The sequence below is a fragment of the Populus alba genome, chromosome 14 (assembly GCF_005239225.2).
Source record: "Populus alba chromosome 14, ASM523922v2, whole genome shotgun sequence".
In the NCBI taxonomy this organism is placed as follows: Eukaryota; Viridiplantae; Streptophyta; class Magnoliopsida; order Malpighiales; family Salicaceae; genus Populus; species Populus alba.
In genome coordinates this window covers 8,269,637-8,397,024 of record NC_133297.1, presented here as the reverse complement: position 1 = coordinate 8,397,024, position 127,388 = coordinate 8,269,637, and the positions used below count along the sequence as shown (strand labels likewise).

The 127,388-nt window shown below is 32.2% G+C and overlaps 14 protein-coding genes and 1 pseudogene across 37 annotated transcripts in view; 9 read left to right on the top strand and 6 right to left on the bottom strand.

Moving 5' to 3' along the window:
• Window positions 1-2,412, top strand: part of LOC118041164 (uncharacterized calcium-binding protein At1g02270) — a 4,496-nt gene extending 2,084 nt beyond the window's left edge. The window contains exons 7-11 of one of the 2 annotated variants that reach the window (XM_035048344.2): window positions 12-126; window positions 245-370; window positions 1,365-1,475; window positions 1,593-1,661; window positions 1,898-2,412. In XM_035048344.2, the coding sequence (XP_034904235.1) occupies window positions 12-126; window positions 245-370; window positions 1,365-1,475; window positions 1,593-1,661; window positions 1,898-2,143 (667 nt within the window). In that variant the 3' untranslated portion in view covers window positions 2,144-2,412. Of the gene's footprint in view, window positions 1-11; window positions 127-244; window positions 371-1,364; window positions 1,476-1,553; window positions 1,662-1,897 lie in introns of both variants that reach the window. The other variant, XM_035048343.2, reaches the window with a different exon arrangement.
• A 3,861-nt stretch (window positions 2,413-6,273) lies between these two features.
• Window positions 6,274-29,346, top strand: LOC118041165 (NAC domain-containing protein 71). 6 transcript variants are annotated; one of them, XM_035048349.2, is made up of 9 exons: window positions 6,274-6,432; window positions 6,530-6,709; window positions 6,801-7,075; window positions 7,507-7,626; window positions 7,891-8,088; window positions 8,185-8,285; window positions 8,566-8,679; window positions 9,819-10,122; window positions 10,254-10,836. In XM_035048349.2, exons 1-7 carry the CDS (start codon window positions 6,411-6,413, stop codon window positions 8,591-8,593), a joined length of 924 nt encoding a protein of 307 aa, XP_034904240.1. In that variant the 5' UTR covers window positions 6,274-6,410; the 3' UTR covers window positions 8,594-8,679; window positions 9,819-10,122; window positions 10,254-10,836. The 6 variants fall into 6 exon arrangements, with proteins under 6 accessions (XP_034904240.1, XP_034904238.1, XP_073260787.1 ...); XM_035048347.2 differs by having other exon boundaries at window positions 8,566-8,701; XM_073404686.1 differs by having other exon boundaries at window positions 8,566-8,848; window positions 9,819-10,070.
• On the top strand, window positions 14,932-16,587 carry LOC118041877 (protein NTM1-like 9). The gene is made up of 4 exons (XM_073404689.1): window positions 14,932-15,279; window positions 15,389-15,660; window positions 15,925-16,122; window positions 16,217-16,587. Exons 1-4 carry the CDS (start codon window positions 15,120-15,122, stop codon window positions 16,322-16,324), a joined length of 738 nt encoding a protein of 245 aa, XP_073260790.1. The 5' UTR covers window positions 14,932-15,119; the 3' UTR covers window positions 16,325-16,587.
• On the top strand, window positions 27,110-28,760 carry LOC118041168 (protein NTM1-like 9). The gene is made up of 4 exons (XM_035048356.2): window positions 27,110-27,462; window positions 27,572-27,843; window positions 28,108-28,293; window positions 28,387-28,760. The coding sequence occupies exons 1-4, from the start codon at window positions 27,303-27,305 to the stop codon at window positions 28,492-28,494; spliced, it is 726 nt and encodes a 241-aa protein (XP_034904247.1). The 5' UTR covers window positions 27,110-27,302; the 3' UTR covers window positions 28,495-28,760.
• A 6,798-nt stretch (window positions 29,347-36,144) lies between the features above and the next one.
• LOC118041167 (protein NTM1-like 9) lies at window positions 36,145-37,778 on the top strand. Its single transcript, XM_035048355.2, has 4 exons — window positions 36,145-36,498; window positions 36,608-36,879; window positions 37,129-37,326; window positions 37,419-37,778. The coding sequence occupies exons 1-4, from the start codon at window positions 36,339-36,341 to the stop codon at window positions 37,518-37,520; spliced, it is 732 nt and encodes a 243-aa protein (XP_034904246.1). The 5' UTR covers window positions 36,145-36,338; the 3' UTR covers window positions 37,521-37,778.
• A 941-nt stretch (window positions 37,779-38,719) lies between these two features.
• On the top strand, window positions 38,720-42,306 carry LOC118041169 (protein NTM1-like 9). 3 transcript variants are annotated; one of them, XM_073404295.1, is made up of 8 exons: window positions 38,720-38,996; window positions 39,109-39,264; window positions 39,428-39,693; window positions 40,480-40,614; window positions 40,713-40,868; window positions 40,967-41,239; window positions 41,504-41,764; window positions 41,857-42,306. In XM_073404295.1, exons 2-8 carry the CDS (start codon window positions 39,159-39,161, stop codon window positions 42,142-42,144), a joined length of 1,485 nt encoding a protein of 494 aa, XP_073260396.1. In that variant the 5' UTR covers window positions 38,720-38,996; window positions 39,109-39,158; the 3' UTR covers window positions 42,145-42,306. The 3 variants fall into 3 exon arrangements, with proteins under 3 accessions (XP_073260396.1, XP_034904248.1, XP_034904249.1); XM_035048357.2 differs by having other exon boundaries at window positions 38,722-38,996; window positions 39,109-39,309; XM_035048358.2 differs by lacking the exon at window positions 40,713-40,868 and having other exon boundaries at window positions 38,723-38,996; window positions 39,109-39,309.
• A 6,595-nt stretch (window positions 42,307-48,901) lies between these two features.
• LOC118041170 (protein ARV 2) lies at window positions 48,902-51,330 on the bottom strand. 3 transcript variants are annotated; one of them, XM_035048359.2, is made up of 9 exons: window positions 51,178-51,330; window positions 51,052-51,099; window positions 50,830-50,919; window positions 50,546-50,604; window positions 50,371-50,449; window positions 50,174-50,268; window positions 49,632-49,698; window positions 49,417-49,492; window positions 48,902-49,151 (listed from the first exon to the last, which is right to left on the bottom strand). In XM_035048359.2, exons 1-9 carry the CDS (start codon window positions 51,295-51,297, stop codon window positions 49,015-49,017), a joined length of 771 nt encoding a protein of 256 aa, XP_034904250.1. In that variant the 5' UTR covers window positions 51,298-51,330; the 3' UTR covers window positions 48,902-49,014. The 3 variants fall into 3 exon arrangements, with proteins under 3 accessions (XP_034904250.1, XP_034904251.1, XP_034904252.1); XM_035048360.2 differs by having other exon boundaries at window positions 50,371-50,453; window positions 50,546-50,591; XM_035048361.2 differs by lacking the exon at window positions 50,830-50,919 and having other exon boundaries at window positions 50,371-50,453; window positions 50,546-50,591.
• A 9,758-nt stretch (window positions 51,331-61,088) lies between these two features.
• On the bottom strand, window positions 61,089-64,784 carry LOC118041171 (B3 domain-containing transcription factor NGA1). 4 transcript variants are annotated; one of them, XM_073404718.1, is made up of 3 exons: window positions 64,591-64,784; window positions 62,783-62,938; window positions 61,089-62,653 (listed from the first exon to the last, which is right to left on the bottom strand). In XM_073404718.1, exon 3 carries the CDS (start codon window positions 62,604-62,606, stop codon window positions 61,392-61,394), a length of 1,215 nt encoding a protein of 404 aa, XP_073260819.1. In that variant the 5' UTR covers window positions 62,607-62,653; window positions 62,783-62,938; window positions 64,591-64,784; the 3' UTR covers window positions 61,089-61,391. The 4 variants fall into 4 exon arrangements, with proteins under 4 accessions (XP_073260819.1, XP_034904257.1, XP_034904256.1 ...); XM_035048366.2 differs by lacking the exon at window positions 64,591-64,784 and having other exon boundaries at window positions 61,089-62,435; window positions 62,537-62,653; window positions 62,778-63,411; XM_035048365.2 differs by lacking the exon at window positions 64,591-64,784 and having other exon boundaries at window positions 61,089-62,435; window positions 62,537-62,653; window positions 62,783-63,411.
• A 16,883-nt stretch (window positions 64,785-81,667) lies between these two features.
• Window positions 81,668-84,575, bottom strand: LOC118041173 (soluble inorganic pyrophosphatase 1). 2 transcript variants are annotated; one of them, XM_035048369.2, is made up of 9 exons: window positions 84,238-84,575; window positions 83,270-83,405; window positions 83,142-83,170; window positions 82,813-82,878; window positions 82,571-82,678; window positions 82,377-82,442; window positions 82,139-82,259; window positions 81,955-82,036; window positions 81,668-81,841 (listed from the first exon to the last, which is right to left on the bottom strand). In XM_035048369.2, exons 2-9 carry the CDS (start codon window positions 83,403-83,405, stop codon window positions 81,799-81,801), a joined length of 651 nt encoding a protein of 216 aa, XP_034904260.1. In that variant the 5' UTR covers window positions 84,238-84,575; the 3' UTR covers window positions 81,668-81,798. The 2 variants fall into 2 exon arrangements, with proteins under 2 accessions (XP_034904260.1, XP_034904258.1); XM_035048367.2 differs by having other exon boundaries at window positions 84,174-84,572.
• A 2,659-nt stretch (window positions 84,576-87,234) lies between these two features.
• LOC118041176 (serine/threonine-protein kinase ATG1a) lies at window positions 87,235-92,811 on the top strand. 4 transcript variants are annotated; one of them, XM_073404472.1, is made up of 14 exons: window positions 87,235-87,809; window positions 87,920-88,037; window positions 88,473-88,531; window positions 88,787-88,851; window positions 89,476-89,569; window positions 89,658-89,738; window positions 89,842-89,953; window positions 90,148-90,202; window positions 90,333-90,445; window positions 90,476-90,580; window positions 90,684-91,048; window positions 91,716-92,013; window positions 92,110-92,180; window positions 92,270-92,811. In XM_073404472.1, exons 1-14 carry the CDS (start codon window positions 87,573-87,575, stop codon window positions 92,504-92,506), a joined length of 2,010 nt encoding a protein of 669 aa, XP_073260573.1. In that variant the 5' UTR covers window positions 87,235-87,572; the 3' UTR covers window positions 92,507-92,811. The 4 variants fall into 4 exon arrangements, with proteins under 4 accessions (XP_073260573.1, XP_073260574.1, XP_073260572.1 ...); XM_073404473.1 differs by having other exon boundaries at window positions 87,236-87,809; window positions 90,348-90,445; XM_073404471.1 differs by having other exon boundaries at window positions 87,236-87,809; window positions 90,333-90,580.
• A 1,450-nt stretch (window positions 92,812-94,261) lies between these two features.
• Window positions 94,262-101,686, bottom strand: LOC118041174 (protein LATE ELONGATED HYPOCOTYL). 7 transcript variants are annotated; one of them, XM_035048379.2, is made up of 9 exons: window positions 101,395-101,685; window positions 101,139-101,164; window positions 100,704-100,836; window positions 100,470-100,581; window positions 100,198-100,259; window positions 96,609-96,833; window positions 96,237-96,522; window positions 95,080-96,143; window positions 94,262-94,947 (listed from the first exon to the last, which is right to left on the bottom strand). In XM_035048379.2, exons 3-9 carry the CDS (start codon window positions 100,740-100,742, stop codon window positions 94,534-94,536), a joined length of 2,202 nt encoding a protein of 733 aa, XP_034904270.1. In that variant the 5' UTR covers window positions 100,743-100,836; window positions 101,139-101,164; window positions 101,395-101,685; the 3' UTR covers window positions 94,262-94,533. The 7 variants fall into 7 exon arrangements, with proteins under 7 accessions (XP_034904270.1, XP_034904264.1, XP_034904262.1 ...); XM_035048373.2 differs by having other exon boundaries at window positions 95,080-96,522; window positions 100,704-100,893; window positions 101,068-101,164; window positions 101,395-101,686; XM_035048371.2 differs by having other exon boundaries at window positions 95,080-96,522; window positions 100,704-100,893; window positions 101,395-101,686.
• A 1,935-nt stretch (window positions 101,687-103,621) lies between these two features.
• Window positions 103,622-104,853, top strand: LOC118041878 (protein DMR6-LIKE OXYGENASE 1-like; annotated as a pseudogene).
• Window positions 104,854-107,279: 2,426 nt separating this feature from the next.
• On the bottom strand, window positions 107,280-108,940 carry LOC118041177 (caffeic acid 3-O-methyltransferase). Its single transcript, XM_035048384.2, has 4 exons — window positions 108,471-108,940; window positions 108,006-108,316; window positions 107,843-107,907; window positions 107,280-107,751 (listed from the first exon to the last, which is right to left on the bottom strand). Exons 1-4 carry the CDS (start codon window positions 108,938-108,940, stop codon window positions 107,455-107,457), a joined length of 1,143 nt encoding a protein of 380 aa, XP_034904275.1. The 3' UTR covers window positions 107,280-107,454.
• A 7,229-nt stretch (window positions 108,941-116,169) lies between these two features.
• LOC118041178 (caffeic acid 3-O-methyltransferase) lies at window positions 116,170-118,939 on the top strand. Its single transcript, XM_035048385.2, has 4 exons — window positions 116,170-116,721; window positions 117,073-117,383; window positions 117,939-118,003; window positions 118,338-118,939. The coding sequence occupies exons 1-4, from the start codon at window positions 116,228-116,230 to the stop codon at window positions 118,632-118,634; spliced, it is 1,167 nt and encodes a 388-aa protein (XP_034904276.1). The 5' UTR covers window positions 116,170-116,227; the 3' UTR covers window positions 118,635-118,939.
• Window positions 118,940-119,174: 235 nt separating this feature from the next.
• On the bottom strand, window positions 119,175-121,476 carry LOC118041179 (protein CURVATURE THYLAKOID 1B, chloroplastic). Its single transcript, XM_035048386.2, has 6 exons — window positions 121,122-121,476; window positions 120,913-121,016; window positions 120,748-120,834; window positions 120,553-120,615; window positions 119,529-119,566; window positions 119,175-119,428 (listed from the first exon to the last, which is right to left on the bottom strand). Exons 1-6 carry the CDS (start codon window positions 121,288-121,290, stop codon window positions 119,371-119,373), a joined length of 519 nt encoding a protein of 172 aa, XP_034904277.1. The 5' UTR covers window positions 121,291-121,476; the 3' UTR covers window positions 119,175-119,370.
• Between the last annotated feature and the right edge of the window lie 5,912 nt (window positions 121,477-127,388).

The window sequence follows — 127,388 nt, the reverse complement described above, 5'->3', positions numbered from 1 at the left end:
GCTTTATCCAGTGATTGGAATGGAAGCAAGCGTGGACATGTTTACAAATTCCTGAGGTCTCAAGGGTTTGTATCTTCATATGACATTGCCCATCAATATACCGACAGTGATGCAGATGCCCACAGGGTAAGTTTCCTTAAGTTGCAATCCGAATGCCTCTGCATCACTAGCTAACAACAATGTTTAATTACACTGCTTACCTCAAATGTTTTTTTTTTCCCATGACTCCTTCTTCATCACGTAGTGGGTGAGCCACCGAAATCATAGGGGTAACATCTGTGGTGTTGATTTCATATTGCTGTGTAATCCTAATAAATCGAGGAAACCATTGAAGAAGAGTTGGGCTGAAGCAGTGTTTGGAATAATAAAGGTGAGTTCAATCGTTTCTGGAATGTTCTTAATAAAGTTGGGCTGAAGCAGTGTTCGGAATAATAAAGGCGAGTTCAATCATTTCTGGAATGTTCTTAATATCTTACTCTTCAGTTCTGTTTTACTATCGATTAGTTCCCAGCATGTCAGGTGATCGTGGTACTTCCTTGCCCTGCCAGTCTGGTATTTTGTGCTAGAGAAGAAGATAAAACATGGAATAATATTGTTAGAAAAAGAAATAGAAATATACTCTACCAACAAGAGTCAAGACCATTCATCAACTTTAGTTCATATCTTTCTAAAATTTGTACTTGTCTCAGAAAACTTGTTCAATTTTTCTACTTGAGGAGATAGCAGACACAAATTGTATGCATTAGAGAAGGATTAAGAATTCTTTATTGTATTTTTCTCCTCTTAAATAATTATGTGGTGGAAGCTTCTTTCTGCAAAGAAAGACAATGTTGTTTACTGTCTGCTAGTCTTGCAATCCAACCATGGACCCTAGGAATTTATGCCTAAGCAATCTTGATATTTACAGCTAATGCTGCTTGTAGCAGTCTGTACCTGCTATTCTGAAATATAAGATGTATTAAACCTCACATACATTCTAATCAAGAACCGGTTATCATTAAATTAGTTTCCAAGTTCCTTGAAGTAGATTGCTTTGTGAGATATTTATGGCTTGTGCTTTGGTTATGCTGTTCAGTTCACAGCTTATGTCAGCCAGCTTTTTGACGAGTATGTTAAAGAGGCCTGTATGTCAAATGCGTCAGCATTGCATCAGTGCAAAGTGCTGTGCATGTGCTATAGATTTGAAGTTCAACTGAATCACATTTTACCGTCCTTATTTGTACAAATCAAGGGGCATAAAGTTTAGAGCTAGCTCTTTTCTAGCTCTGGTGAAGTTCCCCAATAACATCAATATGTTTTGATTTAGAAATTCACTTAACCATACTTCTTTCAACATCTGATTGCTATATTTTTTCTTGGTTCAGTGTCAGCTCCAAAAAGCCTCGTTGCTTGAAAATAATGCATTTGCGTTTTTAAAGGCTGGCGACCATGGGAATTTTATAACATATTCAGCTTTCTGTGAAGCACTCCGCCAGGTACTTCCACAAGCAGCTTGACGACAAACATGCAATTTTAAGTGGAAAGATGACCTTACCATAGTCTAATCTATACAGGTAAATTTAATTGGTCTTCCTTATGGACTCACTTCCCAGGAGACGGAAGATTTATGGATGCAAGCTGACATTAATGGAAATGGAGTTGTCGAGTATGAAGAATTTAAGGTGCAGTACATCCCTGATCCATGGATATTGTCCTAAATTTCAGCAGTTCAATTGGTCTCCCTAATATTTCGCATGATAGCTGGTACATTGCTGTGTGTTAAATTTACAAATCTGGGCATGCGTATGGATCTTTCAGAATATTTAGAATTCTGTTCCAATTCTCTATATATCCGTGTTAGATTAATCTACCACACCATTCATTATATGTTGCTCACTAAAATGCTTAATAATTGCAGCGAAGGATTTGGAATTCAGAATGCGCAGAGCTAAGAGAGGAGAATTGCAGTGAGAGGACTGGGGACTCTGAACATGACATAGTGGAAGAAGCCATTGGTTTCAATGTCAAGAATGCAGTTCTATTCCCCCGTGAAGCCGAGAAAGGCATGTGGCCAGAAAATTATTCTCTCTCTGATCATGCTCGACTCACCGTTGTGTTTTCTCCGGTTAGAATGCAGTGTTCTCAGCGTGTGACACGTTTGTAGATGAAACTGGCTAAAAAACTATGGGGTAGATAAGAAAGTGAAGTTTTTATATCAGAAACAACTGTCTACAGCTATACATATCTCTGGGGGTAACTAGCTCTGGTCTAGCCTCAGCCAAGTTTTTCAGGCAAAGAGAGAACTACCGTATCCCAGATGTCTTGGATTGTAATGTGAAATGCAAAATCAGAATAATTCAAAATGTATAAATTTATGAATTCATAAGTGCAAAACTCCATCAATTTTACTACAATATTATTTAATTTTCTCGAGTGTTATGTCTTCCAAGATACACTTCGGTTGTTCTCTCCTGAACGATTACCATTGAAACTATTTCTTCCGCTTTCTGATAATTGTATCTCCGGTAGTGTCGGTAATCGTGACTCACGAGTATCATGGTTTTTTTGCCAGATAAAGAATTTGTCAGATTTCTTTTTGTCTCGTCTCCTCCCATGAGATGATTGTATATCCAGTCAGATTCTATCTGCTCTCCAATGGCGTCCAGATGCAACTCATTTCCTCAGACTGGTCCCCTTGTTCCTGACTTGGCTGGGGATTGAGGATGGCTTTGATTTAAGATAAGGCTGGGACCTACTGCTTTCACGGCCAAGGAGACTGTTCTGCTGCCAGATCCCGTGTGTTTGACGGATAATTCCTTAACAATTAAAATCAAAATTAAAACAAGGAATATGTTATATGTGTACGTGCATTCAAATTTCAACGTGTTTTCATGTATTCGTATAGTAAAATGAATATCTTATTTTTTTTAAATCAAATTAAATAATTTGGCTTGAACGGTAATCCAAATTTTTTTCAATAGATTAATTTATCATTTACAAGAAACATCTCGGTCATTTCATATTTTTATTGCATAGTAAAGCTATTAAATAGTTTTTAAAAGCAAAATTCATTTAACTTGCTTCTAAAAGTTTTTTTTGAAATTTTATTTTAATTTAAAAATTAAAACGCTTAAATTACCCTTGAAATCTATTTTTTTAAGGAAAATAGATATTTTCCCTAGTTAATTTTATTTCTTTATATTCTTTATTATATGTTTTTCTAGTTTTTTTCTATTTGAATAGATTTTTTTTTCCTAGTTTATGTTTTTTATTCAATATCATTAGAGTTTAGAGTTTTTTTTTTGTTTTTTTTCTATATAAAGAATTGTAATAGTCTTTTGATAATTTTGACAATTGAAGACATAGAGGAGTAAAATTAATTATTTTGAGAGTATTTCCATATTTATGGTGTTCTTAGTCTTTTAAGGTTTTTGACTTGTAACAAACTCTTTATCCTTATTTTTTTGAAGCTCATCAATCCTTGATGGTTATTTTACTGTTGTCATTCAAAATCTTGGTGGGATCTTTGATGGGCAACATGTTTAATGTATTAAAGATCCATGATAGGATGATATGTACAAAAATATTGTATTAAATGTCATAACGAGGTGATTCACACAAATATGTTAAAGACCCAGAATAAAGTGACTCATGCATAAAAAGATATTATTAATGGAGGATAGTTTGTAACTGAAAACTAAACTCAAGTTTAGGTTTCTTTCAATATAGAGAGATTGATGCATGAGTTTTTTTTTAGAAAAATAAATATTTTTCTTAGTTAATTTAATTTCTTTATACTTTTATTTTATATTCTTTATTATAATGCTTGTTTACTTTAAAAAATAAATTATGAAGCTTAATTTTTTTTTTAATATTGAGTTATCTTAGAATCTAGTTTTATATTTTTTTTCCTTTTTGGCAAGTGTTTTTTTCTTACATGTCATCATTATCACACTTTCTCCTTAGATTTGTTGCATTTTTTTTTATCATATAAGTTAAAATATCTTATTAGATCTAGTAGGGTTTATAATTTAAGTTACAAGATTTTGTTTGCTTTAAAACACTCTATGAGTGCTTGAACATCACTTTTTTAAGTAATGAAAAAATCAACCCGGGTTGTGATGGAGCACTGGTCACCTATCTAGTGAGTTATCTAAATAAAATATTTAATTGATTCATGTTTTATAGCTTTGATGACTTTCTTAACATAAAAGAACATATAACTATTCAACATTTTATTTAAAATTATGATTATGATTTTAAAATTTGAAGTGTGTTTAATAAAATGGAAAGAGGCTTTCATGTACCAATAAATATTAAAAACAAATGTTATTTCCACTTAAGAATCAAGTAGAAAATTTAAAAGATGGAAGTAGATTAAAATATATAATCTTGTTTCACATGGAACCTAAGGTTTTTTTTTGTTTGTTTATATGGCAATATATTTTAGACATGAGAAGAGGAGTAGTTTAAATTTCACTTAACAAAACTCTCCCTCTCTTTGAAACCCTAGCCACAATACTATTCAATTACACTACTAGTATTAGATGTAGTAACACGAGAAAAGATGTGCTTTGTTGTCCCGCAAATCAGGCCAGGAGAAAATCCAAAGATTGAAGGATGTGAGCTCGACCCGGTGTTTGACCGGACATTCCCTGGTTTTCTTGATAAGAAGAAGGAAAACAGGAAAAAGGGGAACTAGCTCGGTAGATGACAATGGGTGTCAAGTCTCATCATGAAAGTGATGTATAAGGCTTCGAACTAGGAGTCAGTTATGTCGGAGAATTCGTTCTGCCTTAGCCTTCGTTCTCAGGCAGGTTATAAGAAAAAAAGGCGTCGTTCGATTCTAAACGATAGAGCGTGACCTAACCCTATTTCAAGAACTGGAAGTCCGGCAAGGGCTGAGTGGGCCGGATCTCAAAAGGCCTGTGATTGAAAGCCCTGCAGGAAAGGAGGATTGGCAGTAAAGCAAGGCCCAATGCTTTTTGTAATAAGTGAACTGCTTGGAAACTCTCCCTGCTGACATGAAAGAAGCACCCCATCACTGTAACTTGAAGGATCCAGATAACTGGGCAAATGGGCAAAGCTTAGGTTTTTTATGGATAAATAACTTTTTTGAAGTTTCAAGCATTTTAGGCCGATCTTGGGCTTTAAAAGCAACCCATCCAGCCTAGTTGTCAGGTCCAGCAGAATGGGCTTCATAAAACGGGCCCAAGGCGTTTTCCATCACAACAAAAGAAAATCCATCCATCATGTCCTCTCCCAATTAAAAAAACGTTAAATGTTTAATTACCTGTTACAAGTTACAACAGCCAGGAAGGATACACCATCAGGTTAGAATATTCTAGAAGGCTGTAGAAGATGGCAAGAATTTCCGAGGGTGGGGCCAAACAAAAAACTTGGAAAGCAAGTTGTAGCGAGAAATTCCAGCATGTATGATAGTGGAGTAATAATTATTTTTTAAAATATTTTTATTTATAAATATATTAAAATAATATTTTTTATTTTTACAATTTTATTTTTTTATTAATAAAAAATATAATTTTTTTTTAAAAAAAAACTCAATCTTGTTTATAAAATACTTTTACATATAAAAAACAAACAGTTAACAAATTGAAATCCACCTTTACATGTGATCCAATCCCATCCTTTCCTTTCCTTTGACTTCTTTCCAAGGAAGTAGTAATAAATAATAGTATCATACAGATTGAAAAATAAACTCTAATCCTGAACTTAAGCCTAATCCCATGTATAATATATATATATATATATATATATATATATATATATTTATTTTCTATATTTAATTTTTTTCATATTATGAAATCACAATATTCATTAGCAGTAATATCAATATTAATTTTCAAGTTATTATTTGATCATCATTCATATTTAACTCAATTAATAAAGGGTTAATGATCTGAGATTTAAATTTAACTTGAATTATAAATAGTGCATATGAAGTTTATATTTAATCACAGGATCAAAATCTATACATCCAGGACCCTAATTACAACTAGGAGGGACCTGGGAGACACCATCAAGCGAATATTCGAGAGGATTGTAGAGAGAATTCGAGAGAGTTATAAAGTGGGCCCGGCCCAAAACAACTGGGAAGCCAGTTAGACCTCAACTGCTTCTCAGCGAAGGTGAAGTGAGCCACGGTGGCCTCCCTATTTACTATTTTAGACTGCAACTTCAGCTGGAGTGTCATTTTAGACTCTCTGTTGACTACAGAATCTCTAGCGCCTCTATATTCTTTCATTGAGCCCAAGCATTCCCCTCTCACAAACAAGCTCTCCCTCCCTCCCTCCCTCCCTCCCTCCCGAAACACACACGAGCACACACGCACGCACAAAACAGTCCCTTACCTGTAGCTGCTAGTTTTCTTCCTCTTTTCTTCCAGTTTCAAGTCTCTTTTAGGAAGAGGAATGAATTACAATTTCCCATCAGGTGAGTCGGCTTTTGCTCAGTGCGCTACAACACACACTAATCATTTGCTCCTCCTGCAAATCGTTCTCTAACTGTCATTTTGCTTTGTTTTTGTTAGCTATGAACAGTTCACCAAACCCAAATCCATCCATACCAGAAGTTGGATATAGATTTCATCCAACCAATGAAGAGTTAGTTTGTAATTATTTGAAGCCAAAGATACTGGGTGAAGACGTGGAAGACCTGTCAATCATGCCGGTGGTTCATGTTTGCAAGCATGAACCCTCGGAGTTGCCTGGTAATTAATAATTAGACGTCCCTTTTTATCCTGTTATGCGTTTATTGTTTCTATCATGATATTGGATTAACGCAGTCATTATTATGTGTAGATAAATCAAACATAAAGTCAAAGGACGCGGTATGGTACTTCTTTTGCCCTCGCGATTTTAAGTATTTAAACAGCGGACGTTATAACCGGAGAACAAAGCTCGGGTTTTGGAAACCAACCGGAAAAAATCTTAAAATAAGATTTATGGGTACCAAGAAGGTGATTGGTACAAGGAAGACTTTGGTTTTCTATACAAAGGCTAGTCCTAAACCAATAAGGACTGGATGGATCATCCACGAATACGAATATTTCTCTGATTTAAGCCTCTCTAAACAGGTAAATGCTTAAAGAATTTTGTCCCTTTTTATTTAATTTTTCTGTACTAGTGTAGGGTCTTTTGCAGAAACATTGATTTGAATTAATTTGTTGCAATGTTCTTACATGGAAGGAGAAAATAGCCCAAGTAACTTATGGCCATCATTTCTATGAAATTGGAAACTTGGATGTTAATCTGGTCCTTATCTTTTTGCTCAATTATCATACCTTTTTATTATTTCAAGCTGTAAGCAATGGTCATATACTCTGTTGTGTATGAAGATTTTAGTCGGTGATTTTTGGTTCTTAAGTTCTGTTCGTTCGATTTTACTTTGAATATCTGGTGATGTAGGCGCCCCGTGTTTTTTTAGAAATTAGATTTTACTGGCGCATTCTCTTATGTACTAAGAATTCACTCAATGAATCAAGGTTCTCTGTTTCAATATGTGCAGGGGGGGTATGTTCTCTGTAAATTGAAGAAAAAACCAGATGTGAAGACCAGCAAAGGTGAACCAAATCACCATATGGTCTCGATCTCTGATTTCGAAGCTGCACCGAGCTTCCCTAACCAGGTACCATTGCTGCACTTCTTAAGTTGTTTTGTAGTCTTTTCTTTTGTCTCTTTTGTCCAAGAAAGAGACTTGAATTCGAGGGTGTAATAGAAATAAAATTAACGAAAGGATTGGGATCAGAACAGTCGATCACCAACTGTACTCCTTGGCACTTGAGGTGAGAATTTTGGTTTTGAATATCAGCTAACTAAAATGATCACTGGTAAGACTTGAAGTGCTCTTTCCGCCTGTTTTTACACGTGATCTTGTTTCTTTTTGGCGTAGAGGGAATTCGTTCTCTGCAAACTGGAGAAAGATCCAGATGCGATCATGCCAACATATGAAGAAGGTGAAGCAAGCTTCAATGTGACTTCTGATCATTGTGAAAATCAAAACTCAACTGAGTATAATCGTCCCCAAACCTTTGAAGAAGGTGAATATGGTACCCGGACGGCTTCTAATATCATTTACAACGAGCCAGAGGTGATAAATAGCACCAATAACAAGCAGTGTTTTTTTTTTTTGCAAGTTATTTCATATGTAATAAGAATATATCAACAACTTGTGTTTCTTTTACAGGAAGATACTTGTCAACTCCACGCAGAACTGAACTCATTCCTTGGCTATGATGAGAGATGTTATAGCCTGAACTCTGCCCTACAGTTTCCGCACGGGGATATGTACTGAAAAAAGTCCTTTCCCGCAATGGCTTTCCTATCATCCATGTCTGTCTGTCAAACTTTTATCTATATATAGCACTGTACCAACTTCATGCCCTGAAGTTCCTATTTTTAAGTCTTAATAGCATATTTGTATTAAACCTAGCTAGGACCAACAGATCAGTTCATCCGCTGCATGCATTGGATGTGGCTTTTTACTTGATTGCTGATTGTTTAATTGTAGCCTGTGAGATTTTATAAGACCGTGTACTTTCTAAAAATGTCTTTGGTTCAAGTACAGGTGCTCATTTCCATCTCAAAACCTGTAACGACGGATCAATGCACATGCCTCAGGTCCCACACAAATGACCGCATCCAGGTGGAAGTCAACCAGCACCCGTGTAAATATTTGCTGGTGAATTATACATCAACATGAAGTAAATAAATTTAATAAAAAGTTGAAAATATTTAACAGCTTGAACTTCTATTGTGATGTTTATGTTTTTTTTTATTATTGGATGAAATTAGGTTGAAGTTGTAGAGCACAAGAAAATGGAAAGAAGGGGATAGAAAGGAAAACATAGGTGCGTATAAGGGTAAAAGGAATAGGGGCTCTTTGATACTGCAGAACAACCTTATATATATATATATATATATATATATATGAGTATTTTTAGTTTTGTATTAATAGCTTTTTTATATTATTATTTTGATGTCCTCATCTCAAACATGTTTTAAAAACCAATTTAAATACATAAATGTCTTGATCTCTACTTAATAAATAAGACTCATGACTAGATTGGTACCCACTCTGTGCTGCAGGTTTGTATTGTTTTTCTAGTACAATACTTAGACGTCAAAAGTGTGTTTTAGAAAAAGTAAAGAAAGCCAATGATTAATGTTATAGTCATGAGCAATAACTCAAGTTATAGCCCTAAGCATCTGAATAAACCGGCTTTATATGATCATATATAAATATAAGATCACTACAACATGAAAAAAAACCCCTTTATTCAAAAGAAAAATGACGGTTTATTTACATAGTTGTAATGAAAATCGATATACACATAAAGTTTATGGAATAAAAGAAAAGAAAAGAAATATTATGAGGATTTATATATTAAAAAAATTATAAAAAAATAAAAACCATAAAGAAGAGGTATTAATTAAAAAAAATAAAAATTATTTTAAAAGGATTGTTTTGAATTAATTGGTTGCAATGTTCTTACATGGAAGGGGAAAGTAGCCCAAGTAAGTTATGGGCATCATTTCTACGAAATTGGAAACTTGGATGTTAATCTGGTCCTTTACTTTTTGCTCAATTATCATACCTCTTTATTATTTCAAGCTGCAAGGAATGGTCATATACTCTGTTGGGTATGGAGATTTTAGTCGGTGATTTTTGGTTCTTAAATTCTGTTCGTTCGATTTTGCTTTGAATATCTGGTGATGTAGGCGCCCCGTGTTTTTTAGAAATTAGCTTTTAATGGTGCATGCTCTTATGTACTAAGAATTCACTCGATGAATCAAGGTTCTCTGTTTCAATATGTGCAGGGGCGATATGTTCTCTGTAAATTGAAGAAAAAACCAGAAGTGAAGACCACCAAAGGTGAACCAAATCACCATATGGTCTCGATCTCTGATTTCGAAGCTGCACCGAACTGCAGTATTGAAGGCGAATGCGGGCCTTCGATGGAGATGCACTCAACCCATGGTTACGGAGAGAGTAGCCTACTGGATTTAGATTTTGATAATCCAAATCTGGACATATCAGCCCCCGATGAAGGCGAAAGGAATTCTCTTACGGTTCTGCCTTCGGGTTTGGAAAATGGAAATCCGTGGGAGAAGACTGAAGAAGGTTGTTTGCGTCCCTCAGTGGTTTAGAACTCAGAATTATATGGATTCTTTTTAATCTCAGTTACGTGGAGTATAAATAGACAACAGATAGCTAATTCTTGCATCGAATTAATATTTTGATCCTTCCTGCAGCTAATCCCTCGTCTATGGGCAGAGCTGAAAGCATTAATCCCGGAAGTAGAAATTAATCTCGAAAACAGCCTTCGTTCTCCATTTCAGCCAGCTGCGTCTGTGAGCACTGAGGAAATCCGGTTTCACATGGAAATCCCGTTTAACTGAGGAAATCCCGTCTACCTGAACAGATCTGTTCCTGTCTATATCTGTGTCCTTGAGTTGCTATTTGAGTGTCAGTAACATATTTGTACTGAAGAATAAAGTTATTTATGGCGAATGCTGCCAATTTATATTCCTAAATCTGCTACCGAGGCAACTTATGTTGCTGCAGTTGTTTAGATCCTTGCGTAGTAGGTCTTCTGCACATTTCTCACTGTCTTTACGGTGGATGCTTCTGAGTTCGAGTCCGTGCAGCTTCAGGATGCTAATCTCTGAAGTACAGATGCCCTCCAATGTCCACGGCTGAAAGCTTTTACAACCAGTAATAGAAGATGAAAGTATTTTGTCCTAGAATTCTGATGCGATTGTTGTCCAGTACTGAAGTTTTTAAATTGCAATTACTATGTAATTTTTATATATAGTTAGCCGGTTCTTATAGCTACATGTTACTTAAAGTGTGAAGGGGAATTCTAATCAAGTGGAATTTAAAAAAAAAATTATAAAATCAAAAAATACAAAATCTAATTCCAAAATTAAAAAATATATATTATAAAATATATCATTACTTCAAAATTAAAAAATATATATTACAAAATATGCGTTAAATTTCACATTCATAATTAAAAGTTTTTTTCTATTGGAAAACACCAGGTATCAAAACCTGAACATTTTTTTCTAAGCGTAGGAAGAAAAAAACCATAAGATTAAGTGTGTTTGGTATTGTGGTAGCTGTTATGGTTGTGATTTGAAAAAAATTATTTTATAAAAAGCACTTTTAGTTGAGGTTGGTTTGGAAAAATATATGTTTAGTTAAAAATGTGGTTAAAATTGAGTTTGAACAAAAAATAGTTTAATGTGTTTGGTTAAAAAAATAATTTTCAAATTGAGGTTATAAAATAATTAATATGTATATATATATATTGATAGTTTTTAATCTAAATATTGTAGATTTAACTACTACTATTATATAATTAAATAAATCATATTTTATATCAAATATTTTTAATTGTTCCATTAACTTATCTATAATTTCATTACGTATGAAATTCATCCGATAAGGACTATAATTTTCATGATTTTTTGAGCGTGCAACAAAATCAGGTAAAATATCATCAGAAACAAAATTGAAATTGCAATCAAATTTCATAAATGCTACGTCATCATGCAATCTCCTTCTAATTTATATATTGTTATTAAATAATATTAAACATTAGTTTTTCGAGTAAAATACAATTTTAAAAAAATTAAATTTTTTTTGGTTCGAACGCTGTTCAATGAACACGGTTCACATAAATAAAACAATAACCCATGAATTAATTTACCCGGTTCAATGCATTTAGGTTTGGAACGGACCCGGTCCAACTCATATGGGCTGGGCTAAATCTAGCCATCCCGACCCAGTCACTGGCCCAAGCCAGTGACCTGACTGGGCAAAGCAACACACGTGTACTAAATTCACACGTGCTACTACACTATTCAAGTGAATTAAAATGCACTTGAACAGTGTAATGTTGATAAAAGCAAAACGGGAGGGAATGAAGATGAAAGTCGAGCACTTTTCTAGCTATTCCTCTGTTCTGCTCCTTCTCCTCTTATGCTATTCCTCTATTCTGTTCCTCCATGTCTGCATGTTGGAGTTAGGTGACAAAGCTAGCTACTCTTTCCCTGTTTTCCCCACCCTCTCATTCTCCTTCTTCTTCTTTCATTTCTCCATTGTTCACGTGAACAGTGGAGACATGGAAGTGCAGAAGAAGAAAAAGTTGCACGCCTCTGGTTACTATGCTGTAAAAAGCGGCTTGGAGCTGCTTCTTCTCCCCCTGCGTTGCAAACGCAGTAATCAATAGGGCCCATGAACAGAAAATTTTGTTTTTTACTAACCAAACGGCTTAAATCTATGATTTACTTAAAACGCAGCCACAACCACGTAAACAAACGGATTTCACATTAGGGTGATGCGATTCATTGTTAAAGGACCTGAACTTATCAAAAAACAAGGACTTGATCTCGTGACCTTTCAAGATTTGTGTTTTTTTTTTTGTTTTTTTTTCTTGGGTAGTTTTTATTTGTGGAATTGAATTAAAGTACGGGCCAAATAGCAACATATAGAATAATTAGAAACAAATTATTTATTGATATTGTTAAATACTCTTTTAAATAACAAATTCTAATTCTAATTATTTTATTTTATTTATGACCGCAGATAATAATTGATTTTACTATTACATGTAAGGACTTCTTAATGGATCTATATTTGAAAAGTCATTTCAAATATTAATTAATAAAAAAAACATGAAAACTTGTTCAAGTTAACCTAAAAATCAAACTTGTCAAACAAGTGTGGTTCCAAAAAAACAAAAAAGAAAAAGCAGCAGCAGCTGGTAAAAGTGAAATGGATACAAATGGAGGCTCTCGTGTTTGGGCTCGGAAAGATACCGAACCTACAAGTTTTTAGGTCCAGTTTATATCTTGGACACATATGTTGCCATGGAACAAAATAAATACCCCCCACACTACTGTATTATACTTTCTAAATTTTAAAAGGTGTATTGATAAAATCTTAGATTTATCTTCTAAAAATTAATAATTTAATTATTATAAATTTTAAAATCATTGAAAATTTACATGCTCGTTAATTTTAGAACCTGTAAAATTAGTAAAAATATATGCAAGTTAATCCAGATACCCACGTCTATATCTATGTTAATCAAAAAAATAATAATTATATTTTTTTATTTATTTACGTGGGTGTCCGGGCTAGCTTGCGCGCACCACGACTAATCCTACGGCTCACTGAACATCCTGCAAACCCAGTGCGCATGTAAGGCACCGCGGGGGTAACAGGCGTGCACGGTGAGGTTTGAACCCAGGATACAGAGAAAGGAAACAAGTCCTTTCAACCGCTAGGCCAAGACCTCAAGTCCAATAATTATACTTTCCAGTTACCATTGATAGCCTAAGCGGAGAACCAAATCAACAAGAAGCTCCCTGAAGACATTCACCATGTAGAACATTAAATAGAGATTTCAAATAAAATTTTTCATAACATCATTTATGCTACAAGGCTTGTAACAATGTATTTCGAAGTATCACATAACATCTATGCTAGATGCAGTTTAAAATCTTTTTAAAAATAATTATGATCAAACAAAAACATGTATTTATGTAAGAAAACAACAAATTATAGCAGGTAGGATTCAAGCTCTCAAGCCCGTAGAAAAGCATTTTATAAATAGCCTGCATCATTTACTAATTTTATATCATGTTTATCGTCATGAAAATCCTTCTATATATCCTCATCACGAGACAAAACAATTTATATTATATAATTGACTGAAATTTAGTGATGGGTAGCATGTTAAAGACGAGATGTCACACAAGCCATCGAGAATTTCAGTTAGATTTTCTTTTCATGCTACCTGATCACTATTAATGTGTATGGATTTTGGGAGGAAAAAAAATAAATTTATGATATGTTTGTTTTTAAGTTTTAAAAGTGTTTTTAAAAAAAATTAATTATTTTTTATTTTTTTATTAACTTTAAATTAATATGTTTTTAGTATTTTTAAATTATTTTAATGTGTTGATGTTAAAAATAATTTTTTAAAAATAAAAAAATATTAATATGTAATTTTAGCATAAAAAATTATTTAAAAAATAAACACAATTATATTATTAAATTAAATAAAAAAAAAATATAAAGATAGATGTACGGATTCTTTTACGTTTGGGAAACGGGAGGAAAATGAGTGGAATTGGATGGTAACTTTTTCCCCAGGAACCATCATGATTTCTCTTTTAAGGAGTTATTAGGAGTATGGTAAAATTTATTTTTTAAAATAGTTTTTATTTAAAAATAAATTTTCAGTTAGTAAATCTTCATCCTTCTTTTCCAAACAGAATGTAAAGGCAGGACAAAAACAAATGAGTATTGGAGTACATAGTTTGACTTGGACGCTATTCGTGATTGTTCGCGAATGTTCTATGATGGTTATAGAAGATAAGTGCAGCCCCGAGAGCTTGGACTGTAAGTTGTGGAATTCTAAGTTCTCACTTTCGGAGTACTTTCCATGTCTGGGAGATATTTGTTTTTAAGGTTAAAATGTGGTTTCTTTAAAAAAAAATTATGTTGTTTATAAATTATTTTATATATTAAAAATAATTTTTAATTAATAAAAAATATTATTTTTATATATTTTCAAGTAAAAAATATTTTTTTTTTAAAAAAAAAACCTAAAACATTCTATACACGTCGTGGCGCCCTGTGGCTGGAGAAATGAATTGCTAACTTCCTTTATTTATTTCCTGTCTCCATGAAAAAGGTTATTTCTATAATTGTCTTACATTCCCTCCTTCTTCCTAATTGGCTATCAATGGAAGGGTTTTGTAGTGGGAGAGGTTAAAATATTTATAATAACATTGTACGGAAAATGACACGGTGTAACATGGGACCCACCTAGACCTCTGATGTCTTCGAAACTACGCACTTCTGACTGCGCAACCATCCCCTGCATCCCCTATATATATTGAAGGCACACCACAGCTTCCAGTGCACACCAACAGCTTCCTTTTCACTACTTACTTGTCTCTCTACTTCATTCTTCTCTTACAAATTATAGAATTTATTCTTGCAACCTCTGATGCTTTGGTAACTTTCTTCATATATATAATTTGCCTTAATTCTCTCCTAGTTATACACGACGTGATCAATCAAAGACAAGTACAACAATGCATTCTCGACCACCTCCCGTAGGCTATGGATTCCATCCAACCGATGAAGAATTGGTGAACCATTACTTGAGGTTTAAAATGCACGGTGGCTATGAACAAGAAGTCAGCATAATCGCAGAGGCTAATGTGTGCGATTATGAGCCTTGGGTGCTGCCTGGTACGTGTTCATGTCTACGTGTCCAGTGCAATGTTTTTTTTCTTATCACTTTCCTATTTTTTCCCTGTTTTCTAACTTGCAATTTGTCAATCAACAACAAAACATGCAGAGCTTTCAGCAATTCAAGAGCCAAACGATCCAGAGTGTTATTTCTTCTGTCCTCGCAGTTACAAGTACGCAAATAGCCACCGTGCTAACAGGACAACTCAAGCTGGATACTGGAAAGTCACAGGCATGGATCGTATAGTCAAAACTAAAACCACCAAGGAGCATATTGCTACCAAGAAGATTCTGGTTTTCTACACGGGGCGTGTTCCTAACGGCATAAAGACCAATTGGATCATGCACGAGTACCATCCAAACTTCAGCTTCCCTAACCAGGTACCATTGCTGCACTTCTTAAGTTGTTTTGTAGTCTTTTCTTTTGTCTCTTTTGTCCAAGAAAGAGACTTGAATTCGAGGGTGTAATAGAAATAAAATTAACGAAAGGCTTGGGATCAGAACAGTCGATCACCAACTGTACTCCTTGGCACTTGTGTTGAGAATTTTGGTTTTGAATATCAGCTAACTAAAATGATCACTGGTAAGACTTGAAATGCTCTTTCCCCCTGTATTTACACGTGATCTTGTTTCTTTTTGGCGTAGAGGGAATTCGTTCTCTGCAAACTGAAGAAAGATCCAGATGCGATCATGCCAACATATGAAGAAGGTGAAGCAAGCTTCAATGTGACTTCTGATCATTCTGAAAATCAAAACCCAACTGGGTATAATCATCCCCAAACCTTTGAAGAAGGTGAATATGGTGCCTGGACGGCTTCTAATTTCACGAACAACGAGCCAGAGGTGATAAATAGCACCAATAACAAGCAGTTTTTTTTTTCTCCAAGTTATTTCATATGTAAGAAGAATATATCGACAACTGGTGTTTCTTTTACAGGAAGACACTTATCAATTCGAAGCACAACTGGACTCATTGCGTGGCTATGATGAGGGGTGTTATAGCCTGGACTCTGCCCTACAGTTTCAATACGGGGATATTTACTGAAAAAACCCACTCCCGTAATGGGTTTCCTATCATCCATGTCTGTCAGACTTTATCTATATATAGCACTGTACCAACTTCATGCCCTGAAGTTCCTATTTTTAAGTCTTAATAGCATATTTGTATTAAACCTAGCTAGGACCAACAGATCAGTTCATCCGCTGCATGCATTGGATGTGGCTGATCATATGTCATAGGAAAGTACCTTTGTTGTTTTTCTGGAGTGGAATTTAATGCATCTCGAGTGTGTCCTGCTCTTTACTTGATTGCTGATTGTTTAATTGTAGCCTGTGGGATTTTATAAGACCGTGTACTTTCTAAAAATGTCTTCGGTTCAAGTAAAGGGCCGCATTTTAAAACCTGTAACGACGGATCAATGTACATGCCTCATGTAAATTTTTTTTTATTGTTTTTTAAATTTATATATATTTTTAATATTTTTAGATCATTTTAAAGTGTTTATTTTTAAAATAAAAATATATTATTTTAATATATTTCTATGTAAAAACTACTTTAAAAATTAACCGCAATTATATTTTCGAATAGACCCGATAAATAACCGTATTGAGGTGAAAATCAACCAGCACCCGCAAAAATATTTGCTGGTTGATTATACAAATTTAATAAAAAGGAGAAAATATTTAAAAACTTGAGCTTTTATTGTATTGTTTATGTTTTTTTGGATGAAATCGTCAGTTAAACCATTACATATTCATATATAAATGGAATCATAAACAAAAAGAAAAAAATTAGATTGAAAGGTTAAGAGCATAAGAATATGGAAAGAAGGGGATAAAAAGGAAAACATAGGTGCGTATAGGGGTAAAAGGAATAGGGATTCTTTGATACTGCAGTAAATCTTTTATATATATATTTTTAGTTTTATATTAATACTTTTTAGTTTTTTTTTTTTTAATTATTTTGATGTTATCGTCTCAAATACATTTTAAAAAACAATTTGAATATATTATTGTCTGAATCCCTACTTAATAAAGAGAATTTATGACTGGATTTATACTTGTTCTATGCTGCAAATCCGTATTATTTTTCTAGTACAATACCTAGACATCACAAGTGTGCTTTTTTTTTTTTTTCCTAATATAAAAAGCCTAATACCTAGCTCGGGTTATAGTTCCAACAACCTAAATAAACCGCCTTTATTTGAATCATATGGAATAAAAGAAAGGCAACAATAGCAAATAAGTGTATATAATATAGAAAAAAAACCTTTATTTAAGAAAAAAGACAGCTCCTTTACCTAGTTATAATGGAAATCAATACACACATAAAATTAATAAAATAAAATAAATGAAAAGAAATATTATGTAGGCTGTATATATTAAAAATATCATAAAAAATAAAAATAATAGAGAAGAGGTATTAATTTAAAAAATAAATTGAAAATTATTTTAAAAAAAATGATTTGAATTAATTTGTTGCAATGTTCTTACATGGAAGGGGAAAGTAGCCCAAGTAAGTTATGGGCATCATTTCTACGAAATTGGAAACTTGGATGTTAATCTGGTCCTTTACTTTTTGCCCAATTATCATACCTCTTTATTATTTCAAGCTGCAAGGAATGATCATATACTCTGTTGGGTGTGGAGATTGTCTTGGATTTCTGATGCGATTGTTGTCCAGTACTGAAGTTGTTAAATTGAAATTACTATGTAATTTCTATATATAGTTAGCCGGTTCTTATAGCTACATGTTACTATGTGTGAAAGGGAATTCTAATCAAGAGGAATTTAAAAAAATTAAAAAAAATACAAAATCTAATTTTTAATCGTGAAATGATAAAATCAAAAAGTATTTAATTATTCTTTTATAAAAATTAAAATTAATTTTACTTAATTTACTAGACTCATATGGATAAAATTGAATAAATAAATATTTAATCTTTTAAACTTATGAATTGAATTATAAAATTAAAATTATTTTATAAAAAAATCATAAAGAAAGGAGGAGAAAACAATGTGTCCCACCAAACCACCATTCATTTACCAACATGCAAGGTCTATTTAGAACATAATCAACGCGTTGTTTCCAATGCTATAAAAAAAAGCTAGTGTTTGATCGTCTGAGGAAGGCGTATACAACAATAGAACGCAATGATCTTTCTTTATACATTGGGGCTTACAAACCAAGTTGTCCTACCCATCTATTCTAGCCTGTTAATTTTTTAATTTTTTATTTAATTTATTTTCACCCTTTAAAGTTAAAAAAAAAAATTCATTTTGTTATTTAATGTTCTCTTTTTTGTTAGTTGACTTTAGAAAAAAAATTCTTTTGCTATACAAGTTAAAAAGAAAATAGCATGTACTTTTTTGTTATTTCAATCTCATAAACTAGTTTTGTTTGTTCTTTTTATTTTTTTTATTTGATATAAAAAAAATCTCGCGTAAGTGATTGTCGTGTGATTAAATAAAAATTAATTTAAAAGATAAAAAGCTATTAAATGTAATGGAATGCATGAGTTAGATCACATGTTTAATAAATGGATCGAGGTTCGCTCTAGTGTTTTCTTAATTTTTTTTTAATCAAATATTTTTATTTTTAATTTTATTATTTAATATTAAATTTTTTAGGATTTAATATTATTATTTATAGGGTTATCACACTCTCTTTACCTGGATTGTAAATTTATTTAGTTTGTCTGGATTGATTTAAATTAATCTAATATAATGTAATTTTAATATTTTAAAGAACAAATTATTCAATATATTATTACTTCAGATTAATTATAGCAGGTAAGATTCAAGCTCTCAACCCTGTAAAAAAGCATTTTATAAATAGCCCGCACCATTTATTAATTTTATATCATGTTTATTGTTCTAAAAATCCTTCTATCTTTATAACGAGAAAAAAACAATGTATTAATAAGAACTCTAAAAACGTAGGTTTTTTTTTACTGTAGCATGTTTTTGTTTTTGTTTTTGTTTTTGTTTTTTTTACATTTTTTTTTTACTCAAAATTAACTTCTTTTTCTTCTTCTTTTCTTTTTTTTTTCTAATTTTTTTTTTCAAAATTATATTTTCTAATTTTTTTTAAATATTGAGTTGGTTGAAAATTTAACTACGTAGTTTTTTTCTTCAAAACATTGTGGATTGCTATAATATTTTCATACATTGTTTTTTTTTCTTTATATGATTTATTTATTCCTTTTTTTTTCAAAATAATCTTTGTAGATTTTAATTTTTTTTATATTAAGTTGGTTGAGAAATTAGCTTTGTAATTTTTTCTTAAAAAAAAAAACAATATGGATTGTTACAGTATTTCTCCTACATAGTTTTTGTTTTGCTGTAGTTTCTCCCCATATATTTTTTTAAAAAATTATCTTTATCAAATTTATTTTTTCAATATTGAGCTGGCTGATAATCTAACTGTATCTTTCCCCACATGTTTTTTTTTATTATTATTTGTTTTATTTTTTCTAAAATTGTCATTTTTTACATTTTTTTTTCAGAATTATTTTTGTTGATTTTATTTTTTTTACTATTGAGTTGGTTGAAAATTTATTTTTTGGTTTTTTTCTTTAAAACACTGTAACTTTCCCCACGTGTTTTTTTTTTGCTTTTGTTTTCTTTTTCATTTTTTTAACCCAAAATTGACTTCTTCTTTTTTTTAAAAAAAATAGTCTTTGTCGGTTTTTTTTTATATATTGAGCTGGTTGAGAACTTAGCTTTGTAACTTTTTTCCAAAAAAAAAAAAGTGCTATGGATTGCTACAGTGTTTCCCTTACATGGTTTTTGTTTGGTTGCAGTGTTTCCCTCACATGTTTTTTTAAATTATCTTTGTCGAATTTATTTTTTTCAATATTGAGTTGGTTGAAAATTTAGTTTTAACTTTGCCCACGTGTTTTTTTGTTTTTTTTTTTTAATTTTTCCTAAAATTGTCTTTCTTCTTTATATATATATATATATATTTTTTTTTTTCATAATTATTTTTGTTGATTTTATTTTTTTTACCGTTGAGCTGATTGAGAATTTAATTTTTTTCTTTAGAACACTAGATTATTACAGTGTTTCTCTACATGATTTTTTATTAAATAATTTTTTTTTTCAAAATTATCTTTGTCGATTTTATTTTTTTCATATTAAACTGATTGAGAATTTAGCTTTGTAGTTATTTAAAACACTGTAAATTACTACATTGTTCTCCCACATGATTTTTGTCTTGCTATAGTGTTTCCCCACATGTTTTTTTTTAAATTTATTTTTGTTAAATTTATTTTTTTCATACTGAGCCAATTGACAATTTAGCTTTTTTTTCTTAAAACATTGTTGATTATTTCAGTGTTTTTCATATGATTTTTTTTTATGTTTTTTTTTTAAATTGTCTTTGTCATTTTTATTATTTTTAATATTGAGCTATTTAAAAATTATAACTGTAGAGTTTCTCATGAAATACTATAGATTGTTATAGGTTTCCTTGCATGTTTTTTTTCTTTTTTTTTATATATTTGTCAAAATTATCTTTGTTGATTTTTTTAATATTGAGTTGGTTGAGAATTATAATTGTATATTTCGTCACAAAACACTTTAGATTGCTACAATGTTTTCTTAAATGATTTTGATATTGAGTTGGTTGAAAATTTAGCTTTAACTTTTTCCACATGTTTTTTTTTCTATTTTTTTATTATTTGTTTTTTTCTTTCTTTTTTCTTCCAAAATTGTCATGTTATTTTTTTCATAATTGTTTTTGTCGATTTTTTTTTTAATATTGAACTGGTTGATAATATAGGTTTGTAGTTTTTTTCTTTAAAATATTGCGGATGGTAACAATTTTTTTTATATGATTTTTTTCACAAATCCACGATAATGCACAAGCATGCCACAAGCCCGCGGCATTGCACGGGCATGTCACGCCTTTTGCTAATATACTTACTTATTAATATATTATATTATATTATATAACTGTTTTTTTTCTTTTTATTTTTTTTAATGAATTTTTTTTGTTTGATTTAGTTTGTTAATATTAATTTTTATTTTATTTAGTTATCAGATTTTCATGATACGGATCTCGAGTTTGATGGGTTAACTTGATTTGACGAGTTTTTTTTTTCATTTAGTTTAGTTTGTTAAAGTTGATTTTCTTTCTATTTAATTATCAGACCTTCATACCTTTATGACACGTATCATGGGATTGACGGGTTAACTTGGTTTGATGGGTTAACCTAGTTAATTTTGGGTAAACCCGTCATTTTTTTTTACGGGATAACCTGGTTTAAAGGGTTAACCAAATTAATTCAATTTTTTTGTCTTTTTCTTCATTAGTTTTTTCCTTCATGTTGATTTTTTTTCTTTATTTTTTTAATTAATCTATTTAATTATCATACTTTTATAACACAACCTTATAGCTAGACCCACATCCAATATTCTTGGGTCCGGTGTTGCAGTCAGGCTCGCTTAAACTTGGGTCATGTAAGTTTAATTTTATTATTAATATTATAAATATTACTCTTAGATCATGTGTTGCAGCCAAACCTAAGATTCTTGGGTGTGGCTTTGCATAAATACCCAAGATTTTTAAATTTTTGTTTTTTTAATATTTTTTATGTAAAAAAAATAACCAGCAATATCGTACAGGTCATGTATCTAGTATTATATAAAAGACGAGATCTCACACAAGCCATCAAGAATTTCAGTTAGATATTTTTTTCATGCTACTCGATGGATTATGTTTGGTAGTCTTTTGAAATAAAATGTATTTTAAAAAATAACTGTTATCACATTGCTAAACATACTTTACAATTTGTTTGGGAGAGCATATTTTGAAAGGGTAAATTTTTTTCCAAGGGCTTATGTTGATTATTTTTTTCTGGCATGTTTAGAAGCATAGTAAAATTTATTTTTAATTTTATTTATTTAAAATATATTAAAATAATATTTTTTTTATTTTTAATACTATCATGTTCAAGCGATTCAAAAATATAAAAAATTAAATTAAAATTAAAAATAAATCATCTTTTTTTTTTAATACAATTGAATATCAAAGTCAAAGTTAATTAATTATTTTTAGAATTGCACTTTGCTCAAAGAAAATTTTTCCTAGTGTATATTTGTAGAAATGTAAATGATGGTAAAAATTATAATTTTCACAGCATAATATTTTCTTATATTTTCAAGAAATTAGTAGGTATATAAAAAAAAAAATTGTACTTCTCCTCACATAAATATAGAATACGACATTAAAATTATTTACAAATCCTTTAACATAGATAATTTTACAACTTACAAACATATAATTTTATTTCTGAATGCATAAGATTAATGTGAGAGGTATGTGTTTTTCAAAATCTTGTTTGAAGAAAGACTTAGTCACAATCAACATAAAAGTCAATAAAAAAAAATAACTTAATATATATACAATTTTCCTACGTGGAAAAATCATCTTCTAGTATATTTTCATCCTTCTTTTCCAAACAGAAAGTAAAGGGAGAACAAAAACAAATGAGTATTGGAGGTCATAGTTTGACTTGCATTGGTCGCTATTAATGATTGTTCGAGAATGTTCTATGATGGTTATAGAAGTTAAGGGCAGCCCAAGAGCTTGGATTCTAAGTTCTCACTTTTGGAGTACTTTCCGAGTTTATGAAGATAGTTGTTTTTACGGTTAAAATGCGAATTTTTTTTAAAAAAATTATGTTATTTATAAATTATTTTTATGTGTTGATAGTAAAAGTAATTTTTAAATAATAATAAAATATTATTTTTATATATTTTCTAGTAAATCTTATTTTTTTATAAAAAAAGCTACCACATTCTATATATACACGTCGTGGTGCCCTGGTGGCTGGAGAAATGAATTGCTAACTTCCTTCATCTATTTCTTGTCTTGGTGAAAAAAGTTATTTCTGACCTTTATAAGAATTCATTTCCCTGTAAACTATTTCCCCTAATTTTCTATGTTTAGTAACCATTTAAAAAGCTAATCAAAGAAAAAGTAATTCCAGTCAATAAACAAATAAATGCTTTGTGGCAGAAAAACACTTTTCTTTTTTTATTTTAAGAAAAACACTTTCCTTTACTTAAAAAAAAAACACGTGTTGTCTTCTTTTCTTGTAACCAATCACATACATGCACCTCATCCATACACCCTATCCAAATAAATCTGCACTTGCCAAAACACATGCTTTATTTTATTTTATTTTTCTTTTTTATTAATAAAAAAACTCTATTTTGCCCCCCTTTGTCTGTGGCGGATTCAGTTTTCATCCCTTTTTTATTATTGTAATGATTGCTTTGTTTCTTTTATTTTTTTTTCTATTTTTCTTTAGCCTTTTTCTTATTGGTATTTCATTTTCCTTGTTTTTTCATTTTTTTTATTTCCTAGTGCTATAGTAATAACAAATAGAATAGTGAAAATTTTATTCATATGAAAAAAAAACATATTTTAAGCTTTTAAAAATAAAAAATATACATTAATAGGTTTTATTTATGAAAAATTTCACAATGTTATATTTCTATAATATTATATGACATATATAGTTATATTTTATAAAATAAAATATATATAAATATAGGATATAATAAAAAAAAATTCTTCATTATACTTTTTAGATTTTATTTTTTTTATTGTAAGTGATTAAATATTATATTAAATATTTTATATATATTATATAAACTTGAAAAAAATTAATTCATTAATAAATTATTTTTCAGTTTAATTTTTATAACATAATCAAACACTGAAAAATATTTTCTAATTTATTTTTTTATAATACTACCAAACATCAAAAATAAATTCACTTTTTAAAAATTTATTTTTTTTAAAATTTATTTTTTTATAAAAAAATAACTTTCCTGTAAACACACAGGAGCTTATAATTATTTTATGTTCCTTTCTTCCTCGTAATTGGCTATCAATGGAAGGATGTATGACACTGTACGGACAAGGAGGACACAGTTTAACATGGGACCTACTTAGACCGATGTCTTCGAAACTACGAACTTCCGAGTGAAGTAGATTCCGTGAGGGGACTGGGTGTATGAAGTCTTGGATATATAGAAGCGCAAACATCTCTTAGAAAACACATATCAATACCTTAATATTAAAAGTTTTTTCATTATTTTATTTTATTTATGACCACAAATAAACAAACCATTACTAATAATTGGCTTTACTATTACATATAAGGACTTCTTAATGGATCTATATTTGAAAAACTCTTTTGAAATATCACTTGAACTTATGCATAATTTTTATATATATATAGATTTTGAAATACTTAAAAAAAAAAAACCATGAAAACTTTTTCAAGTTAACCTAAAAATCAAACTTGTCAAGCAAGTGTGGTCCAAAGAAAAAAAGACCACACACTCCTATAGTATAAATACATGAAAAAGGATACTCACCATGCAGAGAAAGTGTAGTCATCAATCCTTTTCTCTGCTTGTACTTCCTACCTGCCATTAATAACCTGAGCGGAGGATCAAATCAACAAGAAGCTCCCTACAGACAGTACTCGCCATGTAGAGCATTAAATAGAGATTTCATATAAAATTTTGCAGCATAACATCATTTATGTTACAAGGCTTGTAACAAGGGGTGTTCATGGTCCGGTTTGGTCCGGTTTTAACATAAAAATTCAACCGAACCGGAAAATACTATTCCTTGTTAATATAACCCGAACCGAACCGAGAACCGGTTTAAACCGAACCGGTTTTATTCGGTTCGGGTCGGTTTTTTAGCCTTAGAAACCAGAAAAACCGAAATCAATTAAATAAGAGAAAACTTGGCCCAATCACAATCACTTGACAAACTTGGCCGAATCACATTCAAAAAATTCCTTGTTGAAACCTTTGAATCCAAACTCTCCGGTTGAGATCTGAAAGATCTCCCTTAATTGAATCATAATCACTGAATCTATTCATATTAAAACAACTACATGTTAACAAATATTTCAATAACATCCTGTAAATAGAGAATAGAAAGGCAACAATATAAGAGAAAATGAGTTACTTTAAGTCTTTCTTGTGCACAGAAGAGGGGGAGAGGGAGAATTGGAAGGGTAAGGCTACTGGAAAAGGGGAAGGGGGGGAGAGAGCGGGGAAGGAGAGAGCGGGTAAGGGGGGGGGAGAGAGCAAGGAGGGAGGGATGGGTGGGGTTGCTGAAAAGGGAATGGGTTTTGGGGGGAGCGGGGGATAATTTATTATTAGGTTTAGTGGGGGGTGGTTTAATTTATTATGGAAAAGGGAAAGGGAAATGGGGAGAGGGGGGCGGGAAAGTTTTGGGGGGAGGGGGGGATAATTTATTATTAGGTTTAGTGGGGGGTGGGTTAATTTATTATTAGGTTTAGTGTTTCTTTTTATATATTTTTTTAAATTCATTTAAACCGGTTCGGTTTGGTCCGGTTTAATCGGTTTAAGCCTTCTTAAACCGGAACCGGACCGGACCGAGTGGTTTTTTTAAATTTTTTAATCGGTTTATTCAGTTTTTTCTATCGGTTCGGTTTTTTCGGTTAATTTTTTCTCGGTTTTTTCGGTTTAATCAATTGGTCGGTTTTTTTGAACACCCCTGCTTGTAACAACGTTCATCCACATGTTACCCTACTTTTTAGTATCACATGCTACTATTTATCAATATTTTTAGAAGTTGTCCCCGTTCCTTTTCTCATAAGTATCCAAATTATATATATATATATATATATATATATATATATATATATATATATATATATATATATATATATATATATATATTGGATGTCCGGGCCATAGTTTGACTTGGACGCTATTCGAGATTGTTCGCGAATGTTCTATGATGGTTATAGAAGATAAGTGCAGTCCCGAGAGCTTGGATTGTAAGTTGTGGAATTCTAAGTTCTCACTTTCGGAGTACTTTCCATGTCTGGGAGATATTTGTTTTTAAGGTTAAAATGTGGTTTCTTTAAAAAAAATTATGTTGTTTATAAATTATTTTATATATTAAAAATAATTTTTAATTAATAAAAAAAAATAATTTTTATATATTTTCAAGTAAAAATCATTTTTTTTTAAAAAAAAAACCTAAAACACTCTATACACGTCGTGGCGCCCTGTGGCTGGAGAAATGAATTGCTAACTTCCTTTATTTATTTCCTGTCTCCATGAAAAAGGTTATTTCTATAATTGTCCTACATTCCCTCCTTCTTCCTAATTGGCTATCAATGGAAGGGTTATGTAGTGGGAGAGGTTAAAATATTTATAATAACACTGTACGGAAAATGACACGGTGTAACATGGGACCCACTTAGACCTCTGATGTCTTCGAAACTACGCCCTTCTGAGTGAAGTAGATTATGTGAGGGGACTTGGATATATATGCACAAACATTCCCTGTATAAGCGTGTTTGTAATATGATAGTGATTGTTTTTTATGCTGAAATATATATAAATGATATTTTTTTAATTTTTAAAAATTATTTTTGATATCAACATATCAAAACAATTCAAAACATACAAATTACATTCAATATCAGCGCATTGTTGTACTTTATTTATTTCTTGTCTCGGTGAAAAAGGTTATTTCTATAATTGTCTTATATTCCCTCCTTCCTCCTAATTGGCCATCAATGGAAGGATGTGGGAGGGGTTAACATATATATATATATATATATATATATATATAAACACTGTACGGAGAAGGAGGACACGGTTTAATATGGGACCCACTTAGACCTCTGATGTCTTCGAAACTACGCACTTCTGAGTGAAGTAGATTCTGTGAGGGGACTGGGTGTTTGAAGTCTTGGATATATAGAAGCACAACCATCCCCTGCATCCCCTCTATATATTGAAGGCACACCACAGCTTCCAGTGCACACCAACAGCTTCCTTTTCACTACTTACTTGTCTCTCTACTTCATTCTTCTCTTGCAAATTATAGAATTTATTCTTGCAACCTCTGATGCTTTGGTAACTTTCTTCATATATATAATTTGCCTTAATTCTCTCCTAGTTATACACTACGTGATCAATCAAAGACGACAAGTACAACAATGCATTCTCTACCACCTCCCGTAGGCTATGGATTCCATCCAACCGATGAAGAATTGGTGAACCATTACTTGAGGTTTAAAATGCACGGTGGCTATGAACAAGAAGTCGGCATAATCGCAGAGGCTAATGTGTGCGATTATGAGCCTTGGGTGCTGCCTGGTACGCGTTCATGTCTACGTGTCCAGTGCAATGCTTTTTTTCTTATCACTTTCCTATTTTTTCCCTGTTTTCTAACTTGCAATTTGTCAATCAACAACAAATCATGCAGAGCTTTCAGCAATTCAAGAGCCAAACGATCCAGAGTGTTATTTCTTCTGTCCTCGCAGTTACAAGTACGCAAATAGCCACCGGGCTAATAGGACAACTCAAGCTGGATACTGGAAAGTCACAGGCAAGGATCGTATAGTCAAGGCTAAAACTACCAAGGAGCATATTGCTACCAAGAAGACTCTGGTTTTCTACACGGTGCGTGTTCCTAACGGGATCAAGACCAATTGGATCATGCACGAGTACCATCCAAACTTCAGCTTCCCTAACCAGGTACCATTGCTGCACTTCTTAAGTTGTTTTGTAGTCTTTTCTTTTGTCTCTTTTGTCCAAGAAAGAGACTTGAATTCGAGGGTGTAATAGACATAAAATTAACGAAAGGCTTGGGATCAGAACAGTCGATCACCAACTGCACTCCTTGGCACTTGTGTTGAGAATTTTTGTTTTGAATAACAGCTAAATAAAATGATCACTGGTAAGACTTGAAGTGCTCTTTCCGCCTGTATTTACACGTGATCTTGTTTCCTTTTGGCGTAGAGGGAATTCGTTCTCTGCAAACTGAAGAAAGATCCAGGTGCGATCATGCAAGAAGGTGAAGCAAGCTTCAATGTGACTTCTAATCATTGTGAAAATGAAAACCCAAATGAAGATAATCATCCCCAAACCTTTGAAGAAGGTGAATATGGTGCCCGGACGGCTTCTAATTTCACTAACGAGCCAAAGGTGATAAATAGCACCAAGAACAAGCAGTGTTTTTTTTTGCAAGTTATTTCAAATGTAATAAGAATATATCAACAACTTATGTTTCTTTTACAGGAAGATACTGATCAATTCGAAGCACATTTGGCCTCATTCCTTGGCTATGATGAGAGATGTTATAGCCTGGACTCTGCCCTACAGTTTCCGCACGGGGATATGTACTGAAAAAAGTCCTTTCCCGCAATGGCTTTCCTATCATCCATGTCTGTCTGTCAAACTTTATCTATATATAGCACTGTACCAACTTCATGCCCTGAAGTTCCTATTTTTAAGTCTTAATAGCATATTTGTATTAAACCTAGCTAGGACCAACAGATCAGTTCATCCGCTGCATGCATTGGATGTGGCTGATCATATGTCATAGGAAAGTACCTTTGTTGTTTTTCTGGAGTGGAATTTAATGCATCTCGAGTGTTTCCTGCTCTTTACTTGATTGCTGATTGTTTAATTGTAGCCTGTGGGATTTTATAAGCCCGTGTACTTTCTAAAAATATTTTGGTTAATAGCGTTTGGAAATATAGTTATGTTCATGTTTTTAAAAATTTTAATTTTAAATTGTTTTGATACGTTTATCTTATAAATAATTTTTTAAAAATAAAAAAATATTATTTTAATATATTTAAACATAAAAAATATTCTAAAAACAACCCAGAATAACATTTCCATACAGAAACTTGAGTAAAGGTGCGCGTTTACTTCTCAGAACCTGTGACGGCGGATCAATCCACTGGCCTCAGGGTCCTACATGAGAAATGACGGCATCCAGATGAAAATAAACCAGCACCCGCGTAAATATTTGCTGGTGAATACATCCACATGAAGTAAATAAATTTAATAAAAAGCTAAAAATATTTAACAACTTCAACTTCTATTGTGATGTTTATGTTTTTTTTTTGGATGACATCGTTACTTAAACTATTACATATTAAAGGAAATATATATATATATAAAGTGGATTGAAAGTTGTAGAGCACAAAAATTTGGAAAGAAGAAGATAAAAAGGAAAACATAGGTGCGTATAAGGGTAAAAGGAATAGGGACTCTTTATACTGCAGTCCAACCTTTTTTTTTTAATCTAATTTTTTTAATATATTTAGTTTTATATTAATACATTTTAATGTTTTTTTATTATTATTTTGATATTCTCATCTCAAACACATTTTAAAAAAACAATTTAAATATATTACTGTCTTGATCTCTGCTTAATAAATAGAACTCATGACTAGATTGGTGGCTGTTCTATATTGCAGGTTTGTATCGTTTTTCTAGTACAATACTTAGATGTCGCAAGTGTATTTTAAAAAAGTAAAGAAACCCAATGATTCATGTTATAGTCCCGAGCAATAACTCGGGTTATAGTCTTAACCATCTAACCATCTAAATAAACCGGCTTTATTTGAATCATACATACATATATATATATATATATATATATATATATATATATATATATATATATATATATATATATATATAAAAGCGATCACCATAACATTGGAAAAAAGCTTTTATTCAAAAAAAAAAAAGTTTATTTATCTAGTTGTAATGGAAATCAATACACACGTAAAGTTAATGAAATAATAATAATAAAAATACTATGCAAGGCTGTATATATTTAAAAAATGTATAAAAAATAAAAATAATAGAGAAGAGGTATTAATTAAAAAAATGAAAATTATTCTAAAACGATTTTGAATTAATTTGCTGCAATGTTCTTACATGGAAGAGGAAAACAGCCCAAAGTAAGTGATGGCTATCATTTCTACGAAATTGGAAACTTGGATGTTAATCTGGTCCTTTACTTTTTGCTCAATTATCATACCTCTTTATTATTTCAAGCTGTAAGGAATGGTCATATACTCTGTTGGGTGTGGAGATTGTAGTCTGTAATTTTTGGTTCTTAAGTTCTGTTCGTCCGATTTTACTTTGAATATCTGGTGATGTAGGCGCCCCGTGTTTTTTTAGAAATTAGCTTTTACTGGTGCATGCTCTGATGTACTAAGAATTCACTCGATGAATCAAGGTTCTCTGTTTCAATATGTGCAGGGGCGATATGTTCTCTGTAAATTGAAGAAAAAACCAGATGTGAAGACCAACAAAGGTGAACCAAATCACCATATGGTCTCGACCTCTGATTTCAAAGCTGCACCGAACTGCAGTATTGAAGGCGAATGCGGGCCTTCCATGGAGATGCCTTCTAAGAAAAAAACCATGTGATCACGTCAGGGTGATGCGATTCATTGTTAAACAAGGACCTGAACTTGTCAAAAAAACCAAAGACTAACTCATGACCACTCAAGATTTGTGTTTTTTTTTTTGTATGCTTTTTTTTTTTTGTGATATTTAATTAAGGAACGGGCCAAATAGCAACATATAAAATAATTGGAAAAAAATATTTATTGATATTGTTAAATACTCTTTTAAATAACAAATTATAATTTTCATTATTTTATTTTATTTATGACCGCAAATAAACAATCCATTACTAGTAATTGGCTTTACTATTATATATAAGGACTTCTTAATGGATCTATATTTGAAAATCTCTTTTGAAATACCACTTGAACTTATGCATACTTTATTTTATTTTATAGATTTTGAAATACTTTAAAAAAAAAAACATGTAAACTTATTCAAGTTAACCTAAAAATCAAAGTTGTCAAGCAAGTGTGGTTCCAAAGAAAAAAAGAATACTCGTAGAAAACTTGTTAAATTAACATGAAAACTTGTTTATATCTTGTACACATTTGTTGCCATGGAACCAAAGACCACATACACAAATAAGAATGTTTGTTTAAGAGCTTGCGTCTGTATTATGTTTAAAATACAGATGCAATCTATTTGGTAAGGTGAAAACCATAATTTACTGTTCATAGACCCCATAGTATTTTTGTGCTCCAAACATAGAAAAAGAAAAGTAAAGGAATGCTGCTTCTTTGGCGCTCTTGATGAAATTAATTAATATGAACAATGTTCACGTTATATTGTTCATGAATGAATTAATTAGCATGAATAGTGTAGCATTGAACTGGTCGGACCAGTTCATCTCGGATCAGGTTCAGTTCAAAGCTCAAAATGCATTAAACCGGGTTTGACTTAGTGAAATAAAAATTAAAAATTAATTTTTAATTATGTTTTATTTGAAAAAATAGCGTTTAACATTATTCAATGACACTACATAAATTAGATAGAGATTGTTTGATGATGTAACACTTACAAAATTTGATCGCAATCTTAATTTTGTTCCTGATTGTATTTTACCTGATGTTATTGTGCACTTAAAAAACCAAAAAAACTGTAGTTCTTGTCGGATGTATTTCATACGTGATAAAATTGTAGATAATTTAATGGAATAATAAAAAATATTTTATATAAAATATTATTTATTTCATGATATAATAACAATAGTTAAATTTATAATATTTAAATTAAAAACAATGTTTATTAATATATATTTTTTAAAATAATTTTATAACCTCAATTTCAAAAGCATTATTAATCAAATATATTAAATTACTTTTTATTTAATTTTAATTTCAATCATAATTTTAGCTAAATATATATAAATATAAAATTAACTTTTATCGAAAATATTTTTTTTAAACTGTAACTTCAATAGCTATCACATCACTCGGTATAAATACATGGAAAAGGATACTCACCGGGCAGAGAAAGTGTAGTCATCAATTCTTTTCCGTGTCAAGCGAGCTACTTGTACTTCCCACCTGCCATTAATAACCTGAGCGGAGGATCTCAACAAGAAGCTCCCTAAAGACACTCGCCGTGTAGAGCATTAAATAGAGATTTCAAATAAAATTTTGAAGCATAACATCATTTATGTTACAACGCTTGTAACAACGTTCATCAACATGTTACCCTACTTTTTAGTATTACATCTTACTTGTCATAGCTCAATTATGAGTTATTCTCTATTTCTTAAAAAAAAATAAAAAAAAATTGGCAACGTTAAGAAAGCAAACTTGAAAATTAAGCTGGAATTTTTAGAAAAAATTTAAGGCCTAATTATACCATATTATACCCAAGAATGGAGAAAAAATACAAATTCAAGGTCTAATTAAATAATTTTTGAATGAATTTGCATAAAAATTAAGTCTAAGAACATAATTAAATTTTTAATAGGCCAATTTGATTTAATAATGGGCCAAATTAAATTTTAATTATGTTTAAGAATTAATTTGGATCCAATTAAAGGATTTAATTAAGTGCAAAAACTTATTATACTTTAAATGGGTTAAATTAATTTTATTTAGGGCTTAATTGGTGAAAAATTAAGTTTGGGAGCCTAATTTGGGCTTAATTGAGAATATTGAAATTTTAAGAGACCAAATTTAATTTTTACCAAGTTAACTGATTGAAACTAGGGGCAAAATCATAATAAAATTGAAGTTTTAAGGTAATTATGGGTACAATTAAATCAAATTTAAAGAGAAAGACTAAAATAAACTTTGGCCAAAATCAGAACTTTGATACTGTTCATCATCTTCTTTAAATCTTTGAAATGACAACTCAAGAAAGCTAATTTGCAGGTGCATTTAATGCATCTAACATCCATACAAATTGACAAATCTTGCACGTAAATGATTATCTACAACTGCTCTATAGCTCCATATAGCTTGTTTAGGCTGAATGACAACCCATTGGCGTCGGCCTAAACATGCCAACTCAGGCAGTCTTTTCTGCAGATTTGAAAATGCATCATGCCTATTTAAGCCAACGATTGGAATCCTTCCCAACAGAATCAAGGGTTGCAATTTTTTTTTCTAGTGTAGAAAAGATTATCCTCTTCCACCGCCTATAAATAGAGATGAATTTCATGTCCTGAAAGAGAAGAAAATCGGGTCCAAATTCAGCCAAATACCAGCCATTTTCCCTTGTTTCTGTAATTTTTCTCTCTTTCCTCTCCCTCTCTCTCCACCGTGGCCTTCGGCTACCATTGTTCCAACCACCATCATTTCGCCACCTTCTCCACTACCTGCGGTCGCCTGAACTCCTCACCAACGGCAAAGCATACACTACTTGTCGCTCTCCCTCTCATGCAGATTTTCTTCTCCTTCTTTCTTTTGCCACCTGCAACAGCTCCAACCGCCGACCTCACCACCGCACGTCGTCCTCCACAGCCAGACCGCCACTGCGCCATGTGGCTTTGTTCTCTTCCCTTTCTTCTTCTTCTTCTTCTCCTCCATTGTCTCTATTCACAACGTGAATAGTAGACATGAATTCCTACTGTTCACGCATGAATTATAATTCACGTCCACTGTTCATGCAATGGACTATATCAATTTTTTTTAAAAAAATTCAAAAATAATAAAAAAAATCATTTTAAAAAATTATGATTTTCTCAAATATTTTTCAACCAATTTTGCATAATATCGGGTTGTATATTTACACTGTAAAATACAAATGTAGTATTAAAATACCCTATTTTCTTATAAATATTTTTTTAAAAAATTCAAAACATTTTCAAAAAAATTGAAATCAATTTCCCTTTTCAAAAACAATTTTTTTGTTTTGTTTTCATGCATACGGCCAAATTCTAAAAATTTTCCAAGCATATTTTCATTAAAAGATTATATCTTTCTCATGTTTTAAAAAATCAAAAAATGAATATCGTAACTAGTTTATAATTATCTATTAGGATTTGGCCAACATGTCTAAATTTTTTTTCCAATCTTTTTAGGATTTAGATGTAGACTTTAATATTTGTAGGGTGTAAAATTACACGATAAAGTACAATCTCAGGTATTAAAGATATAAGGTGTAAAAATACGATGCTAAAATTCAGACTTTAGAGCGGTTAAGATTTAACCCAATAAGATAGAGACTCTCTTATAAAGAGAAATCTGCCTTGAGCCTTAGAAAAGATCAACAAATAGAAACCCAACTTAGAAAAAAACAATCAAACAACAATGCATTTTACTTTAGGTAGGGTGCAATGGGGGTGATGCATCTTCCCCTTGCACAACCAATCCCTTACTCAGACTCTTACAGACCATAGATTCCTAGTGACCATAATACTAGGTGGTGACTCCTGAACCTGAACCTTCCTTAGTCACAATTTTATAATTAAATCCAAAAAACCTTCCCAACACACCACACTTCACACAGGAGGCATGAAAAGAGCCTTTAATCGTCGCCAGACGACGTCGTGCCGGGGCATGCGCACCCCATGACACTACGAATTATCAATATTTTTAGAAGTTGTCCCTGTTCTTTTTCTCATAAGTAGCCAAATTATATATATATATATATATATATATATATATATGTGTGTGTGTGTGTGTGTGTTTGTGTGTGTGTGTGTGTCCAGACTAGTTTGTGCGTATTTCGATTAATTTCATTAATTTTGAAGGTAATGACTATATAAGTCTTTAATGATTATGAGATTTGTGAGATTCAAACTAATAATTTTTAAAAAGCAAACATAAAGCCCAAATTATATTTTATTATCTGGGCCAGCTTAATGTATCTCGATTAATTTTAGTAGCTTTGAAGTTAATAATTATACAAATCGAAATTATATTTTATTGCAGCGCACACTTGCATTTCATTTTCATAGCTATCCTCGCATAACATTTACCTTTTATTTCGAAGTATCACATTACATCTATGCTAGATGAAGTTTAAAATCTTTTTAAAAATAATTATGATCAAACAAAAACATGTATTTATGTAAGAAAGCAGCAGGTAAGATTCAAACTCTAAACCCTGTAGAAAAGCATTTTATAAATAGCCCGCATCATTTATTAATTTTATATAATGTTTATCGTTCTGAAAATCCTTCTATCTTTATCACGAGACAAAACAATGTATATTATACAAAAGACGAGATGCCACACAAGCCATCGAGAATTCCAGTTAGATTCTTTTTTCATGCTACTTGATCGCCTATGAACGTGTTGGGGAAGAGCGTATTTTGAGAATGGAAATGAAATAAAGATGGATGTACGGATTTTTCATGTTTGGGCAACGAGTGGAATTGGAGGGTAAATATTTTTCCAAGGATATATGTTGATTGTTTTTTTCTCGCATGTTTAGAAGTACAGTAAAATTTCTCCATGGAGAAAAATCATTTTCTCTTCTAGTACATTTTCATCCTTCTTTTCCAAACAGAATGTAAAGGCAGAACAAAACCAAATGAGTATTGGAGTACATAGTTTGACTTCCATTGGACATTCGTGATTGTTCGCGAATGTTCTATGATGGTTACAGAAGTTAAGTGCAACCCCAAGAGCTTGGATTCCAAGTTGTGGAATTCTAAGTTCTCACTTTTGGAGTACTTTCCATGTCTAGGAGATATTTGTTTTTAAGGTTAAAATGTGGTTTTTTTTTTTTTTTAAATCATGTTGTTTATAAATTATTTTATATATTAAAAATAATTTTTAATTAATAAAAAAATATTATTTTTATATATTTTTTTAAAAAAACCTAAAACATTCTATACACGTCGTGGCGCCCTGTGGCTGGAGAAATGAATTGCTAACTTTATTTATTTCTTGTCTCGGTGAAAAAGGTTATTTCTATAATTGTCTTATATTCCCTCCTTCCTCCTAATTGGCTATCAATGGAAGGATGTGGGAGGGGTTAACATATATATATATATATATATATATATATAAACACTGTACGGAGAAGGAGGACACGGTTTAATATGGGACCCACTTAGACCTCTGATGTCTTCGAAACTACGCACTTCTGAGTGAAGTAGATTCTGTGAGGGGACTGGGTGTTTGAAGTCTTGGATATATACAACCATCCCCTGCATCCCCTGCATCCCCTATATATATTGAAGGCACACCACAGCTTCCAGTGCACACCAACAGCTTCCTTTTCACTACTTACTTGTCTCTCTACTTCATTCTTCTCTTACAAATTATAGAATTTATTGTTGCAACCTCTGATGCTTTGGTAACTTTCTTCATATATATAATTTGCCTTAATTCTCTCCTAGTTATACACGACGTGATCAATCAAAGACGACAAGTACAACAATGCATTCTCTACCACCTCCCGTAGGCTATGGATTCCATCCAACCGATGAAGAATTGGTGAACCATTACTTGAGGTTTAAAATGCACGGTGGCTATGAACAAGAAGTCAGCATAATCGCAGAGGCTAATGTGTGCGATTATGAGCCTTGGGTGCTGCCTGGTACGTGTTCATGTCTACGTGTCCAGTGCAATGTTTTTTTTCTTATCACTTTCCTATTTTTTCCCTGTTTTCTAACTTGCAATTTGTCAATCAACAACAAATCATGCAGAGCTTTCAGCAATTCAAGAGCCAAACGATCCAGAGTGTTATTTCTTCTGTCCTCGCAGTTACAAGTACGCAAATAGCCACCGTGCTAACAGGACAACTCAAGCTGGATACTGGAAAGTCACAGGCAAGGATCGTATAGTCAAAACTAAAACCACCAAGGAGCATATTGCTACCAAGAAGATTCTGGTTTTCTACACGGGGCGTGTTCCTAACGGGATCAAGACCAATTGGATCATGCACGAGTACCATCCAACCTTCAGCTTCCATAACCAGGTACCATTGCTGCACTTCTTAAGTTGTTTTGTAGTCTTTTCTTTTGTCTCTTTTGTCCAAGAAAGAGACTTGAATTCGAGGGTGTAATAGAAATAAAATTAACGAAAGGCTTGGGATCAGAACAGTCCATCACCAACAGTGCTCCTTGGCACTGGTGTTGAATATCAGTTAACTAAAATGATCACTCGTAAGACTTGAAGTGCTCTTTCCCCCTGTATTTACACGTGATCTTGTTTCTTTTTGGCGTAGAGGGAATTCGTTCTCTGCAAACTGAAGAAAGATCCAGATGCGATCATGCCAACATATGAAGAAGGTGAAGCAAGCTTCAATGTGACTTCTGATCATTCTGAAAATGAAAACCCAACTGGGTATAATCATCCCCAAACCTTTGAAGAAGGTGAATATGGTGCCTGGACGGCTTCTAATTTCACGAACAACGAGCCAGAGGTGATAAATAGCACCAATAACAAGCAGTTTTTTTTTTGCAAGTTATTTCATATGTAAGAAGAATATATCGACAACTTGTGTTTCTTTTACAGGAAGATACTTATCAATTCCAAGCAGCACTGGACTCATTGCGTGGCTTTGATGAGGGATGTGATAGCCTGAATGACCTGTTTCCATACGGGAATATGTACTGAAAAAAACCCTTTCCTGCAATGGGTTTCCTATCATCCATGTCTGTCGTCAGACTTTATCTATATATAGCCCTGTACCGACTTTATGCCCTGAAGTTCCTATTTTCAAGTCTTAATAGCATATTTGTATTAAACCTAGGACCAACAGATCAGTTCATCCGCTGCATGCATTGGATGTGGCTGATCATATGTCATAGGAAAGTATCTTTGTTGTTTTTTTGGAGTGGAATTTAATGCATCTCGAGTGTGTTGTGCTCTTTACTTGATTGCTGATTGTTTAATTGTAGCCTGTGAGATTTTATTAGACTCTGTACTTTCTAAAAATGTCTCTGGTTCAAGTAAAGGTGCTCATTTCCATCTCAAAACCTGTGACGACACATGCCTCAGGGTCCTACATGACGGTAAAAAAAACAGGGTTGTTTTTTGAACCCAAAATCATATTTACAACCAATGTTTTTTTTTATCCGAAAACACTTATTGGAATCTTGTCAAACTAATATATGGCCTCTAAATCATTTTAAAAAAAAAAAGCCTAAAAACCCATAATTAACCTCAAACAAAAAAATTTCTGAGTTTAGATATATTATTCTAGACCCTTTCAAAATATAAAAAGCATAATTTTAACTTTATATGAAACCATTTTACATAAAAATCAATTATTTTAGTTGGCAAAATAATCTCTAAATTTTTTTTTCCTCTAAATTGGAATCCAATGACTCCTTCATTTTCTATAAAAAAAGATAAAAAAAAGAAAAATAAAGTTTGTATCAAAATTAAATATTTAAAAATTAAAAGGACTAATCATCTTATATCTAAAAAAAAATTAAAGGGACTAAACTAGATTTTCAAATAAATTTCAAAGTTGTCTTTGTTCTACCCGTTCTTTTCATTTAAGTTTCTTATTTTTTTAATTTAATCCTCTCTAAAAATATATATATACACAATCGGATATTAATTTAGATTTAAACAAGCTTAATTATGATCAAAATTAATATTTTTAAAATTTTTCTATTAAAATCTAGAGTAATATAAATCTATCTTTTCTAGTTTATACTGTAATATAATGATATGTTTCTGAACTTTCATAAAAAAGGATTTTTTATGAATATTCAGATTTCAGACTATCTTATTTATTTATTGAAACTAACAAAAATCTAAGAAATTTTCATAAATTTAATTAGAGAGAGAGAGAGAGAGAGAGAAAGAGAGGGAGAGGGAGAGAGAGAGAGAGAGAGTTGGGACGTGGTTGCAGTGGGGGTTCCACCCAGTAGTATGAGCAGCTTCTCACATAAGGAGGTACTTTTGATGAAAAAATAATAGAATCTTTGAGTCAATCCCGATAGATTTCTCAAGTCAATGTTTTCTTAAAAATAACAACAACAAAAAAGAAGAAACACCATATTTTTCTTTTTATCTTATTACAGTGGAAACTCTCTGACTCTGTTCTGTCGAGTTGCTTCTCTTTTGTCAAGAATTAAGGTATCTGTTCTCGTGCATTACATTAGTCAACCTGTTTTAGGAAGAGGGATGAATCGTTTTCTCGTTAATAACTTTGCTTCTTGTTATATTTTCAACTTTGCTTGATTTCTAGGTTTCTCTTCTATGTAAAGAAACGAGCACTTTTACCGGTGATTGAGTGTGATGAAGCCGGTGGGATACAGATTCCGTCCAACTGAAGAAGAAATCATAGATCATTATCTGATGAACAAATTGAAAGGCCTTGATTCCCTTGTTGATGCTTATATTGGTGAGATTGATTACCTTTATCAGTGGGATCCATGGGATTTACCTGGTTAGTACCATAAACAGTGATGATTGTTACGAAAATTCTAAGCTAGTCTTGATAATCAAATCCACACTTTCTTGATAAATCCTAATGTTTTTTTTTTTATGTGATCATGTGTTTGTAGACTTTGCAGTAACTCAGTCAGATGATCGAGTGTGGCATTTCTTTTGTCGGCATGACTACAAGTACTCAAATAGCAAACGAGTTAACAGAACAACCAGGAATGGAAACTGGAAATTGACCGGCAAGGTTCGTGATATCAAGCGTAGAGGCACAAATGAGGTGATTGGTACTAAGAAGAATCTGGTTTTCCAACGCAAATGTCCTGATTCTAAAAAAACTGGGTGGGTCATCCATGAATTCCAAGTTAAAACTTCCCCTCCTGATGAGGTATTATATAATACTTTTTTTTTTTGGTATTAAATCATACAGTATACATGAGATTACCACCTTTTCTTTTGTTTGCATCTATGGATTAAGGTTAGACCGTTGTGTTTGTGTGGAAGAATTTGAGTGCTGGAGTTCAATGTCGTGCTTCGATGGGATTGTTTGACATGATTTTTTGAATTATGACTTTGGATTTTTAGTCATAATCCAAAAGTTATTTTTCATTAATAACTTGTGAAAAAGATGAGTTAAAATGATTTGAAGTTGAAAATATATTTGGTTAAAATGACTCAAAAGCAATTTTCTTAAAGAATAGATGCGGTGTAAGTTGAAAGATAAAATGTCAAAATTTTAACTCAATTTCCTAACAAGCTTTTGATTCAAGCCAAATGTTATTTCTAACCAAATATACACACATAACTTTTCTTCGGATAAAGAATTTAAAAACAACTTAAACCAATTTATAAAAATCATACCGAACATAAACTAAATTCTTTGCTATTATTGGATATTGCTTGCCTTAAACTTAGACTAGTTAATCTTGCTCAGCACACTCTCCATTACTTTTAAGCCATGGGAAACTGTCTTCCATGTGATTAGAAGAATGTCTGCTATATCCTGGCTTGTTTGATGCTTGAGTTCTATTTGTGCAAACTGTTTTCAATGTGATTTGTTGAATTTCTGCTATATCCAAGCTTGTCTGCTATATCCACATGTGTTGTTCTATCCTGAAACTGTGGGAACAGACTGCTGCTTGATTTCTTATTTTTCGAGTTCTTTTTACTGTAGAGGGCTCTTGTCCTTTGCAAGTTAAAGCACAAGGCAGATGACTCAGCTGCTAATTCGCCTAATGATGAAGGTGAACCTAGTCGGTTTATGGGTTCTGTTTTTGAAAATAATGCAGCAGCGACTAATATCCTAGGGGTGAGATGGAGCTTTCCCAATTGCAGTTTTAAGAATGTAGTTTTTCATGTGGAGCATGAGAAGCATATGTGTTTACTTGTGTATGATTCTGAATCCAGGTAGATGCAGAGCAACTGCTATCTCTCGTTGACAGCGACGGGGAGGATTTCAATTGTCCTTCGCCACTGCAGTCACAGATCTATGATGAAGGTGAACCTAGTCGGTTTAGGGGTTCTGTTTTTGAAAATAATGCAGCAGAGACTAATATCCTAGGGGTGAGATGGAGCTTTCCCAATTGCAGTTTTAAGAATGTAGTTTTTCATGTGGAGCATGAGAAGCATACGTGTTTACTTGTGTATGATTCTGAATCCAGGTAGATGAAGAGCAACCGCTATCTCTCTTTGACAACGACTGGGATGATTTCAATTGTCCTTCGCCACTGCAGTCACAGATCTATGCACAGAATTACCTTTCAGATGAAGAGGATCCGAACGAGTTTGTGGACTCATTATTTGTTGATCCAGATGAATATGGCACTGAACATGCTGCATTCTCTCTCCTAGATGACCACAGCTCACCAAGGTCATCAAGGAAAGCTTATGCTGCGGGTAGCAGTGACAGAACAACTTATCATGTCAATGGAGAGGTAATAAATAATCTCCAATGACCATTTTTAGTAACGCCTGATTCTCTCAATAATTATTTAAGAGAATGCTAATGGGAGCATTGGAGTAATGTGTGACTTACTCATTATTTCAATGCCACTAAGGACATTCTCTTTACTGAGTTCGTGCACAGGTCAACCATTCTAGATTTGCTGCATTTCTGGGTTAGGAATCATTTTGTATTTCATGTGTATTCTTTGAGGACACTTGAAAATTTAACTTGTCTGTTCATATCTTTATGACAGTCTGCAAACTTGTATGGCGGGCGCGGTAATTTGAAAATATCTCGGCAGCTGCAAATGGCTCACGGTGATGATATTCTCTTGATGGGGGCATCTTCCACGGATTCCACCACCGCAACTCGACATGAACATGTCAAATTAATGCAATCAGGTGGTGAAGTAATTTCAAGGACTCGCCAACCTCCGCCTCCAGTAGCCCCAAGCTTTGTAGAACGCAAGGAAGTTTCTCATAAAAGAGTTCAATCGCTGCGCGGAGTTTCAAAGGTGAGGAGTATACATTGGAGGACAAAAAACATGGAAGCAGCTTGTCTCTAACTAGCGAATGAAATTAAACTCCTTTTGATTTATCTTTGCAGGCTGGAGAAGGTAGAAAGGAAAGTGCTGATATTGATCTGCCTCGGAAGGAAAGTTTTGGCAGAGAATCTGAAACAGACAGGAGAATAGTTCCGGTTACCAATGCAAAACCACGAGCAAAATCGAGATCAAATGAGTTAGGTGGCAACGATAGGAAGGGTCGTTTCATTCAACTTGAAATAACTATATCAAGCCATGGATCAAGCCCTCTATTGGTTTTTCTCGTGAACGCAGTCTTAGGTCTGCTTCTATTCATAATCATGCTTAGAGAAGCGCTGATTGTTCACTGAGAGATGCCGCTCTTAAAAGGGTATACGGTCAAGCATTTTGTCACAAACAGAATTGTCTCTCCAGAATAATACATCTCCACCCGTGTTTTTGGTACTGTGGTAGTTTTTATAGATGTGATTTGAAAAAAATTATTTTATAAAACATATTTTTGGTTGAGGTTAGTTTGATATTTATATATGTTTGGTTAAAATTAAGGTTGAATAAAAAATAATTTAATGTGTTTGGTTAAGAATGTTTTTTAAATTGAGGTTATAAAATAAGTACACACACATATATATATATATTAATGGTTTTAAATTTAAATATTGTAAATTTAATTACTATTATTACATCATGAAATAAAAAATATTTTATATAAAATATTTTTTATTATTCCATTAAATCATCTACAATTTTATTACATATAAAATTTATCCAATAAAAATTACAGTTTTCATAATTTTTTGAGCGTGCAGTAAAATTAGATAAAATATTAAACTATTCACATAAACAATGCGAGTAAATTTATAATTCATTGCATTGTTTTTTTTTTTAAAAAAAACAATTCACATGAACAGTCACTCAAACTGGTCACTTGAAAAAATAAATAGTAAATAAGAAATATAGCCAAGAACTTGTGTTTTAAATATAAATTACACTGAATACTACTAAAAATAAATTGTATTTTTAATTTTATCAAACGTTTTATTTTATTTTGGTTGCTTCAAACATAAAAATAACCAAACAAACAAACATACTCTTAATGAGCGTTAAATGTTTGTTTACAAGGTGCGCCTTCTCAACAAACACAGCCTTAAAATCCTTTAACAACAAACCCCCTAATTGCCATAACCTTGCGCTACAGTTCAATTCATTAATTACTTTTGTCTACAATTTTTTTTGCTATAAGAATTTCACCCGCAACTTGAGAATCAAGTTTTGTGGTATCTTATTTCATGATATTGTTTGAAGCAACCAGCCACCACAACAAAATAAACGTCTGATAATACTCTAAAATATAATTTATTTTTGATTGGGCCCATTGAGTTTGTGTTTAAAATGCAGTTAAATTAAAAGCAGCTCTCAGCTGTTTTTTTTTTTTTTTTCCCTCTGCATTGTTCATAAGTAAACAATGCTTTTTTTTTTTTGAAAAATCAAATAAATGTAGTGAATTTATTAATTCACACTGTTCACATGAATATTAATTTTTTATTTTTGAAAAATTAGTTTAGAGTGAATTAAATTTACTCGCATTGTAATCTTAATTTTATTCCTGATAATATTTTACTAAATTTTATTACACGCTTAAAAAATCATGGAAACTATAATTTTTTGTCGAATGAATTTTGTACGTAATGGAATTATAGATAGTTTAATGAAACAATAAAAAATAAAAAATAAAAAAATATTATTTATTTCATGATGATAATTAAATATATAATATTTAAACTTAAAACCATTAATATATATATATATATATTATAGTTATTTTATAACCTCAATTTAAAAAGTATTATTAACCAAACACATTAAATTATTCTTTGTTCAATTTTAATTTTAACTACAGTTTTAACCAAACATCTATAAATATCAAATTAACCTTAACTAAAAATATTTTTTATAAAATAATTTTTTAAACTACAATTATAAAAGTTATTGCAATACCAAATACATTAGCAGTATTATCACAAAAGGCAATCATCAAATGAACTCGATGGTGTGATTGGAGTAGAAACCGGGCATGATAACCAATATGGTATCTTAAAAAGAACCCTTTTGAGCAATCAAAATTGTAGCCTCCGTGTTACCTGATCATTAATAGTTGGACAAATAAGTTCATTTCAATTAATAATTTGACGGATAGTTAAGAGACGAAGGACGCATGAAAGTGGGGAACATAAGAGAAAAATTAAGGAAACATAGGTGAAAAGAAATGAGATTATGATTGACAGCATCGAAAAATCAAGGAAAAAAGGAAGGAAAAGGAGAAACTTGTGGAGGAAGTTTAAAAAAATAATGCTTGGACTGCCAATGGCTATGTATGAGCGCAGAAGACTTTTTTTTTAAAAAAAAAAAACCAAACCTATCTGTTAGTATTCTAATTTCTTAAAGAAGCACACTTGCGAGCTTCATTGTTGCAGTCATGTCAGTGCGGACAATTTGGACTGGAGGTTTGGTAGTGCACGTCACTGCAGGAGGGCTCCATTTTAACTGGACGTGAAAAGGTCACATTCTCAAATCCCCTTCCAAGTTTAAAGGCTTGATTGGAGTTATTTTTTTAAAATATTTTTATATTAATAATATTTTTTTATTTTTAAAATTATTTTTAATATCAACATATCAATTTAAAAATACTAAGTATATTAATTTATATTTAATAAAAAATTAAAAAAAAATTATATTTTTTCAAAAATTACTTTTAAAACACTAAAATAAACAGTCGTAGCAATTACACACTCATTCCCAGGTAGCGTCTTATGCAAGAAGATTGTAGACCCACCAACTGGTAACTAAACTTGGATTATTAACCAACAAAGACATAAATACCTTTGTGCTTTTTTTTGTTCAGTTTCAGTTTTAATTGGTCTAGTGGGGTTTAGGTTATGAAATCGAACACTATTCTTACATTCTAATAGACTTTCACTCTTATAAAGGTTTGAAATTGAGACTTTTCTTTGAAAATGACAAGTCTAGTATTAATTACTGAACTATTCCCTTAGTTGATAACTACTTAGTTATCTCGAGTATCCCCCTCCGGTGTTTTTCTAATTGACAATTCAAGATAAAGTTGGTAAAAAAGTTTTTTTCCATCATCAAAATATTATACTTACCTTATACGCTTTATGTGTTTTTTTCAGCTCATATTTAGAAACTTCAGAACATCTTTATGTACACTGTAACTTTTTAAAGACTATTTAAATAAAAATTTTGGATTGGTGAGATATCCTATATTATTTACCAAGAACACTTAGACTCGCTGCTTCTACAAAAATCCGAAATGATACAAAGCAAATTTCAAAGATCAGCTTAAATATTAATTTCTAGTAGTACTACTTGGGGTAGGAACAAAATTGTTTTTGAGGAGGGAATTATAAGTTTATTTGATTGTTTTTCCATTATTTTTTATCGGGTTGCTATTTGATTATATATTTTGGATTCAAACTTTACTTTTACAAGAAATAATCTTTTAAGATCTTCTAGTATTAAATTATGGTGTAATGAGAAACTTTTAGGTAGTTTCTTTGTTGTTTGCTGTAGTAGATTAATTATTTTTCCTCTTTTTTTTTTCAAATCTTTTTTTTTTTAAAATATTCTTGTATTTCACTTTGACTATTGGCTTTATGGCCTTTTCTAAATTTGTATTTCACTCTCCATAATTATCCAAAAATAAATCAAGAACTAACGCTTACTTCTATGTTGTTATCCTCTGAGGTAGACCAAGAGATGCAAGTGCAATCTATATTTACTGGAAATGGACTGGGTTTGCAGTATCCCCATCCAATTCAGCAGCAGATCCACATGGAGCAGGGCCTCTCTTTAGAGAATACACCATTCACCATTGAGTTGACGTTTCAGTTTGATGCTGATGATATGAAGATGTGGAGGAAACCATGAAGTTAGCAGATTCATTTCTTGATGAAGCAGCCGGTTTTATCTCCAGAAATGTGTTTGTTCGCATGAATCTAACTACAAATTAACTTCAAACACTCCTCTCAATGATTCCAGTCCACCAAAGTCATTGAGTAGAGTAAATCCTGAAGGTATTGGTGACAATGACATTGAAGTTGACCATCTTGAGGTAAACAAATGTTCTCCAATGGCTATTGGAGAAAGTTTCTCCGAAGAAATGTAAACTCAATAGATAGCACAGGAGAATATCATTGGGAAGCATTGCAACTTTATGCATGCTCATGTTATTTCAGTGTTTTCAATGTTGTTCTCCTGTGGAATATAGATCTCATATATGTTAAGGAATAGTCTAGAGATCATAGATGCCTTCAAAGTAGTACACAAATTATAATCGTATGAATCCCAAAATAGTCCATGATTCTCTTATAGAATCTCCAAATAGAACAAAAAATTCATAGATCTTGTGAAAAGAATATACAAGATCTTCATCAATAGTCTATAGATCTTATATATGTCCAAGCAAAATGAACAAAGCAGGGTTGCATTGACATCTCACACAGGTCAAATACTCTAACTTCGCCGCATTCCTTCTATTTTAGTCATTTTGAGTTTCTTACTATTTAGACTTCTTGAGGAATGTAGCAAAATTTATATCTTCATACTCTTATTGCAGTCTTCCCAGCCTCTGGGAACTTCAAACTTTTCTGGTGGATATGCCAGATGAAATGAATACTGGCTGATGCAAACCATTCAAGCACTTACTGAAACCCTGCCATCTGAAGAGATCGGTTCTTATCGTGATGAGATCCTAGTAACAGAGGCTTCCTCATCGGGATCAGATACAAAGAAACATATCTGTTGCATCACTTCAGTCCCTGAAGTTCCTGATTACGTAACAACTAAATGACACCAGGTGAGGAAATCAAGTTGCATGTATAAAACTCGAAGAATAACTTATCTTCGGTGCTGAATTCAAACGTCATTTGATTTCTGCTTGCAGGCTCAAAATGCTAGAAAGCACTTCAATTCCAAAGATTTTCCTCAGAAGGAAACATTAGTTACGGAGTCTGATCATGACGACACCGAAGTAATGGAGGCTTCCTCCGTCGTGGCTCAGAATCAGAGAGCTATATCTCCTCCCTTGAACCAGTCCACGAAGAAGTTCCTGATTATGTAAAAACTCGCGGACCACAACGCTACGAGGCGAGGCACTCAGGCTGTCTGTCTCTAGGTGCTGGAATTGAACTGTATTTGATTTATGCTGCAGGCCCTAAGAGCTACAAAGCATGGTACTGCCTTTGATCTGCCTCGGATGGAAAGCTCTGTTAATTTTGCCTCCGAAAGAAACCTTCATTATGGAATCGGAAAATGACTTGGAATGCAGAAACAAGCTTGAAGTTGAGAACAATTGGTTCATCTGAAAACTACTGGATGTCTTCTTTCATTCACTTGGAAAAGTCTCCATTAAGCCACAGACAAAATCCCCCATTAGTGAATGCTGTTGGATTTATTTGTGTTGTCTTCTCTATTTGTGTCTCTGGTACTCTTTTTATTATTACAAAACGTCTCATACTAATTAATATTGTTAAATATAATTAATTAATATTAAGCATCACATAAAAAAAATTAAAATCAGTAACAAATTAGTATAGACATTTATTTAATTGCCCCTATACATTCACTAACAAAAGAAGAAATCCACGTAAATGTTGTTGATAGTGACAATACCTTCGTTAAGTTTGGTCATTTTTGGTTAATTAGAGTAAGAGTTCTCCCTCGTGTCATCCTATGTGATAATGAGAATTTATTTTTTAAATAATTTCAACGAACTTGTCGAACATTTATTTGTCAATAATAAATACTTTGAAAAACTAATGATTTAAATTTTGAAAAAAGTGGTTTTCTCTTGCCAAAATTCCTTTTTATTATTAATTTAATTTTCTTTATTTTGATGGAGCAATGATTTTTTTGTACTTGTAAAATCCTAGAACAAGAAAAATAAATATCTATCAAAATTCAAATGATTTAGATTAAGTAAAACAAATGCATATACCTAGCCAAAGCTTTATTTTCCTTATTCCTTAATTTCTTTCCAAATTCGGAGAGAACATACATTTTTAATGAAATGAATAGTTATCTTGCTAATATAAGAAAAACTTTTTATTGTGTTATGAATTCGTTTTTAGGCACCATGATTTTTTTTTAATTGAGGAACACAAGGATATTGTTTATGCTTGATAACATAAATAAATAGTATAATTAATTAAAAAAAAAGATAATGCTAATTAAATAATAAAGAGAAAACAAACCTTTCCATTAAAAAAAAGATAAATATAAATATATATATTTTTTAAAAATAGTGAATAAATAGTGAATTGAAAGGGTAGGCAATGTGCTAATTATTGGTGAGACAAGTAGGACCTCATAATGACAACTGTGCGACTATATATGCTAACAAAGTGTAAAGGGTAAAAACATATATATATATATATATATATATATATATATATATATATATATAATATATATATATATATATAGACCGTCGTATTTTGGAGATGCGTGCAGCATCCTTTGAGCTCTCATGGTGGCCTTTCTTGATATAATTAAAATTTTCTCAACATGTTCTTTCTATTCCAGCAGCGTTTGATGGTGTTTAGCATCCGATTTGTTTGTCTGCTGTGAAGCATTTTTGTTTTTTTTTTTTTTTCTGTCTCATCTCATCGGTTTCTATGCCTACTGCCAAATTCTTCTTCCTTGCAGGGAGGGCCTAAATCAGTTATGTTTTAAGATTATAGGTTTTCTTATTTTAAATATTTTTTATATATCATCATTTCTTTCATGTTAAGTTTAAAGATTATTTTTTAAAGTTTAAAATGCATTTAAAAATAAATGTTAATGGGTTTAAAATACTTTTTACTTAAAAATACATCAAAATAATATATATTTTTTATTTTTATAAAATTATTTTTACTATAGCATAACGATATAAAAAAATAAAATAAAAAATTTATATAAAAAACAATTACATTCCTCCAACTTAGTTTAATATCAAAACAATTTGAAAAAATAAAATAAAAAATTTATATAGAAATTTTTTATTAAAAGAATCGATCATCTTTGAAGGGGCTCCGAGACACAATTACATTTCTCGAACTTCAATATTTGCGATTCTGGGTTTAAAATCTGCACTACTCATGTTTAAAAATAAGACAAAAATAGTATTTTAACTGAAATGACTAAGCATAGCATGATGTGCTTTAATACAATGAAAATGAACAATCAATGCTTTGAAATCTCAACGATCTCCGAGCGGGCCCCTGAGTGACAAGCAACTTAAGAGCCTGTGCACAGAAGCAGGCTGCAATGCATCTATTCATGGCTGAATCAGTGATCACTGCTTCATAAAAAAGAGCAAAGGTGTGTAAAACTATGAAGTTCATTTCAACTACGATCAATAATCCTCCAAGAATCCACTCGGAAAAAAAAATCAGTTAGCAATATGCCAATATTTGACAGAACAAATCCAGCAAGATTCGTGCCAGTCCCACATATTGATGACTTGCTGCAGTAATAATAATTACTAGCATGGTACTGCCATGAAAACTGGTGAATAAAGGTTAAGCATAATTGTATTAGGGCAATGAATGCTTTTACCTAACCTTTTAATGCCACCGTGTTGGATGATAAAACAAATAAATCAATGATGAAGATTACAGAAGGTGGAAATTCCCAAACCTGTGAAAATGCATGTTTAGAAAAGTTAGATTAAACCAAACTTCAAGCTCAAGCATTAAACAAGAACCAACACCAAGATGATTACAGAAGCTGAAAGAGTAAAAGTGTCGTCAATATGCTTTTTAGGAAGAAGCTATACCATTGTGGCAATAAGAAAAATCTTGAAGTAACTTGAAACTAGGACGGCAAGCAAAATGTCTTTGCACCTGTGAAGTTAAGGAAGAATAAGTCAAATTACACTATTTTTTTTATCTTCTATGGTTGATGCAGATAATCTAGATCAAATATCACCAGTATAATTGTCAACAGAAGCGTACATAATTCTAAGAGTTCGGTAACAAAAACTACTTTTCTCTATCTTGCCTTATTTTGGCCATATCTTTTTAATGATCTTAGACATCTTTTTCACATAGACAGAGGTATCAGACCACAAGTAGCCAATGATCATACACAACATCTATCCCAGTCCATTGTTATGCACGCATAAAAACAGATTTATAGATAATTATACTAATTTGGATTAAAAAATCCCCCCTCAAGGTAATCTCCATCATGAGTTTGTCCTAAAAAACAATGAGTGGCACACATGGCAGTTGATATTAGTGCTTCACACTCCTAAAATTGCAAGTCCAAGAAATAAATGAAAGGAAGAAACAGCATGATACCGAAACACACATTTACCTGGAGATTTGAATCGATGTGTTTAGCATCAGCCTCATTGAAAGAAGAAAAATACAGAAAAACACAAAGTTTCCGACAAAGACATCCACGATAATCTACATAAGACAGTAGCAAACCCACTTTTCAAGAACCACAGAGAATCCAACTCCAACTTTAAAGCTGAAATTTATCCCCAAAGCCCACCGGCATTTGCTAACCTCTTCGAATGTCCAAACAATTGAAGAAAAACTCATGGAAGAACCCCACTCTCCCTCATTTCTTTTCAAAAGCAGACTTCTATCTTTGATCATTAAGGCAGACAAAATACATCATAAAAGTTTAAAGGGTAATTAAGTATTCAAACAAGAAAATAACCAATATGAGAACGGATACAACCATCCAGAAGAAGAAACGCAAAGATTGACTTCCACAACGAACCCTGCAAAGCAGCCCTATGTTAGAGTTAATAACCCATATTCACCATAGCAACAATTACAAATACTGAAACAGAAAGTGCATAATTAGATATAAGTTTGCCCCCGCAAAAAAAATCTGATTAGAAGCATTAATATCCTCGAAGCATTCTGGAAGAATACACCATAAGAGAGTGTCCAAATTAAGAATGCAGAGCTTATAAACCGTAAGAAGCCAACATAACTAAAGGCAGCAGCTTGTACCTCAAAATTGACGGTATGCTGATTAATTACATTGAAGAGAAGATGTCTATACGCTTTTGTCTTGTGCAGAATCAGATCAATCAAAATAATCTACACCCATCAACCCAAAAAAGAAAAAAGAAAAAAGAAACCTCTAAATCTTCACCAAGTGAACCCGAAGAAAGAAAGGATAAAAAAGCAGTCCATAACAAGTCAAGAATCAAAAGGGTATAATAAACTCACCATGAATTCACATTCGATGTACTCGTCTGCAACTGCTTTGCAATTCTCCTACAACAAGAACAAAGTTAAAAAAAAAAAAAAGAGAGAGGTAAATTGGGGATATATAAATGAAAGAGAGAGATTTACACATCTCATGAGCCGAATATTGCCAGGTGAGTATTGGACGAAAAGAGTTTTGATCGGAAATCCACACTCTACACATCTAGGCTCCATCTTTTTTGACTCTCTCGCTCTATCAGTCTGCATTCTACAACGTTTCTACTGTTACTGGTTTTATTTATTTATTTTGTAATCTCTTTCGGGCTTAAGCCCAAAGCGTATGGGCTATAATATAGACTTTCAAAGCTTGCTGAAAGCAACCATTCTAGGAAAATCTTTTTTATTTTTCTTTTGGATGATTGCATTTTCTTTTTCTTCTTTTCTGCCACTGAAAAAGAAAAATTGAAGAATCTTCGCCATTCATGATCATAATCCTGTTGCATAACACCTTCGTTTCTAGTTTCTAGAGAATCGATTGCTGAAATAAATTTGATTTTCAAAATTCCTTGCTTGAAGAAAATAAACAAGTATTATGTTTGCTTTATGTAGTATTGTTTTCAAAATGGTTTCTCTTTTCTCATCTCTTTTTATTTTATCATTTAGAATAAAAAACCAAAAAAATGCTTTTTTGGAGAAGCAATTTTTTTTTCTTTCTATTTTTAATGAAAAATTGGTGTGTTTTAATTTGTTAAATCTCTTTGGACAAACATTTTTATATTGGAAGAAAAAAAAGGGCATAACTATTTTAAAGTCTTTAACAGCTTTAATTCAAAATTGAAAAGGAAAGTAAATTCTCATAACTTTCTTTTTAACATTGTTTTAACTATTCTCAAGGTCTTATAATCCTGTCTGAATGAATGATGTTCATGTATTTATAAATCTTTCCTTTGATATCTCTTAAACTAGAAGTTTTTATGTTCATGAGTCATGTCAAAAATTTTGTTTGGCTTTTACTTCAATCCTAAAACCAAACCAAAGATTTTTTTGTCTAGGATTTTTTAAAGATTTTTTTTCTTAAAATATGATTTTTTTTTTAAAATATGCTTGAGCTCCAATCAAAAGGTCAACTCTCCCTAGAAAGACTAAGGCGAGCTGAGCGTTAGCACGTCCTAGGCTAGGCCTAGGGTGAGCAATTCCTATAGGCTAACCAATCAAGGTCATCCTGGCTAAATCTAACCTTTCTCTTTCTCTGTAACTTTTCTTTTCTCTTATTTTTTCTACAATCCTATAATTTTTATAAAAAATATTTATAGTTCAATATAAATATTCTCAAACCAACACTTTTATTAGACAATAATATGATCAATTATGTGACTTTTTTTCATAGCCAAAGAAGCTCACTCTCTTATTTCACAAGGTGAGAATCTTTAATTGTTCATCATCGTAACTTCCAGGTCAAAACACCAATTTCTCTATGACACATACAAAAAAACACCTTTTTCAGTTCTTGATCTTTTTACCTGCTTATCATTTCAGTAACCAAACTCAAAAACTCGTTTAAATATCTGAGGGTTTTTTATTTTATTTTGGAGGCAACACCAATCCATCTAGTCGTGAAAAAGCCTAGAGATCTAGTGAAGTTTTTCTTTGACTTCATCAGTGACATTGTTTGTGGGAATCTCTAGAAAAAAAAAAAAAAAAACTTCATTCATTTCCTATCCAAACCCTTCTTATCCCGAACCTGATTTGAGATATTTCATGGATGATAACATGGAAACACCAAGCGAAAGAGTTACAAACCTTCCATAATCTTCATCAACTATAATTAACCTCCAACATTATGCTTAACAGATGATAACACTCACAAAAGCTATTTTAACTTCTTAACAACAACTCAAGGCTCTTTCTATTTATGTATAAAATATACCACCAACTTTTCAATAGCCTTCTCCTCCCATTTCTTCTAAGTACAGGCAATTTAATTTTCTGAATGAGACTAGGCAAAACAAATTAAATGGAAAAAAGCAGATGCTACACCCTTATAATTTTAATGATATGGCCTCGTTATCATGAGGAACATTCTTATACGGGGTCATCTAGACAAGATCTGCATAGATCAAAAGATAAAGTCATAGGCCATAGCCTTCATCAATGATATTATTCTTCATTAGAATCTCATTTCAGTAGTCTAGAGCCAAAAAAGCCATACAAGGACGAGGAAAAAAATGATTAAAAATTTACACATTAGGTAGAATATCCTCTATTATATCAAAGTGTGTCAAATACATGTATCCCTAAGATTTTATAGTAATGAAGATGAATCTAGACAGCTACAATGGCTTATCTAATTCTAAAAAACACATCTAAAATGTTCGAAATAGTCTTGAATTAGTGATTCAAGACACAAACACCATATGTAAAATTCTCCCTACCACTTTTTATATAGGTCTACTCGAGTATGGTGTTATAGTCTAGAACTAGGTTTTATACTTAGCTTTGCTAATGTGCCATAAGTTAATTGCATGTTTAACACTAGCATGAATGTGAAAAAGACTCCATGATTTTTTTTCTATCACCTAGCTAGAAAAGGAGAGCACCAAGGTATATTTAAAAATATTCAATTAAAAGGTGATTAAAGTGGAAAAATTGTTAGAATTTATGGTGATAAAAACTTTTATTAGAGGGGTACATAATTACTTTTTATAGGAAAAACTCGATGCTCTACCTAATACGAGACTTTTTAATATGAAGCAAACTATAAAGAATCATGTTTGCATGGAGGAAGTGAGCGTGGCTATATAGGGGTATCCACACTTTTATAGACAAAAAGATGAGTCTCTAAAACATGATAAACATCCCTATTGTGATGCCCATGCATTTATAAGTAATCCTTGGGATCCTTTACATAATAAATTAGTGTATCTAGAGCTAATGATGACTCTATTGAATACAACCAAGGCAAATGTGTTAGTTGTAATCAAAGAAAAAAATTATATGCAATATCTACCATCAATGAAGGGAGACGCAAGAAAAAGAAACCTAAAAAAGTATTGTTTATTCTACAAGGATAACAGACACAACACAGAAAAGTGTTATACTCTAAAAAAAAAAAAAAAACAGCTCATAGCTAAAGGTCATCTTCAATAATTTATGAAAAAAGGCTTAGAAAATAAGAAAGAAGAAGAATTTGATGCTCCCTATAAGTAAGAAGGAATATTGGCTGATAAAAATTATAATAGAATTAGAACGGCTTATAGAAAGCAAGTGCTTGTATCATGGATCTAGAACCTTTAGAATAAGCCCATTGTGTTTACTTATAAGAATGGAAAATGAATGACATCTCTATGTGAATATGATTTAGTTATCTCTATTATCCTGTTTAACAATAATATACATAAAGTATTTATTGATGATGAAAATGTTGTGAACAACTTTTTAAATTATGCCTTAAGTGCTGTAATGTATTGGAATATCCGTGTGTGTGTGTTTATTAAAAGATAAATACATAGTATGCATTAAAGTGTTGAAAGATAAATTATTAAAAGATAAAAACAACCAACTTATAACAAAGTAAAAGTGAAGGGTATTATGGTTATCATTATAAAATAAATAAATATCTTACTGAATGTAATGTGATGAAGATCAAACCTTAAATATTGAATTAAATGGTATACATAATGTAAAGGTTGTGCAAGTTATTATATAAAATATATATGAAATCATTGTAAATATTTTAGGAATGATGAGTGAGAATGCAATTTGAGATTAAATTTATGTTAGTACAAAGAGATGTGTTGGCGAGCATTAAATAAGTTTGGAAACTTGGTATTGAAATATAATGGAATAATAATGAAAATAAAGGTTTAAATAATATAAGTAATAAAGAAATAAATAACATCTTTTATTATGTATGTATGCATTCATGAATGATGTGTGTATAATTGCAAGTTCACAATATATTGAAATGTATGGAATTGTTGTGAGATGTGAAAGGACTTAATGGATGAATAAATGAACTTGTGGCATGCATGAAGCTATCATGTGAAAATTTAATTGTGATGTGATTTTATGCAGGAAATAACATATGAAATTTTGAAAGGGTTCTATATAAAAAAAACTTTGCTGAAATTTTATTAAATTAAATAAAATTTCTTAAGTAATTTGCTTTAAAAGGAAATGAAAGGTGTAATGGATGTTGCTTAAGAAAAGAAAATCGATGAGTAAAATCTGATAATATTTGTGGACACAATTGAGTGTTATAATGTGTTGAAATATCCACATTAATGAAAATATATATGTATTAATTTGTTTTTCATCTCCTATAGAGAACCCATTAAAGTGTTAAAATATAAATTGTTGAAATATAAAAATAACCAACTTGTAACAAAGTAAAAGAAAAGGAATTGTGGTTATCGTTATAAAATAAATAAATATTGGAATGTAATCGATGAAAATCAAATCTAAAATAGTGAAGGAAATGATATATGAAAGGAAACGTCGTGCGAGTTCTTAATTATATAAAATGTATATGGAATTATTGTAAATGTTTGAGGATTGATAACTGCGAATGCAATTTGAGATTAATTAAATGTATGCTAGTAAATAAGATACGCGTTGGGGGTACTAAATAAGGTTGGAAACTTGGTATATATTGAAATGTTGAGTAAATAATTTTTTTTTCTCAACATGGGAGAGAATTGATTTTGTTTCCTAAAATATATGCAATAGAATGATTTATGTATCCTCTCATGATAGTCTCGAGAGATAAACAAGTTCAGTGAATAATTTTTCTACGGCAATATACACAGGTAACCAACTTTAGTGAAGTACTCCCCAGTTAGTAAACCCAACTCGATGGATCGTTTGAGCTCCAACAGTACATCTCTATAGATTTGCACTATCATCACAGTGGTAAGTAATTATACTACACGTATAATTATCTCTAAAAGAAGAAGAAGAAGAAGAAGAAGAAGAAGAAGAAGAAAATAATTACTTTAAGTTGTCACCAAGTATATATGAAGTACGCGTTCCTTCCCCTGATAGAGGGAGAAATGGCAGCCAACAGCGCAGAACAAGAGGCGCTGCGGCACCGATCATCAGTCTTAGCAAACTTTCTTCGTAAAAAATGAAGAAGAATGGCTGCCATGATCTTTCAGCTAGTTAATGTATAGAAACCAAACTGCAACGACTACGTGCAAATAAAGATTCAAAAGAGTAGTTAATTTTAGTAAACCATGATCACTGTAATTGCCCCGAGTTATTTTCATCTTAAGAAACTAAAGAGGAGTCGTGGATAGATGGAGCCGTATACCGCCAGAGAGAGAAAGCAATAGGTAGGAGGGCATGCGGTACTTGATGCAATAAATGCACAGAAACAAGAACGTGGTCCATGCAGATTCAACTACATGTACAGGGAGTAGTGCTGTACACCACCCCCGTTCCTAATTCTGAGAGTGGGAAAAAAGGAGGACCAAACAGTGAAAGGAGCTTTAATCTCTTTTCCTTTCTTTTGTACCAGCTCACATGAACATGTGGCTTCTTTATCATCATCAATTGTGCCTATTAAACCTAACCTATATATACTGTCTTTATAGGCCGGGGAGGGGAGGGGAATGGGACTTCAATTTCAAGACTTAAGAGTATGGGAATCTCGTTAGAGAAATTAATGAATCTTTTACGACAATAATTGGACCAAGTTGCTAATGAATCTTTCTGACAATAATGGTGGCCATGGTGCTCTCGTATTACTATATGTTTATTGCTCCAATAAATCTCCCAACATCCTCTATTAATTACCTTTAGCAGATGTACTGTGATTAGCTTTTAATATATCATCGTGCAACCTGCCATTACTGAATTGTATGCAGTAGCTTTGTTTCTTTATATATATATATATATATATATATATATATATATATATATATATTGAGCGTATTTGTGAGGAGTAATATTGACTAAGTCAATAATACGTCAAGGGTGTGTTCATGTCCTGCACCACCAAGACATATTAAGCCAGAAAGACAATTTAATCTGTGTTGTGTGTGCAGTATCCCATTGCCCCGTTCTCAAGATCAAGCTACGTAGCTCTATATACAGTCGTAGAAATTGCGCATCGATGGTAGGAGGGGCAAGCACGCAGGCTTTTCTGAATTTTTCTCTCAATTAATGCATGGTACTGTAGACTCTAGCCCAGCATCTTTGAAGCATATTTACAAGACAAGGCCGGGAACATACACAAATTAAGGGAAACTATTGGTGTACCTTTATATATGTGCATGTTAACACCATATATACATAGAGTTCTTCTTTTGCTGTTCTTCTGGTACTCATCTACTGTACGGAACTTGACTATCTCGAAGCTTGAGCATAAAAACTATTTAGGTAGAGGCATGATTCGCATGAGATAACAATCTTTTGCATTGAATTGAGATTGCGTTTTTTATTTGAAATTGCTACGGCGCCTTGTCAGGAAAACGGATGAATAGGAGAAAGAAAGAACTGTACAGGTTTGAGCTCGGAGACAAAATTTAAGTAAATAACCAACAATATATCTGGCTCCTTCTCTTCAAAAATTACTCTTAAATGTGCTATTACAGGCAGCAGTACTCGTCAGCTGGTACATCAGAAAGCTTGAGTTGCTCTTGGCTCATATGGCAAAGACTCATGATCGGTTGCAACTCCTAATGCAGAAACATCATAGCCAGTGCTTGCCATTCAATTATTGGTGATTGTGCATTCTTATAATCCAACAGTAGAAGAGTCTTAAATTAATAATATTTCAAAAACACTGCATGTACAGCTGCAAACGGAAAGATATTGAAAGGAAATGCTCAGCAAGGACAGATACATTTTTCTGCAGTAGGTTAGCTGGCGGGGAAAATGCAAATTCCGATTAAAATACATCATCTTAATATTGTTACTGATGTAAAATGAATAATAGATCACCTCTGCATTTTCATAACGGGGATGGCCAGTGTATAGTGTAATTCAATTTAAGGCTGCGCCAATCACTGTAGTCCTTACAAGAACTATACATGCATGTAAAGACAACACTTACCGACGAACTATTTTCAACTACTGAGACAAAACGATCATAGCTAAGAAGAATGATAGATTGAAAGGTTTTTTTAATAACATAATGCAGAAGACTATAGTCAATATCCTTTTGCGCAAGCAATTGATATGATCTTCATAATTGTTCAGTGAAAACTCAAAGATGATGACACTCTATATAGCCCATATATAGTTTTATTTAAATAAATAAATTAATGAAAAAAACAATTTCGCTGCAAATCATAATAACTAGCTAGGTGCTTTGGAAGGATACCGCGGGTGATTACTGGATTTACTCCCCTCTTGTCATCTGAGGTTCGAATATAAGGAAATTGGACATAAGAAGAAAGTTTCTTATGGAAATTAACGCGACTGGGAGAATATTATCATGATTATGCATTACTAAAAAATAAATAAAGATAGAGAGAACTAGATTTGTTCACATGAATCTAGATAAAGCATGCATTATAGATAAACTGTTAGCTCCTTCCTTCTCACTCGGTCAGCCATGAAAATTAATTATCCATACACTAGCAGAAACATATATATGAAATAAGCCAGGCTATTTAATCTTTTTCTAGACTTAATTATCTGTAATTAGGTTCTCCCTTTGTTACATTAATTTATAATTTATGTAAAACTAATCATTTCAACCCAAAAAATTTTAGACTTAAAAATTATATAGTTTGTGTTATTAATTAATTTTAATTAAAAAAGAGAATAAAATAGATGAAATTCAAATGCATGACCATTTAATTAATGCTCTAATACCATATTAAATAATTATCTAACTTCAAAATATAATTTATATTATTCTATAAAAATAATAACTAATTACATGAGCAATTCTCAATATGGTATTTTGCGATGGAAAGCAACTGGACTCTCGAATATGTAATTATATAGATTCATGAGCAATTTTGCATTGCATACATAATAATCATTATTATATATATATTATGGCTAATTGGCTTCATAACTATTTAACTCTAATGCAATCCATGTCTTCTCTTTTCTTGTTTTTTTTATTTAAAAACAGCTGCTTCCATAAAACAATCCATGGTCAATGGACGCAGACACATGCTCCCTCGCTCACTCTTAAATCTTGATAAATGCATCTCCACCACATGCCGTTTTATTATCTTAATTATCACTGCTCCAACTAAATTTGAAGTCACAACGGATGAGTTTACAGACGGGTCATACTTCCCAATTAGCTAATAAAACATATATAGGAAACACATGTACATATTCCAACCAAAACATGTTGTATGTCTTCCAATATTCAGCATGTGCATCAATTGATCTAATTTTTTCAATTTGTACTTAATACTATCATTTCCCCCCCTTGATTATGGTCATTAAGTTCCCTAATTGAGAGTGATTTTTTTTTGCAAATGGTAATTTCTTATTGATGATGAATCTAAAGACGATTTGGTTTCTAATTTTATTCAGCAGGTATTTCTGGCGACCATATGGTGTTAAAAAATAAATGCAGAGTTTCTAACAGAAAAGCTATTCAACAAAGTTCCATAAATTGAAGAGTCCAAAGATTTATAATAATGTTTTTGTGGATTTATGGTCTTCATGTGGTCTTTTTTTAAGCTTAATGCCCATGTTAATGCTCTTTTTCTGCAATTTAGAAACATAATATTCAAGCAGCTTCCGATGATATTCTCTCAAAGTTAAAAACATGAATTTTTAGGTCTTGAAGTATGAATTAAAACCAAAGAAAAAAAAAAAGCACAAGGAGAAGATTTGTTGGCAGTACACATACCATGAAAGTAACTTCCAGGAACTATCCGAGAAGGAAGTAATTCCTACTTCAAAATGACAGCATTGAATACAGACAGAACCGAAGGTCACTTCAAAATGTTTATGGGCTGTGAAGATGCTGATCATGTAAAGAAAGGTGTATCTTGAATCCCACATTCATCATCTGCGCACACACACAAAAAGAAGAAGAACAATATGCTTCATTTCCAAATCAACAAACAAAACAAAGTGGTAAATAATTAATTCAAGAAGGCTATGATCGTTAAATAGTAATTAGTAGATAGATAGATTGTACTTGGAAAAATTAAAAAGACAAATACAGTTTTAAGGAGAACCTGCAGCTATAATTAAGTACTCTTCATTAGTTTCTCTTCTTAGCTTCATGATTGAAAATTTGTGTGTGTGTGTGTGCAAACAATCACTACATTAAAGAACGACCTGACAAAGAATTAATGCTTGTAGGCTTTGCAATAACGAAAACATAAAGTCACCAAAGAGCCCATTAAATGTCCAACTGGCTAAGTTAGGAAGGGTAACCAATGTAAACAATGCTAGAGCTAGATTCTAAACTTAGAACCATAAGATATACAATTTAACCATCGTATAGAAACTGAATCACACAGGATATAGTGCTTTCTTTGACCTCAGATTTCCATACATAAAATGGGCTTCAAAAGACATTAAACAAAGCACTTAATCGCTTAAAAAGATTCAGTGGTGTCATGACTCCTTACGTGATAAATCTCTTTCAGCAGAAAAGCAGTTTTTGATTGTGTTTGCTGCAATCCAGACAAGAAGATGGCTGTAAAAGAAAGAAAACATATATCTATTACCGAGAAAGATATGTAACAATGCGATACTAGTTTTTAAGATGTAGAAGAAAAATTGATTAAAAAGAAATAAAGTTAAACGAGTAAGAATACAGAAGCTACCTTTTACAGCTGCTGAAAACTTTCTGCCCAAAACCTGCAATCCAAGCTAACCAAGCAGCAGCAGGAATTTAACCCAATATATTTATTAAAAAGAAAAAGAAAAAAACAGAGAGAGAGAGAGAGAGATAGAGCTGTAGGAAGAACTTTCGACTATATATATATATATCCACTCTCAAGCAATGTGCCATAAAATGCGTCATCAAGAGAGAGAGAGAGAGAGAGCGAGTAAGCTTGAAACAGTTGATAGCTAAAGAGGGAACAATATTAACCCAAACAAACTGGGCAGACACCATTGCATGTAGACAATTAATATATTATATAGCAATAAGTTAAGTCACTACTGAAGGAAAAACAATGATGGAAATATTCCTGATATATATCTGTATATATGTATTATACACAGTTGAAGGATTTGTCGAACTCCACATTTCTTGCACCTCTCTTCCATCTCTTGCTCTTCACAATATACCCAAAACCGCGTCTATTAATATACCGACAATATTTAAACAATCGACAAAAAGAAACTCAAAAAAGGCTAAAACTTATAAATTGCTAGAAACGAAAGAAATGGGATCTTCATCACTTGATGTGCAGGTGTAATCAAAGATCCAAATCAAAAGATAAGGAAGCCTTTCCTTTCTTTGAATACTCAGCTTGCATTGGAGCACCAGTGGGTTCCCTTACTTGGAGAGGAGGGAGAGAAGAGGAAGCCAAACGAGGGGAGAGTGAATCCAATGTGCCATGTCTGATCATTGTAACCGAAGATGACGGATCATTTTGTGTAGGACACTCCATGTTTACACCAAACAGCCTGAGCCGCTTCCCCACAGTCTTACCATGAACAACTGGCACTGAGTCTATCACCACTGGCACATGACTTCCTCCTTGTTCATGCACTGCCCCAATTGGAAGTGTACTCGCCGGTGGCCTTAAGTAATACTGCGCTGCGTTGCCATAACTAATGGTGGACGGTTGATGGTAAGGATACTGATGATTATGGTGTTGATGTTGTTGATAAGGATGAATGCTGTAATTCAAGTGTTGCAATTGAGGTTGCTGCATGTGTAAATTAGATTGGGGCATGGAGTACAGCCTACCCCACCTCAAGGATTGTGGATAGTGTAGCTGATTTTGGAGCTCTAAATGTGAGAATGATGTTGGATCTGGTGCATTAGGCCTGCGTCGCCAGTCTATGAAAAGACGGTGCTTGCCTGTCTCACCAACACCGCGTTGGAACGACACAATATCGCCTGCATAAAGCCTTTTCTCTTTGACAAACCTGCTCCAGCCTTTGGTCATTACATAGCTTTGACTACTATTCCAATACGAGTATCTGAACCGCCATGGCTTGCCGTTCCGGTCTTCAAAGTTCAAGAGGAGGCCTTTTTCATTCGATGAAGAATCAAGAGGGAAGTACCTCTCTGCGTGTTGCTTTGGTATAACAAGACGATTTAGTTTGCCTACATCACTTGGGGTCACTACTTTGTCAAACATGTGCTCTCTCTCAATAGACTCACTAGCACCGCCACCAGCATCAGTACTAGAGCTCTCACTTTCGTTGTTATTTCCCAAGGATAATTCCATGAACTCTAGCTTCTTGTCAAAATTGAGAGATGGTTCTTGGGTTTCGCTATCTTGCCGTGGCTGATCAAATAAACGAGGCCACAGATTCTGGTGCTCAGGAAGAAAATTTTTGTATTTGCTACAAGAAGATGATGTACAAGGAGAAGCAAAGGGAAGCTTACTTGACATGGCTTCCTCTTCTTCTTGTTCTTCTTTATCAAAATACCCTCTTTCTCCCCCAACAAAGTTCATGATGATCCACTAAAGAAAATCTTGAGCTTCTTATGATCGCACTAGATCTAGAATAACAGAAATCAAACAACCACAATAAAAATAATGATTGAAAAGAAAGAAAGTTAAGATGGGGAAAAAAAAAAGGTGGGGTTAGGACTTTATAGCGAAATGAACAAAACAAGGCCTCACCTCACCTGGTAAAGAAGATTTGGTCTCTTGTTCAGAAGATTTTCTCTTTCAAAACTGTGAGGCCACAAACAAGAGAAGCTAAAGGGGAGCAATCTAGCTAAGTACAAATTAACCAAAGAGTCGGTGCCTTCTTCTTTGACCAAAAAGGAGCTCTAAAAACCCTAAACAAGACAAACCAGATGGAAATTCGGTATTAGAATGAAAGAAAGCCAGTTGTTCATCATGAGGTTGACTTAGCTACCACAGAGGGAAACAGAGAGAGAGAGAGGTTTTTTCTTGCTTCCCAGTTATAGTTTCCTAGAAGCTTCTCTCTCTACAAGTGATGCAGCAGAAGTATTTTCTTGCTTTTTTCTGCTCTTATTAAAGAAAGACCCATGAGGATTGAGAATTGAAAGAGAAGAGTAATGCGTAGGGGCCCATGAATGATCTGGTTCGGCTCATGTGAGCATGTCTTTTTCATCATTTTTGTGTTTTCTCTGTATATCTTCTGCACCATGACCCAAGACCGAGAGAATTGGCCGGTTGGTTTTATTCAGAGGCGAGTAAATCAATCAAATTATCTAGAATATTTGTGTAAGAATTCATCCATAATTAAACTTAATGGTTTTTCGAATTTCTTAGATAATTTTGCTAAAAAACTCTAAAAGAATTCGGTTTTGGTTTTAGATTTTTTCTTAAAAAAAAGGAAACCAAACCAAAAAAATTCACTATAAACTAAAAGCTAATTGACTAAATTGGATTTATTTGATTTTTAAAGTTGTAAAATCAAACTAAGTACACCAGTTTAGTTTTTTTACTCAGTTTGGTTCAATTAAATTTTTTCAAAAAAAATCAACTCGGTTGAACTTTTTAATGCAAACTGAACCATTTTAACCGATAATATTTATTAATCAGCTATGATCACGATAAAAATTGCTTCTTTATTTTTTTTCTCCCTAAAAAATCATTATGGTTATTTTTGGAGTGGGTGCTCTACTTTTCTAGAGAAGGGCACGTTCAAGTTAGGTTTTAAGTTTTGACTTTGGTGCCATTGATTAATGTGTGCTGGTCCAGGGAGTGAGAGAAAAAAAGGGTTGCGAGGGGAAACAGACAGACCTGGCGCCCTCTTATTCTCATCCTCATCCTGACGGGATAGATATCATAGATTCCTCTATTTTATCTCATACATGATTATACAATAAGCCAAACTCTCAATTAGGGTTGTATTTTCTACTTTTGAAAATTAGCTTGAAGACCTATATATCTTGCACTAATTTGAATTACCCATTAATTAATATTGATTACCCCCTCTAAATTATCATTAGTTGTATATCAGAACTCCAAGTTGTATTAATTAGGCATTTGAGAATGAATATAAACACAATCTACATACTATTACATCACGATATGAAACAAATTCTCATTGAGCTAGGGCTCAAGTTATATTAGTTAGTTTTCTCAGAACCCAAATATTGACATTACTGTTTCATCTTCCTTTGAAAGGTTTTCAAGTTCAAACTTCTCCAATACAACTAGAAAACATGAAACAAGTTTTGGGATTAACAATCTTCATTCATGGGGATTATTTATTTGACCTAATTACTCAAAAACAAAAACTGAAAAACATAATTAAGTATGTATATATATATATTCAAGTCCAGGAATTTTTATTCTTAGACATGTGCAAGAGAGGGGTAAGAAAGAATCTGTCAAGGAACACAGGGTAAGAAAGGGGCAGGCCTAAGCTAATAGTAAAACATGCTAAAAGATTAATAAAAGAGAGAAGGGCTAAGAGCTTAAGATCAGAAAGGAGAAGAGGGAGAAGATATCAAACCACATATATTTCGCAACATTTCAAATGTAGGAATCACTGAACATGCAAAGGGCATAAAAGAAAACGTCTACTGGTACAAGGAGTTGCTTGGAGTTTGATCATTCTTCATGGTTGGCTCGATTCAACTTTCAATGCTATTGGTAGTTATACGAGGGAGAAGAGGAACTACTGTTTTGGCAATGGAAGAACTCTGAAATGGACGGAACCTGTGGTTGAACGTGTCACGCGTTTCCTCGTTAGTCTATTATTACGTACAAATTTATCCCAAATTTGATGTTCTAGTACAAACTATATACGTAATAACAGCCAGCTCATGTTTTATTTTTGTATTGATATACAATTGTATCGACAGAAGCAAGTTCTATCCTAGATCGATTTAGATGGACTGGGAAGATCGGGCTGTCCCTAATTCATCAATCACTTCACTCTTGAAAACCTCATCGTCTCTCTATCTAATTTTTGGCGTCATTACGCATGGATCGTTGGTGAATTCACAAGGTCCAGTTTTTGTGTCGTTACGCCTGGATCGTAGGTGAATTTTCCTGTTGATCTGATCATGGTTAATCCAAACTGCATCAGCTAAAGTTGCTTTGTAAGGTACATGATCAGTAATCAAGTGATGTGCCTACTATATATGTGGTCCTGTTCGATCTTCCACTTTATGGGTTTTGACGGAGCCTCCTGCAGCAGGCACCATATGTTTTTTTTTTTTTTTTTTTTTAAATTTATTTATAGATTATAGATGACGGTCAGAAATGCTAACGACCTGATATTGCTTTGATAGTTACTGCACCAAGTTGTAGAGAGATAAAATGAAAAAAGAAAAAAGAAAAAAGAAAAAGAAGACTGGTTAATACATGTAAGGACTGCATCAATTTTATTTTTCATTTTATATCTAAAAGATATGAATGGGTAAAGATATATTAATTGGTACCTCTCAAAATCATTTCAAGTATTTTATTTTCCTTTTCAAGGTGATGGAAGGTTTGTAGTTTAATCATTATTCTCAAGAATCTCAGATAGTTCAAATTTCTTTGATGTGTTTACTTAGTTAAGGGTTTTCCATTTTTTGAAATATAAAATAAATCATGTATTGTATATGTTTAATTGAAAGTAAATCTTCCTAACTTAAAAACAAGTGTTTTTAAATTTCTAAAAAACTAGAACTTACTGAAATTTATTTTTTAGATTCTTCACTTTAAAAAGTAAGGATCATGTTTTGTTTGTACTTTGTATATTGTCAGTATACTTTCTATTATTCTTTACTTATTTTAATCAAGAATTGATGGTTTTTATCATTTTTGTTCTATTTTTTTGCACGTTGGAGATGATAAAAGAAACAAAAATCATATAAAATCTATGCACATCTCCCGTAAGAGAAAACATCTATCCACATCTTATATTTAAGCCAATAAAAAAGATATTGAAGATACTTGCAATTAAATTTTATCCACATATTTTAAAAGTATAAAGATGTACATGGGATCGAGCATTTTGAGTACTTAATGATGATGTCCCAAAAAAATCCAAAAAGTTTAAGAGTAAAATTTATGTGTTCAATAATAGGATAATTTTTTAGTCCTAGCAATCTGATCCATTCTCTCTAACTAAGGTGGTCGGTACCTAGTAAGCCAAGATAGTCGATGGCTGATACATGCAAAATGTCTCTTTTGATAGAATTAGGAACTCTCATGTGTTTAAGTAAGCATCTTTTTAGAAAGAGTGAAATGCAATTATAGAGAGAGATGCTAAGAAAATATAAATGAAATAGAGAGTAGAGATTTGTAAACCTGGAGCTTGAAAGATTCATGAGGTAATTATAACTCATGAGTCTTGTCTTTTTATAAAGAGAATGAATTAGAAAGTAATTTTTTTATATAGTATCAATGAAGGATAAATATCTCTTATATATCATTAATATTGATGGAAAAAATGGTAGGTTCTTAGAAGATTTTTATACACCTAAAGATGTTAAGAGAATGAATATCTTTAATTTAAAATTTTATGTTAAAGGTCACAAAAATAAACAAACAAAATCTTATGGTTAAATATAGGGCTTGAGAAGGTCATTAGTTCTATATCCATTTGAGTTTGGCACAATGTCGAGTCCATGGATGTTGGATCTGGTAACTCGTTAGACCCATATGTAATTGGGCTAAGTGTATAGTTTAGTTCAAAGATGTTAGGCTTGGCAGTTCGTCAGAACCACATGTACTTGGGCTCAACGCATAACTAAACTCAAGGATGTTAGGTCAAGAAACTTTTAGGCTCACATGTACTTAGACTCAATGCATAACTAAGCTCAAGGATGTTGGGTCCAGCTTGTCAAACTCATATATACTTAAGGATGTTGGGTCTAGCATCTCGTTCGACCCATATGTTAGATCCACAAATACTTAGGCTCGGCGCATAGCGGAGCTCAAAGATAATGAGTTTGACAGCTAACCAGACTCACTTGAACTTGAGTTTAACGTGAAGTTGAGCCCTAAGATGTTAGGTTATCACCCAAATTTTTCCCTTTTTAAACATGGATTTAGATTAAAAAAAAAATAACATATGTAAAACACATTGATGAATCACTTAATAATCAAGAAATTAGATCAATTATGTATATTTCTATTAAAAAATTAGATGAGTTTTGTATGATTAAAGAATGTCAAATATTTTTTATGAACATGTTTTTATGTTCTAATATTTTTTATAATAATAAAAATAAATAAATAAAGAAACATGTTTTCATGCTCTAGTATTTTTATGAACTTATTTTACGAGGAATTAAATCTCCAATACTAAATGTACAAGGTTATGTATATGTTAACCCATAACACTAGGGAACTTGGTTTCTTATGTTTTCTTGTTTATATATATACATAGTGATGTATTTTAATATATATTTTTAATTGTTTTGGAACAAATCCAACTCTTAGCTTAGTAAGTTAGGTGCGTGACAAACAAGACATCACGAGTTTGAGAGTTAAGAGGTGTGCTTATTTTTCAAGTTATGATAGATGACATATTGTTTATTATATTTTTTTCAAAACAATAAGGGGTGGACAATGCACCTGTGTGTGGGCCAGATGTTGGGTATATCCCTTTGATTGCTTTTTCTTTTTCTTTTTTTATTTGGATTTTATTTTTCTTACACTTCAAAAGCATTTACAAATTTACTTACTCTTACTTTTTATATGAATCATAAATACTATTATAAGTTTTTGTTTTTATTTTAATATTTTTTGCTCAATTATTATATATTTGATTTGGAAATAATAATACTAATAATAAATTATTTATGAAAAATTGATTGAAAGTAATGGTTTATTATTAAAATACTTTAATATATTTGAAACATGATTTATTATATTTATGATTTTTTTTAGCTTTCAATCACATATGAGTATACAATTTTTTATTTTTTTTTTAACTTACTTTACCAATCATAATTTAAAAAATAACTAAAAAAAAAGATTTCTGGTTAAAAACATTGTGCTAACGAAGATAAACAAGAGATATATTAATACAAAAAATTATCTTTATGAAAAAAAAACTAAAAATGACTGTATTTATAGATTTAATAATAATAACAAAAAAAAATTTGAGAACTAAAATTTTTTTTAAGTCTCCTGTTTCATAGAAAATGCATACAAACTAGTATTATCCAATAAATATATAAGTGTAGGTAATAACGGAGACAGAAGATTGATAGGCCCGACCCCTACAAGAAAAAAGAAATTTCTAGTCCCTTAACAATATTTATAGTTTTAACTCAAAACATAAAATAATTTAAAATTTGACCTCTCTAGAATAATTTTTTTAAATTTAGATCTTTAATTTTATTTTTTAGCCCTATCCCTCCGTTTACGCAACGTGAAATGAAATGCATATGAGTCAATAACACTTGATGTAAGGGCCTATGATGTTGATCTCTCAATTCCTTCAATTAATGAGCGTGCCAATATCATAGTTGAAATTAAAAATAACAACTTATGAATTAGTGCTCCGAATATCCACTTTAAAAATGTCGTTTAGTCCTCTACCATTAGTAATTGGGAAAAGCATAGATAAACTCAATTTTAAGAAATAAATGAAAAATGAGTCCTATCGTGTTTTTCCAAGATTGATAAAATTTAATTTTCAAAATTTTCTTTTAAACAATTCTATATTTTGAATTATATTCTTATAGGGTCTCTTCAATACATTTAAAACTTGTCATTTACCTTTTTTTTTCTTTAGAGAAAACCCTACAACAAATTATGTGATTTCTTCGTTAAGAAAATATTTTAAGGCTTTTTATACAGAAATAAATTTTAAAAACATCTGTTGAAGAAAATAAAGAACTCGTATATCATAGTTTGATAAAAACTTAAAATGTGATAAAACTTATTTTCAATTTTACAATCACATAAAAGGCCTATCTATGCACTCATTTTCTAGGAAGCGATATTCACACTCTCGAAAAGTTTAACAATAACACTCCAAATGGCCCGATTTTGTTTTAATTGAAGAACATACTCTTAAAGGCAGTTCTCTCTCGCTCTCTCTTCTCTAAAAAAATTATTTTACCTGCAAAAGCTTCTCCCAGATTTATATAAGACATTTATATTACCTACAAAATCTTTAGAGAAATCGAGCTCAAAATATTATTACCCTGAGTCACACATCTCATCCACGTATATACCTCGAAAATTATCCCCCCCCCCAGCCATTTTCGCTCACTTCCATGCTAGAAATATAGAATTCACTAATCAACAAGAACTTCAAATCCATGGACAAATATCAAGCACTTATATTTCATTTAATATATATAAACCTATTCTACAACAACACTACACAAAGAACAGATTAGGTTTATGAAGAAGGCGAGAAAGAGATATTGCATGAATTAAAGTGCAGCAAAATAATTAAAAAAATATCTAAGTGATCAATAAAATTAGAAAATAATAAAACTATAGGTGTGTGGCTAAATCATTGAAGATTGCCAATAACACATCCCTCATTTTTCCTTGTTAATCACAAACGAACTAAAGGTTGTCATAGAGCACAAAAATTTGGTTTTAATTCAAGGGTTTTTTTCCTTTTCTTCTTCTTGATTTATTTCTAACAAAGGTTTTCAATGGTTTAGAAGGACATGATAAGGGAAAAAAAAGTTTGAGGAGGGTTAGATGTAAAGAAGAAGTAATGCCAAACTATAAATATTGGACTAAAAGGTCAATTGGAAAGTAATAACACTTTAAAAATATCCTCGTATTTGTATCAGGTATGTGTCAGATTTGGACATTTTCATTGGACATAATCTAATTAATACGTATCAAATACGTTGGGATGTGAAAAAATAAAAAAAATAAATTTAAATTTGAATATGTAGAAGGCACGGTCATGAGACGTGGCAGACATGATTAGGATTTGTTAAGGAATAATTTGTGTTTAAAGAAAAAACGTGGTTCAAATATTATTAAAAAAAATTACAAGTTAAAATACCTGAGTATATAACTAATTAGAACTTTAATTTAATATTTTTTAACTAATATTTTTTCAATAAAAATAAATGATCATATTTTATAAAAAAATATTTTAAATCAAAATAAGAATATAATAATTATTTTTTTATTTTTTATTAAAAAAATATGATATTACTATTTCTTAACTGTCATTTATTCTTAAAATTATTTTTATAGTATATATGAAATATTTAAATCCGTTTTATTGACGAAGAAGGCCATTACCGACGCACTATAATGAACAAAAGTACTGTTTCTTGAGTACCTCAACCAGTTATGCACCTAGTTACTTCGTTTCACATGTGGTTGTGTGTGTCTTAATATACGTGGAGTACACAGCTCAGTTCATCAATATTGTAATTATACACAAACAGATCGTAAGGAATAGTTACCAAGACTTTCGAGGATATATCATGAGTTAACATCAAAGTCCTTGGGGGGAAGGGTGGGGGGTGGCCGGGGGGTGCTCCTTTTAGAGCTAAAGATAAAGCCTACGAAAAAACCCTACTGGGGACCTCCTTCCCCTCTCTTTCATCATTTATTCAGATGAAAGTTCCTCATGCTCGCCCATTTAGACATGGTTGATTATTTTGCTGAATGCTAGCGTGATTTTGCTCACTCTAATATATGCTAATAGTGTTTAGGGGCTGCAATTAATTGCAGATTTTCAATTTGCAACTGTTATATATGTGTACAGAATAGGCCGGTAGCTGTTCAAAAAAATATCTAGCTAGGGTTGGGCCACTCCTAACTAGCTGGAGATCCAGCCACAAGAACACACACCCTCGCACTATGATCCAGTTGGCGGTTATCTTGTTTCATAATTCTTGCGCTGGCTTTTTGTCCCCTTCTCTCTTAACTCTTCCACTGATCAAGAACGCAAGTACCGCCCCTTGGTTCTGTGATCTGATTTTTGACCATGAGCTAGCTAGTTGCCGTGTAAAATACCAGAGAGACTGGCTATATATTCAACCTGGTGAGATACAAGCAAGAGCACGGTGCGAGGAACACCTGAGATGCTTGAATTATGGCTGAAGAAGAAGAGGGCCGGGAGTTAGCTAACCAGATGGTAAACTAAATTTTGATCTTTCTTCACCAAAGCTCCTCGAGACAATGGGATCGATGATGGTGTTCATTTTTAAAAATAAAAAAGAGAACACAATATTATATAAGTAACCATAGCATATAGAAACACCAAGGATGGGTCTCCATCAAGTAGTGGCATCCCTTTCGCGAGGATGATAATGGTAACAACTGGCATGCATGCCCCAGAGTCTAGGACTAAGTAGAATAGGGTGATAGACAAATTTCATGAGGGCTATGCTACTTGAGGGTTAAATAATGGTATAGTAATGGGGAGAGACTATTGAGTGGACCCATGTGTAAGGGGAGGGGGACACACGCAGATCAACCAGGTAGCTTGGAAAGGAACTTGAATGGGGGCGACGATACCCAAATAATTCCTTTTGAAAAATATTATGGGCACGGAACAAGTGGGGGCTACAAGAAGTAGTAGGATTAGCAGCAGCAGCTTGTATACGTGTGTGTGTTACAGTCCAGAGCCAGAGCTCATTAGCCACCGCTAGCCTCTTCTTCTTCCACAACCCCACACTAGCAGTCTACTGTCCCACCTCTGCCCCTGTGAGAAACCGTTGAGCCTCTCTGGTTGTTAAATCGCTTTCTCTCTTCATTAGATGACACAGAGCCCGTGGCTAGATTAGCTAGCCTTTCATTTATTCATGTTTGTGGTGTCTCTTTTTAGTTCTCTCCCCTTTTTCCACCATACGTGTAAATGCTCACAGACTCTAACCTTATCGATCCGCCTACAGGTAATTAACCACAGAATTGCATGCCTTCCTTTAGCTGCTGCTTCAAGTGCCATCGCTTTAAAAATATATATATATAGCTTCCAAACTTGCTGACAATAAGTAAAGAATCAAAAATATAGTCCAGGCAATTCCTGCTCGCTGCTCGGTAGATCAATATTAATGGCAATTTTAAACAATAGTACTTCTGTAGGTCATTTCCTATAACATTTTTTATTAGGAAAATATAATTCTTGATATTTTTTATTTTCATAATTGAGGCACAAGACCCAAATTAACAAATTAAATGAATATAAGATTTTAATTATAGGTCGATGAGCACAATATATATTTTAAAAATTGTTTTTTTATAAGAGGTTTCAAATTCGAACATATTCCACTTAAAAAAGACATCAATGCTTAATAAATGTTTATAAACTTGCTCGTCTGTGTGCGTTTGATGGTAAAGTTGCGGGTTCTTTTCATTCTTTTATTATTCCATTAATGAAACCTTCCCCAGCTGCTTTTGTGATGGGAGCCGCCAGACAAATAAGAATACGAACAGAATTCCATAATATATACTCACGAAAAAGTCTCATAATTCAACAGCCTAAAAATTATGGCTAAGGATTCCCTTCTCCTTTTTTTTCTTCATCCTATCAGCCACTAGCTAGGCAGCTATCATTTTAATAAATTTTCTTTCTTCTACTGACTTAATATCAGCACTCTTCTTCTTCTTCTTTTCATCACCTTTTCAGTAAGCAAATTAATTAATAAATGCTAGTAACCAAGAAAAAAAAATAAAAAATAAAAAGAGTAGTAGGTATTAGCACTATATATAGGATTTCCTTTGATTAGTTCCTTTGTTTTGCCCTTTTGTTTTACACCTCAAAAGCAGCCTGGCTAAGGCTAGTTAGCTAGCTACCACACTCGTCCACCCCCGGTTTTGGGTTTCTAGCATAGGTTTTATCCCCATCCGATACTGTTGAGTTCCAACTTCCAAGTGTGCGCAAATGAGATTTTATTATAGATAACTGACAATTTACAAAAAGATGTGCCTAGCACTATTTACATCTTCAAACTTGAGAACAAGATTTTTTCACATTCTCCTATGTATGGGTATTGACTGCACTATCTCGGATATTAAAACGGAGTTTGGATTATAGTTAAATTGTGTTTTTAAAATATTTTGATTTTTTATGTTTTGAGATTGTTTTAATACGTTGATGTGAAAAATAAATTTTTAAAATAAAATAATATTATTTTAATATATTAATTTACAAATAAAAAAATACTTTGAAAAATAATATTTATCATACCTTTAAAATGAAAAGTAAAAATATATATTAATGATGTGCGACGACAAGAGAGAATAGAAGAAAAAAAAGGAGGAAAAGAGATGGGAAGAATGAGAAAAGGAACAAGAGAAGAGAAAGAGAAAAAAGAATGAGATCTGCCTTTCTTTAATTCATCAATAAGATGTCTCTTATGTAGAGAAGAATACATGTAAATAATAAGATTTATAAAACTAACAATTGAATTTACAGTTCTTTAAATAAAATGTTCAACAATTAAACCAATTTAATCACATAAATTTAAGCCTGATCTTTTGACAAAAAAGGGACAAATTAGATTATCATTTGTTAATTTTTATCATATATATATATATATATATATATATAAAAGTTTCATATCTCCATCAATTTTTTTATTTTAAAAAATAGTAATGAGATTCAAACGTGACATTTTTTTTTATCCAATTAATTTTTTTAATCATATGAACTAATATTTCGAGACCTTATTATAAAATACATGATTTTTTTGTTAAGTAAAATCTCAAAATATAATCTATATTATTTTAAAAAATAATATTTATCACACTTTTAAACAAGAACTAAAGATATATATTAATGATGTGGGACAAGAGAGAATAGAAGAAAGAAGAGGAGGAAAAAACAAAAAGGACGTGTGAAGAATGAGAAAAGGAACAGGCGAAAAGAAAGAGAAAGAATAATGAGATATGTCTTTTTTTAATTCATCAATAAGATTATTTTAATATTAACATCTAAAATACCAAGTATTTTAAACTTGAAATTTACATAGATCCATATTATCTTGTGCTTAATTTTTTATTAAATAAATAGGAATGATAAAGTTTGAACTCGTAAATCTTTGGTTATTAAAGCTCCAATATTATATTAAAAATTCATCTCAATCCAATAATTTAAATTATTAAATAAATTTTTACAATATGATTTATATTATTAATTAACAATATAATCTCATATTTTAATCAATTCCAACAAATTAGGCAGATTTAAATGTGCGCAGCGCACGAATTAACACTCAGTCAATCCCTTACAACTACAACTACATGCTCATTTATCTGTTTTAGAATTTTCTCCTAAAACTGTCCACCATACAAATGCAACATTTGAATCCTTGTGTTACTCCCCACAAATGTATATATATATAGGTGTAATTAATTAATTAGCGATGGAACTCGCAGAAAAAGATGCCCTCTTGCTAGCCTACCTCTCGTCATCATGTTTCTTTCGTACCAAAGTTATTGCAAACATATACTTCAATAAATAATGGTTTAGTTTATTTGAAAAATGAGTTTATTTTTAATTTTATTAATTAGTTAGAGATTTAAATTATACAAAAGATCACCAGAAAAAAATTATAATATAGGTGGTACACTCAAAACTTGAAGGAAAAAAAAAACTCAATCACAATAGAATGAAAGGTGACCCTGAGACACTCTAACTATATATATATATATATATATATATATTGTTAGGAAAGAGGGAAAGTGCGGGATACACATACCTTGGGGGAAACTTTAATATTACTCCTTATCGATCGACAAGTAATATGAATGATTCCCATATTATTTCCATTAAACTAGTTTCATCTTTCACGCTACATGGCGGGTACAAGTTTAAATTAATTTAGTATATAATAAAAAAATATTAAGTTTTTTAATTAGAAAAAGCATGCATGCTGGTTTTTCAATCATAACATTTTATATTGGATGTTTTTTCTTTATCCAAGAATATATGAATTTTATTCTTATAAATACATTATGAAAAATTATTTATATAAAAATAAAAGAGTAAAAAATAAAGATAAATTACAAGAATTTCTTTGAAAGATGATCATTTTAAAAAAAAAACTAATTAAAAAAATATACAATCAAAATTAAAAAGAAAATAGAAGAGAGGGTGCTATTTAAGATCTATGTGTTTTATTTGCAATTTATTTATCAAAATATTTATTTTTTGGACCAAAAAATTAGGAGAATCATAAAAAAAAAAAAAATAATACATTATAATTTTTTTGGAACTTTTTTCAATGTAATTATATCGTAATAGAAAGATTTGCAGCGAAAAAAAAAAATAAACAAAATTAAAAAGAAAAGAAAAAAAAATAATGAAAAGCAAAAAAAAAATTAAGATTATTTCAATTAAAAAATACTTTTAAAAAAATCATCCATCCTACCATGAAACACACACTTGACCGTCAATATAGCTCACTGTTTTGGTCATAGTTTGTAGATTCGATCCGGTCTAAGATCCGTATTCCGGGTTTTGACCGTATCACTTGGGTCAATTAATTTTTTTTAAATCAAAACAATATTATTTTTGTTATAAAAAAATAAAAATCAACAAATTACAATCAAGTTTTTAATTAGATTTTACTGAATTAACCCGCACCAATTATGCTGGATTTCAGGTCGACCGACGGCTAGACAAGCATTTTTCTGCGTCATGGTAACTTGAAAGGGATTTAGAGGGGGATTTATTTATTTTCTCACTGAGAGGAAAGATATTGATTTGGTGTGGTGGTGCTGTAGGGCATATAGAAGCCAGGTAATGAAAGGGAGATTTAAGAACTAGCTAGGGCACTGAATGGACGGTCCCGACCACCTGATAATTGAGCTAGAGTCCGATTATATATGTGATGGAAGCATGATCCACATGCACTTTAAAAATTGGGTGGGGTCTTGGCTGGAGATACGGCAGAGCATGCACGATAGATGATGACACTTTTGAGAGGTTTAATATCCTGTCAACAATGCATGTGATCGATTCGGTTCACATGATATAAAGCCTGCATATAACCCAATGGACTTCCATGTCTAGTCTCCCTATGACTAAAAGACTTCAAATTCCTTTTCGATTCGTGGAGCAATTGAAAAGGGCATTTGGAAAATGAATATCTAGACGTCACCTCCTACATTTACAATATTCCCCTCTCCACTAGTGCTAATAGTCGTGGTGCGTGTAAGCTGACCCGGACACCCCGAGTTACAAAAAAAAAAAAAAAACCTTCTTAAGTGCAAAATATATATATATATATATATATATAGCAAATAAAACACGAGTTTTATAAATTAGTTGTTATAGTCAATAACAACATGGCCAAAGCGGAGAAAATAAAACTCTTGAAGAGTTCAAAAACTTACTCACTAAATAACAACTCTCTATCACAATCATATTTAAAAAGGCTCTCAATAAAAAAAGTTCTAACCATGCACTTCTCTCTATGAGCATGCATATAAAAAATCAAATTGCATGCAGTGAAAATAACATTAAATTCACCTTGCCAGTGTCATGTTAGCCTCTTTTTTTTTTTTCCTTTAATCCAAGTAATAGTATTGTAAGAGCCAAATTCCATGACCCATTGATTTGAAAAAACATAGTGCAATCAATACTTAAAAATAGTATTTTTTGAATTGCCAAGACCTGTTTCATTAAAGTCCATATTAACTATAAAACAAGAGAAAATAAAAAAAATATATATATTTCCATGGTTTCTTAGAACTCCATCAATTCTATAAGGTCCTGGATTATCATATGCAAACACGTCAACATTCTATTTAGTAAATTGAGGAGGTATCCAAGATGAATCACTTCTTATTTTTATATTATTAGTCTATATAAAAATTAGACTCCACAACTTATTGATTTGAAAAGACATAGCTACAATCAATACTTAAAAATAGTGTCTTTTGAATTATCAAGACCTTATCTTCATTAAAGTACATATTACCTATGTAAAACAAGGAGATAATATAAACAGATTTTTCTTTATAATCTCTTAGAACTCTACCCATTCATGAAAGTCCTAGATTGTCTTTTGCAGATGCATCAACATTCTATTTCAATAAACATGTAAGAGGAAGTATCCAAGATAAATCATTTCTTATTTTTATCTTATTAATCCACATAAAAAAATAATCTGACGAAAGTAGCAAATCTAACACAATATAGCAGAAACTTTTATCATTACATCATCCAAATTTTTTTTTTCTCATTAAAAATCAGATCATTTTAAGTATTTCAAAATAGACCAAGCTATACACACCACATATTATTTTATTTCATTTTTGCATAGATCCAACTACCATGCCATTCCAGAGACTGATGCAAAATCCATTGATGTCATGACCAATCTACCAACTGAAACCATAACTTTCAAACCATATCATAATACAATATAAAATATATTTCATATAGTTTCAGTCATCTTTTTTATAAAATAAACTAATTAAATCATTACCTTATAATATATGTCTTCGATATAAAAAGTCTTTTATAGACGGTGTAATTTAGTTTCTACTTTCTTGTTAACTTGCATACTTGTACAGGCAGAGGGAGAGGGAGCAAATTTCATTCTCTTCTTCTCTCAAGAACTCATAAATCAAGAATTGATTTGTGATTGACTAATTGTTATTATTTATTATTTGTACTTGACAACATCCATTCAGCTGTATATCAATGCCCATGAATTCTTAATTTCTAATTTGAGCCTAGAGAAGCAGAGTAAAGCCGTTTCGTTTTGAAATTTAGCAGACATCATATTGGTAAAATTATTTAGAGGCAAAGCAAACTCTTTCAAGAGATATGGGATTTCAAAGGAAAATTAGGGATTTGGATGTTACGAACCATTGATTTTAAGAGATCAGAGGTATTTGAGTTTCTTGCCCGTTTCATAAATAAATAAATAAATTCTTTTCGTGAGGAGATTTCACATGTAATTAGAAATTATGTTCGTTTGGATCTTTGAAGGAAAGAGGAAGAAGTGGATTGGCTACTGGCTAAGTTAAATAAGAACCGGCGGTTAGTGGCTTCTAGTTTGATCCAGTGTTTTGTAATAGATGAGTGAAATTAATCCAAAGGATAAAAAGTAATTCTGCATCAATATAGAATTTTTAAAATTCTGTATCACAGTAAAACCCTTATATGAAAAGTATAACTAGGTTTTACTCTTTTGATAGTATTTGGGAACACAGCGGTGCAAGCTGTTTTCTTTTAAAATTTAATTTTTAAAAAATAAATAATTATATTATATGTTTGTAGATCGTTTTGATGTATTAATATTAAAAATAATTTTTTAAAAAATAAAAAAAAAATATTATTTAATATATTTTTAAATAAAAAACACTTTAAACCATCACCGCTACCCCAATTTAAAACACACTCAAATGAAACTGTGGCGAACGTTAAAATCAGGGGGTATTCTTGTCATCAAAATTGAAAATCAGCGAGCAACTTTTGATGAGTGGATCTAGTTTTCATATTGTAATTTTAAGTTGAATTCAGAATGAAGTTCAAAAGGGTAATTTTCAGTGAAAAAATCATCATTGTTTTCAATAAATTAACAGTTTTTTAAAAAAAAAAATTATTGTAAAAAAAATTAGAAAAGAAAAAAAAGTAAAAATAAAATAAGAAAAATAGTTTTTTTTTTTCTTGCAACCAAACACACCTACATTCTAACAAGAAGTTTCAGTTTTTTTTTTCTTTCTGAATTTATTTGTTTTAGAAAATTGGAGTAATACTTTAAATTCTAAACACTCTCCAAGGGTTTGTTATCTGATATTGAAAACTATTTTCCTTTTTTATTTTTTATTTTCTAATTTTCTTTTTTAGTTTTTTCAATTAAAAAATTGGAAAACATGTTTATTTATTGATAATGAAGAAATTAATATTTTACATAAAAAATAAGATATACATCAAGATATCAAAAATTATCTTAGTTAATTTTATCTAAGATTTGAATCGTGAATTATATTGATAAAGTGAATGATAATATAAAGGATTAACCACCCGTGTTAAGATTTTATGAACACAACTATATTTATCAACTCCAGTACATAGTCTTACTGTACGTGGTGAGAGAAATAAGAGCTGAGCTTTAACGTTTTTTATCCCGATCAAAATTGGCATTATATTAACATAAACTAATTGATGAGGATATTTAAATTATGTCTTCTCTCTAACCACTGTTAATTAAATTAATAGTTTTTTTAAAAAAAATTATTCTTCAACATTAAATTTAATTATCTCAGTTTTATGATCCGAATCGCGGTTTATAGAGTTAACTTGATTTTTTTTAGTTGATTTTTTTTTATTTCATTCTTTAAAATTTAATTGATTCAAAATTAGGCTTCATAATTTTTTTCGGTTGCTTTCTATAAGGTTATCATAATCTCATTACCTAGATCACGAGTTCAGTATGTTAACTCAAGTCAGTTTTTTATCTTTTTTAATTGATTATTTTTTAATTTTATCCTTTAAAATTAGATTAATTAGGAATCGAGCTTTATAATTTATTTTAATTTTTTTTTCTATAAGGTTATTTCAGTCACGTAACCTAGTTTGCTAGTTTAATAAGTTAACCCAGGTTGACTAAAATTATTTATTTATTAGTTTTTTTAATTAGATCTTATTTTCAATTTCATCCTTTAAGATTGATTTGATTATGAATCACATTTCAATTTACTTTCTATGGAGTTATCCTGATCTCATTATTTGGATTGTAGATTTAGTTAGTTAACTTGGGTTGACCTGGATCAATCCATTATGTTTCTGATGTAGTCAGGCTTGTAATAATATGATTATGATTATCATATAAAGATCTGTCATAACTAGATGAGGATTTGCCCTACATATATTACGTGGAAGACCTATAAAATATATTTATGGATCATAATGACAAATCTAGGACCAAAAGAAAGTCTGGTCGTGCTAGACCAGAATAATGACTCAAAAGAGTCATAACTTTTGATTCGACTGTTGGATCTGTTTGAAATATTTACAAGAGTTTTCAGAAACTGTTTTCTCTATAATAGCCACTATATCAATGTGTGGACCGTTGGATCTTTAAATATTAAAAATCTCACTCAACTCTCAGTTTTGATAATTTTGTTATTTCCCATGTGTTTTTGGATTTCCTACTTTATTTCGAATCTTTTCCTGTCTTTGTTTTTTAACTGAGATAGAGTTTCTAACCTATTTAAGGTTCTGTAAACCTCCTAAAACAGTATACTTTATTGTTATTATTATAGAGAGGATATACCTACAAATTTGGAGTTTATATTTTCAGTCTTTTTGGCTTATCAAAATTCTATGTTCTTTGTTTGTTGTTGTATTTAGTTTCCACCTGCATCAGTTTCCATCTTAATATTAAAAAAAAATTTTATCTTAAAAGTTTTTATAATCAAATTATGTTTTTAAAGGGTCATTCAGATTATTTTTGGACCCGTCAAGTTAATCGGGTCACATCAAGTCAACTCCTATATAATTTAAATTATTTTTATGCTAAAAAAATGTTAGCAATAACTAGATATTCGATATTCTTTTACATTAAAAAAAAAAATCCTAATCTGACTTGTAACTTGGCTTGGAAGAATGATCCAAGTCTCATGCTATAAAAAGAGGAGAGATTACAGATGAAACTTGTTGAAGTCTTGCTTTCTACGCCTGCGAATTCCCATACAAACATGCTGGAACCCCGGATATCGGCCCATTGTTGTGTTCTATATTTTCTTATTTAGCCTATAACATAAGTGGCTGGGTTCTTGAAAATACAGATGGGCCGAGCTATGGTGATGTTATAGGGCTGCTAAAGCTGAAAAGGAGGCCCATCAATAATCCTAATTTTTGTCTCTCTCGATAAGAGACCTACCAGTGTGGGAAACAAAAAAGAAGAAGGTTTAAGAGCATTTGATTACCTTCATAAGATCATAATCTGGAACCACCATATCCTTAAATCAATTTTTTTTTTATGAAGAGAGTCTCGATCAATGTGCGAGGGATATCAATAAGTTGTTTTAGCTTTTCTTTCAAGACTGTCTGATTTAAAATACCACATGATAGTAATTCAGGAGCTTTTTTTTTATTTCTTCTTTATGAAACATCAACAAATATTGCAGTTTTTGCAAAAGTATTGTTGTTGTGTTCGTTATTACAATGATAAAACTATCTATTTTCAAGAGAAGACACCTCACTTGTATTTTCCCTCCTTGTTATTTGTGATAAGGTTGAAAAAGAAAACAAATAATAACAATATATTTGTTTATCATCCTAATATAAAATTTTCTCTAATAATTATCTCGTACAAAACCCTAAGTTAATGATGGTATCAAAACTTTCCATTATGGAATTAAAGGCTTACCACTAGAGTTCTAAATTCTAGAACTTCAAATGGTGGCGATAAGGACAGTTTTGAAAGAAAAAGCCTGGTGGAGAATGTTGATGATGGGTTGAGATTTTGGTGGTAGTCCCACAAAATGAAACGACCTTGCATTGCTCTTTCAGGCAGAGAATGCTGCATCGTCTTTCCGTATCAGAAACATTCTGTACTGGATTATTATTTGCAACGAGGGAGAGCAGAAGTTTTATTGACGATTACTTCATCGTATCCAACCTCCTTGATCAAGACTAACATAAATGATCTTGCAGCGTTGTTTAAAACAAACAAGCGCCATAAACAATTCAAATCACATAAATTCCAAATTGAAGTTTGAACATAATCTTAAATGATGGTTGATAATCCCCTTATTACAATAAAAGGAATTCCCTCAAGGGAAAAACATGGAACACGGCCATGTCAGGCGTCTACCGCCGCAGGGTGTGCAGGATGTACTCAGCATAAAGGTCCCTGCACCAAACAACATATAAAAGTTCATAAAAAATGGTACTGCATCGAATTCGATAACTGGCATTGGAAGGAGATACTGAGCACAAATCCTTTTGTTGTTTAGAGAAACTTACATTGAGTACTGGATAGCTTCAACAGCAGAATTTGAAGGTAAAAAGTCATTAACTGCAACCTCCTTGTTCTCATTTTTCTTGTCTGTGCAAGTGTGTTAAGAAACCAGTACTCGTCACATTGTAAACAAACATCAAACAATACTTGCTAAAATTAACACTGGTTAATGCAAGAGAGAAAGGATACAATCTTCAAAGAAACGGCGGATCTCAGAAAGACGATGAGGGGCCAGCTCCCTGATGTCAGTGTAGTGCTTGTACTCTGGATCATCAGCACAAACTGCAATAATCTTGTCGTCTTTCTCTCCCTGCATCAAAATGACAAGGTAATTTAATTGCAATATAAAGGAAAGAATTATCAATGGTAGAAACGTAAACTTCTAAGTATCAGTGATTCAATTAGCTTTAGAATTCCAGAAGATTACCTGGTCAATCATGGGCATAAGTCCAATAGCCCTGGCTCGCAGAAAACAGCCAGGAAGGACAGGCTCCTAATAAGATCAGAAATTCAATTGGATCACAAGGTGGGAAATTAAAAAACAGTACCATTAGGTTTGCAGGAAAAACATTAAGCAGAATCTTGAATTTGAAATTAAATATCAAATAGAAATCAAGTCACCTGCATGAGTACTAAAACATCCAAGGGATCATTGTCTTCGCATAATGTGCGAGGGATGAAACCGTAGTTGTGGGGATAGACCACCGAGGAATATAAAATCCGATCGACCTAAGCATTCATTTTGACAGAAAAAACAAACAAAAGGCTATGACAGATATGAAAACAAAGTGTAAAGAACTTCCTCCACAGTCCAGAGTCTAGGACTAATTTTTTTCAATTTTGATGGATGCAGAATTATTCACCTTGATTAGTCCTGTCTTCTTGTCCAGTTCGTATTTGACCTTACTTCCTTTTGTTATCTCAACCACCTGTTTAATTCAAGGGGAAAAATCAAGGAAATACTTCACCATGAAAACTTCGAGCTTGGAAATCACCACTCAAATGTGCACTCTAGTTACAAGTCACAATTGTTTCTTGGGCAAAGGAACGTTAGTGAAAACTTAACCAAAGAAACAAATGATTTGATGCAATAGTTTTCATATGATCATAAATATGTCCTTTATTTCAGCTTTTTTGTTGGGTCTATGCAGTTTAATCTTATTTGATAGATAAAGTTAGAAGAAAGACTTACAACATTGAAAATGTGGGGAGCTCCAGGCCCTGCAGACAACAATTTTTTGGAGCATAATTAATTTCACAACTCTTCTTGAATGTAAATCAAATACAAACATCAAATACGATCATCTTCTGCATAAATACCAATTTCAAGATCATGCCAAGGATGTGCAGCAACAGTTCTCCTCGACAAAGATGAAAGGATTCTCTCGTTCAGACGGGGTGCTTGGCGCCTAGCTTCAACAACTTCATTTTCTTGTGTTTTCGTTTCATCACTCATCTGTAACCAGAAGAAGAAGTTACTTCAATGTCTGATGATGATTGTTGAACTTGCAGGAAATTATTCTCAGCTAGATAAATCTCAATTCAAGGCAAGTCTAAATATGGTATAAACATACAGCCCAGGAGGGACCAAGAGAATGCAGACCATGGATCAATATTATTCATACAATTTAGGAATCATTTACATTTCGTTGGTATAAATAGCTAAATGACTTGACACTGATCTAGTGTCATCAAAGACTTATCAATAACATCCACACAGGAGAATGACAATCCAAACCAGTTCTTGCAGTGCCAAGTTACTAAGACCAAATACAATGAATCAATATCATCAACTTCAATGGAGCGGAGGTGATTTATCGTGAAGATTAGTTTGTGTTTGCATTTAAATGGATCTCCAATTATTGTATCATTCTCAGGAGTTCACGACCGCAAATTTAATTAAACAGCTTTTTCTTCAGTGGAATTCAAGATGAATATATATCTGATCTTGACCTTAGCTCAAAATTCTTAGTATCTAAAGCAAAAATTAGAACCAAAGTTTCTCGCACCCAAAAAAGAAGAAGAAAAAAAGGAATTGGGATTTGTGCCTGTGCACGAGAACCCAGAAAAAGACATAACATTATGAAATGTACGGTGATATCTACAAAAACAAAGAGTATCAAAAAGTTTGATCGGTGAGTATCTGCAAAGAATCAGAAAAGGGGAAAAGAAAAAATAAAGAAAAGAAACCTTCTTTGTAAGGAAAGAAGAAAAAAGAACATACCTTGGTTGATGAAGAAGGCACAGAAATATTGAAAAGAGAGTAGGGGCTGGGAAATGATCCTAACCTTGCGAGAAGGATGTGCAGTATATAAGCGAGATGTGTGTTGTATTGTATGGTATTTATGGAAGGAAGAGGGAGAGAAACAAGGGTTGGTCAAATCGTCGTGTCTGAAGATGAGAGAAGGTAGCTTGAAACCTCCTCCAGCTATTTTTTAGTTAAACATCCTTAAAAGATTGTTCGTGTTATCATCGTGTGTAATGAAAAATGAATTTTATTGTGATGCTGGTTAAGATTGACCTTGTCCATGGCCAGTTCAAAAAAACAAACAAAAAAGGGGGGGAGAAGACCTCGTCGATCCAACCAACACAGGATGACAATTGCGAACGGTAGGTGAGAACTTGTACAGTTTTTTTTTTTTTTTTTAATCCTTTCGATTCCAATCACTTATCTCCAATTAAATTGTCTTGAAATTTGAGACCTGGGAGCTCACCGAAAAGAAAAATAATATAAATTACACATTACAAATTACAAAAAAAAAAAAAAAAAGTAGAAAAATCGCTGTACGCTTGGAGAGAATACTGTGGACTGTGGAGTATTCATGATAATTCTGTTTTCTTAAAAAATAATTTCTGTCCTTGTTTAATTCGTTGACATCAATGGTTTAAATAAATATTTTATTTCATTTGAATAAAAAATCAGTATAATAGTTTAGAGGGACTAAAGTTTGGCGCCCGGATTTTTGAATTTAACAAATATTCTTTGCACGTTTAGGGAAAATATATAACTTTTTTAATTAATATAAATATTTAGATAACTCGATTAATTTTATAAATTTTAAAATTAATAATTATATAAATTTTTAAATACTCTAAAATTTAGAAATGATAATTTAAAAAAAGTAAATTATAACCCATATCACTCGGTTTTTCATTGACCGCGTAGTATTTGGGCTCTAAGGAACATATTCCTCCTCTCTGTTCAGGGCTTTAAAAAATAAAAATAAAAAAATTAGCTTTGACCGGCTTTCAAAACATGTTTAGAAATGTAATTGTTGTTGCTTTTCAAAGTATTTTTCATTTAAAAAAACATGTCAATAATATTTTTTTTATTTTTTAAAAATCATTTTTGAGATCAGCACATCAAAATAATTTGAAAACATTAAAAATATATTAATTCAAAGCAAAATAAAAAATTTAAAATATTTAAAATATTTTTAAAAAGGACTCCAAAACCCTCTCTCTACCATTTCAATTTCTCGAACACGTTTCCAGGTGGCTGCACGTCTCATCGAGTGAAAACCCCCTTCTGTCCGTAGTTGGGTCTTAGAGCGTGTTTGGCAGTGTGGTAGCGGTTGCTTTTCAAATAGCTTTTCGTGCCGAAATACATGCAAATGATATTTTTTCATTTTTTAAAAATCATTTTTGACATCAGCACATCAAAACGATCCAAAAAGTACAACCGTAACTCAATTTTAGTAAAAAAAAAAAGAAAAAAAATTTGAAATTTACCAAAACGCAGTTACAAACGCAGAAACAAACACTTCCTTAGTGGGCTATGACTGCGAGTGTCACTCAGCGAGGCCTTAGTTTATTCCTCGATTTGAGGCTGAGTTTTGTGCATTTTCCGGAGAGGAAGTGCAAAAGAGGGGACCTCCGCATCTGTGCCTTGTTCCCTCTTTCAAAAGCAGTCATTCTGAGATGCTTTCTTATCGGCTAGAAGGCTCCCCTCCCTCTTTGATGCGCTTGTTGTGCTGCCGTTTTATGTTGAATTTACGGATTGATGTCCTTCTCGGAAGATCAATGCTATTTTACAGCATAATAATGAACATTCAACAGGGAAGAGTGATTCTACGAATTTATTTCTCAATTCAAGTTAAATTATGGATTTTTTACCCATTTTTAGGTTTTCAGAGTTAATAGGTGGTTTAGAAAGGATTTTATCAGTGTTTTGTAATTATTTTGTGAGTAAGAAGGAGATTGAAAATGGATTTTTAGATAAAATATAAAATTTCTTGTTAGTTTTGAGATAAATATATAATTAATCAGTGTTGATTTAGGTTGTTTTAATATTTTAATATATTTTTAAAAAAAACCTAACGTCTTAAGGTTTTATACAATGAATCCATATGCTTGGATTTTTTATCATCTGATTTTTTTTATATTCAAGTAAAATTGTTTAGTTTGATCCGGAGCGCGGTACAGTGGCATAGTAACCTGCTAACCGTCCCAAATGAACATGGTGATTCTGTCCTCTTAGCTTGATGGACTCCACATTGTCCAAGACACAAGGCCTTTGGGCTGATGCCTCCTGTGTATCAAGGCTTATTAGACCGGTTATCTTGGGGGGCCCATCTTCATCTCGAGGGCAAATGTTTTTAAATATTCAAGTCAAATCTCAATATCCGAATAACACTTTTTCCCTTAACCCCCGAAACCGACAACTGCATATATTATCCTAGTATTATTTTTTAAAATATTTTTTATATTAGTATATTTAAAATATTTAAAAAATTATTAATTAAAAAAAAAATTAAAAAATTAAAAAAAAATTAAATTTTTTTAAAAATACCTTTGAAAAAAAAACAAACAGTATCTTAACCCCTCTTTGTTACTGTAATTCAAATAGAGATTTATAAAAATTTAATTTTTTTTATTTTTAAAAAACTAATTTTTTTATATTTTTTATGTATTAATATTAAAAAATATTTATATTATGTTTCTGACTTTTATCTTAAAAATATAAAATAACTCAAAAATCATTAAAGAAAAAAATTTATTTTTATATATCTCTTCAACCAAATTTATTTTTATATATCTCCGATTCCTGTAATGTAATGAAAAGCTACCTAAGTGATTAGCATGCACTTAATTAATGTTCCTCTTTTTCAGCCGTAATTACCACAAATTGTGTTCTTGACTCAAATCCTTTCTTGTCCATGCTACTTTCTCTTCTTCTTCTTTTTTAAAGTGCTAATTTTTTTTTTAAAAGGCATCATCTCTTACTTGAATATATATATATATATATATATATATATCCTAAAAAAGAATTTATGCAGTGCAAACAAAAACACCGAAAGCCAATAAATAAATAAATAAAATAGAAGAAAAGGAGCATAATTTGTCTGTCACCTATGCGTTCTCCGATCCCCTCTGTCCTGGCATTCATTCATTCATTCCATCCATCTATAGGCTAACGGCGTCTTTTCCCCGCATTACACAACGCCGCACCACACGCATAAGGATCAGCAACACCAAGACAAGACACAACTACATGAAACAGCAGCAGCAGCAGCAACATTATAAATATTTCGTCACTCTTTAATCACACCTCCGCCTGCACCAACACCCAGTTTTTTTACTACTATTTTTTTCTTCTTACTTCACTTGTTCTTATTTTTCGATGGAACCTTATCAGACTCGTTTGGTCGGTGATTATATACTTGGCTCCAGAATCGGGTGGGGTTCTTTTGCCGTTGTTTGGAGGTCTAAACACCGTTTTTCCGGTTTACAGGTTGCGGTTAAAGAAATTGACAAAAAACTGCTGAGTCCAAAAGTTAGTGAGAATTTGCTTAAAGAAATTTCTATTCTTAGCACTATAAATCACCCCAACATTATTCGCTTTTTTGAGTCTATCGAGGTAACTATGCTCTCCCTCCCCCACCCGTGTTTTTTTTTTTTTACTAAGATCTTATGTTCTCGCAGTTATTTGATTTTATTTTTTTGCTGTAACGATATCGTTTTTTCTAGACTGAGGACAGGATATTTCTTGTACTGGAGTACTGTGAGGGAGGTGATCTTGCTGTTTATATTCAACGCCATGGGAAAGTGACTGAGGCTGTTGCAAGGCACTTTATGAGGCAATTGGGTATTGTGCATGATCAATTTTATACTATCAATCTTGCTTTTATAAATTTTTCCGGTGGTTCTGTTTTTATGAATCTTTTAAATAATTTCTTAACGTTTGAACATGGAAAGATACTGTTTTGGGTGTTTTCTGCAGCTGGGTACCTGCCAATGTAACAATTCTTTTTTTTTTCCTGGCTGTTTAATTAGTGTTATATTGATTATAGTGACCTATTTGGGTGTCTGTTTAAGTTTAAGATGGCTTGCAGTTTGTTTTAAGGATGATAAGTATAAATTGAATGGGGAAAGAGGATATTTAATTCAAGGTTTTTTCATAATTGGAAAGCTGGGAGTTTTTTCACAAAACAATTTGTTGGGAGTATATTTATCCCTTCCTTTTACTGCTGTTCACGAGGGAACTAAACAAACATACTTTATTTTCTCTTTTTGGATACAGCTGTTGGGTTGCAAGTGCTTCAAGAAAAACATCTTATTCATAGGGACTTGAAACCACAGGTACTCGATTATTTTCATAGTTCTATTCTGGCAACATTTAGTGAGATTATCTTATTGCTGCAGTTGCTGTGAATAATCTTATTCTGGAAACAGAATCCTTTTTGTTAGGGCTTGTGCATCTGCACTTATTATTTCTTATCTACTCACACAGTACTCTTATGTTCCATTCCAGTTTGTTAGCCTTGGTTATTAACGGCTAATTTAGCTTCTCTCTTCCTAATGTGATTTTAAACTGAGAAGTTATCGTACTTGCAGAACCTGCTTTTGTCATCAGATGATTTAACTCCGCAATTGAAGATAGGTGATTTTGGCTTTGCAAGGTAAGCATGCTTTGATGTTTATGATTTTTTTTTCCCGGGAAGTGCTACTACCTTTCAATCCTAGTAATTTTCCCCAAGAATAGAAATGTCATTTGTTTTTAGCATACTCAACCAAGTTGAAGTGAAGCTGCCCAATATCCATTCATCTAACTTGCCTTCGATGTTTCATCGTGGTGTATCTAGCCCCTATATATTTCATAAGCCACATCCTAATTTTGTTTTTGTCCTTCAAAGAGACAATTTCAATAATGTGTTCCAATTCCATATGAGACCTCTTAAATCATTTCAATAACACCACATGCTGCTGAGTGCAGATTTATGTTCAGCTCTTGGTCTAGGAAGTGGTCATGGAAGGGCCATTGCTGGTTTCTATTGTCAGACCTCTGTGCAAACATAATGTTTTAGTAGCTTTGATAATGTATTTGTTAACTATACATAATAACTAGTATGTAGAAAAGTCTAGTTCACTGGGAAAATTGTGAAAGCAACTTCATTCAGCAGCTAAACATGACAAAATTCTGTTATTGATCTAAACAGAAAAAACCTAAAATACTAAGTTGCCACTTAATGTTCATGCGATACTTTCTTACACTCAGTCATCTCCCTGAATTTCTAATATGCCAGGTCCTTGGCATCATCAGACTTGGCTGATACACTATGCGGCTCACCATTATACATGGCTCCAGAGATTATTCAGAATAAAAAGTATGATGCAAAGGTGATGTAACATTGAGTTTACATGAAATTGAGATAGTCGAAGCTAATTTTTCAAGTATTACCATTAACATAATTTCTCATATATGCAGGCTGACTTATGGAGTGTTGGCGCAATTTTATTCCAGCTGGTAACTGGGAAGCCGCCATTTGATGGCAATAGTCAATATCAGGTTTCAAAAGAACTATATGCAAACCAAACATAATGAGAAACATTAGGTTTTTCCATACATTATGCAGCTCAAGGCTAATTCTCTCAGCTATTTCTGTACACAGCTTTTCCAGAATATTTTGACATCTACAGAGCTGAGGTTTCCACAAGGTGCATTGGAGGAGCTGCATCCAGATTGTGTTGATCTATGCAGAGGCCTTTTACGCCGAAACCCAGGTACTGATTACTATGGTGGATTTTTGTGCTTGTATATGTGCACTTGCTTGGTGTATGTCTTTGCTTGTTGGTGGGGTGGTTTAGTGGTGGAACTATACAAACCAAGGTAAAAATGTACAAGAGTCACTGCATAGTCAGTGCTATAACTTACCTACAAAATTTTCATGTAAATGTTTCGAATCTTTCATTTGCAGTTGAGAGGTTATCATTCAAAGAATTCTTCAATCACAAGTTCCTTGGGGAGCCAAGGTAATGTTCTGAAGGCTGAACCTCCATTTTTATTATGCTTTCTTATTGGTGCATTTCATGTATGCTGACACTTTCTGCTTTGGCTCATTAGCAGTTTGGCATATCAAAGCTACTTACATATGTTTACTAGCACAAAATTTTGTAGGCTATTGGTGAGTGCCAAATCTTCTCCACTTCCACAAGTGAAATCAGTGGCTGGGCAGTTCGATGATGCGTCTGCTTCCAATACAAGGTCTCAACTGGAGCATGACAACTTAACAGTGCTGGAAAAGGTCTGTGACAGAAATGAAAGTGTTCATGGGTCTTTGCCAAATATTGTGCATGATAGGATGGGGAAATCTGCTGATGGCAGCCAATCTTTGTCGGATCAGCTTCGAGGTCTGTTTTTATTATATTTTATTCTGTTTGTTTTCTTAGATGTTACAGTTTAAGCTCGTGTTTTTTTTTTATGGCAAGCAATGATTGTCTCTTTTCTATTCAGTTGCTGATTTCATGGAGTCCATAGAGAAGGATTATGTTATTGTAAATCGTCATTTTGCTTCAATGGAAAATTTCTCTTATTACCTTGAGACATCCCTGCATGATAACTCCACCAGCAAAGCTTCCGTATACCTACCTCAGAAGAATAACCAGGATACAGCAGTTGCTACACAAACAAAGGAGTTTACTGGTAGTTCTGTTGGCAGTGCAAACAATCCTGAGGTTCATGGATCAGAAACATTAAGTGCGTCATGTGTGCCAACTATCTTAAGGGAAGCACAAGGACTACCCATACTACATCCCTCGATTAAGCTTCAATTCTTAAATCAGTATGCACAGGAAATTGCAGAACTAGCCCAAGAAAAGGTGAGTTTTTAGGTATGTTATGCTGAGCTCTTGTCTAACTTTTGTTGATTAATCCGTCAATTGTGGACAGGTCATGTAATGGAAGTTAAAATTCAGAGTCATCACTCATTAGGCATATTCTTTTGTTATGTACTCTACAGTTGCAAAATTACATGAACAGAGGTTTTTTTTTTATTTTTTTTTTTGCTTTGCTCTTAAGTTCTTCATGAGCAGCATGTTCAAAACACTAACTCAAGGGAGCTGGCATTTTTTTCCCCAAAGCAAGGAGCTTGCAGCAGATGGCAGATGTTATATGCTCATTGTTTTTCATAGTATTTTATTTGTTGTGATGTTTGAGTTCTTAAGGTGTTGACATGATTCCTTTTTCCTACATCATTGATCATTAAGGCACCAGGCATTATTATCACAAACCTTATTTCTTACGAGAACCACTTTTAGTATTTCACGTGAATTCTTGAGCTAAACCACAAAGATGTGTGCAGAAAATTTCATGTGCTATCACCAAGCAGCTGAAGAGTAGAAAGGATACACATATATAATACCACTGCTAAACATACTTGCACATGCCCAATTGCTCTTGAACAGATCTTGTCTATTAGTTACTGTTTAATTTCCTGGAGAAATGGTCCCTTACTGTTTTTGATGTAAGTTTTGCTGTTGCTTGCAGTATGATGCAAGAATGTTTCTAGAATCATTTTCAGTTGAGCTTGTTGTTTTGGCTATATGGAAGAGAGCTCTCGAAATTTGCAAACACTGGGTAGCCTCAACTGGAGGGAGCAAATTACATGAAAGCAGTTCAGCCAATGAATCTGCCCTTGTTTATGGAGGCACAGATTTAACTCCACCCGCAATTGGTAAATTGGATTTTATTGAGCCTTCATCAGCCTGCAAGTGGGCAGAAAAAGGGTTCATTCTTGCATTTGATCATGCAGAGAAGTTATCAAATAGCCTCCGAGACATGGATGGTATTGCTTATATCAATGTGCTGTACTTATGCATGTATTTTTTTTTTCCCTGTGTTACTGCATTTGCAATTTCCTCATCTGTCAAATATGCTGTAGCTGCTGCTGAGATGCCTGATGCCATGGAGCTGATATTCCAAAAAGCACTTGCTGTTGGGACAAGTGGTGCTGTAAGTGACCAACATCTGTGCTGCAAGCATCAATTTTCCTGTTCCTTTTACAAATACATTAATGTTGGGCAGTTCTTGTCTTCCTTCAGGTAGATGAGTATATGGAGAACAAGGGTGGTGCTGATAACTCATATTCCAAAGCAATGCTTCTGCTACACTTTATAATGGAAGAAGCAACATCTCTCCCATTGAACCCTCCATTTTCATTAACTCCTGCTAGTAGGCAGCGAATCAAAAGCTACATTTTGAACTTGCAGTCTCGTAGGTCTCGCTTTTCAATGTTGCAGCCATTTCCTGAACAATCCTCGGATTCTCTTACCAAGTAAAATGCAACTCGTGTACAGCTACTTTTAGAAACTTTCCTATGCTGCAGATCACCAACACATCACCTGGAAATTAAGGTCAGATGTGGCATGCAATTTTAAGTTTGCATGTTTTGTAAAATAGATGCGCACAGTAATATGCTAACATGACTAAAGAAGCACTTTGATGCATGTATGATGTACAGAACATACAGCAGACTCGTCATCCTGGAAAAGGAATAGTCTGTGTTTGAGTTGTGTAAATAAGACAGATTCTTCATTTTTTTTTCCTGGAAAGAATTGTGAATATGAGTGCTTGCTTGCTTCAAGTTTTAAGTTCATCATTGTTACCTCAAATCAGTTGTATTCAAGGTCTAATATGCTGAGGTGAATAGCAGATTCCCACTTTTAAGAACAAGGATGACAAAAGGAGCATGCTAGTATTTGGAGGCAAAATTACGAGCCTAACCCACACGTTATTCGATTGTTTGATCAGCCATCTAATGGTCTTGTTGACGCAAAGCCTCAGACACGTACCCATGGACTGCTGGGGTTTATCATCTACAGTCGACGGACATGGACTGTTGACACGTGTTAATTCTTTATCCATCATCGTTGATACATGATGCAATTTAAAAGGGAAAGGCAAATCCAAACTGTGCCAGGAGATTTTTTTTATTTACAAGAGTAATAGTATAAAAGAGAAAAACTACATAAAAGAAGGGGCGACATATCTCAACAAGTATAAAGGCATGTTGCTATGGTCAAACTGACCAAAGATAACTGGTAAAACAAAAGCTAAAATAAAATAAAAAATGAAAATAACATGCTGCCAACACAAATAGCTGGTTAATCAATCGACCTATTTTTTTGAAAAACTGGAAGTGGCTAATCAATTATTCATGCAAACACCTAAAAAATTAAAAAACCTAGAAAACAATCAACCAGTTCATCAAGATCACATAACTGGTTGACTGGTCTCTGCAAAACAGCAAAATCGAAAAGCAGCAAAAGCAATGAAACCTCAAGACATTTGAAAGTGCTTGATGAACCTGAAATCTAATACCTTGGTTCAAGCTCAATTAAATAAAGAATCTCTGCACATACATTTTGATAGAATTGATAGATTTGATGGAAGACTCAGCTATTCCTCTCATATCAGATAAAATAAATCATAGCTGAAAGGATTAATCGAATAAATAGATACAAAAACTTTAGATGCGTGTATGCCCACAATAGCAAAGGTCATCATGTTATGGTAGGCCAGCCTAAAAAAACCCTGCTCGTGCATTCCAAATTGCAATAGAAAAAAACAACAAGTGATTATATGTCTCAACATGCAAGTCACAGAGAATATATATAAAAAAGGAAATGATCTAGAAAGGATGTAGCATGTTCATGGTACGAAGATGACTCATGGAAGCCTGAGAACCAAAGAAGAAAGTGTATAAAATCTATGGGTCTAAACTCTCTCTGAATCTTTCATGTTTAATCAATAGAGAACCTCCTTGAAAAACAACATTTCAAAATATAATAAACTGAAGCACAGAAGCTCCGGACAACCCAATAAAAAACCGAAGTACTCTTCCCTAAAATGTCCAACACCTTGACGTCCTAGAAGAGCCATGATAGCACCCTTCCCTAAAATGTTCCATTTTCTTTCTCACTTCCGTGGCAAGGGGCAACTCGCCAGCAGAAGCACATCCTTTCTTCTCACAGCCATAACGTGACGAGGAAGAATAGAACAGTAGATATAGATGTTTGAAAATAATAATGAACTTTGGAGGAAAAGGACCGTGGAAGGCCAATTCAATACTTAATGGTTCTCAAGTTCTTATCTACGTCTATTTAACGGAGTTCTTAACTGCGGTAATGGGTTCAGGAAAGTAAATAAGCCAATGTCGACATATAGTACACACACTTACACGACAAGTCTTGTGGGTTGCAGATCCTCTAATTTAAACATAAAAGGAATGATAGGCAAGCGAGGAAATTATAAATTACATGCAAAAACAAAGGTTTTCCCTTGTTCAAGCAAGCAATATCAAGTATCAAACTGAAGCTTCTCCTTCCAAACGTAACCTCTTGGGGCCTTTCTCCTCGCCCTGGCAGCTGCCGGTTCCTGTCCTGCTTTCTTTGGCCTCCAGTGAACACCTTTTGTAAGGTTTAAATCCGGTTCGACGAACCTTAAGCTTTCCATGTCCAAGCCCAATCGTCAGCAGCCCCTCCTCCCCATAGTTTTCACATCTAGACAAAGCATTTTTCTCCCCTTCTTGATTACCAGAGCAGCACTCCCACGTTTTACTGTTGAGATTTGTCAGTGATGCATCTCCATCTTTCTCCTCTGCATCTTTCTTTTCTCCAGTATCTTCATTCTGGTGCATCTTACTCTTCAGATCATGTAGAGGTGAGAAGCTCTGGGGCAATACCTCTCTAGCGAAGAGTGCTTGAAATGCCAGCCGCCCCTGATAAAAGTTGTAACATAAGAAGAGTGGAGATAAAGGCAAAATAAAAAAATACAATCATAAGCTACTCTTCTGGGTCATAGGAATGCCATTATATATTTTATCAACTGAGAAATATATCCATGTAGTCACCTCTTCGGAGACCTCTTTCCATGAATCATTCATGCTGCTACTGCTTCTGCTGCGGCGAGAGCTAGACTCGGAAGCTGGATGATTTGCATCATCTTCTTTTGGCTCTTCCGTGCCTTTCTCAGCCTTCTCTAATGCATCTGTCTCTATTTCACTGCTAGAAGCTGTGTTTGAACCACATGAAGAGCGGTCAATCAGTTTTCTGCTCTTTGTTTGGCTTGAATCCTGGACCTCGTGAGGTGTTGTAGTCAACTCATGATCAATAACTTCTGGTCCAGTATTTAGCTTTGGGCCTCCACTCTCTTCAGAGTCTGATGATGTTATCTTTGGTGATTTAGATGCTAAGTTTTGAGCTTGCAAAGCTTCATTGTGCTCTGGGTCCTGTATTTGTCCCTGCAAAGAAGGATTTTCAGCTGTTTCCTTCCTTTCTGTTTTGGTTGCAGAAACTTGACCAGTATCCGCAGACTGAATTGCAGTTGCAGATGCAGGAGGGCAGGCAAAAGAGGTATGAAGAGGAGCACACATGGGAAGTAGTCCATGTGCTGTCCACCATGCGGTTGCTGCTGCCACTGTAGCAGCAGCAATAGCTGCCATACTAGGAGCAGAGTTCAATTGTCTGGATTGGAAACCTCCTTGGGCACATGCCGGAGAATCCGCAGAACTCTCCACATTTCCATAGGGCCAAAAGGTAGATGCAAAGCTTGCTGCAGCATGGGCTGCTGGGTTTTGTAGCAGAGTAGATACAATGAGGCTTGAAAAAGCGGAGGATATGTGGAGGAAAGATCTGTAGTCATCTTGATTATGATGAGTTGGGGTAAAGGGAGGAGGAAAACTTGGAAATGATTGATGCATAGAGGATCCCGGTGAAATATTTGGATGATCAGTGGTTTTGGATGCAGCAGGATGTGAATATAAATTAGGACGTGCTGGAATTTCTCCTATTGGATGAAACATGGATTCCTGAAACGAAAAATCTGAGGGAGGAGCTTGCATACATGTTCCCAGGCTCCCATCTAGAACGTGCACAGGGACATGCCTTGGATAGTTCTGCATGGCTTGCATCCCATCTGTTCGCAATGCTCCAATAAAATCATCTGATTTCTTTTGCTGAAACAATTTCTCAGAAAAAGAGCAAAAGTTTTCTGATTTTGAAAACTCACTAGTGCTGTTATCCTGTTTGACATCAGAGTTGTCCAACTTTTGATTTGCTCCAAGCTCGACGGTGACAAAGGATTGATTACTTGCATCATGATTTCCCTCCTTCGGTGAAGATACGAACTCCCTGAAAGGGCTAGTCTTTTTGAGAATCTCTAGTGTTGGTACAGAATTCTTGTTGACTGAAGGTACAGACGAACAGTGAGGTTCTTGGAGAAGGGAAAATACTTCTGAGCAATTGTCATCCTGATTTTCCTTAGCATTGGTTGGCCTCTCATCTTCATTAAGTTTCTGAAGAATGTACAACATAAAGAAGGTGATACAGGGGAAGGAACAGCTAAATGAATGAAGAGGGACAAAAGAAAATGACAGTTCACCTCAGGAAGTGGTTCTTTCTCCAAACCTAAAACTTGCTTACAATGCGGAAAAGAAGCTGAAGTTAAAAGCTTTCCATCCTTTGCTCCCACCTGTGATGCGGGAGGACCTACACCTATCTTTCGAGGATAAGGATTGCTTGGTTTCCTTTTGGGACGTGGTGGTGGAATGTCTATGTCAAGTGCTTGTCCTCTTGGAATACCTTTAACAACAGCCTCCTTCTCCAACTGCAAGGGAAATATTTGCTAACATCCTCAACAAAGAAGAAAAATACAAGAAAAAGATCTGCTCCGCAACTTGGCAGTAGTCCACAATCATGGGTAACACCTCGGCAGGAAAATATTCTATTATGGGACAAGTGTTTCTCTAAAACTTATAATATATAGTGTGAAACTCTATTCAATGAACTCTGAGAAAGCATGTTATTTTGATTGAGAAAGAATAGGCCATAAACAAAATATAGTAATATATCAAAAAACTTTCCAGTATCAAAACAGGAACAAAAAAAAAAGGGAGAATAAATTTAGGCTGATATATATTGTCAGATCAGATGCATTAAGCGTCAGCAGAAATTTTTGCTACCTCAATAATCCAATCATGCCAGTCTATCCCAGAACCCATCGCCTAAAATGTTGCTGGACAAGATGAGAATTTTATGAGATGACATTACCTCCATGCCCCTGTATACAGCATTCAGTGTTGTTCCTAGGTCCAAATCTTCATGCTAAACACCCAATGCCTGCTGTGCTAATCAGCACGCGCGCGCACACAAAAAAGGAATAATCCAATGCATCAACCTCCTCAATATGAGAAATTAAAACACCCAACTTTCAAGAGTTTCCATAAGGTCCTCTAAAAAAAAAATGCACTCATGCACAAAAGGAAAAGGAAATATGCTACTCAGATAGTATCCTCCTTCACTTGCTCATTTGGCACTCTCATGCAGATTCTCTGCAATGGCCTAGTGACCCCCCACCTCTTCCTAAGTAGACATTTACTTGTAACATTTATGAAAAGTTTCGTTCAGAATAAGCATAGGAATATGGGGTTTCTTTGCAAGTAATAATCGTTCCTTTCATTTTTTAGAAATAAAGCCTTCCCACTGAACTCATTGAACTCCAAAACTTGCAAGTCCTCACAAAACTGTCCACCTTCAATCATGTGGCACTCTTTCAAATCAGAAGCTAAAGTAGTTTAGTTCCCTAGTCTCTCCTAATCAGTTGAATATGCTGTAAAGTTAGTTTGATTGAACATTTATAAAGAGTACATTTGTGCATACACTCGCTACTGTTCATATTTAAAAAAAAAAAAAAAAAAAGGACTGGTTTGGCCAAGCAGTCACCCTGACTAATTGGCCAAATCATCCCCACTTATTGTCAGGACAGAAAAATACACATGGTGATCAAGTTGGGACAGACAGAAACGGACCATGAGATTTTTCATAGGCACATTTTTGTACAATTATGACTGTACAAATTCAGAATCTTGACAGATTATGTAGGAAAATAAACGATAAGAGTATGCTGGTTCCAATTTCTGACTGAACAATAAGTAATATCAAGGAGACTGTATATCTTCACACATTACTAGCTTGGTATACCAATTTCTGTTCACATGGCAACTTCATTTGAAACTAATATGTTGACTCAAATCTTGAAATTAGTTATTTTACTCTTTTTAGCAAAATCAATGCTACTTTTTGTCTTTTAAAAGAAGGGAAATCTACCTGTGGAAAACAACCCAAGGTTGATTACAAAAAAATCCTGGACTTCATTCACACCATCATGGTAATCTGCTCTTCAAGGAAGATGGGTGGATATGACTGTCAGAAATCGGTAAGCAATTTTTTGAACATAAATTGGGGTCACCCGTCCAAATAAGACTGGACAAGCCTGTTGATTACTAGAGCAAGCATGCCCCTCTCCCATTAACTTTCTCAAATATTCCTAGCCCAGGTCCTACTGCCATAATCCACAAAAGGGCTACAAAAAACAGCCAAGATCTACTGAAGTGGCTATTTGAACGAGGTCATATAACTTTAATTCATGAATGAATGTTAACATAATTGATTAGCAAGTTCACTGTTGTCACTAATCAAAGATCCAGATTTCTCAAGTGCCACTGCCAAAATGATCATCAATCTCCTATGTGTTGTTCATTATTCTACGGACCTGACTAAACACAGTATAACCATATGAAAGTATGCTAGATCCTTCTGAACTCCAGTAGGACCCTTACTTAGAAGTTAGTGCCTTTCGATGTAGTGTATGTCTATCAAACATTGGTGTTGACTGAAGTTTTAATGGCTTGGTATAGAACAACACATGGTTCAGATATAATCTTCATAACAGCACAAAGTACACAGATTCCTATTAAAAAGTGGTAAGAAAAGAAAACTAGGTAGTCATCAGCACCACCATATGTCAGCACAAAAAAATTAACAGCATCGTGGATTACAATGAACTTCCACCTGATGATATAAGATCAAATCCAAGTAGCTACATTGACAAGCTAGTACAGTGATCTGGATGAACATTCAATAGTGGAAGGTGGTCATAATAGAAAGAAAGCATCAGGGAATTTCAGATACTCCAGTCCAGGTATAATAAATAACCCAAAATGAAACTTCCAACCCTCATGTATTATTGGAAGCAGATTTTGTTAGCACAAAAATCTCCATGCCCATTTCAAACCTTTAATGATCATGGGTTTGATTTTGGAATAGTACCGAATTTGTCCAAAGTAGAAAATGTTGGCTGACATGAGCCTATATTCTCCACAGCATATGTCAAATTTAGTTTCCCAAATCTCAGCTTACCTAAAAAAGGTCACTATGAAGTTTGCCTGTTACCTACATGACTGCAGAGACTGTAAAAGGGAAAACAGCATACAAAAAGCAAAATTTCCCCAATAGTTATCTCACTAATGGATACTTAATCAAAGATATTGACTGATGGTGTGTAAACTGCTTAAAAACCTGAAGGTGAAATTTTCCTTGGGCTTCTAAGCACATTGTGTAGCTACTAGTTCTATTTCAGGAAAAAAAAACTGTGTTTCAAACACCCTATTCTTTTCTCTAACTTTCCCTGACTACTTAATGACCAAGAATCTATGGAGAGAAATATTTTATGGGAGGATGTTCTGAAAGATGAAGGATAAAAGGTGGGAGTAACAAACAAACCTCAATATCCATCTCTGCTCTTCCTCAAAAAAGGCAAGTTAAATATTATTAACTCTTGTGCATGGATGTAGTCAATTATAAGTTCAAATAAGTCCAAGCAAATAGTCTCTGCAGTCAATCTCACAAAAAAATCGATAAGCTGTGAGGGTGTTGTGCAATGAGCATGTGTGAGAGCAACATATACACTCTAATCACTCCCAAGCACAAGAAACAGTTTGCTTCTAGATAAATGACCAGAAATTCAAATTACATATATGATGACAAAATAACCTTGAGGCAAATGATATTAAAATAGAAAATATTCTACAATTAAAAAGGCATGCAACTGAAGGATCAACAATGATACACCAAATCAAAAAATATCGAAGCAGAAAAATATACAATTGATATAGAGGCAGATGGATACTGACCTTTGAAAAGAACTTCTGTGCATGACTTCTGATCTGAACGGCAGTCTTTGTACCAATATGTTCTGCACACCACCACGACGAAAACACAGAGAGAAGAGACCGATCTCCAATTAAGAGTAAAATACACAAGAACAGTATTTCATGCATTCCTATAAGGAATACCCATATCATTCCCCTAGTTTAATTTTACAAACACTCCATAAATTACAATAAATCAGCCCACTTCAACAAAAATTAAAATAAATAAATTAAAAGATATATGAAAATTAGACCTTCAATTCGCTGCCAAGCTCGTCCATAGAGCTTCAAGGCCTCTAGGAACCTGCTATGCTCCTCCTCTGTCCATCTTTCTCGTTGCTTGGTAATTGTATATGGTTTCCTTGTCTATCATTAACACAACTTAATAATTCAGATAAAATTAAATTAGCACTTAAAACTAATACTATTTCAACTTGAAAGAAATATGTTAAAGATTAATAATGTTCTATAGAATTTATTTTGTTTACCTTAATAACCAAGTCTTCCCCGGAAGAGAATATTTCCATTAGCGGACCTTAGGCAGCCAACGCTGCTTCAAATCCTCTCTAACGAGCAACGGATAAAAAAGAAACCTCCCTTCATTTCTTGCAACACTCAATACTACAAATAAAGCCGTCGTTTTATTTCAACTCCACAAAATCAGATTATTCAATACTACTGCAAACACACAGACACAAAAAACAACAATCGATAGAGATCCGTCTCTCTGTTTAATCCGTATGTATGTAGTTATACTTCTACGTATATGTATAAATATACTACTAATATTACTAATAGTATAAACGTAGAATGTATGTATAATAAATCATTCAAGAACATAAAAGAATCCACCAGAACAGATAGAGAGAGACACGCTTCTCCGCTACAACTTAAAAGAAAATTCCTTTATTCAGAATCCTCACCAAAACGAACGCATAGACTCCAATTCCTTCCCAAGAGAGAAAAAAAACAGTGAAATCCAAATCAGTAACTAAAAACAGCTTCCAATAAATTCAACAGTACATTATAATTGATTCCGAGGAAAGTTTAAGTAAAATCTCGAAAATTTACTCTGATTTAACAATCTGGGTGAATTTTGAGGGAAAAAATCTGGTTGAATTTTCTCGGCAACCAAACGGAAAGTGAAAAGAAATAATACCTAGATATGAGAGAAGGTACCTTGAGAGAAAGCCATGGTGAAGTAAAGCCGTAAAAGTACTGATAGAGTTCGCGATCATGCACGCACTTAGCTCAATTGAGAACTCACTGTTTCAGGCAATGGTGGATCGGAAATTAGGGGGGAAAGGAAAAGGCAAACTCTGTGTTGAGAGAGAACTGAAGGAGAAGAAGAAGAAGAAGAAGCAGAATTAGAAGTAGAAGTAGAAGCAGAGAGAAGCGAAAGCCAAGTTTCGGTGAGACCTTTAACACCAGAAACTACACCTAGGAACAATCTCAGCCACTATAATTTTTTGTGGGTTTATTTTTGTTTTTATTAATTCTTATTATTTGAGGCTGCTATTGAAGTTGAAGGCTGAACTATGAGGGAGAGATGGGAGAGATAATGCCATGTGGCAATTATTTAGTGGCGGATTAGACTAAAGCACAGCACACCCCTGCACTTTTTCCCCATTTTGGCTCACCTCACTCCATCTTCAAATCTCCACCACAAACTCCTAGCTCTCAAGGTTAAGTCCGTAAAAGCCAATATTGCGTGTGGGGTCCTTTGGTGACGTGGCTCTTTGAGAAGGATCGGTTCTATACGGTAGCGTTTATGTACGTAAGGGTAAACTGGAAAGAGTGGACAGTTTTATGCCAGCGTGGAGAATAATACCGCCACGTGGCGGTTTATGAAGAAAAAGCGGAGAAGTGCACACGTATTTGCGTAATTCAAGAGGAAGAAAGAAAAAGGAGTTCCTAGCTACAACAACTACTGATGGGAACAATTAAAACGCAAACTCGCAACTGAGCTCAGTAGATCAAACATTCCTGCCTTCATGTTGTGTTGCCAACAACTGAAGAAGACTTTTTTGTGTTAGAAAGGTGAAGTCCAAAGCCAACAGCCTCACAATTTTATTGCCTCCTCTGAAAGATGGCTAGCGTCCAAAGACGGCCAAATCTTTTAATTTATTTTGCCAAAACATTCAACGATGAGTAATGATGATTGTGATATGTTATTCTTACACACAAAAAATATTATAATTGTTTGAATATTAGGTAAATAATAATAATTCTATCCCCTATTGAAAATAAAAAAATGTTTTTATTGTACTTTATAATAAAATGAAAGTTATCAAATCAATAGATTTTGTTATTGAATAAAAAGATTTGGAGGGAAATTAGTATTCTTAATGCGCATATGCACTTGTCATTATAAAATATAAATAATTTTTGCTTTTGGATTTAATTTAATTTAATTAATTAATTTTCAAAATTAATTAATTAATTATGCTTATAACTATTGTCAAGTTATTTTTTTAATTTGACTGAAAAGTTGTATTATGAATTCTATATATATATTGGCCTATTTGGGTGGGAGGTATGGTGTTTTTTTTCCAATAAAAAACATATATATTTTTTAAAAATGTGTGGTTTGTGCTTTAAAATAGTTGTTTGTACATTATTAAAAAAAAAAAAAAAAAACATCACACCTCTCACCCAAACACACACTAAGTCTTAATAAAGATCTACTTTTAAATTTCTACATATATATTGATTTTAAAGGGTATTATTTTTTTATAAATATCAGTTAGATATTGACAATAATTAATTAGAAAACAGTCCTCTTCTTTTCTTTTCTTTTTTTTCTACAAACTCTTTATTCATACTTATTACAAGAAAAAAAATGAAATTTAAAAAAAAATTATAAAAAATTATTGTCTATAAATTTTAAAACTTGCTATATCATGAAAGTAAATCACTTTAACCCCACAATAAACATAATAAAAATAATTAAGACTTTAAAAATAATAATTTTCATGTTTCAAATATTCACATTCTTTTTTTTTTCCAAGAATGTGAATATTTGAAATATATGACAATTATTAAATCTTGAAAGTGTATTTTTTAATTATAAGAAGTAGGTATTAAATTTTGTTTGGCGCTGTGGTTGGATCAAATTTGCAGTTTTAACTTTTGCAGAAAACTGGGGGATTCCTTCTCTCATGCCTATGCCTATCAGTAAATCATATGCATAGTACAAAGGAGGCCCACGTGAATTCAAGGGGGTGATGAGATTCCACCGAACTGTACGTTACACTGACGTTTACAGGCCTGTTACAAAAATAAAAATAAAAAATAAAAAGGCCCCGGTCTATATATATATATATGACCTAGCTCACCCCTCTCACGTGCCAGCACACAGCCTGGAAATCTTCAGAAGGCAGGATCAATTAGGTGACTGCATGCAATGGCTACCGGAAAGCCAGTACTCTTATCTGATCTTGTGTCTATTGCAAGCTATGTTCCCTCAAATTACATCAGACCTGTATCTGACCGACCAAAACTTAGTGAAGTTCTGTCGTCGGATGGTTCTATTCCTCTAATTGATCTCCAAGGCCTTGAAGGTCCTAACCGCTCTAGCATTGTCGGAGAGATAGCCCAAGCTTGCCAAACCCATGGTTTCTTTCAGGCACATATATTTGCCTTTTTGCTTCATTCGAAAATTTAGTTTTAGATTTGATGAGACATTGTAAATTATATTATTGTTTGAAGGTTGAAAACCATGGAATTCCGAACAAGGTGATTGATGGCACGCTACGCGTTTCCAAGGAATCTTCCCATCTAACTGAGAGAGAGAGGCTGGAGAATTACTCTGATGATCCTACGAAGACAACAAGGCTCTCCACTAGCTTCAATGTGAAAACTGAAATTGTATCCAGCTGGAGGGATTTCCCAAGACTTCACTGCTACGTACCCGCTGGAAGACTAAATTCATGAATGGCCGAGCAACCCTCCATCTTTAAGGCACGTACCCCATACCTATATGGAGAACGAAATTCTCTCTAATTGATTGCATTTTTGTATGTATTTTGAGATTTTCCTGTCTTGCTTTCTTGGTTAACAGAACTTTGTGGTGTGCAGAGAGGATGTTGCCGAGTATTGCAGGAATGCTAGGGAATTATCACTCAGACTGCTTGAAGCAATATCAGAGAGCTTATGTCTTGAAACAGATTAATTACATCTGTAAGGCATCGAGCAAGCATTGTAACACCCCACCTCACTAGCAAGATATTGTCCGTTTTGGGTCCCATAGGCCCGCACGGATTTGTTCTTACAGAAACGAGCCCACCGTGGGGCCTGATTTTCCAAAACACGTCTTACTAGTCAAGGTGAGCATGCACTTATAAGACCCTTGCTCTAGACACTCGTTTCCGATATGGGATCTTACAAGCATGCACAACATATTGCTCTTAATTACTATCCTCCATGTCCACAACCATACTTCTGCAGGATGATGTGCCAGGCTTGCAAAATGACAAATGGGTTGCTATAAACCCGATTCCATGTACGTTTGTTGTCAACATTGGGGATCAGATACAGGTAAGGAAAAGATTAGGAGTGCTTGATTTGCCTTTCTTCCATAAATATGATTTTTTCTTTGCCTTGTTCCACACACAACTCTAGATGATCAGTCCATGATCCATACCTGCAGTACTGCAGTAGGAATGGTTCAATTACCTTTTGGTCCTATGAACTTTTTTTTTCTCGGTTTGGGCGACCCCACGAGCCATTTCCCAAATCGCCGTCCATCTCTCCGATTGTTTGAACATGATACTGATTACCTATGTTGGTGAGACTCGGGATCTAATTAAAATAAAAGGTGTGTCAGATACGCATACCCATATTGTCCAACTCAACTTGAAAAAACTGGTACTATATTTTTCACATAAATATGAAAAAAAATGGTTCTTGGATGTTACGATGAGTTGATTTGTAATATTTATATTATGGTATATGTTTGTTAAATCCAACATGGTTTTAAAAGTAAATTTTAAGGAAATTAAAACTCGGTCTCAGTATTTTGTAAATCATTCAAGACAAAAATTTTTTTTGATAAACATGATACAAACATATCAAAAATATATTAAAAATTTTAAACAACATAATTAATTGAGTTTTCATGAGCTTTTTTTTCATATAAGACACATAATAATTGGAAAAATACAGTTAACATTTTCTTAAAAACTTATAATATTATTTGAGAAATATGAAAATAATAATTGAAAAATAATATTAATTTTTTATAGTGCATTTAAATGTAAATAAAAAATACAAACGGGTTAATACCTAGCACAAGATCCAACATATCGAAGGCCAGGCACGCATTGGCTTACGAGGCTAGGTCCATGAGTTAAGCCCTTTCTTTTTTTTTCTTTAAGGAACATATGACATGCCGCCTAATATTTTTAAAAAATAAAAAGCAGACAAATTGTCATCTACTTGCCCAAATTTTAGCCATCGAAAAGGTGGTCAAAAATCAAGCTAGGTTTTTTTTTTATTTCTAAAATCTATTTTTAACTCATTTTGGCCTAAAAATACCTAATAAACATTCTTATTACATTAATAAATTAATCTCTCAACTCAAAACATCTCTAAATTGGTCTAAGAACACAATCAAAACAAAAAAAAATCTCTTGATGTCCCGATATAATTTTCAAGCAAAATAAAAATTTAAAAATATTTCAATAAAGCTTAGCTTGTCGAATAGAACTCGTTAATACCTAAGGTCGGTGTTTTTTATTGCTAGAATATGGTCATTCGATGACTTTTACTCTCACTCGTCTTTTTATAGCGAGTTTGTCTCTCCTCTCTTAAATCCATAGACTTGAAAAATTAACAAATTAAAACCAAAATTAAAATTTTTTTAAAAAAACTAAAAGGACCATAGAGGAAGAAGGAAAAGTATGTGAATCAAAAAGAATTTTTTGTGTGAATTTGAGATTGAACATGTGATTTCTCCTTGTTTTACACATTAGTCCTTTTCTATTGAATTTTATCTTTCTATAATAAATTATAAAAAAACAATAATCATTAAATTGGGGAAAAAAGATAAAAAAAATTTTAAAAATTATAATTATCATGAATTGCTACAATAAAAGGCTTCTTGTTTCTGTACAAAGTCCTGAGGCTTTGATCTTAACAAGTCTAGCTTAGATGGGCTTTATTTGAGATTTTTTATTGTTTCAATATATTGGGCTTCAAGCCCTACTACCATCTTGTGAAATTTGTAAAACCGAAAAATGTGTCTTTATTTGAAGTTTTACTTTTAATGTTTATTAATGTTTTTTTCGGAGATATATTTAGCGTATACTTCATAAACGGGACGATGTGCACTACTTGAAGCTACATTAGAATTGTTATGATGCACTAACAGTAACAAATAACAATACGGATGGGATTATTTATTTATTATTATTATCAGCATTATTATTGTGAGTTATCATTATTTTACTATATAATAGCGGGCTGTCATAAAGTTATTTTATTATTATTATTATTGTCAGCATTATCATTATGAACTATTATTCTGTCACGTTAATTTTATGGGATGGGATTATTTTAAAATCTTAATCATTGACTAATCATTTTATTTCTTCAATATATAAACTTTTGCATGATGGGCTCGAAGAAAAATCTCCTTCCAAATCCTGTCAGCTTACTTTAATTGTTCAACAAATTAAAAAAGACAAGTCCCTTGTCTTCACACGGCTAATCTAGAATTTTTCAAAATAATTGGAACAGGTTCCTCGTGCGTAGTCGGTAGGATATCGTTTTCAAATACGTGCATATAGCCGACATGAACAGTTCATCGTTTTACATCATTCGACTAACTCTAGGGCAACCCATGTAATAATAACGCTCAAGAGGATTTCGTTTATTTTGGTACTGAATTCCCATGTTATGGATACAGGATCACCACTTGTTAGTCAACATATTAATTTGTATGGAATTCTAGCATTTCTCGTTCGTTGATTAATCTTAATTAATAGGAGAGTTATTTGATTTCATACAGGGTTAGGAATGCATTGTTGCAGCAAAAATACAATATCTATTTGAAAAGTATGTAGCTCGTCAAACTTCAACCTTGGAAATGTTGAAGGCTGATGAACAGCAGCTATTTATTTGGTTCGTATATTATATTCTCGATCCACACGGGCGGCAAAGAAAGCTTCAAACCTGATAGCTAGAAAGTAAGGAGACATCCTTCAAATTCCACAAACGGATTTTACAAGCAATAATCTACTTGAAGAACTCCATCACCCAAAAATTACAAACAAAGGCTTCATATTTGATTCCACGGAATCCAGCTCCAGTGGCCAGAGCCATGAATTCATCTTCGGTCCGTTCTTTCCCTCCTGGGTTTTGAGTCATCATCAGCACATCAAGTTGAGAGATCGCTCTCGCAGAATGGCTTGTCTTGGCGGCGATTGAAAGAACTGATTCCATAACAATCACCTTACCATTATCTGGAATAGCTTCGTAGCAGTTCTTCAACAACTTCAAGCAGTGATCATCACTCCAGTCATGAAGTATCCACTACAAAATGTCCATATTAGTCGTCGTTAGTGATTCTGGGGTCTAAAAATATTGAGCAAAAAAAGATTAGATGCCGATCAAATTCTGGTACCTTCAAAAAAATAGCATCTCCTTTTGGAACACTCTCAAACATATCTCCTCCCACGTGTTCCACACCTGAATCAGAAACCAACCACTTCTATTAAGATTTAGTAGGGCTAAAAAATTTAACAACCACCATAAATTACATGCAAGGGAGGAAGAACAAGACATACCAGGACAGGGTGGCGCATGATCTATAACATGTGGCAAGTCGAAATTGATACCCTTAATATGGGGATACTTGGAGATTATTGCCTTTATAGTGTGTCCCATGCCACCGCCAATTTCAACCAGCTGTTTCAAGTTCTTAAAACCAGTGTATGCCTCAAGCATATTTTCTAGGACTACAGTAGTTTGGTTGTACATTGCTGTGTTGAAAACCTGGTTGAACCTAGGGTCCAAGCCAGGGTACTCAAAGGCGTGTGCTCCATGGACCCTGTCAAATGCAACTCCTCCTTCAAGAACTGCGTCTTTTAGTTGAGACCTGACAGTGAATGGTTAGACATTGAAATTAGCTAGCTGCCCTTGTAAACAAAAGAGAAAGTAGAGGTACAATATTTACGATACATTATCATAACAAATGGAAGTTAAAAAAACTGAATATAAAAGAATGCGACCATAGGAATTGAGTTACAAACCAACTCTGCAAGAAAACGTTGTCTTGAATCAAGGCCATGAAGGGGCCCAAAGAAACACCATCTTTGTTACGCACGAAGTGCTTGGACACAGAAGCCAGACTGTAGAGCCTCTCCGAGCCATCCACAGAGCAAACAAGCACATCGTGGCTAGCCAGGAGCCTTAGTATACGGTCCAGCATCATGGGTGCACCTGGGTTCTTTGTGGGCAACTGGGCAGCAACATCTGAAGCAGAGAGTTTGGCATCTGGACCTGCTTTGGCTATTATCTCAAAAATGCCAAGCTGAATTGCAGAATACATGGTCATGGGTAGCACTGAGCTCAACGCTAGTTGCATGGCATATCCAAAGTCATCATCTTTTGCTTCATCAACTTGGCCACTGTGACTTTCTATAAAAGATCCCATGTTTGTTCTCGGAGGAGGTTGGTTGATTTTTAGATAGAAACCGGACGCCAAATGGACTCCCACCATTCTCCCGTTATTTATAATGGAAAAATATTGAATTAAATGGGTGGAAAATCTTTTTAATGAGCTGAAATGGGACCCCCTACAGTGGCAACCTGCGAGAGTTATAATAAATTCTTATTTAAAAATATATTAAGATAATATTTTTTTATTTTTAAAAAATTATTTTTATATTAGCACATTAAAATATTTAAAAATAATAAAAAATATTAATTAAATTAAAATCATAAATTAGGTAGAAAATAAATAATTAAAATTTTAAATTAATTAGAAAAATAATTAAAATAAAAAATAGTAATTTTTGGTCTTGTTAATGATTCATAATTTCCTCAAATCATTGTTCTACGTCAATCTCTTTCACTTAAGAAAAACTTGTTCTCGAGTTATCTATTAGAAATTGAATTTCTCCTCTCCAAAGGAATAAATACTTCAAATACAATTGTTATAATACAATTTTTTTACCATTATTTTTTCATATTTAAAATAATTAAAAAGTTTTAAAATATATGTTTTTTCAGTAAACTTAGTTCATTTTAATTATGTTTTGTTATTTTTGTGTTTAGAAATAATCATAAAAATTATTTAAAAAATAATATATATATATATATATATATATATGAGGTTGAAATTACTAATAATTGAATGTCACGAGTAAACAATTGAGCTTGGATGATTTGGGTCATAAATGAGGATTCAATTAAAAAAAATTGAAGAGAAAAGACTTGATTCAGCTTAGATTAGAAAATTTAAAGAGGCAAAAATGAATCTGAAACACTTCACCAAATTAAAAGTTAAAAACTTATTTGAAGAAAAATAAATTAAAATTAAAAGTTAGATAGGTCAAAACTACAAAATAATTTAACCAAAATTGAATTTGCTACTGGTGGTTAAATTTAAAGGTATAAATTGATTCAATTAAAGATATAATTAAAAAATAAAATTCACACAAGTTCGGCTGAAATTATAAGAATTTATAAAAAGAGAACTAAATAAGTTGGGCTGGCTTCTAGTCTAATGTGGAGTTGGGTGCAAAGAAAACATAATCTTATTTTGAATTATAACTTTCAAGTGATGGCTTTTAAATAGAGGTTTTTTTACCATTAGCCATCAGTTTTACATTTCAATTTAGCATCCATTACTATTATTTTCAATAATAATTTTTTTAAGTGCTATTATTTTTTTAAATTAATATAAAAGTACCAGAAAATAATATAGCATCGTTTATATATATATATATATATATATATATATATATATATATAGTTCAATGGATTAGAATTGAAAATAGATGTTAGGTGGAATTGTCAAGAACTAGTCTCCAACAGTAATTGTGACCAATAAAAATTCAAAAAGATTAGCATCCTCTCTTCCCAAAATATTAATATTTAAAAGCTTTTTTATTTCATGTTTGATATTCTAATATACAGTGTTTTTTAAATGTATTTTTTCATTTAAAAATAAAAAAAATTTAGATTTTTTTTTACATTATCATATTAAAACTATCTTAGAACATAAAAAATATTAATTTAATATTTTTTAAAATTAAATATATTTTTAAAACAAACTCAAATATAATTTTAAATGTAAAAAACAATGGTTCTCAACATGTGCTTTTGGATATTATTAACTCTATTCGTATTATATTATTTTAAAAAATTGAAAAATGATTAGATATATGAGAATTGTATTCCTCTCTCTCTTAGAAAATATTAGATCTACTACAGTTTCCTGAATAATTCATACAAAATTGGGCAATTAGAGTTGTGTTTACAATTTGCTACTTCAACATGTGGGTGATGAAGTTTTTGCCTAAGCCAATCGCATAAGTGCTTACCTCATGACTGAACCTCTTCTTGCACCGACAAAACTCGTGACAAACGAGGTCCGACAACTACACAAGTTTTCCCCATCTCTTTTCGCAATGATAGGGTCCTTAGTTACACAATTTCCTACTTTTTTTTTTTTTTAAGAGAATATGATGAGATTCGTATCCAATGACTTTTCAATTAATTTTTTTAAAAATAAATTGAAGAACTATCTTATATAATAAGAATAAACTAAGTCAAAAGATAACAGCGAGACCCTAGACTTTGAGGATTTAAAAATAAAAATGGATAGGCTTGGTTGTTCTTCAATGGCAATGCGAGAGAGAAAGTGAAACACGTACTCTTCAGGTAAAAATAAATAAAGTTGGGTTGGAATTACAAAAAAGAAATCACTAAGATTTCAGTTTTCCTTTATGAAGATCGGGTATTTATAGTTTGCCCCCCCTTTTTTTTTATAATGAAACACGTTTTTTTCTAGGGTTGAAATTGCAAAAAGTTATGAGATTTTTTTTAAAGAAATTAAGGTACATTTCGTTAATATATAGTCTTTGGTTTCTAGCGGAAAGAATATATCCCTCGGTAATTATTTTTAAAAAAACTGTTATCACAATATTAAATATTATAATAGATTTTAAATTTTACATAATTTATTAGTAATAGGCTTAGTGTATTTTAATAATACAATGCTTTGTCTTTAACTAGTTAAAATCAGTTATAAAACTTTTTTATACTATTTCAGATTTTTATAATGAATAGGAACATTAGATTTTAATTTTGGGTCCATTTCTACTGCTGTAACTGAGAAAATATGATCAAGTCAGGCTCATGGATAATCATAGTCAGGCTCATGGATAATCATAGTCAGTCTCAGTCTCCACCGAGATCATGCATCGCTTGAAGTCAATTTCCCATTTATATTTAAAGCAAAAGGACACTTTTCTTTTTATATATTGCATGAATTTGACAAGAAAAAAATGAAAAAATATATTTTTTATTTGAAAATATATTAAAATAATATATTTTTTATTTTTAAAAATTTATTTTTAATATTAAAACAATATAAAAATATAAAAAAATAATTTAAAGTTAAAAAATAAAATAAAATTTTAAAATATGGTTATACTGTAATAGCAAACGATCAATATAAAAACAGGGGTTTTTGCTTTTTTGAAATGCATTTTTTCCTTAAGGTTCTAATGTTCTACTCTCTTTTTTTCCAATATAACGATTTACATTTTTCCGTTTGTAAAACATATTTTTCTTGATTTGATTAAAGTTATAAATGGAATAAATTAATTTCAAAGCAACATTTGATTGTTTAATTTGACCCTCCACCCTAACAATTACAACAAATCTTCTTTTACGTAGTTATGACTTCCACCTACGATTGAAGCTTGAAATTACTCCCAAGAAGGGGAATCGCTCACCCACCTACCTAACTCCTCTCCTTTCCTTCCAAGTCTAAAAGCAAAGTTTTCTTTACATCCCTTCGTCAGAGCAAGGCCAATGCTCTCGAAGAGCAAATATACAAGATAAATCCGGGAACCATTGACAAATACCTTACAGTATAAGGGTATGATCAACAAATTTAAACGAAATATAGTCTTGATTACCCACAACTACGTTGAAAGTGAATTCAGGATTTTTTTTTTTTTTTATCATAATAGTTTTCATAGAGGTGTTGATTTGGCGAAAAAATGTTGACCTTTTTGTGGTATTATTTTTAGTCCTTGGCAGTCTCGCACAAAAACAGAGGGCGTTATGGATAGAATTGATAATAAATGTGGAAAATTGGGTTGACTACAGAGCTAGTTGAGAAGCTCTTTTATTTATAAACTCTATCGACATACGCAAAGTATGAGGACCAATACATTGTCTGCCCCTTTTTTCTTTTACATTATCCCTTTTGTTTGGTGAAATACACTTTTCTTCCATGAAATATAATTAATCGGTTTTCAACTACAGTGAAATTGCGAAAAGTGAGGTGTTTAACAGTAACAGTCTGGTTTTTCAAGTAGCATCTAAAATGAAGATTACATTTGGCTAGAGGAAGATCAAGTTAAAAAAAGGTTCAATCCAGGACCATTTATGCCATTTCTATGCACAAATTAAAACGAATAGGGTTGCTCATTTGTTGCTGTGAGTTTTGAAAAGGGAACCTCGGATGGTTTGGTAAGCTGCACTCGGGATACAATCCGTTGCCTCTTCGTGTTCAAAGAACTGGAACACGAACAGAAAACAAATGATCAAGCTCAAGCAAGTGGCAAATGTGGACGATGGAAATCATTTTTTTGAAAATTTTGATAAGAGCTAGATACACTCCCCTACGCACAATTCAAGAGCAAATTCCAGAAAGCTAATAATTTCAAGACCAAAAGAAACTAAAACCTCCCTTGAGCATCTCTAATGGAAAAGCTAAATGAAAAGCCAAAAATAAAATACTAATATTTTAGCTTTTCTTTGCTTGTTTTGCACACAGGGAAAAGCCAAACAAAATACTAAAATGTATTTTCTCTTCCACAAATGTTATTTTTACATATCTCTTCAAAAAACCAAAACCAACAAAGTAGAGCCACAAAAAAAATAAACCAATTAAATATAATCATGTGAAAAAAAAATAACATCAAACTTATTAAAAAATAATAAAACACTTGTTTCTTCCACTACAATATAATAGGCTTTTTAAATAAATTTTTTTATTGTAATAAATATTATAAAACAAATTATATTTATACAATTTAAAATGTTATTTTATTAATTTAACTTTTTAAAATACTATTTTTTATTGAAGATGCTTTTAGCCATGTTGTTGTTCCATCGCTGCGCATATCTCCGCCCCATTACACCTAAGCTAACCATTGAATGTGTGGTGCAGATAAAATCATTAGAATATATCAATGGATTGCATTCCGACTTCTTTTTTTCTTTTTTGGCTCCACTGAATTTACATGATTATCCATGGTGGGTGACACTGTAGTAAAACAGAGCGTAAGAACTAATAGACAGGACAATAGTTTCAGCCTGTGGAATCTTTGGCTACGAATTTATCTAGCTAAGGGCACTTAGAAGATTCATGTGATATCCTTCGGGCAGTTTATTTCTGGTGCTCTTTTGTTCTATTGTTGGATTGGAAGATCTGTAACTTGTTTGCTAATCTGGTCATATTTTGAGCTCTAATCTAGCTCTTTATCTCTTTGTTTCTTTTCTCGTATGGGCCCAACCACTTTTTTTATTAGGCCAAAGCTACCTAGTTGGGCTTGTCAACTGGCTGGGATTCGGCCAAGCCTTACCGCACAGCCTCGGGCAAATCAAACAAGTTGTTGGGCCTTTAAAGGAGGGAAAAGAGAGAAGAAAGAAAGGAGAAAAAGAAAAGGTTCAGTCCAAAAATGTTGAAATGGTTGAAAAATGCGGAAAGAAGCAATTCAAATATTAAACTCACTTCAAAATATGAAGTTTTTGGATCTCTAGTGAAATTATTTTGATAATTGAAATTGATGATTGTTATTTTCACATTTTGTGATTCTATTAAAACACTGAAAATGCTTTATTAAATTGCTTTTTATTAAAAAAAAACATAATATGTATAAATATCAATAGCTTTAATTAGTCTAAAGTATTGATCAGTTTTAAAACAACTAAATTTATTTTTTTAATTACAAAAATTATTTAAAACAAAACAAATAATAATAAAAATAAATGAAAATCAAATCCAACAAATAAAAAAATAAAAAAATAATAATTTTTTTTAAAAATATTGTACACATATTCTTTTTCATTCGTATTAAAAAAAAAATATTTAACCTACAATATAGCGCGAACAACAACTAATTTATTATACATTGATTACAAAAAGTTAGTCCATTCAAAAGTTTTTGTTTGGCACTGATTATAATAGCTATGTTAAAGTTTTTTTATTTAACTCTTTAAAATCTTTTTAAATGAGTTTATATATTAAATGAGATTAAATGTTTTTATATGATTTAAAAACACATCACTAAGCTTGACCTAATGCATTTAAAAAAAAATGTTGACTCTAAATTTTGAACCGAGTATATTTACATTTTATAATAATTATATTGAAGTTGAAAAATGGTAAATGTTTTTACAAATCTATTTCGTGTTTTTTCCACCGAGATCTCTGTAGTCTTCGATTTGTTCAGGTACTAGAAAAGGAAAAGGGGAAAATAAAAGGAAAGGAAGGGTCTAAAAGAGTCAAATGGCTGGACCACTTTAATTAATATTTATATAATTATCGATTCCAATTATTTTATTTTAGATAAAATATAATAAAATATTATTTTTATTTAAAAAAAATTACTTTTAAAAGTAATGAATCAAAATATACAAAAAATATATAAAAATTTAATTTTTAATAAAAAAATTTAATTTTTTTAAAAACACATTTTGCACTGTTCCCAAACAACTTCATAAAATATAATAAAAAATAATAAAATTTATTACAAGTTCAAATTCTAGTAATGTTTAAACTTTTAAATTATAAAGTCTTCCTAATAAAAGCTATAACAACATTTTAAATAAAAAACTAGAAAACTTTAATCTTAATAAAAAAAATATATAATAGAACAAAACTAGAATCGTAATAATACTAAATATTCAAATAAATATCTTTCCTCCTTAAATAAAACTAATGAATCTCAAAAAATCTTAACAATTAAATAAAAAATAATATAGTCTAAAATAATGGATTTACTTTCCATGTCATTTCTTTTTATGACGGCAATAAAAAAAGTTAAAATTGGGCTCCTATAATTGTCCTTCTAAGAGCATCTCCAATGCAAAAAACTAAATTAAGAAGCTAAATTGATAAAATGGCTTTTTGAATTGTATAAAATATAACTTTTTTGATTATATGCATTCCAATGGTAAAAAGCTATTTAGAAAAGTCATTTATATTTTAATATATTTCATGTTAAATTCATTTTTATATAATTATGTAACTAATTTAGATATTTTATATATAATATAATTATGATGTTATTAATTATATAATTAATATGAGTAATTTATAAAAATAATATAAAATTTAATAAAATAATATGAAAGTTAAAAGATATAATTTAAAATTAAACTTAAAATTTATTTATATGAATATTTTTAATTTTTAATTTTATATTTTACTGTTAAAAAATTAATTTTTTAAAAGTAAATTTAAATTCAAACTTTAAAAAAACCATCAATATTTTAAATTTTGATTTTCAATTTTTTTTAAAAAAAATTCATGCTTTGAAAAAATTTAAAACAAAAACAAGTTTTTTTCTTTGCTTTAAAAAAAAAAATACTTACTTTTTTTTTTTTTGGCTATTTCTATTGAAATGTCTAATTAGAAAAAACAAAAACTAAAAAAATATTTTTTTAATTTTGCATACTTATTTGCCTTTCCGGTTGGAGATGCTCTAAGGTGTCTATACTTTTTCTTGGTTTCACTTTTCAACTTTTCTGCAGAGCAATGGCCAGAAATAAAAACAAGCAAAAGAACCAAAAGCACGGAGCGAGTCAATCAATGCCCATGGCCGCCTCTGTGACAGAAGAAGAAACTACCCACAATGACAACAACAAAAAAACCGTAGAAGAAGAACGAGAGAGCTTTACTTGTGCCATGCGACTCGTGAACGCCTCAGTCCTTCCCCTGGCTTTAAAAACCGTCGTTGATCTTGGTGTCCTTGATGTTTTATCCATGGCGGATCCTGATGTTGGGCTCACTGCTGCAGAGATTTCCGAGAGGGTTCCTACCCGGAATCCAGAGGCCCCTGGAATGCTGGAGCGAATCCTCAGGCTGCTGATGAACGAGGGTGTTGTTTATTGCAGCTCTCAACTTTTTGACGAGGCCCCAATGAAGTACCGCTTGGGTCGTGTGGGTAAATGCTTTGTGCGTGATGAAAATGGGGTTTCTTTGGCCCCTTTGATGGCCTTGGCTCACGACAAAGTCTACCTGGAAACCTGGTTTGCCTTTCGTTGTTTGTTTTATTAATCTAGTGTTTTTTAAATTTATCAAATGGGAACTTTTTTTCTTAGTATTGAATTACAGACCTAGCGACTCCGAAAACAGCTTCAGCTAATTTAAACCGTTTGTTGTGAGCCCATGGTGTTCAAAAATGATATTGAAGCCAACTGGGAAGAACTATTTTGTTTCTGTCTTCGAATATTCTGATCTTGATGTATATGCCTTATATTCTATGTTTCTGTTTTATGTGATTCTGTTTCTACTTCGCGAGGACTTATAGTAGGCACAGTGACCTTGACCCATCTAGTTTTTCCCATAACTAGAATATGCAGCTAACTCTCGGCTTACAGGTCACATCTGAAGGACGCAATTCTTGAGGGAGGAACTCCATTTAACAGGGCCCACGGGACACATTTGTTTGAGTACTCTGCTAGAGATGCCAGGTTTAGTCAAGTTTACAACACAGCAATGTCCAACCACACCACTCTAGTCTTTAAGAAGATGCTGGAGTCCTACCGTGGTTTTGAGAACCTCAAGCAGGTGGTTGATGTTGGTGGTGGAATCGGAGTAGCCCTTAGCTTGATCACTTTCAAATACCCTTTTATCAATGCTATTAACTTTGACTTACCTCATGTTATCCAGCACGCCCCTCCATTTCCTGGTATGATATCTCTTCCCATACAAACCTTTCTTTTTCCGGGGATACATATGTAAGGAGATGAATTATTTTACGGGGATATAAAACTCATGTGATTAATGATTGGCACAAGGTGCCCTGCATACCATGGTTTATACAAAAGCATGTTGTCATAACATAATTGAGCTGTTAGTCTCATCTCTATTCTTGTTGTTTAATCATTATGTCTAACTTTGCCAAATAACTACATCACTAACAGTCATTTGTGATAGAAATTGATGATATATTGGTTCGAAATCCTCTGCACCCATTGTCTTTATTTAAGTTGTTTAAGTTGAGGTTTTGTGACTCGTGATCCTTTAAAATATAATGCACTATAGCATGCCAAGAAGCTAGTGCTATTTATCCATTCAATGCCTTTATCCTCAGCTGAATCAATTCTACTGAGTTAGAATTGTTATTACCTATGACAGACAATAGAGGTCCTATAAATTCTTGATCCTAGATTGAATAGAAGGAAGTGGCCCTATCGTGAAATGTTAACAAAGTAGCAACTGAAAGAGAACATCTATGGTGCAGGTGTAAAGCATGTGGAGGGAGATATGTTCAAAAGTGTTCCAAAGGGGGATGCTATTATACTGAAGGTGAGTTAAAATTTTGCTGACTGTTTTCCCTAATTGACAAGGCCCCGTTCAATCAAGGTAGTTATGTTTTACTGTAACCTAGCAAAGTACTAGAAAACTGATATATGTCTTGGATAATGACTATTCTTCTTAACTTTCCATTCAACTGTGGTTGCTCTGGTATATTATTATCAGTAATAGGCGATACATAATCATTATGTTTCCGACTATAATGAAAACGAGCTGCATGCATGTATTTTTTAAGTTGTCATCTTGATCCATGCTCTCTGATTCGGATTGCTCTCAATCGATAATGCTTTTGATGAAATCTAAAGAGATTATGGATATCTTGCAGTGGATACTCCGTGACTGGGATGATGAACACTGCTTGAAATTGTTAAAGAACTGTTACATGTCTGTTCCAGTTGATGGAAAGATAATCGTCGTGGAGCAAATTCTTCCAACTTTTGCAGAGATTACTGCTGTTTCCAAAGACAAATCTCAACTTGATATGGTTTCACTGACTCAAACCCCAGGAGGAAAGGAACGGATGCAAGGCGACCTTTTCAACTTGGCATTCAGTGCTGGATTTAAAGGTGTCAGTCTTGTATCATATGTTTATCACTATTGGGTCATGGAGTTCTTGAAGTAGATGACATCCTTGCCTTTTTAGGATTGCAGTTATCCCACTTTAAAAGCAGTAAGCTCATATGAGCCCTTGTTAGTTACTCGTCCTAGATGAGAAACGAAGTTGTTGGATGTAAGGTTTCCTAGCAGAGCTGGAAAATGGTGTTTAATAGTAGTGTCATGATAAACTTGGGTGAATTTGTTTGAACATGGTACGAAAAGACTTGATGGTGCATGGATGTTGTGAAACTACAAACTAGCATAATTGGAAGATGCTGTTTGACAGAACCGTTCTAGCTTGTTTTAATAGCATCACAGATTCCAAATGTATCTTCTCTGGTTTTCAACACACTTGACATTACTAGGGGATATTTGATGTACTGAATTTCTAGGGTAACTAGCTTTTGTCATTGCTTATCTAATTCGGGCCTCGGATTTATGAAAACCATGATTTCCTGAACTTGCTAGTCGCCAAAACATAGGTGGTGCAAGGTACTCTTCTAAATTTAGCTGCTCTAGACCTTCCAGGAAGAAGGTGATTACGGGCATAAATAGTTCCAAGGGCTGAGGAAGCAAAATATTTAATTACATGTATCTTTAAGATAAAGGTACATTACACGGATTTACTCTGGTTAGAAACTTAGAAAAGAAAATGAAGCAAGGCAACATGTTCATGCACAATGCTGCATGTTTTTTTTTGGTTTTTTTTTTGTGAAAACAGAAAGTTCACCTCATTGCAGCAGTCTTTCAATTGGCTTTCTTTAGCTGCTGCCGATTACTTCCTTGTACGTGTCTTTTATTTTCGCGATTAAAGCTTCCCTGCAATTTGCCCCATGTGTGTAAACATGATATTAGTGGGCCAAACATGATGCGTTTTTGCACCAATCTCTACGATGAGGTGTAGCAAGTATATAGTTACCTGTCAGGTTTGAAAACCAGGTTCTTGTATGCAAACCACTGCAAGGAAAAACAAGAACCGCATTATAGCTCATTAGAACCCAAAAAAAAAAAAAAAAAAACAATTCTTGTATTGTCCGCCACACTATATAAACAACAAATTTTATATTTTCATATACAAAAATAAAATAAAATAAAATTAATTTCTCAATTATTCAGATAATGTGTTGAAATTCATACAAGCTCGTTTATATTATAGCATATGGGTTAAATATTTTTATTTTTTATTAAAAAAATTATATATATAGGTTTTTTCAATAAGAAATTTAAGTTTAAATAAAAAAATTTATGTATACATATAATAAAATAAATCAAGAATTATAAATATGTATAAATAAATAAAAAGTCATTGATAATAAAACTTGAAAAATCAAGATATAAGTGTAAATTAATATATTTAATCTTGAAAAATAAAACATTTACTTGGTTGTATTTGTTATATTTGTTTATTAAAATAATTTTTTATTCAAGCAAATGATTATATAAAAAGAGACAAATTAAATTGATCCAATAAGATAAAAGTAAAAACAACACCATGTAAGGCTATACATATTAGAAATATTATCTGAAAATATTTTTTGTTATTTTTAAAAATAAAATTCATCCATATAAAAGAAAAAATATATATATAGAAAATCAAAAAAACTTTTCAAATTTAAATGCATAACTAAAAAAATAATTTTTATTTAAAAGAGATTCTCCAAACAAAATGAAATAAAAAGGGGTGCTAATTTAAACATAAATTAAAAAAATTAAGAAAAAACCATAAAAATTATTTATTTAAAAAAGAATTAGAAAAATAAAAAAAACACAATAAAGCTTTACATATTAAAAAAAAAAAAACACAAGCATTTTAGAGTTATACTTAATAATTCGATGTTGATGATACGAAAGCATTCAGATTTAACAAGGAAACTAAAATCTACTGAATATATTTGATGTTTTCATATAAACCAAAACAGCAATATTGAGTGAATACTACTTACTCCACTGTACCCAATTCCCACAAGCTCAAGAACCCCAGGAATCAAAGGAAGCCTGTCGATTGCCTGGCACAGAAACACTTCTATCTCTTAAATTTTATTTAACAGGAGTAAAATTAGTGCCAGACACAAGAGGACTAAAAGAAATAACATTAGAATAAAAAAAATAAAAGAGGTCCAGTTAGAGAAGCAGCTCACCGAGATCAACCCAGTCGAACCCCAGAGGGCAACTCCACCAGCTACCACAAGTGAACTCACTGCATACTTGTCTTCAACTTTATCCCACTGTCCACCAATAACAAATTCATTAAGAATTCCCACCAATCCCATTAATGCACATTTCATCAAAGGAAGAATTCTTACAGCCTCTTGAACTGTCTTGACAATCTCTGGAAGCTCAGTTGAAGCAACTTCTGCCGGAGCCTCTCCTGTGGCCATAGTCATAACATTGCGAGCTATCTTTCGACCTAAGATTAAAAACAAGAATCACTGTGAATAAAATAGCACGCTTGTATGTCTGGTATGTAATACCATGTGTCTACATGTATGTGTATATGTCATTTGAGACTCACAGTAAGCAGTGGCTTTCCAGGGGCGGTTTTGGGGCTGGACGGGAGGAGGGGGAAGTGTAGGGAGGCTCACACACTGTGGTGATGCAACTGCTGATTGGCGAGAAGCCTTGGCATCAATGAGGCTTGATGATGAGGAGATTGATAGGGGTGTGGAGGAAGTTGAAGCCATGACTGCAGTAGCGAATCCCTAGAGGTCCCTGTACTGTTTGTCCCGCGAGGATTCTACTGGGGAGAGCAAACGCGGAGATGGTTACAATATGATCAAGTTAATTTATTTGTTAATGTTTTTTTTTTTTGTGGGTTTAGTTGAGGTGTTAGATAATTTTCTTGATTGAAATGTGGAGATGGATCTTCTTCCAAGTTTGAAGCCAGAGCACCACACATTCTTTTCATCTTGATAGATAGGATGCTGACATGGCTGTTTGGATAGCCAATCTATGGTGTTTGATTGGATTTCTTCCTCCAGGTGGGAGCTCTGCTGTGCTTACAACTTTATTCTGTTATCTTCTCTTCTCCTTTTTCCTTGAGGGCCAAAGATATCTATGTCTACTTTTGATATCTATGCCTAATTTATAATTTATAAGGATGTTTTTTTTTTCCGGTAATGGTGCTATTTTTTATTTAAAAATATATTAAAATAATATTTTTTTATTTTTAAATATTTATTTTTGATACAGCATATCAAAATAATCAAAAAACACCCAAAACAATAATTTAAAATAAAAAAATAAAATTCAATTCAATTTTTTTTTAAAAAAATATTTTTAAAATATAGAAACAAACGGACTCTACTTTAATATCTATATCAACACCTGCATAGGTGGAAAAATTTGTAATATGTATATTTTTAAAAAATATATTTTTTATGTTTTTTAATCATTTTAATATCAATTTCGTGAATTTATGTTGAAGAATAAAGTTCAATTGAGGTAGTTTAACACTTTAATTATGCCAATAAATGTAGATCTAAGTTTCAATAAGTTTATTTTAATTTGATTTTGCATTCTCTAGGTTGACTAAAGTGTGCTTTGTGGTTCAAAATGGAGTTATGGAGGTTAATAATTTGTTTATTTATTTGTAAAAACATCTTTAGATTTAGGTTTTGAAATAAAAAAAACTCGGATGCTTATTTTTCAATCACAAGAGGTGGCTGCAAATTATTGTAAAGAATGACATGTAGTCTGTTCAGATGAAGAATTAATTCTCTAGAAAAAATTGTCCAAATGTGCCTAAGTTTGGTTTTCAAAGGCCGAGTATGTGGGCCTAGCATTGCAAGTGCAGGTGTGCTTGGGCATCATCCACTAGGCCCTTCATCTTTTTCTTTTCTTTTTTTAATCATCTTTTATATTTTAAAATAATTTTTTTTGTAAATTTATGCTATTATATTTAAGATTTGAGTTTTTATGGTAATATCAACAATTATTGTATGCAAGCCTAATATGCAATTTTCTTTTAAAAAAAAAACCGCTAATTGATATTCATGAAGAATAAACTGTATATTGTTATATTTTTGTTGTGAATTTTTTTATAGATTTTATTTGATTTTTTTTTTAATTTTTTATATATTCACACAAAAACGATTAGATATTCTAGCTGATAGCTTATACGTGTTTATATAGATTTGAATCATAATAATTATTGTATAGTGAAAATCCAATTAATTATAGAAATGCAAGATCTGGGCTTGACAATCCGTACCTTTTTGTGGGCCAGAACAGTTTTAACCTCGTCGATGTGAAAATAGAATCCCCCCTCAAAGAAAAAGACGCATGTTTTAAATAAATAAAAAATAAAACAAATGAGTAGAATCATATACTTCACCATGCTTAGGAATTGTTGGGGGTATAGTTGTGGTTATTTTTAAAAATATTTTTTTATACTGAAATATATTTAAATAATATATTTTTTTATTTTTTAAAAATCATTTTTGAGATCAACACTAAAACATTTTTAAAAATTAATTTTTAACAAATAAAAATATTTGATTTTTTTAAAAACACAGGTTGATCTGCGTTTTCAAACACTCTTAATAGATGTTTTTATTTTAATTAGGTGATAAAAAGGAATTGACAATAATGATAAAAAATTATTTAAAAAAAAATCCCACTAACTTGAAATAAAAATAAAAATATATAATTAAATAAAAAATAGAAAATAAAATCAAGATCAAGTTAATATAAGGTAAAGTGATAGATGTATAAGCTAAATAATAAAGGATGAATTGATTTGTGTTAGCTTATAAAACTCGTGGTACAAGTTATAAGATTGGATTATTCAGTAAAAAAAATCACAAAGTTTTTTTTATTTAAAAAATCAATATTAAATAATGATACTTACTCAAGGCACAAAAGATACTAGGAATGACTTATAATATGCCTTTAGTTCTAGATTAACAAAAGCAAAGCACGACTTGTTAGTGGTGAATTGGGATGACTTCAACATCATTCTTGGCTTGGATTACTGAAAAGAGGAAAGGTTGATCCAATGCCATTTAAAATGAAAAATAAATAAAAAATTTATTAACCCGATATACTACTTTTAACATGATTAAAAAACAACATTATCTTTATTAAATTTCTCTAACAAAAACAAACTCGTTAGCATTGAGATTTTTTTTTTTTTATGGTTGAATTATGGTTATATAAGAATTTTTTTTCTCTCCTCAATAATTTTATATGTTCTCTCTTGACATTTAAAAAATCAAACTTAAAAAAATAAAATTTAGAATTGAAATATAAAAATTTTAAATTTTAGAGACTAAATAAGAGATTAACTCAAATGCGAGGAGCTACAATGAAGCTTTTTGTGCCTTTTTAGCATCAAGGTATGTTTTTTTTTTTTTTAACTACAAACTAAGATTTTAATTTGAAAATTTGATCTTTAATTTAATTTAATGTCATTCCAAATATTGCAAAGAACAGAAAAATGGCACATATTTATAACTTAACAAAGTGAGACCGCAAAGAAATAAAGTTGAATAACCAAAATGAAAAAAAAAAATGCTCTTATAAACAGTGTAGTCCATGGTAATTACCAAAAACTGTAGTAATGAAGTTATTTTGGAGGCTGTTTGTTTTTATGTTATAACTTGATTTTTAAAGTGTTTTTTTGTTAAATTAAAAAATCAAATTTGATGTTTTTTTGATATTTTTAGATGAATTTAATGTGTCGATATAAAAAATAAAAAATAAATATAAAAACACTAACTTAATATATTTTTAATTAAAAAATATTTTTTAAAAAATAATGCACAACATAATATCAAACATACAATTAATATAACCATCCACAAAAAGCAGAACCTGGGCTGGGCTCAGATATTGCCTACAAAGTCTTTCCAAGCATTATGGCTCTTGAGGTTCACCAAGTCGCCGCTACCACAATCCACGGCTCTCCTCTTGGATGGGGAAAAAAACACTGGTGGTCGTTATTTGGGATTTTGACAGATAATTAACATGCTTGTGTGCTCGTGATCTTTTCTTCTTTGTTTTCTGTTCTTAACAATATAGGTATTTTTCAATAAACTTTATCATATAAAGATTTTAATCATGACTTGAACAAATTATGCCATCGCATCAGTACTTTCTTTATATATATGCTGTTTTTGAATGACGCTTGCTAGCCTGTTCCACACTTGCAATCTAATTAAATTAACATAAAATCATTTTTAAAAACTATTAACAATGAGTAAAACTAAATCTTGATTGACTGATCTTTTCGTGACGTGTTTAGCAGGACCAATTTAGTTTCACGAATCACTCCATCTATTTTTAGTAAACTTATAAATCAAGTTAAGAGATCATGTGTGACCGATTAGTGAAGAATTAAGGTGCATCACATTGAGTTTCATGAAAAAAAAAAAAAAAAAAAAGATTTGACAAAAAAGACAAACCAAAAGGACCGAGCATCTTTTTTACCTATTCAGAACGCGAATTAACTTGCGTTTTGTAGTTAATCCATTACTGTTTATGGGTCTTATAGTTGTATTATTTCGTAACTTTTGAGGTAACCATTATAATTGTTGACAGATTGGAGTGCAAAAGCAACTTTCTAAATCGGTCTTTTGAGGTAACCATTATTATTATTATTTAAATGGGAAAGCCATAGCTTAGGACTATCACACGCCGAAAGCTAACATAAGCCAAAAGCCTTTCCAAGATTTTATATATATATAGTGTTTGTAGATGTGTTTAAGTTTATTTTTTAAAGTGTTTTTTAATCTATAAATATATTAAAATAATTTATTTTTTTAAATTGATTTTTTATACAAGTATACAAAAATTATCTAAGAATATAAATTTTAATAAAAAGCACCGCAACCCGTGCAAAAGCATGCACCAGCATCAACAAAAAGTGCGCCAGACATGTCACACGCGCGCTAGGCATGGTGAAAGCGTGGTTGACCATACAAACACCAAAAATCCGACCTTTTGACGCTTTGACTTTTTTTAATTGACTTGGATTTTAGAGAAAAGGAAAGAATCCAAGAGAAGACTGCCTGCGCTTGGAGTACCCAACCAAAAAACAGAAAATGATGCCCTTCAACTGCAGGTGATGATATATGGCTTCTTTTTGAGTCGCTGGTCAAAATAATCAGAAAAAAATGATTTTTTAGTGTGATTTATATTATTTTTTAAAAATTAAAATTTGAGATCATTACATTAAAATAATATAAAAATAAAATTAAAAAATATTTTTAAAAAAACATGATTAAATTACAATGTGAAATAAAGTCAGGAAAAAATACTTCATGTATCGATTTGGGTTGCAATACTTTTCTTTTATATATTTGTTATTACATGGAGGAGTATTTTGAGAACTTAGCATAATTATTTTAAAAAAAATTCTAGTTAAGTAGCACATATGAAAAATTAGTTAGGAATTTAACATATTTAATTGAATTGAAGATAATACATGTGACATGAGAGTCACAAATATAATTTATAACTCGATAATTATATTTTTTTATCTGTGACTCAAGAATGGTACATGTTTCATAGATATTATCTCGACTCATCTTGAGATAATTTCTTTTACCATTAATATTCTGCCCAAAAAAGTTATAATTTGCGTAATTTAAAACATAAATTTTCTAATATGAAAACCCAATTCACGCATGAAATTACTGATTTACAAGAAACAAAATTAAATCCAGGATTAACAAAATTACATGGAGGCTAGACATGGGGGCCCTCACCATGTTAGCTAGGATATGGGATGGTGCAGCTAAGATGGGGAATCTCTGGTGATGTACTGGAGAATCACCAGAAAAATAATAGACGTCAGCCTTTATAGGGTTACCCATGTTCATACTCAACCGAGAAAGAAGGCTATTTGTTTGGGTAATAATTAGGATGAGTTGGGTAGTTTAACATTTGGAAATGGTGCTAATAGAGAGCCCAAAATACACGAGGCAGATGGGAGACAGGTTGTCTTTGGAATTTGTAGTGTAAGAGACAGGTATTGGTAGCAATAAGATGCACTTTTGTACAATTTGTACCTGAATTTCCATCCATTTCTTTGGAATTTGAAGATTGATTTGATGGGTTAGGTTTTCTTGCTTTTTTCTCGTCCCTTTCCCACGTTGAATGGATTATTAACCTACACCCATGATGCCATAGCCCATTATTAGCAAGGAAAGAAAAACTCTTTCGTTAATATTACTAAAAGATGAGGTTATAAAATTAGTTATTAATATTACTCTTTCATTATTAGTCTATTATTAATTAGTTAGATTTTAAATTTATTTTATAAATTAATTGATTTAAATTTTAAAATTATTAAAAATTTATATAATTATTAACTTTAAAATTTATAAAATTAATTAAAATACATTTAAATTAATCCAAACATCCACGTAAAAAAAAAATACAACAACCCTTGCGTTAAAAGAAATAATGCCTTTTTAGTTCGTTTAATGGCTAATGGCGCAGTGTGTCATTAGCATGTCAAATCAAATCTTTTTTAATGCAGAATATAAATAAAAAATTAGCAAACACATACAGAAAAAGAAATTCCACGATAACATCTCAACAATTGTTGTTTCTACAATTGAATAGCTTTTTAGCAACAACAAAAAAAAGTCATCTATGATATATAAATCAACCCAATTTATATTCATATTAAATTATATTAATTCAAAGAAGATGAAAATATTAATTTAAATCATGTTCGAATGTTCAAATAATATTCACAATAAATTTGGGTCACCATTGATTCCTTATTGATTAAAGTGATTATACTTACATTAATGATGCAATATTTTTA

Excerpts from the sequence above, each read along its gene's own strand:
- LOC118041168 (XM_035048356.2), top strand. The coding sequence starts at position 27,303 with ATGCATTCTCTACCACCTCCCGTAGGCTATGGATTCCATCCAACCGAT. Across the intron at positions 27,463-27,571 it reads TGAGCCTTGGGTGCTGCCTG|AGCTTTCAGCAATTCAAGAG; the intron begins GTACGCGTTCAT and ends CAAATCATGCAG. Across the intron at positions 27,844-28,107 it reads ACTTCAGCTTCCCTAACCAG|AGGGAATTCGTTCTCTGCAA; the intron begins GTACCATTGCTG and ends CTTTTGGCGTAG.
- LOC118041174 (XM_035048373.2), bottom strand. The coding sequence starts at position 100,742 with ATGGAAATATTCTCTTCCGGGGAAGACTTGGTTATTAAG. Across the intron at positions 100,582-100,703 it reads GGGAAGACTTGGTTATTAAG|ACAAGGAAACCATATACAAT; the intron begins GTAAACAAAATA and ends TGTTAATGATAG. Across the intron at positions 94,948-95,079 it reads GGAAAGAGGTCTCCGAAGAG|GGGCGGCTGGCATTTCAAGC; the intron begins GTGACTACATGG and ends AACTTTTATCAG.
- LOC118041169 (XM_035048357.2), top strand. The coding sequence starts at position 39,159 with ATGAAGCCGGTGGGATACAGATTCCGTCCAACTGAAGAAGAAATCATA. Across the intron at positions 40,615-40,712 it reads CAGCGACTAATATCCTAGGG|GTAGATGCAGAGCAACTGCT; the intron begins GTGAGATGGAGC and ends TTCTGAATCCAG. Across the intron at positions 40,869-40,966 it reads CAGAGACTAATATCCTAGGG|GTAGATGAAGAGCAACCGCT; the intron begins GTGAGATGGAGC and ends TTCTGAATCCAG.
- LOC118041165 (XM_073404687.1), top strand. The coding sequence starts at position 6,411 with ATGAATTACAATTTCCCATCAG. Across the intron at positions 7,076-7,506 it reads ATTTAAGCCTCTCTAAACAG|GGGGGGTATGTTCTCTGTAA; the intron begins GTAAATGCTTAA and ends CAATATGTGCAG. Across the intron at positions 7,627-7,890 it reads CACCGAGCTTCCCTAACCAG|AGGGAATTCGTTCTCTGCAA; the intron begins GTACCATTGCTG and ends TTTTTGGCGTAG.
- LOC118041173 (XM_035048369.2), bottom strand. The coding sequence starts at position 83,405 with ATGAGTGATGAAACGAAAACACAAGAAAATGAAGTTGTTGAAGCTAGG. Across the intron at positions 82,679-82,812 it reads AGAAGACAGGACTAATCAAG|GTCGATCGGATTTTATATTC; the intron begins GTGAATAATTCT and ends ATGAATGCTTAG. Across the intron at positions 82,443-82,570 it reads ATGTTTTAGTACTCATGCAG|GAGCCTGTCCTTCCTGGCTG; the intron begins GTGACTTGATTT and ends TGATCTTATTAG.
- LOC118041167 (XM_035048355.2), top strand. The coding sequence starts at position 36,339 with ATGCATTCTCTACCACCTCCCGTAGGCTATGGATTCCATCCAACCGAT. Across the intron at positions 36,499-36,607 it reads TGAGCCTTGGGTGCTGCCTG|AGCTTTCAGCAATTCAAGAG; the intron begins GTACGTGTTCAT and ends CAAATCATGCAG. Across the intron at positions 37,327-37,418 it reads TCACGAACAACGAGCCAGAG|GAAGATACTTATCAATTCCA; the intron begins GTGATAAATAGC and ends TTTCTTTTACAG.
- LOC118041179 (XM_035048386.2), bottom strand. The coding sequence starts at position 121,290 with ATGGCTTCAACTTCCTCCACACCCCTATCAATCTCCTCATCATCAAGC. Across the intron at positions 120,616-120,747 it reads GTTCGACTGGGTTGATCTCG|GCAATCGACAGGCTTCCTTT; the intron begins GTGAGCTGCTTC and ends TTTCTGTGCCAG. Across the intron at positions 119,567-120,552 it reads TGGGAATTGGGTACAGTGGA|TGGTTTGCATACAAGAACCT; the intron begins GTAAGTAGTATT and ends TTTTCCTTGCAG.
- LOC118041170 (XM_035048359.2), bottom strand. The coding sequence starts at position 51,297 with ATGCAGACTGATAGAGCGAGAGAGTCAAAAAAGATGGAGCCTAGATGT. Across the intron at positions 50,269-50,370 it reads TTGTTTGGACATTCGAAGAG|ATTATCGTGGATGTCTTTGT; the intron begins GTTAGCAAATGC and ends TGTCTTATGTAG. Across the intron at positions 49,152-49,416 it reads CAACACGGTGGCATTAAAAG|TGATCACTGATTCAGCCATG; the intron begins GTTAGGTAAAAG and ends TTTATGAAGCAG.
- LOC118041178 (XM_035048385.2), top strand. The coding sequence starts at position 116,228 with ATGGCCAGAAATAAAAACAAGCAAAAGAACCAAAAGCACGGAGCGAGT. Across the intron at positions 116,722-117,072 it reads AAAGTCTACCTGGAAACCTG|GTCACATCTGAAGGACGCAA; the intron begins GTTTGCCTTTCG and ends CTCGGCTTACAG. Across the intron at positions 118,004-118,337 it reads GGGATGCTATTATACTGAAG|TGGATACTCCGTGACTGGGA; the intron begins GTGAGTTAAAAT and ends GATATCTTGCAG.
- LOC118041171 (XM_073404718.1), bottom strand. The coding sequence starts at position 62,606 with ATGAACTTTGTTGGGGGAGAAAGAGGGTATTTTGATAAAGAAGAACAA.
- LOC118041177 (XM_035048384.2), bottom strand. The coding sequence starts at position 108,940 with ATGGTGGGAGTCCATTTGGCGTCCGGTTTCTATCTAAAAATCAACCAA. Across the intron at positions 107,908-108,005 it reads TCATGCGCCACCCTGTCCTG|GTGTGGAACACGTGGGAGGA; the intron begins GTATGTCTTGTT and ends TTTCTGATTCAG. Across the intron at positions 107,752-107,842 it reads GAGATGCTATTTTTTTGAAG|TGGATACTTCATGACTGGAG; the intron begins GTACCAGAATTT and ends GACATTTTGTAG.
- LOC118041877 (XM_073404689.1), top strand. The coding sequence starts at position 15,120 with ATGCATTCTCGACCACCTCCCGTAGGCTATGGATTCCATCCAACCGAT. Across the intron at positions 15,661-15,924 it reads ACTTCAGCTTCCCTAACCAG|AGGGAATTCGTTCTCTGCAA; the intron begins GTACCATTGCTG and ends TTTTTGGCGTAG. Across the intron at positions 16,123-16,216 it reads TCACGAACAACGAGCCAGAG|GAAGACACTTATCAATTCGA; the intron begins GTGATAAATAGC and ends TTTCTTTTACAG.
- LOC118041176 (XM_073404471.1), top strand. The coding sequence starts at position 87,573 with ATGGAACCTTATCAGACTCGTTTGGTCGGTGATTATATACTTGGCTCC. Across the intron at positions 89,954-90,147 it reads CCTTTTACGCCGAAACCCAG|TTGAGAGGTTATCATTCAAA; the intron begins GTACTGATTACT and ends TTTCATTTGCAG. Across the intron at positions 91,049-91,715 it reads CAGAACTAGCCCAAGAAAAG|TATGATGCAAGAATGTTTCT; the intron begins GTGAGTTTTTAG and ends TGTTGCTTGCAG.